At 36.8% G+C, this 144,179-nt stretch overlaps 3 protein-coding genes and 3 pseudogenes across 8 annotated transcripts; 2 read left to right on the forward strand and 4 right to left on the reverse strand.

Annotated features, from left to right (window-relative positions):
• Positions 1-583: 583 nt before the first annotated feature.
• KPNA5 (karyopherin subunit alpha 5) lies at positions 584-56,461 on the forward strand. Of its 4 annotated transcripts, none has more exons than XM_030929325.1 (15): positions 584-826; positions 980-1,039; positions 8,692-8,825; positions 11,002-11,103; positions 11,242-11,341; positions 15,709-15,803; positions 19,014-19,145; positions 22,121-22,209; positions 36,927-37,026; positions 42,672-42,835; positions 44,841-44,919; positions 46,295-46,420; positions 47,056-47,183; positions 50,431-50,609; positions 52,988-53,240. In XM_030929325.1, the coding sequence occupies exons 1-15, from the start codon at positions 823-825 to the stop codon at positions 53,173-53,175; spliced, it is 1,680 nt and encodes a 559-aa protein (XP_030785185.1). In that variant the 5' UTR covers positions 584-822; the 3' UTR covers positions 53,176-53,240. The 4 variants fall into 4 exon arrangements, with proteins under 4 accessions (XP_030785185.1, XP_030785183.1, XP_010371540.1 ...); XM_030929324.1 differs by having other exon boundaries at positions 675-826; positions 934-1,039; XM_030929323.1 differs by having other exon boundaries at positions 639-1,039; positions 52,988-56,461.
• On the reverse strand, positions 20,670-20,785 carry LOC115897248 (annotated as a pseudogene).
• Positions 27,241-27,322, reverse strand: LOC115897056 (annotated as a pseudogene).
• LOC115897246 lies at positions 32,422-32,549 on the forward strand (annotated as a pseudogene).
• Positions 56,462-57,031: 570 nt separating the features above from the next.
• On the reverse strand, positions 57,032-70,315 carry FAM162B (family with sequence similarity 162 member B). Its single transcript, XM_010373240.2, has 4 exons — positions 69,928-70,315; positions 69,670-69,778; positions 66,549-66,657; positions 57,032-57,532 (listed from the first exon to the last, which is right to left on the reverse strand). The coding sequence occupies exons 1-4, from the start codon at positions 70,097-70,099 to the stop codon at positions 57,434-57,436; spliced, it is 489 nt and encodes a 162-aa protein (XP_010371542.1). The 5' UTR covers positions 70,100-70,315; the 3' UTR covers positions 57,032-57,433.
• Positions 70,316-94,026: 23,711 nt separating this feature from the next.
• GPRC6A (G protein-coupled receptor class C group 6 member A) lies at positions 94,027-118,588 on the reverse strand. 3 transcript variants are annotated; one of them, XM_010373243.2, is made up of 6 exons: positions 118,358-118,588; positions 112,112-112,415; positions 109,425-109,736; positions 103,076-103,288; positions 97,697-97,820; positions 94,027-95,198 (listed from the first exon to the last, which is right to left on the reverse strand). In XM_010373243.2, the coding sequence occupies exons 1-6, from the start codon at positions 118,549-118,551 to the stop codon at positions 94,084-94,086; spliced, it is 2,262 nt and encodes a 753-aa protein (XP_010371545.2). In that variant the 5' UTR covers positions 118,552-118,588; the 3' UTR covers positions 94,027-94,083. The 3 variants fall into 3 exon arrangements, with proteins under 3 accessions (XP_010371545.2, XP_010371543.2, XP_010371544.2); XM_010373241.2 differs by having other exon boundaries at positions 108,900-109,736; XM_010373242.2 differs by lacking the exon at positions 103,076-103,288 and having other exon boundaries at positions 108,900-109,736.
• Between the last annotated feature and the right edge of the window lie 25,591 nt (positions 118,589-144,179).

The raw sequence follows: 144,179 nt of genomic DNA on the forward strand, positions 1-144,179 counted from the left end.
ATTAGCTGAACGTGGTGTTGCATGCCTGTAGTTCCAGCTACTTGGGAGGCTGAGGCAGGAGAATCGCTTGAACCTGGGAGGCGGAGGTTGCAGTGAGCCGAGATCACGAGATCATGCCACTGCACTCCAGCCTGGTGACAGAGCGAGACTCCGACTCAAACACAAACAAACAACAAAAACCCACAGATGTTATAGAATATAAAATTATAAATGACAAATTAAAAAGCTTGAAACAAAACGAGCAGAGCATATAAAAGGAAGTTAATGATGCTGAAGAAAACGTGAGCTTCTCTGTACACTCAACAAGGCTGCGATTTTTACCATCTTTTTTGCACTGTTGTAGCCCCAATAATGAATCTAAAATGGTACTTGACACAGTGTATATCCTTAAGAATGTATGCATGCATGCACGCGTGAAGAATGAATGAATGAGGGGGTCGTCCCGTTGCACACACAGAGGTCTAGGGGCTGCAGAGTACCTACAGCCTGGCCACCGCAAGCGCAACTAAAATCTAGGGGTTGTCGCAGGCGCAGGCTCCTCCTTCGGTGGGTGGGGCGGAGGCGCGCACTTTCTCTACGCCCCACTGCTAGGATGTGCGGCCACCACTCCTTCGCCGCCGCCGCCGCCGCCGCGTCGAATGCAAGGGCTTCTGGGAGCCGAGCCTCGGGGTCTCGGAGAAGGGGCGCAGGTGGCCGCCATCTTGGATTGCAAACTGGGTCGCTAGGCTTCACGCCAGGGGCGGAGTGGCGGCCCTTCTGTTACCCGCCACACACGTCGCCGCTGGGGACTGGGAAATCAGGGCATCGGAGAGTGCCACATTAATGGGTAAGTTGGAGTGAACACGGGCTAGGTTGGGGGAGCCTCGGGTTTCGTCCCTTTGGGAACTACTAGTTCTGGGGCCATGGTTTTTATTTACCCCTTCCTTTGCGAAGGTCTCTGGAACCTGGCGGTGCCGGGTGTTTCTCATGTTTTCCCCAGGGCGACAGCGGTCGCGGGGGCGTGGCAGCCGGACCTTTCTCTTGCGGACGCGAAGGCGTGGTGAGTTCAGATTCTTTCAGCAGGTCGTCAGAAGGAGTGGTGGGCAACCGGTCTCATCTTCGCCTCCCCTTCTCACCGTTTCCCGGTAGTTCTTTCCAGTTAATGGAATTGCCAAACGTTGCCACTCATACCTGGTACCCAGCGGTTGTGTCCAGCAGCTTATGGAAATTCCACAGTGTCCAAAGAAGAGACAGGTTCCATCCCGGGGGCCTCCTAGCCTCGCCCTCTCCCTCCGCCAGTTGCCCTGCTCCACCTGCGTGCAGGTGCCTCTAGGACTCATTCCCGACGACAAGGCAAGCCTGGGTTCCACGCTTCTAATAGTCGGTCAGCTCCGTTCTAAGATGAAAACTTAGTTTTTCATCGATAATGCATAGGAGATGGAAGTATTTGAAAGCTGTGAAATGACAGTGATATGTCTAAAGAATGTGACACTGGCAGCGGGCGCGGTGGCTGACGTCTGTAATCCCAGCACTTTGGGAGGCCGAGGCGGGCGGATCACGAGGTCAGGAGATCGAGACCATCCTGGCTAATGTGGTGAAACCTCGTTCTACCAAAAATACAAAAAAAAAAAAAAAAAAAAAAAAAAAAAAAAAAATTGCCTGGCGTGGTGGTGGGCGCCTGTGGTCCTAGCTACTCAGGAGGCTGAGGCAGGAGAATGGCGTGAACCCGGGAGGCGGAGCTTACAGTGAGCCGAGATCTCGCCATTGCACTCCAGCCTGGGCGACAGAGTGAGACTCTGTCTCAAAAAACAAAAAACGAACAAAAAAAAGAATATGATACTGGCATTTACTTTTGAGCTTTTTGGACACGTTTTTAAAAAAAGACAAAAACACTAATGATTTATCTCTCAATTACAACACCCAATAATGACTCATAATCTGTAGGAAAGTGGCTTTCTTGGTAGGTCGGGAACAACTCTGTCCCTCCGACCTAAGTATTGCTTGTTTGGTTGTAAGGGCTCTCTAGTTGGCACTTTCCCCGCTTTGTGCAGTCTTTTACTTTCTCTAATGAGGCGCCCAGCCCCATGGAAATGAAGGCTTTACTGGCATAAGAAATAATGTTGTTTGATATTAAAGAAAGAAAATCTAAGTTCAGATTCTAGTTATTTGCTCAACTTAAACATGGTTTTTCTAAGAGCCGTTGAAAGCTTATGAATGAAAAAAAATTCCTCTATTCTGTAGCTTTAAAGTGCCTGAATAACATTTCTTATATTTAAGTTTTATGAGACCTCAGTCTTTGAAGTGCAGCCTTTAAATTTATTTTTCAGTGAAAGAAGCAATCCCATTGGGTGGGGCCCCTTTAGAGATAATTTCCCTTGATTTATTGTCCCCTTTAAATCAACTGCAGTGAGGATGGATGCAGGTGTTAAATCTGAAGCCGGAAGTCAGTACTATTGAAGAAAAAGGAACAAGTGATATATGAGTTTTTGGGGCTATATTTTATTTGGCTAAAATTCATGCTGAACAGGTTGCAATGTGGTTGCTTGGATTAATGGTATCATAAGTAGTGCCTTTGTGTGTGTGTGTGGTAGGGCACAAGATGATCCAGTCAGATGTGGTAAGAAAATATTAGAACTTCTATTTGTTTACCTTTTCAAACTTTTATTCTTAAAAATGTCTATTTTTTGTGAATTTTATGCTAGAGTAGTATATTAGAATAGTAATGCACGTATAGAAATAAATATATTGAGGATGAATGCACAAATACATTTTACATATGTAGGATGTGTGATTAAAAACGTTTACAGCCAGTGGCCTAGAATATGCTACATATATAGGTGATAAACATTTTAAGAGTTTTATTTCCATGAGCATTTTATTTTACTTAAATATTTTATACATATTGTATAATTCAACAACTAATACTGTGGTCAGTTTGCTCTGTAATGAACTTTGATCTCTATTTTTTTCCTTTCAAGAGTCTAGCATTTTATAGATATAAAATAGAGAATAATACCAAACATTGTTATTAGTAAAGTTATGTTGAGCAGTTCACTCCTTTTCTTTTTTGAGACAGAGTCTCGCTGTGTCGCTCAGGCTGGAGTGCAGTGGCATGATCTTGACTCACTGCAAGTTCTGCCTCCCGGGGTTCATACCAGTCTCCCGCCTCAGCCTCCCAAGTAGCTGGGACTACAGGCGCCCACCACCATGCCTGGCTAATTTTTTGTATTTTTAGTAGAGACAGGGTTTCACCGTGTTGGCCAGAATGGTCTCAATCTCCCGATCTGGTGATCTGCCCGCCTCGGCCTCCCAAAGTGCTGGGATTACAATTACAGGCATGAGCCACTGCGCCTGTCCTTTTTTTTTTTTTTTTTTTTTTGGAGCGATCTTGGCTCACTGCAACCTCTGCCTCCTGAGTTCAAGTGATACTCCTGCCTCAGCCTCCCAAGTAGCTGGGATTACAGGCTCCTACCACCATGCCCAGCTGATTTTTGTATTTTCAGTAGAGATGGGGTTTCACTATATTGGCCAGGCTGGTCTTGAACTCCTGACCTCAAGTGATCGACTCTCCTTGGCCTCCTAAAGTGCTAGGGTTATAGGCCTGAGCTACCCTGCCTGGCCATATTGAGCAGTGACTAATGGTAACTATTTGTAGGTGCACATAGTATTGCTGAATCCATTAAATATTTTAAAGAAGGAATTTTGACAGATTAATCATGCATTTCTTTTCAATCATTCTCAAGGCCTCAGCCCCTTCTTTTCTACCTTGAGCTCCACCAGTAGTGAGATTTGTCTCACTATCTTTACCAGTGACATAATTACCAAATCTGATGCCTGATATGGTACGTGGATTATTACAGGCACTTTTATTTTCCGGATGAATCAATGAATGAATAAACCGAGTGGCCTGTTATCAGTGGTACTACATCTTAAATATTCCTTTATCTTTTGAACTCCTTTCCTTTGCAGGACTCTTATATTTTTCCTTATTCTTCTACTTCTCTGACCTTCTTCTTTTTGGTTTCTTTTGCTCTTGCCTTTTTCCACTAAAATATAATTGTCCCCAAGGTTTCTCCTTTGGTCATCCTTCTTCTGTAGCTCTACATCATACTGAATGATCACTCCAGATCCCTGTCCTGAGTTCTGATCCATATTTTCAACCATCTATAGATCAGTGCCTCCTACATGTGCACCAAGAACTATATATTTAACATGTTTAAAACCGGAGTCACTATATGCCTATTAGAATGGCTATGACTAACAACAGCAACAACAAAACCCCTTACATTATCAAGTGGAGACAGGATGCAAAGCAACTGGAACTCTCATGCATTGCTGAAGGGAATGCAAGATGGAATACTCACTTTGGAAAGAAGTTTGGCAGTTTCTTATGAAGTGAAACATAAACTTGCTATATTATCCATCAGTTCTACTCCTAGATATTTACTGAGTGAGATGAAAACTTATGTTTACACAAACACCTTTACATGAATGTATGTAGCAAATTTATTCATAACCTCCAAAAACTGGAAACCACTCAGATGTTCTTTAACTGGAAAATTAATAAACCATGACATGTCCCTACAGTGGAATAATAGCAATAAGAAAGGAGAGTTGATAGATGCCAACAACGTGGATGACTGAAATACCGCGCTAAATGAAAGAAGCCAGATTTATTGTGTTGGTTTTGTTGTTGTTGTTTATTTTACCTTTTAGGCTCAGGGTCACATGTGCAAATTTATTATATAGGTAAACTCATGTCATGGGCATTTTACAGATTGTTTTGTCACCCAGGTACTAAACCTAGTACCCAATAGTTAATTTTTTCTGCTTCTCCCCCTCCTCCTACCCTCCACCCTCTGGTAGGCCCCCAGTGTCTGTTGTTCCTTTCTTTGTGTCCATGTGTTCTTATCATTTAGCTCCCACTTATGAGTAAGAACATGTGGTATTTGTTTTTCTGTTCCTGCATTAGTTTGCTAAGGATAATGTCCTCCAGCTCCATTCATGTTCCCACGGGAGACATGATCACATTCTTTTTTGTGGCTGCGTAGTATTTCATAGTATTTATGTACCACATTTTCTTTATCCAGTCTGTTATTGATGGGCATTTAGGTTGATTGCATGTCTTTCCTATTGTGAAAAGTGCTGCACTGAACATTCATGTGTATGGGTCTTTATGGTAGAATGATTTATATCCCTCTGGATATATACCCAGTAATGGAATTGCTGGGCTAAATGGTAGTTCTATTTTTAGCTCTTTGAGGAATTACCACACTGCTTTCCACAGTGATTGAACTAATTTACGTTTGTTTTTTGACTTTTTTTCTTTTCTTTTTTGAGGCATGGTCTCACTGTTGCCCAGGCTGGAGTGCAGTGGTGTGATCATGGTCACTGTAGCCTTGACCTTTGGGCTCAAGTGATTCTCCCACCTCAGCCTTCCGAGCAGCTGAGACTATAGTCACGTGCCACCCTGCGTGGATAATGTTTTGATATTTTGTTGAGACTTGGTTTCACTGTGTGGCCCAGGCTGGTCTCGAACTCTTGAGCTCAAGCGATCCTCATGTCTCCACCTCCCGAAGTCCTGGGATTACAGGGATGAGCCACCATACCTGACTCTTTTTGACCTTTTAGTAATAGCCATTTGACTGGTGTGAGATAGCTTTTCATTCTGGTTTTGATTTGCATTTCTCTAATGATCAGTGATGTTGACCATTTTTTCATATGCTCCTTAGCTGCATGTATGTCCTTTGAAAAGTGTCTGTTCATGTCCTTTGCTCACTTTTTAATGGTGTTGTTTGTATTTTTCTTGTAAATTTGTTTAAGTTTCTTATAGATGTTGGATATTAGACCTTTATCAGATGCATAGTTTGCAACAATTTCTCCATTCTGTAGGTTGTCTTTTACTCTGTTGATAGATTCTTTTGCTGTGCAGGAGCTCTTAAGTTTAATGAGATCCCATTTGTCAATTTTTGCTTTTGTTGCAATAGCCCCTTCGTCATGAAATCTCTGACTATTCCTGTGTCCAGAATGGTATTGCCTAGATTATCTTCCAAGGTTTTTATAGTTTTGGGTTTTACCTTTAAGTCTTTAATCCATTTTGAGTTGATTTTTGTATATGGAACGGTCCAGTTTCAATCTTCTGCATGTAGCTAGCCAGTTATCCCAGCACCGTTTATTGAATAGGGAGTCCTTTCCCGATTGCTTGTTTTTGTCAGCTTTGTCAAAGATCAGATGGTTGTAGGTGTGTAGCCTTATTTATGGGCTATTTTGTTTCATTGGTCTATGTGTCTGTTTTTGTACCAGTACCCTGCTCTTTTGGTTTCTGTAGCCCTGTAGTACAGATTGAAGTCAGGTAATATGATACCTCCAACTTTGTTCTTTTTGCTTAGGTTTGCTTTGGCTATTCAGCCTCTTTTTTGGTTCCATATGAATTTTAAAATAGTTTTTTCGAGTTTTGTGAAGAATATCATTGGCAATTTGATAGGAATAGCATTGAATCTGTAAATTCCTTTGGCCAATATGGCCATTTTCATGATACTGATTCTTCTTGTCCATGAGCATGGAATAATTTTCCATTCATTTGTGTCATCTCTCATTTCTTTTAGCAGCGTTTTGTAATTCTCACTCTAGAGGTCTTTCACCTCCCTGGCTGGCTATATTATGAGGTATTTTATACTTTTTCTGAGAAGCCAGATTTAAAAGACTACATGCTGTATGATTCCATTTTTCTGAAATTCAGGAAAAGGCAGGACTTTAGGGATGAAGAATTCAGTTTTTACTAGATGTTTAGGGTCAGGGAGGGCTAATAGGAGCAGCTTGAGGGAGTTTTTGGGGGTAACAACTGTTCTGTATCTTGATTGTGATAGTTACATGCCTATACATTTGTTAAATTCATAGAACTGTATACCAAAAGAGTGATTTTTACTAAATATAAATTTAAAAATAAACTTAAAATAACGGAATTCATTATTCTTGTCTCAGAAAAAAGCCGATATGTAAACAGAACAACGACTATTCTGATCCTCCATCTGTATTCTCTGTCTTATGTTATCTTGCCATACTACTCAAATGGCTCAGTTAAAAACAATGGAGTCATCCTCAACTCCTTTTTCTTCCTCACCAGATATCTGTTACATTCATATGGCCTCTAATTTTTACTGAATCACTTTCAGAAATGTTTCTGTAATCCAACCTGTCTTCTATGTTTTCATTGTAGTAACTTGTTTAGTTCACGCCTTCAGCATCTCTCCTCTCTCTCTCTCTGAACTATGTAAAAGAACCTTTTCCTTAGTTTCTTTAATTCTGTTCCTTAGGATCAAGTCCAAATTTCACAGCTGCATTATAGGAACCATACGGGCTCTAACCTACCTTTATAGCTTTATGTTCTCCCATGCATCCTCATTTTGGACACACTCAATCTCTTACTGTTCTTGATTATGCAAGGCTTCTTCAAAAACTTTGCCTTTGCATATATTCCTTCTGCTTGAAATGCTTGATTCTTCCCATTTCTCTTTCCTGCTTTTCCTTTAAGATAGGATACCCATGAAGCTTTCAGAAGTCCCGAAGGCATGATTAGTTGCCATATCTTCACTGCTCTCACAAGACTTAAAGCATGTATTTTAGTGTACTTTACTGCTTACAATAAAATTTGCCAATTCATTAGTCTGTTTCTTCAGTAACAGGGATGGTAGACAGATGCCAGCCTCTCCTTCTCTTGTGTTTACTTCATAAGCTAATTGGTCACAATATTGTCTCTGGTTAGACATGGATATGTCCTCTGAATTTAACAGAATAACATACTGGGTACTCACTATCTAATGTTAAACTGAAGTTGGCACCCTGCTTTAGGCTGATTTTTTTGTGTGTGTGTGATGTATACATCCAGAATAGGATTTTTATTCTTATTCCTATAAGATAATATCAAGATATCAATACTGTTACATTGTTAAAAAGTTTATAATTCACTTTCTAAAAGTAAAACTAGCACATATATTTCAAATGTATTGAAATATATTTGCATGTGTTTTATGTATTTATAAAATATCTATAAAAATGTTAATGTTTTAAAATACATTTGCAATAAAACTACTTAAAAATAAAGTATACATGTATTTTAGTATTTCAAAAGAACTAATTATATTGGAGTACTAAAAACTGATATTGTAGTCATAATTCAAGTCCTGACCCTTGTGGCCATAGCTCTTAAGGCAGTGCCTTCAGTAAGAAGCCAGACCCCAATAAATATTTGAGATGTGCTTACTGGAGCCTAATATCATACTCCATTAAAAATAAGACACTTCAATGCTGATTATTTCTTGATCTAGCCAGAAACTGTAATTTAGAAGACTTTTTTTTTTTTTTTTTACCCAAATAATTCACGATTATTTTCTGACGGTAATTATGTTTCAGAAAGGTTAAAACACTGTGGGGGCTAGGGAGACAGGAAAGGTTGTGGCATCTTAGAATCAATGAGATAGGGTCAACTTTGTCGTTGTTTATTCCAAAATTATTTAAGATATTATTTCTCAAATATGTGGTCATGTTGCTCTAATCTTGATGTGGAATTAAGGGAATGTATTCTTTGTACATAATTTTTAGAATGGGTTTTGTTAGCCTGTTAATCAGTGAGCCTGAATTTGTTAGATTAAGTGTCTCCTGTTGTTTTAAGAGAGTGAGCTATCAGTGTCTGTTTTCTTTTCTCCTTCCTTTAAGATGCCATGGCTAGTCCAGGGAAAGATAACTATAGAATGAAAAGTTACAAGAATAAAGCCCTAAATCCTCAAGAGATGCGTAGACGAAGAGAAGAAGAGGGAATACAGCTTAGAAAACAAAAAAGGGAAGAACAGGTAGGTGTTTTTAGCTATTTAATTTTGTTTTTTTAAAAGTTTAATTATTTGCTAATTATTGGATAATTTAAAATGGAAATGTTTTAAGAAATTGAATATAGCTAAATCTATTATTTATTAGACTCCAGGCATCATAATTGCAAATTTGTGAAACAGAACTCTGTGCTACTTTTAGTCACTGAGAGAAATGGATTTTCTGTTTTATTGGTAAACCTGTTGTGTTAATTATATTTTTACCTCACTGCTAATACATTTTTCCCCTTGTGTCTATATAGATCACTTCCATTTGTCATTATAAAATTTGCTCTCTAAAGAAACATTATATATTATTTGCTGCTTTGTAGTTTTCAAAATTCTTGCCCATAAGTAAATTATTGTCGTCTTCCCATGCTACTCATACTGTTCCCCCATTGTCTTATTAGCCGGATCTCTGCTTATACTTTGCATATGTGACATAAAGAATGTAAAATCATTGAAGAGAGTATATCTCGGGCCGGGCGCAGTGGCTCAAGCCTGTAATCCCAGCACTTTGGGAGGCCGAGACAGGCGGATCACGAGGTCAGGAGATCGAGACCATCCTGGCTAACCCGGTGAAACCCCGTCACTACTAAAAAATACAAAAAACTAGCTGGGCGAGGTGGCGGGCGCCTATAGTCCCAGCTACTCGGGAGGCTGAGGCAGGAGATTGGCGTGAATCTGGGAGGCGGAGTTTGCAGTGAGCTGAGATGGCACCACTGCATTCCAGCCTGGTTGACAGAGTGAGACTCCATCTCAAAAAAAAAAAAAAAACGATATTTATTTAGCTATCAAAAATAATATAATCAGATTTTGTTTTCCTCAAATTTTGATTTAGGAAATGTAGAGTCATCCCTTGGTTCCAGGATCCTCTGCAGATATCAAAATTCACTGATGCTCAGGTCCTTTATGTAAAGTGGCATGGTATTTGCATATTACCTGCACACATCCTCTTGTATATTTTAAGTCATCTGTAGATTATTTATAATATCTAATACAGTGTAAATGCTATGTAGTTGAGTTGTTATACTGTATTGTTTAAAAATACATATTATTGTCGGACTCAGTGGCTTATGCCTGTAATCCCAGCACTTTGGGAGGCCTAGGTGGGCTGGTCACCTGAGGTCAGGAGTTTGAGACCAGCCTGACCAACATGGTAAAACCTCGTCTCTACTAAAAATACGAAAATTAGCCGGGCATGGTGAGCACATGCCTATAATCCCAGCTACTCAGGTGGTTGAGGCAGGAGGATTGCTTGAACCCAGGAGGTGGAGGTTGCAGTGAGCTGAGATTGCGCCACTGCACTGGCAACAGAGCGAGACTCCATCTCAAAAAATAAAATAAAATAAAAATAAAGTAAAATAAAATATGCGTTTTTTTTATTTTCGTATTTTTTTTGTTGTTGATTTTTAAGAGATGGGGTCTTGCTGTGTTGCCCAGGTTGCCCTCCAACTCCTGGGCTTGCTCAGTCCTCCCACCTCAGCTTCTCAAGTAACTGAGACCAGAGGCATGTGCTGCCATGTTTGGCTTATTATTTTTTATTATTATCATTATTTTTGATCCGAGGTTGGTTGAATCTGGAAATGTGGAACTCACAGTTATGGAGGGTCAACAGTACCTATAAATCTCCCTTAGTGAACTCACCATGTTTCTTTCTTCTTTTTTTCTGCTTCATTTTTATCTGCTCCTGAATTAATAAGCATAGGACTGTTATTCCTGAGAATTGTTTCCTATTCCTTGTTAATCAGATATACTAAATCTGTTAATGTATCAGATGTTATCTTTCCTGTGTCACAGATGTGCTTTTTAAGTTTTCTTGCAAAAATTCTTAGATACCTCATAATCCAGTGTGGAAATATGTGCTTTTTAAAGTGCTATAAAATGACTATGTGTATTCCATTTACAGGCTTACTGTTGGTAAAAGATCTGAGATTTAAGTGATGTGAAGTAGTCTGTGCAGCCAAAAGCTAGCCCAGAAATTCTGACTTCTCATAAATACCTTACTTCCTAGTATAATGATTGGGAAATACTCAAATATTCAGAATTTTAAGTTATAAAATTGATAGGATTTTTTTGTCCACTCAAATGAAAACATGGAATTCTATGGCAATTGAATGTTTTATGGAAACTCAATGTGTAAACTGATTTCTCTTTATTACAGTTGTTCAAACGCAGAAATGTCTCTTTGCCCAGAAATGATGAATCTATGCTTGAAAGTCCTATACAGGATCCAGATATTAGTTCTACTGTACCCATTCCAGAGGTATACTTTACAAAAATATATTTCAAATTATACCTCAATAAATTTAGCAATAGTGTATATATAACAAATATTTATGCATACAAAATTATTCATGTAAAATATTTAAATGTTGATTATATTTTTGTGTGCGTGTTTTAGGAAGAAGTTGTTACTACGGATATGGTTCAGATGATTTTTTCTAATAATGCTGATCAACAGCTAACAGCAACACAGAAATTTAGAAAGCTGCTTTCTAAAGGCAAGAATTATTTTCAATATGCTTATTTGATATTACAGGATTTTGTAGTAGAGGTTTATTTTATTTTATTATTTTTTTAATTTTAAAATGCCTTTCTTTGCTAGACACAGGTGTTATATTTTCTGTAAAATATATTGTAAAGTAACATCCATTTTTGAACATGATGTTACCAAAGTAACATATGTTGACTGTAGAAAAATTGTAAAAATATGAAAGCAGTTAAAGAGGCAAATATAAAAAGACTAATCCTGCTGCCAAGAAATAAGGTTAGAGGTATATATTTTTTAATTATTGTAGAAATATTTTTCAGACATGATTTTTTAAATGGTACTGTAACATAGAGTATGAACATAAAATGATGTAATCAGGCATTTAATAACAAAATAATGTAATCAGGCATTTAAATTATTTTCAATTTTAGATTACCATAAACATGCTACAATAATTGTTAAGCAATATAAATTTCCTTAATATACATTCATCAAAGTGAAGTAGGGGGTCAAAGGGAATAAACTGTATTAATTTACACTCCCATCTTCAGTTTGTACAAGCATTCATTTCACTGTTTTTACCAACATTCACAATTCTCTTTTTCTTTTTTTTTGAGACAACATCTCACTCCCGTCACCCAGACTGGAGTGCAGTAGCAGAGTCACAGCTCACTACAGCCTCTACTTTCCAGGCTCAGGTGATTCTCCCACTTCAGCTTCCTGAGTAGCTGGGATGACAGGCATGGATCACCACGCGCAGCTAATTTTTTGTAGTTTTAGTAGAGTCAGGGTTTTGTCATATTGCCCAGGCTGATCTCAAATTCCTGGGCTCAAGTTATCCTCCCACCTTGGCCTGCCAAAATTCTGTGATTACAGGTGTGAGCCACCATGCCTGGCCTCACAGTTATCTTTAAGAAAAAAATGCTTATATAATAGTAATTCATTATTTGGCTTTTTTTTTTTTTTTGTAATTAGGTGGAATATTTTGCCTTATTTATTGGTTCTTTATAATGCATAATTGCCTGTTTATGTTATTTGACCAATTTTATATTGAGTTAATAAGAATTCATTTAAGTAAAAATTTAAATCTTTGTCTTGTGTTTCATATATGGAATTTATTGAACTAGTAATTCTAATTTTATGGGATTTTATATATGAGCTGATAAGATTTCGAAAATGCCCTTAGTTCAACTGCCTAATTGTCCTAAGAGAGACAGGTTAGTGACACATGAAGAATGAAAGAAATCTTGTGATCAGGTTAGCATAGATTACAAGGCTTTCACTTTTGCTTTCTTACTGTAATTTATGTTCATAAATTTAACTTTCAATTTCTGTTCCTCACATACCTTAGCAATGTCAAGAAACCCTTATGCAATCAAGAATGGCTTCTCTCTTCTTCACAATACTTCACAGTTTTGGTTTTTATAATTGGGATTATTTTCTGAGTCAGATTAATATTGTTAAATTGTTTTTTAATTATATTTCTTCAAGATTTTATTTTGACATGTCATACTGTTAACAGAATTTATTTAGATTTGTTTAAGAGTTTTAGAGTTTGCTGCCAGTGTTTTTGTACCATTTCCTCGTTATTGAATTCTTTATCTTGATTAAATTTTTATTAAAGCATTGCTTGAAGGATTTTCTACCCCTTTCTTACCCCTATTCTAGGAAAATTGCATTGGTGTAATTTTTTTAAGCCTTTATATGTCTAAATACTATATTTCTGATGTCTTTGAGCAAGTTGTCTGGGTATCGAATACCTTGATCAGAAGATTTTGTCCTCATTTACTCTAATTCCTAAAGGTATTCTGTTTCCGTTGAACTGTACTATTTTTCACAGACACAATTGTGTTCTCTGTTTCTTCTTTGTAATGGAATTATGCTTGCCTAGTTGGACATACAGCAAGGAGTTAATAGACGTTTTCTTTCACTGATTGATGTGGGTTCCTGCCAAATCTATCAGGCCTAGAAAAATAATAGATTTACTGTATTTTTATTTGATCTGTCAAAGTAGGAAATATGAGAAAGCAAGCATCTAGAGCCCAGAACTGGAAGCAGAAACCACAGGAAACTTTGCCTCTTTTGCAAGCATTTCTTTATTGTAATTAGTGTTCTTACTGTAGGCACTAGGAAGATACGAATATGTCCTGGGTACTGCACAGCCTGTCTTAGCTCTAGCTTTTACTCCTCTCACTTAAGTCTGTGACGGTGACCTTTTGTTATATCTTCTATTTATTTCCTTGTCGTGGCCACTCTTGTGGATGTAAATCACAAACCATCCTTTTCTTCAATCCCAGTTTTGTAGAACGTTCTCCAAAGCTTTTTTCTTTTGCTTGACTCTTGCTTAGTTTTCAGTTCTGAAGGAGATATTCCCCATATACTACTTATTGCCATAATGACTAAAAGTATTCTCGGTAGCAGTTTATCACCATTATAAAGATTATATAGACTATCATCCTGTCAATATAATCCTAATAGTAGTTCATGATACCTGTTAGATTAGCTGACAATCCAAGTGCACTTTAATTGCTTTCTTTTAGATGAAGATAAATATAAATGCGTTGCTTTTAATTTACCAGGAAGAAACTATATTTGGGTTCTAATGTGTATGTGTGGGTATATATCATATCATATCTATATTTACTTTTATATATATAGCTGACAGTCTCAATGCCCACCTCGCCCTACCCGCCAGCCACAAAACCCTGTATTTTCTTCCTTCTCTCTCATCTCTTTCTCTCATAAAGAGCAAGGCAAAATTTCTGTCCATTAAATTTAAAACAAAATAAGATAATATATTTATGATTTTCTTTGGAAATAAAGAAAAAACAAGAAAGTGAAGGTGATAATTGCAATCCTATAATTTTGTTTTGATTTTTTTAAGGTGGAAGGTAAAATGATTAAGAATACTTATTGTTTTATCCTGTCAATGTTTTATAACAGTGTAAGTTAGGATCTGGAATTCATTTTTCCATTTTGAAGAATTGGGGCTTTTGATTTAGAACACCCAAACAAAACTTGATGGGTATAACTTTACTAACTTTGCAGAAATTTTCTAAGTTTTGCCCAAGTTAGAAGAATAGCAAATTTGTAGAAAAATGAAAAGGAAGAAGGAAGTCTGTTTCTAAGTAAATCTTTCTTAACAATTGAGAGCAAGGTTTCTAGGATTTGAGCTGACTTAAAACTTAATGAAAATATTTTTCTATATCAAAAAGAACGATTTGTACAGATCTTTTATGTCCACCATTTGCTTATTCATCCTACTCATTAAACACAGTATGTTAACATTAATATATGAGTTCTTTATGATCAGTAACACAGTCAAATAGAGGAAGTTAAGAAGAAAAGGAAGAATCAGAAGTGGAAATGAGTATTCTCTTTTGCATGACTACATGAACACATAACTCAGTAATATGCAATTTGGCTGGTGGATGCAGGGCAAGGGAAGGAATAACCATGATGATATAATGAGTTTGATTTTGGGTATGCTGCATTTTGAAAGAAGGTGTGAAAATACATTTTAAAAGGTGTGAAAATAAAAATACATCTTATAGTCACTTAGGAATATGGTCTGAAATCTAGGAAAGGAGAATTCAGCTAAGGTTGTTAGGTTTGTGAATTATCACAAATAGTAATAATATCTGGTACTTGAATTAACAAAATAGGTACATTTTCTAAGATGAGAATAAGCAGGAATAAGACTATCCCAAAGGAGCACCAATAGGGAAGTTACTGAAGAACCATAGAGGGTACGTTTTGCTGAAGCCAAGGTAGAAGAAAGAGTTCCTTATACTTAGATGACCAGTACCTGAAATGTCTTTGTCTGGATTTTATATAAGCTCCCTAGATATTCTATGATTTTCAAAAACTGTCTGCATTTCATGAAAATTTATCAATAATTGTAGACAGTCCATTAGCATTTCTGTAAAAAATAATTCCCGGACAAAAAAGAATCTCGTTTGACAGACATTAGGTACATTGTGGTTGATAATGAAGGAGATATGCTTAGAAATTGAGGGTAGTACTATAAAGAATTAGTGGAAACTTTATTCCTCTGTTGGTATTTTGAGTTTTGGACAGAAATAATCAGTGTTTTGAAGGTGTCCTCAATAGCCTTCAATTTATAAAATTTAAATGTTTATGTAGGAAATATTTTTAAAATTTCTTGCAGTGAATGAGAAAGCGGAATTTGCAAAATGTACAAAAAAATTGTAATCTGGAGAAAATTTGACTTCAATTACATCTAGCTAAGGGTTTTAATCTTGGGTCAGGGAAGCCTAGGAAAGAGTTATTTTATGTGCCCTGTTAATGGACACAGGGACCAGATTGTTTTCTTTTTGTGTCTTTGTAATAACTTAAGTCTTTTTAAATTTTTAGAACCTAATCCACCAATAGATCAAGTTATACAGAAACCAGGAGTTGTACAGAGATTTGTGAAATTTCTTGAAAGAAATGAAAATTGCACTTTACAAGTGAGTCTAAAGTTTTCTTTCTTTATTTTTCTCTAGAAATGACATGTTAAAGTTTCTAGTGAAAGCAACTGCTGCAGTATTGACTCTATTGTAAGCATTAAGTAAATATTTGGTAATTAAAAGAAAAGGTAGTGCCACCTGTCTTGCCTTGGACATGGTTGCAGTGCTAGTTTTTTCTAGGAATTGTTATTTTATTAAGCAATTTTGGAAAAAGTATATTAAATCATTACTACTGTTAATAAACAATTTATAGTTGTTAACCTTTAATAACTTTTTTGTTTTAGAAAACTTCGGACTAAAATGTTAAATTTATTTTGATTCTTAGCTAGCTGGGGTTTTAACTTTTACCTCTTAAAACACTTTTAGCTGATTAATTAGTTTTTTTTTCAAAACAGAATAAATTAGTATTTAGTGTTATCTAGTAGAAATGTGATCAGAGTTAAGTTTGTCATAAAGAACATGGGTTCTCAACCATGATATTGTTGCAATTTTAAAATGTCTTCCAAATAATTTGCTACTAATGGTAATTTACTGAAGTTTGTGAATATTTTAGTGTTAAAAAAAGATTGGTTTTCCCGACATTCATTGCCATGTATATTCTTAAGTCAGAGTACAGGTTGGAATTTTATCTATGTGTCAGGAATTGCACAAGACATACACCTAACTTACAAATGCTATTGTCAATAATGGAGGACTGTTACTTCAGTAACAATTATTGAATTTATGACTTAAGAGTAGTGGTCTACCTAGCTGAATAATTTGGGAAAGATCCTCACATTTTAGGTATAAGCAAAGGAATGTATTGCATGTGTGAATGTGAGAAATTGTTGAGAATGTTTACAATAAGAGTCTCTAAGAGGCTACTTTAGTCATGTTACAGTTTTATTGTCAATTATTTTGAACTAGAGATCATGAAATCTGGTTCCATTGCTTTATACAAGCCCTAAGTCCAGACTAAAACCCAGACCTCTTGATACCTATTATTTGGCTTTTTAATTCCAGTTGAATGAAAGAAGAAATGATTGAATGTGAATAAATAAAGTTATTGAGAGCTAGTTTGAGCCAAGCATCATCTAAGTTATTGTAGTTCCAAAATTCAGATGTCCTGTCCAGAGAAATTCCTCACTTTCTCCTGGGAAAGACAGACATAAAAAAGATCTGTGGTAACGTCGTATCCTTAGTGCTCTAACAGAGCTATAAACAAAGTACTCTGGGGACACAGAACATAGTAACTTACTCTGTTTAGGGGAAGTTTAAGTTTAAGACTTCACAAAGGTAGTGTTGCAGGACTAGCCTTGAGGATGAAGGAGCCTTTGGCAGACTGAAAAGAGGAAAATTAATACTAGGTTTAGAGGATAGCATGTGTAGACAGCACAGTGTGGGGAGATTTGCTGGGCGTGGTGGCTCACACCTGTAATCCCAGCACTTTGGGAAGCTGAAGAGGGAGGACCTCTTGAACCCAGGAGTTTGAGACCAGCCTGGGAAAATAGTGAGACCTCATCTCTGCCAAAAAAATAAAAGTTAGCTGAGTGTGGTGGCATGCATCTGTAGTCTCATCTACTTGGGAGACTGAAGTGAGAGTATAACTTGAGCCCAGACGTTTGAGGTTACAGTGAGCTGTGATCACACCACTGTACTCCAGCCTGGGCCCTGTCTCTAAACAAACAAACACACACACACACACACACACTGAGAAGTTAAGCATTTATTAATCACTGTAATTAAAAACTATAGAAATTCAACAGTGTGGTCTTGGGACAGCTACATGTTGTGCCATGTTACCCAAGCACATGTGAAGCATGTTAGTTCATATGATTGGTCCATCTAACTAACAGGCCTCACATTGGGGGCCTACAAACAAGATTTGTTGGCCTGCACATGTTTTAAAACATGAATTAGATATTAAATGTTAAAAAATTGGGGGATTTCAAGTGAATATCCAGGTTTTTGGCTCCTTTTGACAAATCAGAGGTGTTGGCATTGTTGTCAGATAGTTAAAATGAAAGGAGGCTGAATAGGCATTCTATCTCTATTTTCTTTTTTTAACTGGAAAGTTTACCATTTTTTTTTTAAATTGTAACCACACGCTCTAGGTTTTCACAGTTGTCACTTGCTTATCACTCGTTTTATGTTTGATTGGTTGCTGGTAGGCTTCTGACTTTACCAGTCTTCACTAAGGCTTTCTGGGGGATACTAGGGGCAAGTTTGTAGAGTAACCTTTTAGTTGTCTACTAGTTTATTTCATTATCTACAATTGGTTAGAACTATGGTCTCCATTATTTTTAAATATAAATTCCCTTTAAAATTTGTTCTTAATCCTACACGTAAAAGTAACTGTACTTTTTAGTATTTCGGTAACGCTTTTGGGTACATTTTTTGTTACTTATAATGACATCTACATTTATGTGAAAAGTTATTTATGTGAAATATTAAAAAAATTTTTTTCATGGTTAATTTTATATGTCAAATATGTGAAATATTTTTTAAGCTATAGTTGCTGCTTAGTTTGCCTGTGGATTTGTGGGTTGCTTTCAGTAATTCACTAGTTCATTGTTTTGGAGCCATGGTTGAATTTTCTCTGTTGCTTTTATTTTAAACCCATAATGTATATGTATATTCAGATTTTAATTGAGTTGATATGAGTAACTTCTCAGAGACTCTGCAGCTTAAAAAAATACCAGAAGTCCCAGCACTGGCTCTGTTAATAATGAAAGCTTGATGTTGGACAAATACCTAAATCTCTCAACTTCTAATTTTTTTGTTTCTTAAATAAGTAGAAAGTTACATGATCTGTAGAGAAATAAGTACCTCTTATGATTCTAAGTGTCCTAAGTATACCGTTGTTATAAGTAGTGTCTTGTATTTATTTTTAAACTGCTTGCTTTAGAATGCTTGACCCTGTAATAATAAAGAGGAGTTTTATGAATTATAAATTCAAAGGTGTTTATATATTGTTGATTTTGTATATTTTCATTACATTTTTGTCAGTTATTTTCCCGTATTAAAGAATATTTTTCTGTAATCAGTGATCTTTGATGACAATTACTTTTTTTCTTAAGAGTTTTTAATCCTTTACTCTGACTTCACAACGAACCTTATTAAGTCAGTCTTTCACAGTTGTTCTAGCAGGTCTTTACTCCCTCTCTTTCCTTCTTTGCCTTTCTGACATTTCTTTGGTTCTTTCATTTATTTTACCTTTTTTCTTCTTAGTTTGAAGCTGCATGGGCATTAACTAATATAGCATCTGGAACTTTTCTGCATACCAAGGTAGTGATTGAAACTGGAGCTGTTCCAATTTTTATCAAACTTCTTAATTCTGAACATGAAGATGTTCAAGAGCAGGTACGTTTCTAATTTGTATTGTTATATGTACTAGAATTCAGTTTTCTCTTGAAAGTACCATTTGTAATTACGATGTATAATTCATTTTTGTTTCTAATTGCTGTATATTGCATTAAGTTACAGTAGTGTTTTTGGTGTTAAGTTAGAAGGGAGGAAGAAGGAACAGTTCCAGACATAATCTTGGGTTCTCTATAAATGTGATTGCAGTTAGCATAGGAATTACTATTCCTTTTTATAAAAGTGCATACTGAGGCTGGGCATGGTGGCTCATGTCTGTATTCTCAGCACTTGGGAAAGCTGAGGCGATCAGATCACTTGAGGCCCGGAGTTCAAGACCAGCCTGGCCAACATGGCAAAATCCCAGCTCTGCTAAAAATATAAAAATTAGCCAGGCGTGGTGCCACAGCTCCTCAGGAAGCTGAGGCACAAGAATTCCTTGAGCCTTTGGAGGCAGAGGTTGCAGAGAGCCAAGATCATGCCACTGTACTTCAGCCTGGCTGACGGAGCGAGATTTGTCTCCAAAAAAAAGTGCATACTGAGACTCAAAAGTTAGTAACTTACCTAAAGTCACAATGAATGGCAGAGCTGGGTTTTAAAGCTGGACTGGTTTGACTTCTTGTTCTCTGCATATATGTAGATTATTTTGTTGCTTGTTTTAAGAGTATCACATTACTTTGAATAGAACCATTTTTTAATAATAAAGTTTTGTTGTAAGAGGGAAAATTTAATTACATATAATTGTACCATCTGAATAAAATCAAGTCATTTGATTGTTTTGTGTCATTTTTATGTATATAAATCTGTTGATCTCTCTACCATTTTATTCATTTCATTTTATATATGTATTTTTTCAGTTAACACTAGCATTGGGAGCCTTTTCTTATGGCAGTAATTATTCTTCCAAGGAAATTTTACTGATTAGTCAATATCTGCTCAGATATGTACCATAATTTGTTATCTATTCCTCAATTGTTGTACACTTGGATTATTTCTAGCTTATTGGTGTTGTTAATAATATGAATATCATTATGTGTCATCACTCTTTATGTGCCTTTTGATTATTTTACTAGGAAAAATGACTACCCTGTCAAAAGAAAAATTTTCTTTCTTTCTTTTTTTTTTTTTTGAGACGAAGTCTTGCTCTTGTCCCCCAGGCTGTAGTGCAATGGCACGATCTCAGCTCACTGCAACCTCCACTCCCCAGGTTCAAGCGATTCTTCTGCCTCAGGCCTCCCGAGTAGCTGGGATTACAGGCGCCTGCCACCACACCCGGCTAATTTTTGTATTTCTGGTAGAGACGGGGCTTCTCCATGTTGGCTGGGCTGGTCTTGAATTCCTGACCTCAGGTGATCCGTCTGCTTAGGCCTCCCGAAGTGCTGGGATTACAGGCGTGAGCCACTGCGCCCGGCCAAAAGATAAATTTTTTAAAGCTTTTACTATGTATTTCAAAGTCAGACTCCAAGAATGTTATACCAGTTAAGATCTCCACCAACAGAATATTATATTCCATAAGGCAGGAAATGTCTTTAGTTTAAAGGTTTTTCTTAAAAACAAACAGAAAAATCTTAGGTCTAGAGTAGATGTTAAAAATACTAACTTATATTTTACACTTGATCTTAGCCAAAAGGCCGAGAAGCGATCTAACTTATATTTTAAACATTAAAATAAAACTTTCCCAATTGAAAAGTAACATGTCTACTTTTGTACTAACATGAAAAGTTTATGGTGAGAATAAAACAAAATGATAATTTGCATTTGCATAATTTCTTACCTAATTGAAATTTAGTAAATCAAATCAGTATGTGTTCTGAGAAACACATTTTCATCATTGTGCAAATTCCATGGAGTCTATTTACACAGACCTAGATGGTTTATAGCATGGCCTTTTGCATCCAGTCTACAAACCTATACAGCATGTTACTGTACTAAAAATGCTGTAGGCAATTTTTTTTTTTTTTTTTTTTTTTTTTTTTTTTTTTGAGACAGAGTCTTGCTGTGTCACTCAGGCTGCAGTGCAGTGACATGATCTCGACTCACTGCAACCACCACCTCCTGGGTTTCAAGCAATTCTTACGCTTCAGCCTCCTCAGTAGCTGGGATTACAGGCACCTGCAATCACACCCAGCTAGTTTTTGTGTTTTTAGTAGAGACGGGGTTTCACAATGTTGGCCAGGCTGGTCGCAAACTCCTGACCTCAAGTGATCTGCCCACCTCACCTCCCAAAGTGCTGGGATGACGGGCATGAGCCACTGCACCTAGCCTACTATAGACTATAGTGGTAAGTATTTGTGTATCTAAAAATACAAAAGGTACAGTAAAGATATGGTGTTATAATATTTTGAGACTACCATCTTATATGCAGACTAAAATGTTATGCAGTGCATGATTATAATTGGAAAATTTGCTAAATAGATATATTTTGTCTTTCCGTGTAAATTCAGAGTAAACTATGCTCTTTGTTGAACAGTATAGATATTTCACTAGTATGCAAGGAAAACTTTTTTTTTTGGAGACAGAGTTTTGCTCTGTTGCCCAAGGTGGAGCATGGCTCATTGCAACCTCTGCCTCCTGGGCTCAAGTGATCCTCACACCTTAGCCTCCCAAGTAGCTGAGATGACAGGTGCGTGCCACCACACCCAGCTAATTTTTGTCATTTTTTTGGTAGAGACAGGGTTTTACCATGTTGCTCAGGCTGGTTTTGAACTCCTGGACTCAAGCAGTCTGCCCACCTCAGCTTCCCAAAGTGCTGGAATTACACATGTGAGCCACCCTGCTCAGCTGGAAAACTTTTTAAATGTCCTATCTTTCAATTTGAATAAAAATATTAAATTGCATTTTAAAAGTTTTTCTTCTTTACTTTTTTTTTTAACGTGTCACAAACTGTTGCTTTGTTCATTCTATACTAAAATCTCATTCCTGAAGGAAACCTCTAATTTAAAATATAGTTTTAAGATAATTTTTTTTTTTTTCCTAAGGCTGTTTGGGCACTTGGCAATATTGCTGGTGACAATGCAGAATGCAGAGATTTTGTTTTGAATTGTGAAATACTTCCACCTCTTTTAGAGTAAGTACTTTGTCACAATTAAGTATGTATCAAAAACTATATACTCCACTATATTCTACATATATAATTAAGTTCTTCAGTCATACTTTTAAATTTGTCTTGTGGTTATCAGGCCTACAGTAGCTTGAAAGTAGGTAGAACCAAGAGAAATTTTCAAATTGTTATCGGTGTCTTTTATGTTCTCTTAAACCACACTTAACAGTGGTCATTGCTCACTTGATGCTTACTGATATCAAATAATTATTCTGCAAAAACAAGGATATATAGTAGTTTATAATACAATAAAATTTACATATTGCTATAGCAGGAAATCCTTAATACTTGAACAGATAGTGTATTTAGGATGTCGGTATGTTTTACATTTTATTAAAAGAACAAAGATTTTAAGATAGAGATTTTTCTTTCAGGGTTAGAATTTTACTTAAAGTGATTTATCTAATAGTTTCCTCAACTACTTTATGTATTTTTTTAAAAAAGAAATTACCCTGTAATGTAAGGTCCTTTATAGAAATGACATAAAAACTTTTTGAAAGACAGGTTTATACATATTGTTTATGATTGAGAGGATCTTTATGTAGGATAAATGCCAATGGCAGGTAGTGAAGAAAAATACTAATCAAGGAGATGGTTAGAAGTAAATATTTTACTCTTCATTTCTGTGTGGAGGTGCATTCTTCATCCTCTCCAGCTGAGGAATTGAATAGGAAGAATAAATTTCTAGACACTAGTTTTCAAAAAACGTTTTACTCTAGCTTTCTGTGGACAGAAGTTATTTCTTGGCATGGTTTCATTTAACCAATATTAATCGAAGATCTGTATGCAAACCACTGAACCACTCACTATAATTTCATTTATTATGGGCTTAAAGTTAATGGTCCATATTATTTGAGAATTTAGCTGAGCTATAAAAGAAAGTACTGATTTAGAGTTCAATATTAATCCTTTTGAAGTCTGTACTATTAAAAACATTTCTTAAAGTTTCAATTTGATACTTGTCTCACCTGATTTATGTGGTATATAAATTAACTGAGCAATTTTTGTTTTTGTTGTTCTGTCTCTATTTCATTTTATTATTTGTTAATATCTCAAGTACGTAGTGGTTTATGAAGTAGTAAACATTTCTTAGGTCTAATCTCTTTAAATGTCCTAAGGTGCTTTTTAACCGTGACTGCAGAAACCAAACTAAAAAATAAAGTGAAGGAAGAATAACCAGTACCCAGCTATGTAGTAATAGTTATAAAAACAATTTCAGGCTGGGCGTGATGGCTCATGCCTGTAATCCCAGCACTTTGGGAGGCCGAGGCGGGTGGATCCCCTGAGGTCAGGAGTTCGAGACCAGCCTGACCAACATGGAGAAAGACCCCGTCTCTACTGAAAATACAAAATTAGCTGGGTGTGGTGGTGCATGCCTGTAATCAAGAGGCTGAGGCAGGAGAATCGCTTGAACCCGGGAGGTGGAGGTTGCGCTGAGCTGAGATCATGGCATTGCACTCCAGCCTTGGCAACAAGAGTGAAACTCCATTTCAGATAATAATAATATTATTATTATAATAATTTCCAAAAAGGGTATTAGAAAGTTGGAAAGTTTCAGACTTTCATTATAAAACTTCATCTTAAAAGTTTCGGCCGGGCGCGGTGGCTCAAGCCTGTAATCCCAGCACTTTGGGAGGCCGAGACGGGCGGATCACAAGGTCAGGAGATCGAGACCATCCTGGCTAACACGGTGAAACCCCGTCTCTACTAAAAATACAAAAAAAAACTAGCCGGGCGAGGTGGCGGCGCCTGTAGTCCCAGCTACTCGGGAGGCTGAGGCAGGAGAATGGCGTGAACCCGGGAGGCGGAGCTTGCAGTGAGCTGAGATCCGGCCACTGCACTCCAGCCTGGGTGACAGAGCGAGACTCCGTCTCAAAAAAAAAAAAAAAAAAAAAGTTTCAAAGTATTTAAAAAAATAAGGTAGTTAAAAGGAAGTTAAGTTAGATATTCTCACTGGAGTTAGGCAAAAGGAAAAGTTTTCAGCTTAAAAAAATGATTATGCATTATTTGTTGTTCACATTGTAATTCACATTTGGTAATGTTTAAATAAATGTAAAACAAATGTGTCGTTTTATCTGTTCTGTTTGAGTGATATTTTAATTTATTTTATTAGTATTGATTTGATTCTCAGTAAATGTAAATCTTTTCCTACTATAAACTATCCTGATACACCTTTGCTGTAATTTAACTCAACTTTATAATGTAGCATATTTGTACTTTCTCATAATGACTCCATTAACACAAAAAAAGAACAATAATATACAACAGAGGTTGGCCAGCTTTATCTCTTAGGCCAAATCTGGCTTGCTTCACGTTTTTGTAAATTAAGTTTTATTGGAACACAGTCACACCTATTCACTTACTTAATGTCTTTGGTTGCTTTCATGCTACATCAGCATAGGTGAGTAATAGAAACGAGAAAGAGGGCCTGCAAACCCTAAAATATTACTGAAAAAAATTGTCAACTCTTAGCATACAAAATCAGTATAACTATTTTATTTCCAAATCTGTTGTATTTTGGAGAAATCTCACATCTGTTTTTAGGAAAGCCTTTAGAACAGAAACTTTTCTTTTAGTGTGGTAGAATACATGTAACCAGTTTAACCATTTTAAAGTGTACAATTTAGTGGCATGAAGTAGATTTGCAACATTGTACAACTATCACTATCTAGTTCCCGAATTTTTTTTACCACCTTGAACAGAAACCCAGTACCCCCATTAGCAGTCACATCCCGTTTTGCCATCACCTTGTGCCTTGGAAACTACAAATCTGTTTTCTCTCTCTATGAATTTGCGTATACTGTATATATCACATATGTGGAATCATACAATATATGACCTTTGTGTCTGGCTTCTTTTAGCTTACTGTTTTCAATGTTCATCCATATTATAGTGCATATATCAGTACTTCGTTCTTTTTGTGGCTGCATTATATTCCATTTTATGCATGTGCCACATTTTATTCATTCATTAATAGATGAACACTTCGGTGTGTCCACCTTTTGACTACTATAAATATTGCTCCTACGAACATTCATGTACAAGGTTTTGTTTCAGTACTAGTTTTTAATTCTTGTGGGTATATAAATACGTAGGAGTGCAGTTTGCCAGGTAATGTGGTAATTCTATCTTTAATTGTTCAGGGACTACCAAACTTTATCACAGCAGCTATACCATTTTACATTCTGCTAGCAATGTATGAGTGTTGTAATTTCTCAGTATCATCACCAACACGTATTATCTGTTACTCTGATTTAGATCTTCTTAGTGGGTGTAAGTTGACTTTTTCATTTCTATAAAAGGGTCATTGTCATTTTGATAGGGGTTTCATTTACTCTGTAGATCACTTTAAGCAGTATTGCCATCTTAATAATATTAAGGCTTCCAATTTATGAACCTGAGATATCTTTTAATTAATTAAGCGCTTTCATTTTTTTAATTTTTATTTATTTTTATTTATTTTTATTTTTTTATTTTTTATTTTTAATTATACTTTAAGTTCTAGGGTACATGTGCATAACGTGCAGGTTTGTTACATATGTATACTTGTGCCATGTTGGTGTGCTGCACCCATCAACTCGTCAGCACCCATCAGGTCATCATTTATATCATGTATAACTCCCCAATGCAATTCCTCCCCCCTCCCCGCTCCCCATGATAGGCCCCAATGTGTGATGTTCCCCTTCCCGAGTCCAAGTTTCCTCATTGTTCAGTTCCCACCTATGAGTGAGAACATGCGGTGTTTGGTTTTCTCTTCTTGTGATAGTTTGCTAAGAATGATGGTTTCCAGCTGCATCCATGTCCCTACAAAGGACGCAAACTCATCCTTTTTTATGGCTGCATAGTATTTCATGGTGTATATGTGCCACATTTTCTTAATCCAGTCTGTCACAGATAGACATTTGGGTTGATTCCAAGTCTTTGCTATTGTGAATAGTGCCGCAATAAACATACGTGTGCATGTGTCTTTGTAGTAGAATAATTTATAATCCTTTAGGTATATACCCAGTAGTGGGATGGCTGGGTCATATGGTACATCTAGTTCTAGATCCTTGAGGAATTGCCATACTGTTTTCCATAATGGTTGAACTAGTTTACAATCCCACCAACAGTGTAAAAGTGTTCCTATTTCTCCACATCCTCTCCAACAACTGTTGTTTCCTGATTTTTTAATGATTGCCATTCTAACTGGTGTGAGATGGTATCTCATTGTGGTTTTGATTTGCATTTCTTTGATGGCGAGTGATGATGAGCATTTTTTCATGTGTCTGTTGGCTGTATGAATGTCTTCTTTTGAGAAATGTCTGTTCATATCCTTTGCCCACTTTTTGATGGGGTTGTTTGTTTTTTTCTTGTATATTTGTTTGAGTTCTTTGTAGATTCTGGATATTAGCCCTTTGTCAGATGAGTAGGTTGCAAAAATGTTCTCCCATTCTGTAGGTTGCCTGTTCACTCTGATGGTAGTTTCTTTTGCTGTGCAGAAGCTCTTTAGTTTAATGAGATCCCATTTGTCAATTTTTGCTTTTGCTGCCGTTGCTTTTGGTGTTTTAGACATGAAGTCCTTGCCCATGCCTATGTCCTGAATGGTACTACCTAGATTTTCTTCTGGGGTTTTTATGGTATTAGGTCTAACATTTAAGTCTCTAATCCATCTTGAATTAATCTTCGTATAAGGAGTAAGGAAATGATCCAGTTTCAGCTTTCTACTTATGGCTAGCCAATTTTCCCAGTGCCATTTATTAAATAGGGAATCCTTTCCCCATTTCTTGTTTCTCTCAGGTTTGTCAAAGATCAGATGGCTGTAGATGTGTGGTATTATTTCCGAGGACTCTGTTCTGTTCCATTGGTCTATATCTCTGTTTTGGTACCAGTACCATGCTGTTTTGGTTACTGTAGCCTTGTAGTATAGTTTGAAGTCAGGTAGCGTGACGCCTCCAGCTTTGTCCTTTTGACTTAGGATTGTCTTGGCAATGCGGGCTCTTTTTTGGTTCCATATGAACTTTAAAGCACGGTGCTCTACACGTTCAGAGAAACTTCTCTAGTAATAAACTATAGAAATGATCCCTGAAAGTATAGTCTTAAGCGCTTTCATTTTAACAATATTTTGTAGATTTTAGTAAACAGGTTTTATACCTCTTTGGTTAAATGTATTCCAAAGTATTTTATTCTTTTTATTCAAATGTAAATGAAATTGTTTTCTTAATTTCTTTTTTGACTTGTTCCTTGGTAGTATATAGAAATACAACTGATTTTTGTGTGTTGATTATTTATTTATGTATTTATTTTATTTATTTTGAGACAGGGTCTTGCTGTGTCACCTAGGCTAGAGTGCAGTGGTGTAATCTTGGCTCACTGCAGCCTATGCCTCCCAGATTCAAGTGATTCTCATGCCTCAGCTTCCCAAGTAGCTGGGATTACAGTCATGTACAACCACACCTGGCTAATTTTTGTATTTTTAGTAGAGACGGAGTTTTACCATGTTGGCCAGGCTGGTCTTGAACTCCTGGCCTCAAGTGATCCATCCCCCCTTGGCCTCCCAAAGCTTTGGGATTACAAGTGTGAGCCACCACACCCGGCCTGTGTGTTGATCTTGTATCCTGTAACTTTGTTGAATTTATTAGCACTAATAGTTTTTTTGTCAATTGTTGTGGATTTCCATATATTAGATCATGTCATCTGTCAATAATGGTAGTTTCACTGCTGAGCATAGTGGCATGTGCCTGTAGTCCCAGATACTTGGGAGGCTGAGTAGGGAGGGTCATTTGAGGTCAGGAGCCTCCTGGGTTCAAGTGGTTCTCATGCCTCAACCCTCCCAGGTAGCTGGGAATACAGGCATGCACCACCATACCAGGCTGATTTTTGTATTTTTACTAGAGATGGAGTTTCACCATGTTGGCCAGGCTAGTCTTGAACTAGAATTTGAGGTCAGGTTCATTTGAGGCTGTAGTGCACTATGATCATGCTTGTGAATAGTCACTGCACTCTAGCCTGTGCAACATAGCAAGACCCCATCTCTAAAATTTTTTTTTTTAAGATAGTTTCATTTCTTGCTTTCCAATTTGGTTGTGGTTGATTCTTTTTGTTGCACAATTGCTTTGGATAGAGCTTCCATTACAGTGTTATTTAGAAGTGGCAAAAATGAGTGTCTTTGTCTTCTTATCTCGGAGTAAAAACTATAACTCTTTCACCATTCAGTGTGATGTGAGCTATGGTTTTTGATACATGCCCTTTATCCTGTTGAGGTAGTTTCCTTCTATTTCTATTTTTTTTTTTTTTTTTTGAGACAGAGTCATGCTCTGTTGCCAAGCTGGAGTACAGTGGCATGATCTTGGCTCACTGCAGCCTCCGCCTCTTGGGTTCAATTCTCCTGCCTCAACCTCCCAAGTAGCTGAGACTACAAGCGTGCACCACCATGCCCAGCTAATTTTTGTGTTTTTAGTAGAGACAGGGTTTCCCCATGTTGGCCAGGATGGTCGTGATTTCCTGACCTCATGATCCACCTCCCTCAACCTCCCAAAGTGCTGGGATTAAAGGTCTGACCTGTTTAGTGTTTTTATCATAAAAGGATGTTGAGCTCTTTTAAATACTTTTTGCATCCAGTTGAAATGGTAACTTGTTTTTTAAATTCATTATATCAATATGGTTTATTATTTTGATTGATATTTGTATATTGAACCTTCTTTGCATTTGTTGGTTAAATGCCATGTGGTCATAGTATATGCTGCTAAATTCAGTTTCCTAGAATTTTGTTGAGGATTTTTGTATGTATAATCCAAAGAAATATTTTTTCTTTTGTAACTTTTGTTTTGATGTCTTTGGCTTTGGTATCACGGTAATGCTATCCTCATAGAATTGATGAGGAAGTGTTCTCTTATTTTTTAAAGAAAAATTTTGCAGTTACATAGTAGGTGTGTGTATTTATGGGGTACATGAGATGTTTTGATATAGGCATGCAATGTGAAATAAGCACGTCATGGAGAATGGGGTATCTATGTCCTCAAGCTTTTATCCTTTGAGTTACAAATAATCCAGTTACATTCTTTCCATTATTTTAAGTGTTCTCTTATTTTTTGAAAGAGTTTGAGAATTATTCATTAATGTTTGGTAGGATTCACTAGTGAAGCCATCGGATGCTGGACTTTTCCTTTCTGGGAAGTATTTGATTAGAATTCTCTATCTTGTTAGAGTTCTATTTAGATTTTCTATTCTTAAGTCAGTTTGGTAGTTTCTGTGTGTGTGTGTGTGTTTTTTTTTTTTTTTTTTTTTTTTTTTTTTTTTTTTTTGAGGCGGAGTCTCGCTCTGTCGCCCAGGCTGGAGTGCAGTGGCCGGATCTCAGCTCACTGCAAGCTCCGCCTCCCGGGTTCACGCCATTCTCCTGCCTCAGCCTCCCGAGTAGCTGGGACTACAGGCGCCCGCCACCTCGCCCGGCTAGTTTTTTGTATTTTTTTAGTAGAGACAGGGTTTCACCGTGTTAGCCAGGATGGTCTCGATCTCCTGACCTCGTGATCCGCCCGTCTCGGCCTCCCAAAGTGCTGGGATTACAGGCTTGAGCCACCGCGCCCGGCCGGTAGTTTCTGTGTTTCTAAGTGGTTTTTCATTTCCTCTAGCTTATCTTTCTTGGCTTTTGATGATAATATTCTCATATAGTTTTTTTTGTTGTTGTTGAAATGCTGATAGTAGCGTCTCTACTTTCATTCTTAATTGTAGTAATATGATTATATATGGGGTCTTGCTCTGTTGCACAGACTGGAGTGCAATGGCACGATCTTGGCTCACTACACACTTCGCCTCCCGGGTTCAAGTGAATCTTCTGCCTCAGGCTCCCAAGTTGCTGGGATCACAGGTGCACACCACCACGCCTGGCTAATTTTTGTATTTTTGTAGAGACGTGGTTTCACCATGTTGGCCAGGCTGGTCTTGAACTCATGACCTCAGGTGATCTGCTTGCTTCAACCTCCTGAAGTGCTGGGATTACAGGTGTGAGCCACTGCACCCAGCCAAATTGTAGTAATATGAATCTTTTTCCTTTTGTCCATCTAGATAAAGGCTTGTTTTTGTTGATTTTTTTTTTGGTCAGAGAACTACCTTTTTGTTTAATTGATTTTCTGTAGTGTTTTTCTATTCTGTATTTTATCTCTGGTCTTAACTTTATTTTCTTCCTCCTGCTAGCTGTAAGTTTCATGTACTCTAATTTTTCTACTTTCTGAAGGTGGAAGGTTATCTTTTTTCGTATGGGTGTTAATAAATTTTTTTCTGAGTATTAATTTCACTACATCCCTTAAGTTTTGGTGTGTTTTTATTTTTATTTATCTCAAAATATTTTATCTGTGTGTCTGTGTGTGTGTTTTAACTCGCTAGTTATTTAAGAGTATGTTACTCTACTCATAGTTCTGAATTTTCTGATTTTCCCTCTTTATTTTTAATTTCATTCCATTGTTGTCAGAGAAGATCCTTTTTATGATTTCACTTTTCAAAAATTTATCAGGGCCAGAGCCAGACATGGTGGCTCACGCCTGTAATCCCAGCACTTTGGGAGACCAAGGCAGGTGGATCACTTGAGGCAGGGATTTGAGACCAGCCTGGCCAACGTGGTGAAACCTCATTTCTACTAAAAATACAAAAATTAGCTGGGCTTGGTAGTGCATGCCGGTAATCCCAGCTACTCAGGAGGCTAAGGCAGGAGAATTGCTTGAACGCAGGAAGCAGAGGTTGGGGTGAGCGGTGATCATGCCACTGCACTCCAGCCTGGGTGACAGGGTGAGACTGTCTCAAAAAAAAACACTTATTGGAGCTGGGTGTGGTGGCTCATGCATGTAATCCTAACACTTTGGGAGACCAAGGCAGGTGGATCACTTGAGCTCACGAGTTCAAGACCAGCTGGACAACATGGCAAAACCCCATCTCTACACAAATACAAAAATTAGCTGGGTGTGGTGATACGTGCCTATAGTCTTAGCTGCTCAGGAGACTGAAGTGGAAAGATAGCTTGAGCCCAGAGGCAGGCAGAGGTTGCAGTCAGCTGAGATTGCATTGCTGCACTCCAGCATAGGCAACAGAGAACAGTGAGAACCTGTCTCAAAAAAAAAAGAAAAAATTATTAGATTTGCTTTGTGATCTAACGTATAATGTATTCTGGATAACGTTGCATATGCGCTTGAGAAAAAATATATATTCTGCTATTTTTGAATGGAATATTGTCTAGATGTCTGTTATATCTAATTGATTTATAGTGTTGAAGTCCCCTATTTTCTTATTAATTACCTACCTAGAAGTTCTATTATTTGAAGCAGCATATTGCACTCTCAAATTTTCATTGCACAACTGTCTTTTTCTCACTCCAATTCTGTCAGTTTTTGCTTTGTATTTTTGGGACTTTCTTGTTAGACCATGTAAGTTTTTTTTTGTTTTGTTTTTGCTTTTTTTTTTGAGATGGAGTCTTGCTCTGTCGCCCAGGCTAGAGTGCAGTGGTGTGGTCTCAGCTCACTGCAAGCTCCGCCTCCCGGGTTCAGGCCATTCTCCTGCCTCAGCCTTCCTAGTAGCTGGGACTACAGGTACCCGCCACCATGCCTGGCTAATTATTTTTGTATTTTTAGTAGAAACGGGGTTTCACCGTAGGAGCCAGGATGGTCTTGATCTCCTGACCTTGTGATCCGCCCACCTTGGCCTCCCAAAGTGCTGGGATTACAGGCATGAGCCACCGTGCCCGGCCTAGACCATGTAAGTTTTTAAGTAATACTTCTTTTTTTTTTTTTTTTTTTGAGACAGAATCTTGCTCTGTTGCCCAGGCTGGAGTGCAGTGGTACAGTCTCGGCTCATTGAACCTCCGCCCCCAGGTTTAAGCTATTCTCCTGCCTCAGCCTCCTGAATAGCAGGAACCACAGGCACATGCCACCAAGCCCAGCTGATTTTTGTATCTTTAGTAGAGATGGGTCTCACCATGTTGGTCAGACTGGTCTCGAACTTTTGGCCTCAGGTGATCTACCCACCTTGGCCTCCGAAAGTGCCGGGATTATAAGCATGAGCCGCTGCATCTGGCCCATGTGTTACTTCTTCCTGATAGATTGACTTTTTATCAATATATTGTGTTCTTCTTTGTCTCTGAAAACAATTTGACTTACAGTCTAGTTAGTCTCATATTAGTATAACTGTTCTGGCTCTCTGTTATTATTTACATGAAAAATCGCTTCTCGGCCTTTTGGCTGAGATCAAGTGTATTATTTGCATGGAAGATCTTTTTCTATTTCACTTTCAACCTATTTATGTCTTTGATTCTATGAGTCATTTGTAGACGGCATCGTAGACTTATTATGGGTTTTGTTTTGTTTAATGTATTCTGCTAGTTACTGACTACTTTTGAGAGTTTAATTCATTTACATTTAGTATAACTACTGATAAATGGGGACTTACTGTTGCCAGTTTATTATTATTATTATTATTATTATTATTATTTGAGCTTTTGTAGAGACAGAGTCTCATTATGTTGCCTAGGCTGGCCTTGAACTTCTGGCCTCAAGCGATCCTCCTGTATTGGCCTCCCAAGGCAAGGGGATTATAAATGTGAGCCATAGCACCTGGCCATTGTTATTTGTTTTCCAAATGTCACTTTTGTTTTTTTTTTAATAATTTACAGTATTGATTCCTTTCTTGTTTCCTTTCCTATTTTTTTAAAAGTTTTTTTTTTTTTTTTAATGGTTACTCTAAGGAGTATAATTAACACCTTAAACTAGTAACCATCTTGATTGAATTACTTGCAGTTTACCTTCAAAATTATACGAAGAACACTACTCCTATACATTTCTGTCTCACCCTTCTTAAGTTGTTATTGCCAAAATTACATTATTATACATGGTGTGCCCATTACCCTAGATTTATAATGCTTTTTTTTTTTGCATTTTACTTTTAAAAAATTATTTATTTATTTATTTATTTATTTTGAGACGAAGTCTTGCTCTGTTGCCCAGGCTGGAGTGCAGTGGTGTGATCTCGGCTCACTGCAGGCTCCACCTCCCAGATTCATGCCATTCTCCTGCCTCAGCCCCCTGAGTAGCTGGGACTACAGGTGTCCGCCCCATGCCTGGCTAATTTTTTGTATTTTTGGTAGAGATGGAGTTTCACCGTGTTAGCCAGGATGGTCTCGATCTCCTGACCTCGTGATCTGCCTGCCTCGGTCTCCCAAAGTGCTGGGATTACAGACGTGAGCCACTGTGCCCGGCCCCTGCATTTTACTTTTAAGTCATGTAGGGAAAAAAAGAGGATTTACAAACTAAAAATTCCGTAATACTAGCTCTTAGAGTTACCTATGTAGCTATCTTTAGCAGTATTCTTTATTTCTTTGTATGGTTTTGAGGTATTGTTTATTGCCCTTTCATTTCAGCACAAAGAATTCCCTTTAGCTCTTCTTGTAAAGCAGTCTGCTAGTGATGCCTTTCCTCAGCTTTTGCTCATGTAGGAATCTCACTTTCTCCTTCTGTTGGGAAGGATTGTTTTGCCAGATATTCAAGTCTTGGTTGAGAGTTTCTTTCAGCACTTTCAATATGTCATCCCATTGCCTCTGTCCTTCATGGTTTTTGATGAGAAATCAGCTATTGATCTTTATGTGGAATCTTTGTATACTATGGGTCACTTCTCTCTTTTTGTTTTCAAGATTCTGTCTTTGTCTTTTGATTACATGTGTCTTCGTGTGTATCTCTTTGAGTTTATCCTTAGAGTTTATTTTGCTTCTTGGATGTGTAGATTCATTTCTTTTATAAAGTTTGAAAAATTTTCAGTAATTATTTCTTCACATATTCTTTTCACTCCTTTTCTTCTTGGATTTCCATTATGCATGTGTTGGTATGCTTGATGGTATTTTGCAGCTTTCTTAGATTGTGTTCATTTCTTGTCATTCTTTTTCTTTCTGTTCCTCGGTTTGAATAATTTCAGTTAACCTATCTTAGGATTGTGGATTCTTTCTTCTCCCTGCTCAATCTGCTGTCATACCCCTCTAGTGAATTTTTAATTTCAGTTTTATACTTACAGCTTCATAATTCCTATTTAGTTCCTTTTTATAATGTCTGTTTCCATAGTGATGATTCTGTATTTGTTGAGACATTGTTTTCATAGTTTTCTTTAGTTTTTTTTTGTGCATAGGTCCTTTAGCTGTTTTGAGTATATCAGACAATGAATTTAAAATCTTTGCATAGTAAATCCAATGTCTGTGATTTCTCAGGGAAAATTTCTTTTAATTTATGTATTTCACTGTTAATGGACTACACTTTTTTTTTTTTTTTTTTGAGGCAGAGTCTTGCTCTGTCCCCCTGGCTGGAGTGCAGTGGCGCGATCTTGGCTCACTGCAAGCTCCGCCTCCCAGGTTCACGCCATTCTCCTGCCTCAGCCACCTGAGTAGCTGGGACTACAGGCGCCCGCCACCGCGCCCTGCTAGTTTTTTGTATTTTTAGTAGAGACGGGGTTTCACCGTGGTCTGGATCTCCTGACCTTGTGATCCGCCAGCCTCGGCCTCCCAAAGTGCTGGGATTACAGGCGTGAGCCACCGCGCCCGGCATGGACTACACTTTTAAAATTTCTTTGCATGCCTCATAATTTCTTGTTGAAAAACTGGACTGATTATTGTAACTGTGGAACTATGGAAATCAGATTCTCCTCTCTTTCCAGGTTTTCGTGTTGCTCCTTGTTGTAGTTATTTATTTGGGGACTTTTAAAATTAATTTTATAAAGCCTGTATTCCTTGTCATGCGTGGTCTCTGAAATCTCTTTTCCCTTAACTCAGTGGGTAGCTAATGGTTTGACAGCAGAGAGTGCTTTAAATATCTGGAGCCAAAAATAAACAAAAAAAAAAGTCTCCAGGTTTTTAAAGATTGGCCCTGCATTGAGCCACCTCTTCAATGCTTAGTCAGGCTGATTACAGCTGTGACTTAGCACTACTTTACTCCCTGCTGGTGCTAAGTCTAAAGAAAAACTAGAAGTGAAAGCGTAGGTCTCTTCATGTTTTTTCTGATTGTGGACTCTGCCCTGGACATGTGCATGGGCCTTCAGATTGTCTTATATATGTGGGAGCTTTTCACATCCCTCATAGCCCAAGTATCTTACTCCCCGCCTTTCCAGACAGGTTTTCAATGTGTCCCTTGTTTGCCTCAACTATGTCTTTTGCTCAGGTGTCAACATCTCATTCATTTGCCTTTTAATGTTTTTGAGGACCATTCCTTGTTTACAAAGCTACTTTTCCACCCTGAGAGAATTCCCAGTTATGCAAAACAAAGGCAAGCCCTTTGCATCAGTTTTTCAGGGGGCCTCCAAATAGGTCAGAACAGACAAACACAATTCCTTGGAAACAAGTTCTGCTCTACTCCTTTCAGAACCAGGAACCCACAGTGAGAACTCAGGCTGCTGTCTTAAAGGTTGCTGCCAGGCTGGGGAGGGGGTTGGGTAAGAGTAGGTTAAAATGCTGGAAACCTTTCCTACCACATTTCAGCCCTTTCCTGGTTAAAAGTTATCTTAGTTGCCATAAACTTTTGACTATCTTCAGAGTTCTAATCAACTTGATTCTGACAGTGTTTGCAAGTTTCTTGGTGTTCCCCCAGGAACAAGCACCTGGAGTTCTATTCTGTACCATATTTGCATATGTCACTCTAAAACAGGGATTTTTTTAATCTAGGTTCTTTGTACTTCTAGCAGGTTTGTGGAGGTCCTTAGGAGGTTAACAAACTCCTGAAATTGCATGCCAAATTTTGATGTATGTGCTTTTTTTCTGAGGTAAGGATCCATTATGGTCTCAAGGGGGTCCATAATTCTAAAAGTTTCAAGTACTATTTTAGGTGATCTCCTATTTAAATATAAATAGCTAAAACATAAAGTTATGCTTTGAAAAAAAAAACAAATAAACCTGTAAGTAGTAACTCCTTAGGAGCTGAGAAGAAAAATTCTCATTTTAAATACTCAGTTTCTTAGTAGATACCAAGGTTCATTGCAAACCAGGTAAAAAAATACTAAGACATACTCTGTTAAAAACACAACAAAAGAACTTCCCTTGTCAGTAGGTCATCTGTATATAATTTGAAACTGTATTCCTTGCTTTCTGAATTCATATAATATATTATTTTCATGATTAAAAAAATTAATCTGGCCGGGCATGGTGGTTCACGCCTGTAATCCCAGCACTTTGGGAGGCTGAGGTGGGTGGATCATGAGGTCGGGAGTTCAAGACCAGCCTGGCCAAGGTGGTGAAACCTCATCTCTACTAAAAATACAAAAATTAGCCAGGTGCGGTGGCAGGCGCCTGTAATCCCAGCTACTCAGGAGGCTGCAGCAGGAGAATCGCTTGAACCCAGGGGGCAGAGGTTGCAGTGGGCTGAGATTGTGCCACTGCACTCCAGTGTGGGTGACAGAGTAAGACTCTGTCTCAAAAAAAAAAAAAAAAAGAAAAGAAAATTAATCTAGTATTCTTTCTTTAATATATATAGAAATAAGTAAATTTCCCATGACATCCTCTTAAGATTCAAACTTTAGAAAATAGAACTGTAATATGCTTATTTTGCTTCTGAAAACATAATGAATTTTAGATTCTTTTTTCCTATTTTACTAGTTTGAATATCTTATAAAATATATTGGAGAGAAATTTTATGTTATGATAGCTGAAGAGGAGAAATGAATGTAAGGTGATAATTCCTTTTTTTCCTTTTTCTTGTCAGGTTATTAACAAATTCAAACAGACTCACAACAACAAGAAATGCTGTGTGGGCCCTCTCAAATTTATGTAGAGGCAAAAACCCTCCTCCAAACTTTAGTAAGGTATGAGTAAAATACACAAATTAAAAAATCTGTTTCCATAAACCTAAGTTTCTATATAATAGCTTTTTGATGTTTAAGGAACTCCGCTTTTTGCTTAGTAATTATTTTCTTTATTGACCATACAATGTTTGCACATATACAATATTCAAAAGCTTTGCAATACAAAGGAAGTATCTCTTGTACTTTTCCTAACACACCTTAAATTCCTGTGCCCAGAGGCAGTCACTGCAACCACGTGTATGAGGGAATTGACTTTAGAAATCTTCTAGTCTAGTTCTCTCATTTATAGGAAAATAAGTCCCCCAAAAGATTAAATAATTCCTTTAGGTTCACTGTTTGTACTTTTCTGTTGTAACTTTTATCTCTTAGGATATCTGTTTCCATATCTACTGCATTTTGCCTCTAGAAATACAGATGATTAATTAATTCCCAGTTTAGTTTTATTGTTTAAGATGCTGTTAGGAAGGTAGAAAGGGGGTAAATTTTTAGAATACCATTGTACTTCTTTTGAATTTAGTATCTAAATTTAGTGTCTAGCACTAAGAGAAGTTTAAACTTTGGTAAAGTTTCTGGGGATAAAAAAATAATACATTTCTAATTCACAAAGGTAAATCATGAACTAGTATGCCTTCTCATTTTTACTTTTCATTTCATTTCATAAAATATTCAAAGGACATAAACTCGAGTTGAGATTTAATAAAAGTAGTAATTTTTACTGTCGATTCACATAAACTCTTACATAAAACTGGCTCTTCCCCACCCACTGCCCTTTTAACTGGAGGTGAAGAATACAAAGATATGCAGTACATTTTGATACCGCTGCTGTGATTTGTGCTGACATGCCAATAGTTTTACCTGCTAGTGTTTTTGTACCTTTAGTGCAAATGTCAACAAAATGAAAAAGATGAATGATGTCTTAGTATTATTATGAAAATAATTTTGATATCACATATACCCCCAAAAGGGTTTTAGGAATCCCCCAGGGGTCCATGGACCACACTTTGACAACCACTGTCTTACAACAGTCTTCTTGTAGGTAACTACTTGACTGATTCCCTCATCTTTGTTTGCTTAGAAGTCACATTTTTTATGAGCTCTACTGTTACCACTATTTTTAATAATGTAATCTGTCACTGTGGTGCCAGTGGAAGGTATCCAAGTTACTGGTGGCAAATCCCTATGGGTCTGCAGCAACCTCAATTCTTGCTTCCTCAGAAGAAATAATTCAACTGAGAGCATTAGGTAGAAAAAGAGACCAAGGCAAGTTTCAGAGCAGGAGTGGAAGTTTATTTAAAAGGCTTTAGAACAGGAAAGAAAGGAAAGTACTCTTGGAAGGGACCCAAGCAGGCACTGAGGTCAAGTGCCATGTTTAAATTAACCTTGATCCTAGGACTTTATAGACTGGCCCCTTTCCCATGATTCTTCCCTTAAGGGTGTGCTGCCTCCAAGCCCAGTGCCCTCCTTACCCTTGGGAGGTGAGCATGAGCAGTGTGTTTAGGAAGTTGTATGCATGCCCATCTGAGGCTTTCTTCCCTTTTCCAATAGTGTGCCTCCCACCCCTGGAAAGTTATACTCTGCCATTTTGTCTCTTAATGCACATGCCTGAGAAGTTGCATCTCCCTGGTGCCTGCATTCAGTTAACACTTTAGTGCAACAGGTGAGGATCATCAGGAAATGGCCTCTTCCTGGCATCGGCTGCCAGTTTATCACTTTTAAAGATGCAATGTGATAATTGCCAAACCATCACCTGACATTCCTAGTGGGTGGGGGAGCAGCCCTCTCATGCTCCGCTTAAGCCTTGTCTACCTACTGTAACAGCTGCCGTCAGCCCATGAGTATACCTGACCTTCTTCGTTTTTACTCTATTTTTTTCAAATCACCTTTTAACATAATATATGTGTTTTTCTATTTTTGTATTTTAATTTATTTTTTATTTATTTATTTGTTTTTTGAGATGGAGTCTCGCTCTGTCGTCCAGGCTGGAGTGCAGTGGCACTCGCTTGGCTCACTGTAACTTCCGCCTCCTGGGTTCAAGCTGTTCTCCTGCTTCAGCCTTGAGAGTAGCTGGGATTACAGGCACACGCTACCTCGCCCAGCTAATTTTTGTATTTTTAGTAGAGACAGGGTTTCACCATGTTGGTCAGGCTGGTCTTGAGCTCCTGACCTCAGGCAGTCTGCCCGCCTCGGCCTCCCAAAGTGCTGGCATTACAAGTAAGTGTGAGCCACCATGCCTGGCCCTTATATATGTATTTTAATTTTTAAAAATCTTCCACTAAAATGTGAACTCCTAAGGGAAACTTTGTTGTTTACTTATGTATTCCAAAGTTATGAAATAATATCACATTTTGGGGCTTAAGACTGGTTTGTTAAGTACATTTTCTGTAATTTTATATGAGAGATTTGTTTTTTAATCATTCACTTTTTTTGAAATTTCCTTTTTTTTTTTCCTTTTTTTTTTTTGAGATAGAGTTTCGCTGTGTCGCCCATGCTGGAGTGCAGTGGTGCAATCTCAGCTCACTGCAACCTCTGCCTTCCGGGTTCAAGCAATTCTCCTGCCTCAGGCTCCCAAGTAGCTGGGATTACAGACACCTGCCACCACGCCTGGCTAATTTTTATATTTTTAGTAGAGACAGAGTTTCACCATGTTGGCCAGGCTGGTCTTGAGCTCCTGACCTCAGGTGATCTGCGCATCTCAGCCTTCCAAAGTGCTGGGATTACAGGTGTGAGCCACCACGCCAAGCTGGAAATTTTCATTTCTACAATCACATTTTATCTTTTTAATAATTAGTTTTCTTACTCTCTGGTTGCTCATCTTTAGGTAGAATTCTGTTCTTTTATGGACTCAGCAAATTGTCATATCTAAGGATTTATAGTGTTTTTGTTTGTTTTTTGGTGTCTCTGTTTCTTTGTGCTTTTTTTGTTTTGTTTGTGGTTTGTCTTAATCACTTTAATGTGATAATCTTCATTTATCTGGTGATCTTTGAACAAACTTTGGAAGAAACTAAAAAGCTGATTGGAAGATGAGTGTATAAATGGACTTCATTGTAAGATAATTGGGCAGCAAAACCATGTTTTCTTTGAGGAACACTAAATTTCAGTCTCTCTTCAGAGACCGTTCAGTTCTTTCAGAGACAGATTTTCCATTCTCTTGCTGGAAGATGGGTAGATTGGGTTGAGGTATAGAGTAGGTAACATACCTGGCTACTAAATATCCCGCAGCTGGGCACTGTGTCTCATGCTGTAATCTCAGCACTTTGGGAGGCTGAGGTGAGAGGATCGTTTGAGCCCAGGGGTTCAAGGCCAGCCTGGGCAACATTGTAAGAACCTGTCTCTACAGAAAATAAAAAAAATTAGCCGAGTGTGGTAGCACATGCCTGTACTCCCAGCTACTCAGGAGGCTGAGATGGAAGGATTGCTTGAGCCTGGGAGGTTGAGACAGCAGTGAGCTGTGATCATGCCATTGTACCTCCAGCTTGGGCAACAGAGCAAGACCCTGTCTCAAAAATAAAAAAATACAAATAATAAACATCTGGGAACTGAGTATTGGAAGAGAGCTAGAGGTTTTCAGTTGTCAGTATGCAGACTTACACTTATCTCCTACTTTCTAGTCTAGTGCTTCATTTCAACCTCCACTGTGCTTTATATCCCGAAGTTCAGTTTCTGTGATTCACATTTTGTTGTCCAGTTTCTCCTTCAAATAAACTTCCAGTCTTTGGTAGCATTGAGAATGCTAGTCACCTACCTTTGTAGTAGGGACCCAAAGTCTAACCTGCTGCTTATCAGATTTTTAATCTCTTCCTCTATTTTAGCACCGTTTCCCCTGCCATCTGTGATACCTGATGCCTCTGATTTCTAAGCATTTGGAGGTGATGGTGGGGAGATAAATTAGCTTTGCTCTTATTGGTAGTTCCCTCTCCTGGCATTAAGGTTCCACTTTTCTCTCCTAAGTCAGTTACTGTTTCTTTATTCACTTTTGTCTTTATATATTGTGGACAGGATTATTAATGTCTACTGGCCTTTTCAGAGTTGGAATTTGTATTTCTGTTTCTTTTCTTTTTTCCTGAGAAGATACTGGGACAGAAATATTTTTACTTTGCTCACTTAATACTGGAAATATGTATTAGTTCATTGTTTTTTAACTCAGTGAAAAGACATATGTCAGCTATATTAATTTTTTTTAACATACTTTATATTTGCTTTAAAAACCTGATATTTGGCTGGGCATGGTGGCTCATGTCTGTTATCCCAGCACTTTGGGAGGTTGAGGTGGGCGGATTGTTTTGAGCACAGGAGTTCCAGACCAGCCTAGGCAACATGGTGAAACCCTGTCTGTACAAAAATTAGCTGCGTATGGTGGCTCACACCTATAATCCCAGCTACTCAGGAGGCTGAGGCTGGAGGATTGCTTGAGCCCAGGAGGTGGAGGTTGTACTCCAGCTTGGGCAACAGAGTAAGACCTTGTCTCAAAAACAAAAAAAAACAAAACAAAAAAAGAAAAACAAACCCTGATTTCTCTGTTCAAGGAAGAGGTGGTTGGCAAGGGTGGAAGCTTGATGGTTGGGGAGGGATCCAGTTGTGCTGATTTTATTTGCCCACTAACAGATGGACATACCTATTTTGTAAGCTAACTGATGTATGTACATGAGTCCTAGGGTCATCTTTAGAGGACAGGCCCAGCAGAGATGGTAACTGCTTTCAGAAGAGAATGGTTTATATACTGATAATCTTTAAAATATGGTTAAAGGGAAAAGTCATCTAAAATATTAGAACATTTAAGAAAAATGTCATCACTTTTTATTTGTGGGGTACATAACATATAGTTCTTTTTTTTTTTTTTTTTTTTTTTTTTTTTTTTTTTTAAGTAGAGATGGGGTTTCTCCATGTTGGTCAGGCTGGTCTTGAACTCCTGACCTCAGGTTATCTACCCGCCTCGGCCTCCCAAAGTGCTAAGATTACAGGCGTGAGCCACCATGCCCAGCTTAACATAGTTCTTAACTAAGGAGAAAGACTACGGGATATGTTAGGTTGCTTATTTTAAAAAAAACAACTTTAAGGAACATAGCATCAATAGTGATCATGGGAGTTAAAAAAAAAGCCAACATTTGAGTGGCTACTCTATGTCAGGCACTGTTCTTAGGTGCTACATGCATTCTTATCAGTGTAATAGTTTATTAATGACTTCCACTTGAGTACCCTTCACAAATATATTTATTTTTGTACTTTCTGTACCTTAGTTCCTCAAATGATTAGTAGATTTATTTCCAGATAAGTACATGTAATGAGTAAAGTGAAGCTCATTAAAGTTAGATTATATTCTGTGATCCTCATAGCAAACACTTAACTAGAACTTTTGAACTTCTCAATTTTGGTATGCTTTTTTTGTGGGAGTGTGTATGATTTAGACACAGACAAGAGATCCCAAATATTTTACTATTTTTTAAAACAAATTTTACTACATAACTTATTCAATATAAGATTAACAGTAGTCATAATCAGCTTCATATTCATATATCTGATTATAATTTTAAAACAATATAAATTTTTATAACATTAAATTTTTGTTTTAAATTAATTTCTATATTTTTCTGAGGAAACTTGGTTTTAAATAGAGAAAAAATTTAAATATGCTCTTTCTTCCCTTACAGGTTTCACCTTGCTTAAATGTCCTGTCACGACTGTTGTTTAGCAGTGACCCAGATGTGTTAGCAGACGTGTGTTGGGCCCTTTCTTATCTCTCTGATGGACCCAATGATAAAATTCAAGCAGTCATTGATTCTGGAGTCTGTCGAAGATTGGTGGAACTTTTGATGTAACTATAAATAATTTATGCTTAATAATTGTATGATTGGGATTAAAATTAGCAATTCAAGTAATAGCTTTGTAAATATCTCAAGAGTCACTGTCTTCAGGGAAAATTAAAAAGCTACTGACCCTACACTTAACAGAATAGACACAATCCTAGAAAGTTGACCCTAAAATTTGGAACTTATGTCCTATAGTTGGGACTAATTATTTTCTAAATGAATTTCCTTAGTTTAATGTGATCTCTTTATGAGTTAGAGAAACTTAATTTAATAAGTGTTTATGGAATGCCTGTTATCTGCTAAGGTGTTGTGTGAGACATTGTTAATGAAGTATAGAACATAGTTTCTCCTCTCACAGAACGAATAATCTAGTTTATTTTTCATTATAATAATTAATTTGAGTAAAAGTCCATGTAGTGAAAACCATTTAGTATTTCATCTCTATTAAAGATAACATGTTTCTCTTTGCTGGGCTGTTATAGCTATTTTCCTTAAAAAGAACAGCTTTTCTATACAAAGAAGTTAAAAACATTTAAGAAAACTTGTTTTAAAAAGATGTTGTAACTTCGTAACTTCATCTTCTTACCTTCTTTAAAAAATGTATTATCTTCCTTCCTTTCTTCTTTTGTCAAGAAGCCATTGTAGGCCCAAACAAGGTAGATGGCACAAAGTGAGGTCTGATAAGGAGTTGGGGTCCCAGCATGAGGACAGCATCAGAGGAGGGTGGGCATGCAGGTTCAGCAGGGGGGATCAGGGCCTAAACTTGATAATGACACCCACTGGGGTGAGCAGATAAGCAGACTGGAGCAGGGCTTGGAGCCAGCACATCGTGGGATACCAGTCTAGCTGAGGTAAAAGATTGGCTGATATAGGGAGGTTAGGAAAATAGAAGCTATTTCCTGTTATCAGAGAATAGAGATAAAAATATGGAAGAGGAGAAAGCCTGAATAATTTAATGATTTTAGATTAGAACTAAAAATATCGGCTCTTAACATAGCTAGGTATAGAAGTAAATATATATGTGTGTAAGTGTGTGTGTGCATCCTCTTAAAGGGCCTGGGAGCAGTAACACTTCTACATTAATAAGCTAAGGAAACTGAAGTTCAAATTGAAGTTTCTAAACACTACTCTCCATTAAAAGGAACCAAGATTCTTGGAGAAATGACTGGTTTCAGGGCTGGGACTGAGAAAATGTAAGATGAATGCAGGAAGTAATGAATGCTCAAATAATGCACAGATGTCAAAAGGACACAGAAGCCTATTTGAAGGGGTTCTCACTATCCAAACCTGGGACAATTTGTGCTTTGAAATAAATTATATTAATGTATGTTTTATTGAATAAAATATGAAACCCATAAGTCCACATTAAAGCATGTAGTTGGAATGATAGTATTAGAAATACATCACTGGTAATAATACTAATAATTACCAATGCTTCAGAATAAGCATCAAGAGATGCTAAAACCTAGTGGCAAAAGTAGGTTAAGGAGTGGGATTTTGCATTATCTCAAAGTATTTTGTTGCAAAATATTAATTATATTAATTATAAACGGGAAAACAATAATGGTAAAGTGGAAAAGTCTAGCAGACATCATCGTAATTAGTGACCAGAATTCAGTACCAATATAATGGGAAAAAACAGACTGGGATATAATGAAAAGATTATAGCACTTATGATATCCCCCAGCCAAAGTATATAACCTGGGTCTTAATCATGAAAAACATTGGATAAACCCAAATAACTGGCTTATGATCTTCAAAAATGGCAAAATCATGAAAATCAAGGGAAGACTGAGAAACCATTCTGGAGAGACTGGAGAGACATGAAAACTGGCTGTAGTGAATGATCCTGGATTAGATCCTTTGTTACAAAGGTTATCAGAATAATTAGTAATAACTTCAATGGGATCTTTGGCTGAACACCCTGCAGGAGTTTGTAGTGTTGTTGTAACTTTTGTGTAAATTTTAAATTCTTACTAGTATTTAGGTTCATGTTTTTATTATTTTTAGGCACAATGATTATAAAGTTGTATCACCTGCATTAAGGGCAGTTGGTAATATTGTGACTGGTGATGATATTCAAACACAGGTGAGTTCAAACTTGAGTATCGTAAGTTGTTAACATAAGGGACTTAAAAAAATTATGTTTCATACAACTTGATTACATATTAATCAAGATTTTAGCATCACCATAATTGTGTGTGTGTCTGTATCTGTGTCTTGGAGGATGGTGAGATGTCAAAGGAGATATGCTGTCAAGATCGACTCCAGCCAGATTTGGGTTACAATCTTATTATTTATTTATTTATTTAGTTAGTTAGTTAGAGACAGGATATTGCTCTTTCCCCTAGGCTGGGGTGCAGTGGTGTGATCATGACTCACTGCAGCCTTTGCCTCCCTGGCTTAAGCAGTCCTCCCGGCTCAAGCAGTCCTCCTGCCTCAGCCTTCCAAGTAGTTGGGACCACAGATGTGCACCACCACACCTGGCTAATTTTTTTATTTTTTTAGGGACAGGGTCTTGCTGTGTTGCCCAGGTTGGTCTCAAATTCCTGAGCTCAAGCAATCCTCCTGCTTTGGCGTCTCAAAATATGACTTACAGACATGAGTCACTATGCCCAGCACAATCTTTCTTGAAGATAGAGAAACTTAAATTATTTAACACGTTAGATTCTCCTTTGTTTACTGCTTTACAGTATATTTTTTATTCTAACTTACATATTTTCTTTCAGTTTTATCTTTTTAAAGGCCTATTTGGATACTAATCAAAGTTATTAAACATTTGCTCTTTAGTAATTGACAGTTATTCATTTAATATAGCTCTTTAAATGAAAATGCCATTCTAGACATATACTGTAATTTTCAGTTGGATTTCCGGTGCACTGCTCCATACTTCTTCACCAGATGAATTTAATGTAAATCACTGGAGTATTTTGAATATAGTAACATAATTAATCTTGCAATGGAATAAAGAATATAAAGGGACAATGCAGAATATACTTGTTTACGGAAGAAGAGTAAGATAGTAAAAAATTTTATGAAGCCAATTGATTCTCTATGCTAATGTTTTTAATGATTGTAGATTTAGATTTTTTTCAGACTGTATGATATATATATATTTTTCAACAATTCATTTGGCAGAACTAGAGGTTGGATCCTGACCTCAAGTCACCAAATCTTTTTTCAGTTTTATCAGTTGAACTCTTAGAACATTTGTAAATATGAAGGATACACCTCTGATTTTCATTTTATTGGGTTGAGAACAGGACACTTCCTTATAGTGGCATGAGACTAGGTTTACCAATAGCAGAAGTGTAGAAGACAGCAAATTTTCCTTTGGGAGGAATTTCTCCTTTCTTAATTTCATTTTCTAGAATGTTTTTTGTACATCTAAATAATTCATTAGTAGATTTTCACATAGGTTATTTACTATAAAACTTTTTGTTTCCATTTCTAACTTGTTTTAGGTAATTTTGAATTGTTCTGCATTACCCTGTCTCTTACATTTATTGAGTAGCCCAAAGGAGTCAATTAGAAAAGAAGCCTGCTGGACTGTTTCTAACATCACTGCTGGAAATAGAGCTCAGATTCAGGTAACTACCCTCCAGATCTGAGAGTAGAACAGCAAGGTCTAAGAAACCAGTTTGGACAAAAGTTAACACTTTTTAAATGTTTTTTATTGAGTTACTAAAAAAGATTCCTTTTTAAAAAGATACCAAAAAGTATTTTAAAGAACATAGCCTTTCCTCCTCTAAAATAATAACATTTACTTGTAGTATTCTAGTGAAGTATAGCAAGTGTGTGTGTGTGTGTGTGTGTTTAGCATAGTGCCTGACACATAATGGTTTGTCTTTAGAAATATATATATTTTTTGCATTAGTTTTAAATAAGTTATGCAAAATCTTCCTCTCAAAGCTTTTAATGATTTATTAGGGTCCTATCAAGCTTCTTGTGTCAGTGATTACTTATCCATTTTGATCAGTCACATGCCTCGTGCTTTATCATCTCTAAAATTTATATTTTGTTATTCTCTAGTCTTTAAAAAGCCAATTTCCTATGTAAAAAGAAAAATATTTGAAAATTTGCTGACAGAATAGAAATTAAAAATTCTTGGAAAAGTATTTCCAAAAACCTTGACATTTTGAAGCCATTGAGTTTCAAGATTTTTTTTACTGGTAATATTTTAGAAACAGTATTTGTACTGATTATATATATTTCCCCCTCTCAGGCTGTTATAGATGCAAATATTTTTCCTGTTTTGATTGAGATTCTTCAGAAAGCAGAGTTTCGTACCAGAAAAGAAGCAGCTTGGGCTATAACTAATGCAACATCAGGAGGTACTCCAGAGCAAATAAGGTATGATATAAACTTTTTAATTGTTTTTTAAATGTAAATGAGACAAAAGTTGAAATAAAGCATATTTTTATTTACTGATGCAACTAAAGTATTATTTCTAAGTCAGTTTGATAATATGAAATGATGGCATGTATTATATCAGTTACTTATTCACAATGTTTTTTTTTTTTTTTTTCATTTAAAATATAACATCATTCTCCTTGATAGGCTGCTTATGAAAAATCAGAGATTAAAAATCCAAATGGGAACAATCTGTGTTAATTTGCAGAATACACTGTCATGGGCATTAAATATTTTTTAATCACAAAAATATAGCTTTATTATATAGAAATGGCTAATAAATTTGAATATCCACTTTAAATAAAAAGTGAGATAGACACTGTTTATATGGTGATGTTCTGCTCCTCATTGATTGTTAGCCTTGCCTATGGATAGTATCTTACTTTTATTTTTCTATACTAGTTACCTTTTTTAAATATTAGCTTTTTGAGTCTAAGCTTTTTAAATTTATTTATTCTGCCGACAATATAAATAATAGATGCATGGGCTTTTAAGTCAGCCTGATTTCAAATCCTGCTCCTTCAGTAAAAGTTGTGTGGTCTTGACAAAGTCATTTAACCCCTCTAATCTAGTTTCTTCATTTTAAAAAATGAGTTCCAGTAACAAATAATAATGGTAGTATAGTCAGCCTTCCATATACTTGGGTTTTGCATCTGTGGATTCAACCACCTGCAGGTCAAAAATATTAAATAAGAAAAACACAGTAAAAAATGCCAGTACAACAATACAAAATAATACAAATTTAAAAACAATACAACAATTAGTAACATAGCAATTACATTGTTTTAGGTATTATAACTAATCTAAAGATGATTTCAAATACATGGAAAGATATGCATAGGTTGTATGCAAATACTATGCCATTTTATATAAAGGAACTGAGCATCTGTGGATTTTGGTATTGAGAGGAAGGGTGTCCTGGAACCAATCTCCGATGAAACTGAGAGACTGTATCTTGATAGTTAAGTGAAATTTATGTCTTTGAAGTGTCAGCACAGTTCCTAAACATGTTATTAATAACTAATAGATAATAACTAAGAATAGCTACTATTATTATTTGTAATCATCATACTTTTTATTATCAGTATTGATTCCTGAATCTCTTTTTATCATGTACTTTCACTCTTTTTTATCTGACATAGCGAAGTTTCACTTACACCTCTATTAAAAGCTTTACTTCTACAGTATTGTCTTGTTTGGAGGATCCCTCCATGAAACTAGACTTCTTAGGAAATATTTTCTAATGCATATTTGATTTATTTTTCAATTTATAAAAGAAGTCAAATTACAATGCTATTTTATAAATCACATGATTTTGAAATCTACCTATTGTTAAATTGTCTTTTATTGCCTTCATTTGTAGTATTATCTTGCTCTCTCAAATTTGTATCGCTGTATATTGGTAACATTTGTCTCTGCCTCTTATTTTCTATTCTCTTTGCTTTAATCAGTATTTCCACTTTGTGTCATGGATACAAGCAGTAATAAATCAAGACCCTTCCTTTGTTCTATTTTGTATCTTTTTTAATGCTGATGTTATTTTTATTTTATTTGGGCTGCAAGTTTGTTCACTTGCAAATAGTTGTATTTTTTCAATTAATTTTTGTGGTTATATCTATTATGTATATTATTCCTTTAATTTATTAGTAAGGATCAAGTACCCAAACTGAGAAAATTATTTTTCTAACCACTTTAATCATTTCATTAAGTCTGCATGTATGGGAAAAGACCTCTTGATCTCAGATTAAGTTCTGCATCCATACCACTAGTTGAATGCCTACTGTTGCCAGTTATTGCGCTAAGTAAGTCATTTCAGTTATTGAGCACCAGCAATGTATCAGGTACTTTCATGTATTTTATCTCCTTTAATCTCTTAACTGTGAGGCAGTTATTCATTCAACAGATATTTTTGATCAATTACAGTACAGTATAGGGCAAATGAGTGCTCCAGTGAAGGTATATACTTTTTTTTTTTTAAAGAGGGACAGAAACTTTTATTAAATGTCTATTGTGTTCCTACAACAACTCTCTGAAGTTGGTACTATTATTATTCCCATTTTTAAGATGGGGAAACTGAGACAGAGTAATTGCTCAAGGTCACGAAACTAATAAGGAGTGGAATTGGGACTTGAAGGCACACAGCCTGGCTTCATAGTATGTTTTTAACCTTTGTACTTAATATGGACTGTTTGCCAAGTGAACAAATCAGTTACTTAATTTACATTATAGAGTACAGAAAACCAGCCAATAACTAGAAAAGGACACGCATTCAGAAATTAATGGGGTTTTTTTGTGAATATTATTTATGAAAATTATTCACAAGAGAGCCTGTTTTGTTCCTCAGGCCTTCTGCGCTTCTGAAACACAGCATATATTTTAGAACATTAGCTGTGATTTTTTTTTTTTTTTTTGAGACGGAGTCTCGCTCTGTCGCCCGGGCTGGAGTGCAGTGGCCGGATCTCAGCTCACTGCAAGCTCCGCCTCCCGGGTTTACGCCATTCTCCTGCCTCAGCCTCCCGAGTAGCTGGGACTACAGGCGCCTGCCACCTCGCCCGGCTAGTTTTTTGTATTTTTTTAGTAGAGACGGGGTTTCACCATGTTAGCCAGGATGGTCTCGATCTGCTGACCTCGTGATCCGCCCGTCTCGGCCTCCCAAAGTGCTGGGATTACAGGCTTGAGCCACCGCGCCCGGCCGCTGTGATTGTTTTTATGGGAAATTTTCTCAAGTTTAATTTAGATGTCTTTTCTTTCCATTTCTGTCTACCCCCATATGACCTCTGTGTGTGTGTGTGTGTGTGTGTGTGTGTGTGTGTGTGTGTGTATGTGTGTGTGGGCTTGCCTTTAAAAAACAAACAAACAAAAAAACCTTTCGAACCTACGTTTAGTGCTCAGATGAGCACCATGAAAAACAGGCCCAAGTTCAGTTTGTGTGTGTATTTTATAGTCTTTGCAAGATCATTTATTGCTAAGTATGTTCAATTAGAGAATAGTTGAGTAAAGAAAATTTTAAGTTTCCTATGTGAGAATTTAAATATGTGTAATGTTTATATTTGTATAGGAATACTTTTTCTTAATTGCTTATATAACATTTCACTATGAAAAATATTTTTGCGTTATTGTTACAAACAGTACTTAAGTCTTTTTAAATCTTTTTTTCCCATTTCTTGTCTTTTAAATTAATCTGAAGGTATTTGGTAGCCTTAGGCTGCATTAAACCACTTTGTGATCTTTTGACTGTTATGGACTCCAAAATAGTCCAAGTGGCTTTAAATGGACTTGAAAATATTTTACGTCTTGGAGAACAAGAATCTAAGCAGAATGGAATAGGCGTTAATCCATACTGTGCTCTCATTGAAGAAGCATATGGTAAGCAATCAGTTAAAAATTTGCAATTATAGTCAGTTCTTAACTATCTGTCATAGATACTTTCCCCTTCCAGTTCCCTACATTTTTTTGGTTGTAAAAGCAGTATATATTTTTTTAAGTTTTAAAATATCACTCATGATTTTATTACCCTAACAATTTATTTTTATTATTTACCTTTTTTACATTGTCTTTATGCACAAATACTTTACATTGACTTAATTGTATTGTATGTATAGTTTTATGTTCTACTTTTTAACATTTGGAGAAATTTTAAATTTCTACATAATTTTTATTATAATGGCCACATAATGTTATTATATAGTATATGTAAATATGTAATTTTTTTTTTTTTTTTTTTTTTGAGACACAGTTTTACTCCTTCTCCCAGGCTGGAGTGCGGTGGTATGATCTTGGCTCACTGAAACCTCCTCCTCCCGGGTTCAAGCAATTCATGTGCCTCAGCCTCCCGAGTAGCTGGGATTACAGGTGCATGCCACCATGCCCGGCTGATTTTTGTATTTTTAGTAGAGATGGGGTTTCTCCATGTTGGCTAGACTAGTCTTGAGCTCCTGGCCTCAAGTGATCCGCCCACCTCAACCTCCCAAAGTGCTGGGATTACAGATATGATCCACCATGTCTGGCCATAATGTTATATACTAAGTGAAGTTTTAGCCATTTGAATGGAAATTTAACCATAACCTGTTGTTGACCATTAGTTTGTTCCCAGTTTATCACTTTATGTATACCAAAATAAGCATCTTTCTGTGTATAAATTTATTTCTTTTATGGAATTAATATCCGGGGATAAATTTTCAGGAATTCAGTTGCTGAGTCTTAGGCACTGACTTCTTTTTAAGCTTTTGATATGTCTTCTCATTTTGCTTTCCAAAGGCCTGTTGCTGACAGAGTCACTGGCATTGTATGAATCTATTCTACAACCTCATACTTTTTTTTTTTTTTTTTTTTTTTTTTTGCGGACTCAGCAGATGTAAAATAGTACACCAAGTTGCTTTTATGTACATTTTTTTGGTTTACTTACTATAGATAGTAGTATGTATTTTTCATGAGTTAGTCTATTTCCTCATCCAAATTGCATATTTATTATACTTTGGTTATCTGTTTGACTTTTTTTTGGTAAAAATTTGAATTGTATTTTATAGTAGTTTATTTTTATACGGCTTTTTCCTAGGTCTGTCTTTTTTTTTCAGATCGTCCATTGAATACATTCTTTTATTTTAATAAAACATCCCATGTTCATTTATGTTTAACATAAATAACTCAGTCTAATTTTCTATTCTTTCAAAGTTTACAAAGTCATTGCCTCCACAGAGATTTGATGAAAATTAATTTTTTTATTTGCCAAGTTTTAAAAATTAGGTTCTTAAAACTTTTAACTTAATCATATGGAATTTATTTTAGATAAGGCATGAATCTAAACTGATTTTCTTTTATTTGCATTAAATATTCACTTTTCTGTATTAAGTCCTCTTAGATTATATGGCTAATTCAGACTTTTACTTTTGATTCTTAAAGTCCATGATATCACTTTGTCTTTCTTTCAAATTATATAACATCACTGGATAAGATATTACATGAATACAAGATTTAGTCACTGATTTAAGAGTATTGTCTTACTACAGTCATTATTTTGACCTCAAGTTAGACTAGGGTTTGAGCTTTTCTGTGATCGTATATAGATATGACTTCTTTGCTGCTTTTTTATTCTATGATAATCTGATTGAAGTGGTTTATCTGTAATTAAATGAAATATATTTTCAGCACTACCTAGACTTATGTGTAGAGCTTTTTCTGATAAGCAGTAAAATCTATTGCTATAGAATTTCGTCATCCTTTCAAAATGAGGCCTTTCAGTTTCAATTGTAGTTTGTAATTCTGTTAAATCGTACAGCAGCCGTATGTTTTTTATTGTATGGGTTTGCAAATTTTACACATTTATTTCATACTGATATTCTCTGGCTCAGCCTGTTTTAGTTTCTTCATTTAATTTGTTTTGTTGCTTTCCCTTTTTGCGCTATGTTAGTTACTCTAGAAAGGATCTGTGGAGTTACTTTATCTAAAACTGCCATTTTACAGTTGAGAAACAGAAGAACTTACCTGGCCAAGATCACACACCTAGCAGGGTGGTGTCTGTGATCTTACTCCCAGGCCTATGGTCCTTCTTCATATCACACTGCCACATACTCTCATTCTTGAAGTATAAACCATCAGTGATGGCTATCGATATGTGCAACAATTAGATTAAAATAGCAGTCCCATTGCCAGTGAGGTGATAGATGATGTTCATTTATTATTTTGATTTAAACATATACTGAAATTGTAGTAATAATTTGTTTTTATATATATGCTTTGTATACTAGGTCTGGATAAAATTGAGTTTTTGCAAAGCCATGAAAATCAGGAAATTTACCAGAAGGCATTTGATCTGATTGAACATTACTTTGGTGTAGAAGATGATGACCCCAGCATTGTACCTCAGGTGGATGAAAACCAACAACAGTTTATATTTCAGCAGCAGGAAGCACCAATGGATGGATTTCAACTTTAACGTACTGGAGGAAAAAAAATTTATGGCTAAAAAGGGTAGCTTCAGGTAACTCCGCTTTGTTGCCAGCATCAGTAAGAATGTTTCTTTTCTTTACATAGAACAGAAAAGAGAATTTGGTGCACTTTTAGAAAGCAAAATGAAACAAAAATTTTCATTCAGATGCAACCTTTCATTGTAGTTTGTTGTTTTAGTTTTGTTGTTGTTGTGCCTATATTTATATCTTCTATTGTTTGGATTTTTGTATCTATTTGTGAATAATTGAATATGCAATTATTTAGTAATTTAAGCTTGAAAAGGAGAACTTTGGTGAAGTATTACTTAGTAATTCTGAATTTTTTCAAGCATTCTTGGAAACTGCACATTAGCAGTAAACCTATTGATAATTGCATTTTGGCAGTAAGTCTTACATACCCAATCTCTACTAAATCTACCTCTATCTTGAAGCAGAAATAAAAACAAAAAAGCTTCAGAAGCATGAAATAATGCAAATGCTAAATTAGAATGTGAAAGTATTTATTACCTTAAATTATATATATCACTGTGCTGTAGGTTATACTTTGCAAAAAATTGCAACAGAAAACCTATAAAATTTATTTATAAAACAGAAGAAATATTGTACTGATAATCCATTCAAATGTGGCAATTGTGAAGAGAGAAGCTGTTCTTCATGTTGAACACATAAAAAGATTACAAAACATTTAAATATTTCTGTTTTTAACATATAAGTGCTACGTATATTAGTATATTTTATATTTCAACCAAATATGCTACCATTTTTGAAACAGTGTTTGTTTTTCACTCATTGTTTTAAAGAGCATCATGAAAGAGATGTCATCATGAATCTAAAGTAGTGCTGCATATCTAAAATAATAACTAATTATTTCTCTGATTTTTCAGAGCAGTAATTGAAAAGTTTCATTTTTTATATAATAGTAAGTTTAGGTACTTGAATGACAAAATTATCCTGAAGAAATAACCTTATTGTGTGTTAAATTTTATTAAATGCATTTAACATTTGGATGCTAAATGATGATGATAATGAAAATTGCTAGATTCTTTAATATGGTTCAAATCTATGATAAACTTTTTTCTTTTAGTAATACTGAGAGGGCCATACTGCTGCTTGTTATGAATCATAGATTACATTCATGTCAGATTGGTCAATATGTATGTTTTATGATTTAACAGCAAAAACCTCTTCAAACTGTAAATTTAAAAGAAAGGTTTCAATAGAAAAATTATATATATATTTATTTATACATATATATGTGTGTTCGTTACTCTCACAGTTCAACTACTGTTGAACTCAATCTTTTAATTTATAGTTATACATAGGCTATTTGCGTGTCCAATTATATACCTAGAACGCTTACTTAAAACTTAGTTTACAACTCTTTTTAAGATGAGAACTAAGGCAATTTTGATATGATTCATGGTCTGTTCTTTAAAGAAAGATTTCATTTATGATAGTATTTGTAATGTTTCTGCTGGAAATCAGAGGCACGTTCCAAGAGGAAAATGTATATAGGAGTACTTTTAAAGAATATATCACTTTGTAAATTACATATCATGAAACTAAACTTTTGACAAGACACTTAAAACCTACAGGTGTAAAATACAGGTTTAAATGGTGTTCGTAATGCTGACTGCATCTGCCAGCCCTTTTTTATTATTAAGTAGAAGATTGTATCTGTGCCCCTTTTTTCATAGTGGAAGGTATATAGTTGAGTATAAAATGGTTTCCTTTTGCATTATCTGTATTAAAAAAACAGGGTAGTTATATTAAAGCTTACCAAATTGATGATGAATTTATCAGATAAACATTTTTGTGGTGCAGATGGTTCTAAGTATCAGGTGACAGGGTGTTCTACTCTTTCTAGTCAATTAAAATTGATAATGCAGCATGATTCATAAACTGACCAGCTGTGCCTCCTTTTATTTTGAGGACCCTGTAGTCACTATAATAAATTTCTAAGCCAAATTTTTCAAACAAAATAGTTCTTATGGAAGGAAAAATAATATATATGTGTGTGTTCATGCATACACACAGAATGACCTATGAAAGGGAACTTAAATTTTGCCGGTAAAACAAACATATCTCTACAGACTCTGATTATACTTTGTAAGCATTTAAATACAGTTATATTTATTTCCTTGAATATATTACTTGGGTAATTAATTTTATATTTGATTGCAAAGAGCACTATATAGCAGTTGGGACCAGCTCTTGACTTGGCTTGACTTGGCTTATTGTTATGAGTTTATTGGATCAAGACTAACAAATACTTTGTTATTAAAATTCTTCAAAAATATAGCTACTCTTTTCAAGTATACCATTTAAAATATTTCATCAGGCAGAGCCCTGACCAGGAAAAAAGAAAAAAGAAAGAAAGAAAGACAGAAAAGAAAAAAAATAAAATGCTCCAAAATGTATTTTCTTTAGTCTTCACTGGCCCTTGTGGGGGGAAAAATACTTTTTTAACTTGCTTTTCTAAGATTTGTTATATTTATATCCAAGATAAACTATGCCAAAAAAAGTGTTATAAAGAGGAATGCATGTAGCATTAATGCAAATATCAAGAAAATACTTGAAAGAGTCCTTTTCATTTATTTAATTAAATTTGGTGTTTTATTTTTGTCTGAATCTGAATTTCTCCTGTTTAATCTATGCAATTATGCTTGTTTTATATTTATAAGCACTTGACTGGTGTGGTCTTTTTACTATGTTTTATTTCAAAACGTTGTTTTGAGTGATAGTGTTCTTAAATTTTAGTGTCATTTGTTCAACTTACTGGTAACACCAGAACAAGAAAGCAAAAAAATAATAAATTCTGCTGGCACGGAACTGACATATCATTTGGTAACTTTAAAACCTATTTGCAGTTAAAGGTTGATTTATTGGATAAAGGACTAAAAGAAGCATATATTACCTTTGCCTTTATATTTTTTTTCTTCTTTTAAGACGGAGCATTATGGAAAAATAAATATAAAAAAGTCTTAGTGAATTTTTGTTGCGGTTCTCAATTCAGCAATCTACTGGCTGCTTGTGAAACTGTGAAATCAAACTGTTCTTAACCTTTATTCACTACATGGTTTTATGAAATGTGACATTTTAGGAGCCAATATAATAGAGCTCTAAAAGGATAGTGTATCTTTAAATTCTGACTGGGGAGTAAGAAGAGAAGATATTCTTACCCTACTAAATAAACCAACTTTTGAGCAGTATGCAATATTATGAAATGTTACAACACTGTATTAACAAATAATAAAATATTTTAAAATTGCATTTATATAAATGTGTCCATTTCATTTTTTCTTAAGATTGTTGTTTCCTAACAGAACAAAGACAGATGCTATTATTGGTTAAAAATCCATTTACTTTCTAAAACCAACAAAGGAGAAAAAATAGAATAGAATTATAAAGAGTAGCTCATCCAAAACTAGACAGAAAAAGAGAAAAAGCAAATGAAGATGGAACAAATAGCAAGATAGATCAAACTCAGTTATATCAGTAATCACAGTAATTACTAATGATTTAAACATGCCAATTAAAGTGCAGAGGTTATCAGTTTTAATAAAAAAGTAAGGCCGTATTTTACAGTGAAATTTTAGTTGAAAATTAGTTTTGATTTTAATGAGCCCTTAAAGATTAGTTCAACCTAATTTTAATGACATACACAATGTGTTCATTTTAGCATTGTATGTAGTGGCCAGAAACTGTGCCAAATAGCAAAATAAATTGTGGTATGTTTATCAACAGAATACAGCAGTAACAATGGATGAACTAATGGTACACACAATTTGTGGGTTAACCTTATAACTAATGTCAAGTAAAGAATCCACACAAACAAGTGCATAATGTATAAATCCATTTATATAAAGTTCAAAAACAGGCAAAATGAATCAAAGGTGATGGAAGTCAGAAAAACTGCTATGTTTGGGACGTAATGGCTGAGAAAAGGCAGGAATGAAGCTCTGAGGTGTTGCCGATATTCTACATCTTCACCTTGGCAGTTGTTACACAGGTGTTCACGACATAAATATCTATCAGACTGTATACACTTTTGTCCACTTTTTGAATGCATCGTATACTTCAGTAAAAGTTTACTAAAAAGTAAAAATAAAAAAGACGTTGTGCTTCTTGTTACCAAAATAAAACCATGGCAGATATTTTGGTAAATATTCAATTTTTTCCCATTTTCTACTGTTGCTGATGACAGGGATGGTATTCAGGTGAACACTTTGTTAATTTATAATATCATTTAGCTTTAGCCTGTGCAGCCAGTGCAGCTTCTTCACGCCACTTAGCTTTCTTTGCCAAGTTCCAACTTGTTAAGGATTCATGTCGTTCTACAGCCTGTTGGGGGGGGAAGAAATATATATAGTTATATATATAATATATAAAACTATATATATTTATATATTATATATTTATAATTTTTATATAATACAAATTTTTATATTATATAAATTATAAGTTTTATATAATATAAATATATATAAAATATATATTATATAAAACTATATATATTTATATATTATATATTTATATAGTTTTATATATTATATATATAACTGTTACTCTCTGGAAACTGGAAAAATTTGTATTTCAGATAGAAATACACAGGAGAGAATAGAATTAGAAGTTCTAACATATGTTAATAATGAGAAGAGAGAATAGACTGAATGGGTAAAGAGGCCATATTCAAAGTTATGATAGCATAGACTTTTTCAGAAATGAGGAAAGCTATAAGTCCTCAAACTGAAAGACATACAAAGTCCTTAGGGAAATAAATAAAAATTTAATATATATTGATGGATACCTAGTATGCATCTCACGCTTGATATAGCCAAAATAGAGAGTTGATATATTTTGTTCCCCCTGCCTACCAGTCTTTCCCTAGCCATACACATCTCAATAAATGGCAGTATCATCCACCTACTTGCTCAAGTCAAAAAACCCAGGCCTTTTCACTTCTTTATTCCATTTTCTTTTCTGCTTCCACAGTGAATTCACCACAAAGTTCCATTCTTTTTACTTCCCCAAACTTATCTGAACTTGCTAACCTTTTCTCCATCTCTATCTGCCACAATTTCTTTAAGGTACATGCATTGTTATTAAAAATGAAAAATGAACTGGAGATGGGCAAGAGGGACAGTGGTGGGACCATTTTGAAGATATTACAATGAACCAGGCAATAGATGTATATTGGTATGTCAGGAGAGATACTGAGGAGTGCTCCAATTTGGCTATATTTTGAAAGTGGAGCCAGTGGGGTTGCTGATGACTTATCCATGAGCAGCTAGAAAGATAGAGTTGACATCAACTGAGAGGAGGAAGACAGTACAGAAAACAGTGGCTCAGGGTTGTCTGGGGGAAGATCTAGAGTTCAACTCTTGACACACTAAGTTTGAGAGGTCCATTAGACCTCCAAAGGGAAATGTTAGATAAGCAACTGACTATATGAATTTGAAGTGTGGAAGGAAGATGTTAGCTGAAATACAAATTTGAGAGTTCTTGGAATGTAGAAGGTATTTAAATCCAGAAGACTTGGTAAGATCATCAAGGGAGTGGGTATAGATAGAGAATGGAAAGACTAAAGACTGATCCATGGGGCGATTCCACTGTTGTGAAGTCCAGGAGAATAGGAGAAACTGGCACAGTAAACTTGGAAGACGTGGCCAACAGACAACCTACGTGAGTGTGGTACCACGGAAACCAAGTGAAGAAAATGTTTCATAAAAGATGAATGATTTTCATTCCCAATGCTCTCACTTCAGAGCTTCTGAGGATTTTTATGGAAGGACAATGGCTAGTATGCATTTTCCAACAAAGGGTAAGTGAAAAATGCCACATTGGCCTATTCCAGTGTTTTTCATATATCCATTTATAACCAGCTATTTCCCTATGTGCCAAAAATATTCTTTTCTTGGTTGAAGAATGGGGAGACTGGCTACTGTGTGTCAGAATTCCTGCAGAGGGGTAGGTGGACCAAATTCCTTTATAATCCTGATATTCTCAACCTAGACGTATTTTCAGCAGCTCCAGTAGACTGAACTCAGATTGAGCAGAATCCAAGGGAAGGAAGATACTGATTCGGCAGAAGAAAATATTTGCTAATCAGCAGAATTGTCAACTGCCTCTCCAAAATGAAATGAGATTTATCAGCACCCAAGCATCCAAACATAGTGTCATATTGAGTCTAAATAAACAGTCTTCAAAGTAGGATAAGAACTACAATGTCCACTGAGGTCAAGAAAGCAATAGGAACACATTTCATCTTTTCTTAAAAAGAAAAACTGCTAACATTTAATAGAAGAGTTGAGAAATAGAGAATCCCTATGTCAGAAGTTAGAGATATCTTGAGGAACCTGTGACCGTTCTATAATACAGAAAAATATAAAGGCACATCTCACTTTGTTGTGCTTTGCTTTATTGTGCCTTTCTTTCTTTCTTCTTTTTATTTAAATTGAAGGTTTGTGGCAACCTTGCATGGAACAAATCTATAGGCTCCATTTTTCTAACAGCATGTGCTCACTTCGTGTCTCTCACATTTTGCTAAATTTTGCAATATTTCAAACTTTTTCATTTTCATGACATCTGTTATGGTCATGTGTAATCAGTGATTGCTGTTAGTACTACTGTACTTGTTTTAGGATGCCACAAGTTGTGCCCGTATAAAAGAGCAAACTTAATTGATAAACGTTGTATGTATTCTCATCACTTCACCCACCGGCCAGTCTCCCATTTCTCTACCTCTCCTTGGGCCTCCTTATTCCTTGAGATGCAACAATATTGAAATTAGGCCAATTAATAGCCCTATAATGGCCTCTACATGTTCAAGTAAAAGGAAGGGTTGTACATCTCTCACTTTAAAAAACTAGAAATGATTAAGCTTAGTGAAAAAAGGCATGTTGAAAACCAAGATAAGTCAAAAGCTTGGCGTCATGTGCCAAACAGTTGACCACGTTGTGAATGCAAAGGAAAAGTTATTGAAGAAAATTAAAAGTACTACTCCAGTGAACACCTAAATAAAGCAAAACAGCCTTATTACTGATATAATTTTTAGTGGTCTGGAAAGAAGATCAAACCAGCCACAGCATTCCTTTAAGCCAAAGCCTAATACAGAGCAAGGTCCTAACTGTCTTCAGTTCTGTGAAGGCTGAGAGAGGTGAGAAAGCAGCAGAAGACAAATTGGAAGCTAGCAGAGGTTGGTTCATGAGGCTGAAGGAAAGAAGCTCTCTTCATAATATAAAAGTGCATGGTGGAGCAGCAAGTGCTGATAGAGAAGCTACAGCAAGTCATCTAGAAGATCTATTATAGCTAACATCGTTGATGAAGGCTATGCTAAAAAACAGTTTTTCAATGAAGACAACATAGCCTCATATTGAAAGAAAATGCCATCTAGAACTTTCAGAGATAGAGAGAAGTCAATGTCTGGCTTTAAAGCTTCAAAGACAGGCTGACTCTCTTGTTAGGAGCTATTGGCAGCTGACGACTGGAAGCCAATACTCATTACCATTCTGAAAATCCTAGGACTCTTAAGAATTATGGTAAATCTACTTTGCCTGTGCCATGAATGGAACAATGAAGCCTGGGTGACAGCATATCTGCTTACATAGCTTTCTGAATACTTTAAGCTCACTGTTGAGACTTACTTCTCAGAAAAAAAAGGTTCCTTTCAAAATATTACTTCTCAGTGACAATGCACCTGGTCACTCAAAAGCACTTATGGATATTTACAAGGAGGTTAATGTGTTTTCATGACTGCTAACACAACATCCATTCTTCAGCCCATGGAAAAAGGTGTCATTTCAACTTTCAAGTCTTGTTATTTAAGAAACACATTTTGTAAGGCTATAGTTACCATAGATAGTGATTCCTCTGATGGATCCGAGCAAAGTAAATTGAAAACCTTCTGGAAAGGAGTCACCATTCTAGATGCCATTATGATTATGAATATTTGTGAATCATAGGAGGAGGTCAGCATTAATAGGAGTTCAGACAAAGCTGATTCCAATCCTCAGAGATAACTTTGAGGGGTTCAAGGCTTCAGTGGAGGAAGTATGAGGAAGTAACTGCATATGTGATAGAAATAGCAATAGAACTGGAATTAATAGTGGAGCCTGAAGACAAAATTGAAGTGCTATAATCTCATGATAAAACTTTCACAAGATGAGTTGCTTCTTACAAATGAGCAAAGAAAGTGGTTTCTTGAGATGGAAACTACTGCTGGGGAAGATGCTGTGAGCATTGGTGAAATGAGAGCAAAGGATTTAGAATATTACATAAACTTAGTTAATAAAGTAGTGGCAGGGTTTGAGAGAACTGACTCCAATTCTGAAAGAAGTTCTACTGTGAGGAAATGCTGTTAAACAGCATTGCATGCTACATGGAAATCTTTCATGAAAGAAAGAGTCAACTGATACGGCAAACTTCATTGTCATCTTATTTTAAGAAATTGCCACAGCCACCCCAAACTTCAGCAACCACCATCCTGATCTGTCAGCAGCCATCAACATCAAAGCAAGACCTTCCACCAGCAAGAAGATTACAACTCATTGTGTACTGTAAACATAACTTTTATATGCATTGGGAAACCAAAAAATTGGCATATCTCACTTTATTGTAATATTCACTTTATTGTGGTTGTCTGGAACTGAACCTACAATATCTCTGAGGTATGCCTGTTTTCATTCATTTCAATACTGTTAGAATAGATATTAACAAATAAGAATGGTTTCTTTTTTGGCCAGAAAATGACATGACATCTTTAAATACTTACATGGATAATTTTGTAAGCTTAAACAAAGTCTCTAAACAATTTATGCGGTTTTGAATCCATTTGGTACAAAATTCAAAATTACTGTATCTTTCAATTATTTTGCAAGAATAAAATAGCTGAAGAACATCAGGGAGGGTAAGAAATTACTGGGCACATTTCAACAAAAGCTTTGGCGTAGTTGGTGGATAAAATTAAGTATTAGCACCACCATTTAGTAATCACAGCTAAAGAGGCATTTCTTTTACTGGATCTGTGTACCAACAACATGTGGCATATTTTCAATTACAATATTATAACAAATATAAAATTGCAAAATTGTAGACAATAATAAAGCATTTCAATTATATTGTTATTACATGAAAATATGTTAATATATAATATGGTATATTACATGTCATACATATTAATACAATTTTAGGGAAAATGGTTTTGTGTCATTCACAAACAAAGTACAATTTATTGGATGCATACAGTGGTTCATGCCTGTAATCCCAGGACTTTGAGAGGCCAAGGCAGGAGGATCGCTTTGAGCTTAGGAGTTTGAGGCCAGCCTGGGTAACACGGCAAAAACTAATTTCTACAAAAAATACAAAAAAATTAGCCAGGCGTGGTCATTCATACTTGTGGTCCCAGCTGCTTAGGAGACTGAGCCTGCAGAATCCCTTGAGCCCGGCAGGCAGAGGATGCAGGGAGCCAAGATCGTGCCACTGCACTCCAGCCTGGGTGAGAGTGAGACCCTGTCCTCCTCCACATCCCGCCCCCCCCCCCAAAAAAAAAGGAAAAGAAAAAACAACACAAGCAAAACACAATTTATGTAAATTAAAGAAAAAAGAGGTGGACAGACCAACTGTGTCAAATGCTGATAGGTCAATGAAGATGAGTGTATCATTGGTGACCTTGAAAACAGCAGTTTGGTGGAGGGTTTGAGGCACGAGCCTGATCAAACGGAATGAGACAGGAAATCAGAGATAGTGTATATAGACAGGTCTACTGAAAAGGTTTGCCACAGAGAAATGCAGCTATACCAAAAGAAGTTTTGTTTTTGGTTTTGAAGAGGGAAATAGAAACATTTCTATGTTTTGATAAAAAATGATACAGTAGAGAAGAAATTAATGATGAGCAAAGAAACCTGAGAATTCCTGGAATGAAATCCTTGAAAAGGCAAAATGGAATGGGATCCACAGCACAAGTAATAAGAGCTTCTAGATTGGAGCAAGGATCATTTATAATGGGCAGAAAAGCAAAATATACAGGATTATGTGTCATAAGACTGGAAACTGCTCCTTGGGCTGCTACAATTCTCTCAGTGAGATGGAAGGAAAGGTCATCAATGGGGAGGACTGTGGAAGTGTAAGGTCCGAGGAGACAGAAAGCATGGAATGGTCGGACGGCTAGACTTCTTTCCCTGTGTTTCAGAGGCATATGCACTTTCTTTTCTGCAAACTTGGCCTTTTTGTATCTTTTACCCATTTTTTTAAAAATAAAAGGTTGTTGCTGTTTTATTTAGTGGAGCTCTCTATAATTTAAGAAAATTAGCTCTTAGTTTGTGATCTATTTTGTATTTCTCCCAGTTTGTCATTTGTGTTTTTACTTTATTTATGGCACTTTTTTACCAAGCAGAATTTGAAATACATTTATATGATTAAATTTACCTATCTTTTCTTTTGTATAGCTTCTCAGTTTTGTTCTATATTTAGAAATGTCTGCCCAACTACTCTAAAGAACTCTCTCATATATTCTTTTGGTGATTTTAAGGCTTCGCATTTAATGTGAAAATCTTATATCCAACTGCAATTTATTTTATGTAGAAAGTATAATTGGAATGTCCCAATATCATTTCTCGACTAATTTATCTTTCTCCACTCATATACAGAGTCACTATTTCATATATTAAATCCTTATGTAGTGGGTTATTTATGTGATTTGAATTCAGTTCTATTAAGTTGCCTATGTGTATGTCAGTACTGCAGTTTTAATTATTGTTGTTGTTTTGTTTTATATATTTTAGAGCTAGTCCTCCCTTAGAACTATTATTTTTAGTATTTCTTGTATATTTTGCTTATTTTTGTATATGAATTTTAGGCTCAGTTTGTCTACCAAAACAAATCCTATTGCTATTTTTATTGCAGTCATGTCAACTTTACAGACTTAGAGAAGTTTGCTCTCTTTAAAATGTCAAGTCTTCCTATTCCAAATAAAAATTTCTTGGGTTATACCTTCTCTTGTGACCATTGGTAGTGTTTAAAAGTTGCCTTTATATAGATATTGCATGATTTTTAATTTCATTCTTACATGCCTTAGTTTTTTTGTTTGTTTGTTGCTATTTTAAGTAGGGTCCTTATTTCTGATCTTTCTTTTCACTGGGTTTTGAATAAAGAGGAGAGTGAAAACTTTTAAATCTTGTCACTATCTTGCTTAAAACTCTTCAGTGGATTCCCCAATGTATTTTAAAAGCCCTGAACTATTTGCAGTGACCCACAGGCCTGATAGTATCTGGACTCTCCCTGTTTCACACCATCTTCTCTTTGCTCATTATACTCCATCCACACTAGCTCCTTTTGTTTCTTAACACACCAGACCCTTTCTCATCTCTAAGCTTTGCACACGCTGTTCTTTCCTTCCCCCGGTCTTCTCATGGCTAGCTTATTCTCCTCCTCTTCAGAGAGGACTGGCCTGACCACTGCATCAAAAATGGCATCTCCTAGAGTGTTACTATTTTATCATCCTGTTCCTTTCCTTCATTGCACTAAGAATTCCTCAGATCTTTTTAGTTTGTGTTTACTTGATCACTCTCCATTTTCCCTACTACAAAATACCTGTATTTTAATTCCATGATATTCTAATAATAAAATGCAGAGTGCCTGGCATGTCTCAGGTGCTCAGAAGTATTTAGTGTATTAATGATTGAAAATCAGTGTTTGCTGTCACACTTTTGGAGAAGAGGAAACAGCAATAACTAATGCTATACACAAAACTCAATATATTCTCAGTTGCTACTTTTTGTGTCAGATTCACACAGAGAAAAACCCTGGCTATTGATTTATAATAGAATTATATTTGAAATATGGAATTTTAATAGGAAATGAAAAAATCTTTCCTTCAATTCAAATCATATGTATCGAAAATAAAATGATGACATCAGTAGATCTCTAATATGCCAACTTGCTCATAAAGTATATATTAAGTGTAATTGGTCTTAATGTCTCATTTGGAAACTTGTGATTACCATTAAAAAACATTAAAGTGCCATTATAAATGAATTATTAGAGGGTGATTCTAAGTACACAAATTGTCTAATTAATGTTTATCTTTTTGATGTAGCTGAGGCAATACACTAATCATCAAAATATTCCTAGAAACTAGAGAATCATCAATTTGGCAGGCAGTCATTTATTTAAGGTTAGGTTAAAAACAAAATATTATCAAAGTTATTTATTTACATGTTTGAGTGTTGTGTAAACATTAAAAAATTTCTCATTTGGTGAGAACAATTTCATAGCATAGATTTTTTTTCCCGGCTAATAGGAACGAAAAGACATTTATATAATATCAGTAGGCTTGTAAGTCCTAATTCCTGCGTGAAGTTAGTGGGCTCAGATATACTTGGGCACCTGAGGAGTAAAGGACAGAATCACAGAATTGGGCAGAATAGTAAATAGCTAAATAAGCCCAGAGAGTGAGGTTTATGGAGCCAAGCAAACTATTACGAATGATATGTATGCACTATTGAAACGCAGTGTTCATAATCAAAAATGTTATAATCCAGGTCTAATGGCTTCAGTTGCAGGTACCACGATGAGGAGGGGCACTGTTAAAATGGAGTGTGTTGAGAACAGCTCCAAGGTAGAAGGAAGTTGTTAGAGTGCTTAAAACTGAAGAAGCAAATACTCTTAAGGATGTGTTAGAAATGTCAAAACACTTGTGGGGCTGCTCTTTGTGGTAAAAAGTGACCAGTAGATGGAAGGATTTGGGGAGGCAGAAAACAAAATTAGAGGGTAGTCAGCTCTTAATTTCTCTCTAGAGGTATTAAACAGGAACCATACATTGGGAATGGCAAGGAAAGGGCTGACATACAGGATCCAGACAAACTAGATGACCTTGGCAATCACTTCCAACCTTTGCATTTCTAACTAGTTCATATGTCTGTGCAACAGCTAATTGAGTTCCTGATTTAATGAATGACCTAGTCTGGATAACTTTCAATGACAAAGTTCTCCGTCTTCTGCAGATTTTAAACAGGGTGTAAATTGTCTTGTTTTTGTTTTTAAGTTGAAACAAGCATTTGTCCTTCCCAGCCATATAGTGTTGATTTGTTGACTCAAATTTCCATGAACGAATTTGTCTCCAGTATTTTATATATATATGACTTCAAGTCTCAAGGACAAAATTGTTCTTATATTAAAAGACAGCAGTAATCCTGAATCGAGAACAATGTCCATGACATTTCTTAAAATTTCCCCTTTGGTCTAAGGAGGTACTCACCGTTTTGGTGAGATACTCTTTTAAGGAGGTACTTAAAAAGAGGTACTCACCCTTTTGGAGGTACTCACCCTTTTAACTGACTTGCCCTTTCAAGGAGGTACTCACCCTTTTGGCTGACACTATCACAGCAAAGCAGGCGATAATTGTGAGGCCAATCATTATGTAACAAGCTTTCACTCGAGCTTTGTTTCTTGCAGTGACTATCATTTCTGGCCTAAACGAAGATGTGATTTTGTTAAACATGTAAAAGTAATATGTTTTTCTGACAGGCATGATAGATAATTTGCCTTGTAAACATTCCAAAAAATTCCCTGAATGCAAACTGCATTCAGGGAAGACATTGAAATGCTCGCTGGTTATTTTTACCAATTTCAAATTAACAAGTATTTATTTAGATCTTAAACTAATGTTAACCATTATGAAACCACTGTATAGAATATTAGTTTCTAATTCCGTAAAATATAACTACTAAAGATGCTAACTTGCTCTCCATTGTTTTTATTCACTAAGTTGGATAAAGGAAGAGTTAAAGCATATTTAGCCTCTTTGTTAAGTAGGCTTTGTTTTCCATTTGAACAGTTTTTTTTTTTAAACTCATTTTTATCACTTTGTTTTTTTCACTGGCCTCCCAGTCTCTTGTCCCTTCACATGCTACCCCAAAAAGACACTATTATCCAGTTCGTGAGAATGTCTGTTAGAAAAATATTTCCTTCATGGCTTTTGCAATAATTTTTTTTAAAAAGTGATCAAAATCACAATAATTTGCCAAAGAAAAAGATAAAAGAGACCTTCATTTTCATGTTATTATTATTCTGAAATTTGATATACTTAAATTTTAGATATTCTTATTCATTCATAGTTTTATGCATGTTGTCCAAGATTTTAATAATGCTACTTACAAAGTAGTGATACAAAAGCCATCATGCCTGTGGGACTTTTACGTTGAAAGAAACTTTAACAATTTTCAATAATATGAAGTAGCAGTTTATAAATATGCATAAAGAATTTCATTCATAAGAATATATTCATTGGCAGTCTTTCCTATCTATGTGAAGTTTAAATAGAGTGTAGTTACATTGAAAAAAAAAATCCAGAAAGACGAAGTTGCATTTTCTTTTAAAAATAGAAAACTTTTTAACTTTTCCACTGGTTGAAAGACTGTAGAAAACTCCTATGTAGCCTACTTTCTTTAGATTTTAGGCAGAATGATGTAAGTTTTAAGATGTTAGTTGCAAACAGGTCCAATTAGTGAGTATGGAGAAATTATTAGATTATATTTGCTGCTAACTTTTGTTCCAGATGGAACCTAGAAGCTCTGATCTTTTTTACCCAGTCATTTGGCTTTAATCTATTATAACAAATTAGTTTAGCACTGAGAAAAATAAGACAAAGTACAGTTATTATTAAACATAATTAGTGTATGATACAAAAATTATAGGTCACTTGTTCATTATATGTCCATTAAAAGGTAAAAGCTGTTCACATTGTAAGTGTGACACTTAGTTTAATAGGAATCTCTCTCTTAAATAGTAATGCTTAAAAAATTATAGAAAAATAATAAAATGAAAAATACTCAAATACTTTTTGTTTCCAATGCAAAACTGCAATGCTTTTTATAGGCATCTTGTTCTTAGTGAAGTGTTCCTGCTTATAATACATCTTTTGACTATGATCTTGGGGAAATTAAATTATTTCTGTAAAATGAGTCTGTTCACACATACAGCTATGTTAAATACAATACTGGGCATAGGTTTTCTCGACAAACAATATACAATAATGTTGGTTCTTTACACCCTTGATTACTTGGTTAGGCCACTAGAAATAAAAATTCAAACCAATTGAGGGTAGTGGCTTATTTATTTTAATTATTTTTTACTTTTGTTTGGCATTTAATGTATTCAATTTTCAGGCATCAATTACAATTTGATAAACAGAGCTTATGATGATAAAGACTTTTGTGAGGCTAAGTTTTGCTTTCAGCTAAGTCTGTAGTTTGGAGTGTATAGATCTCGAGGAAATGTAATCTTAGAAAGTGCCTCTGTAGTTTAACAAATACTGAAAACGGATTCAAATGCAATGTTATTTCAAATTCCATGTTCATTTCTCATTTAGTGACTTGCTCCAATAAAAGAACGAAAATGCTTCAGAATTCATTATTGAATGTACATTTCCCGCCATGTTCTCCCACCCCACCCCCATCTATCTGAGATGTTTTGCTAACTGGTAAACTGCAATTGTTTATAAACAATAACATTGCAGGCACCATGTGAAAAACAGAAATATAGGCCCAGTTTCCATTATCCATTTTAATAGGCATTCATTACATTGTACAAATACACAGAATCTCTAAAACCCTTCTTTCACGTTATGGCTTTAGTATTTTTTTTTAAAGGTAGACTTAAAAAGTAGTAGATTGATTTTATTCTTAGTTTCTGTCCCTCTCTTTTTTACCCAATCCCTTGTAAAAATGCTGCAAAGGTTTTTGGGCTTGGCAGAAACAGAAGCTTTGGAAAGATTTTTTTACAGGTTACATTTACTTATTATTAGCATTTATTTTACAGGTTACATTACTCTAGAGGGGGAGTTATTAGCTTGGGTTTTATCTTCTGTCTTGGTGGGTTTAGCATGCTGAAGAGGCCCATGGTGCTGACACTCCCGCGCGTCCCACCCTGAGTAAACCCGGAGCCTAGAGGGCTGCAGAAACGCGTCCGCCAGGCGCCTCCTGCCCCAGAAGACGAGGCCGCATGGATGCGGCTTTTTTTCCAGAGACCCTGCCCCGCCCCGCCGCCCCGCAAGCCAAGATCAGGGAAACCCTTCCTTGGGTGGGGTAGGGGGGCGCCCCCGGCCAAAGCCTGGATTGCCGCCTGGCGTCCCTGCAGCCATCCGGATGCTCGCGAGGACCGTGGCCTGTTTGGTACAAGAGCCCCACTGCCTCCCCGTTCGGGGCTTGCTGGGGACCGGCAATCTGGGCGATGCTGGAAGTGTCCCCTGAGCCTCTCCGTTTTCACCCACCTTCTGCAATCTCCCTGAAAGCTTAGTTGACTCTTGACACACCGCACTGGAGGCGGGGTGTGTGTAGGTAAACTCCGTGTGTGGTGGATGTTATTGCTAAGTGTTGGCACTGCGGCCGCTTTCGCTTCTAGGTGGCCGCAGTCGGAAGGTGGGTGACCCCGCACCCTTGCGGCCGGGGACCGACTCCCTTTCGCGCGGCGCTCGCCACACTTACGGGATCCAAGGCGGGATCTCCTCCATCGATTTGAAACGTCCGGTCCACAGCAGGATTTTCTTGTCGAACTGCGAAGGCCGGCGCTGCGCGGGAACTCGGTGAATCTCCCCTGCAGCGAAAGCAACCCAGATGGACGAGGGAACTGACTGACTGGCACGGAGGATCAGCGCGCCCTCAATCCGACTCCCGGGCCGGCCCCTCGCTGCCCTCCCGCAACCTCCCCGCTCCCAGGACCTCCCCGTCCGAGCCTTGGCTCACCGTGACCTTGGGGCCCAGAATTGCTGGGGGCCCCGCCGCTGGAGTAGCTGGGGAGACCCCGGGTTGGAAGAGCCTGTGCGGGCAGCCGCGTGGCCTCGAGAGACCCCCCGGGGCCGCAGCGGACTGTTAGCCCGCGGCCGAGGCGCAGTAGGCTCCCGACTGCCCTGAGCATGCTGCCCGCTTGTCCCGCGCCACACCCGCACCTCCGGACCCAGCCACAGGCGTTCTCCCCGCAGCTCTCCTTGTCCCGCCCTGCAGCGCCCCGGAGAGCCTGGGACGTGCAGCTGGAACCCCTGGCGCTCGCACACTCAGTTCGCTGTCCCCGTCTCCGCCCCCGGCCAGCGACCCGGGATCAGGGCGTCAAGCCCCTAGGGGCTGGTTCCTCAGGAAGTCAGCCTGCCTCCGTTTGAAACAGGCTCACCACCGCCTGAGACAGTGCGTGCAGCTCCTTTTGAATTCTTTGTATTGAGTAGAAATGTGTTTCCGCTAGGCGTTTAGCCTTTGAGTTCATCGTTTGTTCCCCAGGAGACTAAATCTAAATCCTCTCCTCCAGGAAGAGACAGCAATCCTCCAAGTGCAGGAAACTGAAGACATTTCCCAGTAAGTGTAAGGGCACTCCACGAACTTCCGGATGAGATTTCTTGAAGTTAGCTCCTCACTTCATCGTCTCCCACCCCCATACCTTTTCTTTCCTATGGAAAACAACCTCAGTTCCTCCAACTGTCTTTCTCTATCTTCTTCTTTTCAGAGACAGCCGCTGGCTCTGTCACTCAGGCTGGAGTGCAGTGGCATGCTAATAGCTCACTGTAACCTCGAACTCCCGGACTCAAGTAGTCCTACCGCCTTAGGCTCCAGAGTAGCTGGGGCTTTGGTCGTGCGCCACCAAGCTCCACTATTTTTTTTTTTTTTTTTTAAGAGATAGGATCTCACTATGTTGCCCAGACTGTTCTCCAACTCCTGGTCTCAAGCTATCCGCTGGACTCTGCCTCCCAAAGCACCGGGATTACCGGCATGAGCCGCCATGCCAGCCTCCTACCTCTTCATCTCTTAACCCACAAACTCTCCACACTCTCTTCAATATGTGCCTTTCTTCTGTCACCTTCCACCATCTCCTCTACGCTACAAGGTAAAAGAATCTATTATTTTCAGGCATTGAATGGTAACAGGGATTCAGATTCAATGATGGGAGAGAAGCGTTGTACAAGCAATTTACTGATCTTGTTCCACAGACAACAGACCTCCTGCCAAGTCAAAGTGCTCATCAGCCCAGCACCAGGCCCAGCTCACCCTCCTCTCCTGTCACTGCCTGTGAGGTTCCCTCCTTATCTAGACACTGCTTTACCCTTGTTGGATTTCTAGATATTTTTCTTCCTAACTAGACTGTCAGGCTCTTGAAGGCAATAACTTTTCTGTAACTGCCAGCCCAGTTTTTTTTTTCTTTTTACATAACACTGTTAAACAAAAAAGGAGGGGTTAATAGCTCTGTGAAGACATGCATTTAGAGGAGCGCTTGCAGAGGGACCATGGGCTTTGCCTTCACACCTAAGTTTAAATCCCAGATTTGTGACTTAAAAGTTGCACAATCGTGAGCAGTAAATCATTTAAGTTATAAGGCTTGGTCTCTTTTGTAAAACCAGAATTCCTATCTTTTAGATTTATTCATGCAATGACTACCAATAACCAACTATGTGCCGGCTACTTCTCAGAGCTGAGGATAGAGCAGTGATAACATCAGGTAAGGATGAAGAAAAATAAAACCAGGTGAAAAAAAATAAGCAGGAGTAGAGTGAGAAGATATTAGAAAGCATGGTTAGCAAAGTCCCTCTAAATGTCCCTGGTGTGTAATAATACTTCAGAAAATAATGGTTTCTTTCCCTTCACATTGTTTAGTCCCAAAACACAAGGGTATTTTAACTTATGATATCTCCTCTGGGGAACTAGGAGCTCCCTGACCTTCAGGATTTATTATTATATTCCCAAGATATAGCTGAAAACTTGGCACTTAGTAGATATTTAATAAGTATTTGTTAAATAAATGAATAGATGAATACAAGTCTTCAAAAACAGAATAGTCTGCACCTAGGCTAGTTTAAGAAAAGACGCGGCCAGGCACGGTGGCTCACGCCTGTAATCCCAGCACTTTGGGAGGCCGAGGCGGGAGGATCATGAGGTCAGGAGATCGAGACCATCCTGGCTAACACAGAAAAATCCCATCTCTACTGATAAAAAAATAAAATAAAATAAATAAAAATTAGCCTAGGCGTGGTGGCAGGTGCCTGTAGTCAGGCTACTTGGGAGGCTGAGGCAGGAGAGTGGTGTGAACTGGGGAGGCAGAGCTTGCAGTGAGCCAAGATCACACAACTGCACTTCAGCCTGGGCTACAGAGCGAGACTCGGTCTCAAAAAAAAAAAAAAAAAAAAAGACTGAGATGCTTGAGGACAATCTATGTCCTTGTAAGCTTCATATGTCCAGTGTATCATGTTCCTTACCACATGGCAGTCTCCAAATAAATATTTATAAAATTCAACTGAATGAATTCCTGCCTGAGAAAGTATGTTGCCATAGCTAATATTGTTCTTCCATTATTAAATGTGTTTTTTTCTATTAGTATTTTATTTGTCTTCACATCACTGAGAGGGAGTATCCATAGAGCTAGAGAAAGCCACCTCTGAGAAACAACCAATTGTTAATAATTCACTAAGAAATATTAAACAAGGGAAATATGTTTATTTCCCTGGAGGGAATCAAATGTCATACATACACACAAGGTTTCTATTTCGAGCTTCTCCAGTATTGCAGAACTACAGGTCAACAGAATAAGCTCAAGTCATGAGAGAAAGAACAATTTGCTGTTCTCTGTCCCTGACAGGATTAAAATATCACTATTTGGCAGTGGTCTTCATAAAATAAATTGCTTAAAGCTGCATTAGAGATTTTTTTCAGTTCTATAATTAGAACAAATTTAAAAAAATTTGAATAAACTTTTAATATAATAATGCATGAATTATATTCCTTTATTTCTTTTTCTAATGAGGACAGCACATTTTTATTTTATTTATTTTATTTTTCGAGATGGAGTTTCCCTCTGTTGCCCAGGCTGGAGTGCCGTGGTGTGATCTCGGCTCACTGCAACCTCTGCCTCCTGGGTTCAAGTGATTCTCCTGCTTCAGCCTACCACTAAATGGGATTACAGGCGCCTGCCACCACACCCGGCTAATTTTTGTTGTTTTTTAGCAGAGACAGGGTTTCACCATGTTGGCCAGGCTGGTCTCGAACTCCTGACCTCAGGTGATCTGCTTGCCTCTGCCTCCCGAAGTGCTGGGGTTACAGGCATGAGCCACCATGCCTAGCCAGCACATTTATTCACTAAAAAAATATTGATTGAGTGCTTCCTATGTGCTGGATACTGTTTTATTCCTGAGGTTATAGCAGGTAACCAAACAAAAATCTCTGTCCATTACAGAGCTTATTAATCCATGTGGTTTTAGTTTACTCACTCTGTTCTATATTATTTTTCATTTCAAAGGTTCATGTAATTTGCAGTTTGTTTGAACATATGATTGTCAGTATTGTTCCTTCAAGCCTTGTTTTTGATTAGAATGGCTCACGTGTTCATTTTCTATAGCTAATTTAGTTACTTCTTAAGATACACGGTTATAACTAGGACTAGATTTTAAATAAAGTAATTCCATAAACACTGGAGAGTGTGGGTAATTTTTTTTTTCTTAATTGGAAACTGTGTGCTTCTTGCTGGACTAAGGCAGAGGATGCAGAGATAAAGCTGTAGTGCTGCTCCTGAGGAGTTCTCAGTCTATCTGGGATGAGGTTCCCTCATCAGGAAATGACTTGCTCCCAAAGGAAGGCCTGAGCGGGACTTTAACTAACTTGTTTTTCAATGCCCTGCTAGTCTTTCTAGAGGGAAAGTGCTAAAGTGACAGTTTATCTCTAGACTCAGCTCGCAGGGGTTTCCAGTGCTTGGGGTAACCTTATTGAGTGGGTGGTCCAAATGACGGCCTGATTGTTCATTAGGCACGAAGCATATGCTTAGGACACTAACAACAGAAAAGGCACCGAAAACATGAGGGAGCGTTTTAAAAATTATTCTGAAATTTAGAATTAAAACAACAACAACAACAACAAAAACCAAAACAAACAAAGCAAAACCAAACAAACCTCATAGGAGCACCAGAAATGTGTAAAGTGTCCTCACACTTGTTTTCTGAGTTGATGAAGGCCGTAGCATTTTCAGCACTGAGGATGCCAAAGGTCTTAATTTGGCCTAGGTTCTTAGGGTCAGAGCTGATGATAGCATCAGAACTTATTCTAGTTGTGATCTTTTTTTTAAAAAAACAACCATAAATCAGATCATCTATTTATCCTGACAAAACATTCCAGTGGTTCCAAGCACATTGTGCTTAGAATAAAATGGAAACTCTTTACCAGGGTCTATAGGGCCCTGTATGACTCGGACCCTGCCTACCTTTTCAAGCTCAACTCCAGCCACTCTCTCTTTTCTATATGGTCCAGTCACACAGGTCTCCTTTGACTTTCTCAAATGGGGAAAGCTTGCTATCATGTCAGGGTGTTTTCATTTCCTTTCATCTCACATGCTCACCTCTTCCTCATTTTTTTTTTTTTGAGATGGAGTCTCGCTCTGTTGCCCAGGCTGCAGTGCAGTGGCGTAGTCTCGGCTCACTGCAACCTCTGCCTTCCAGGTTCAAACAATCCTCCTGCGTCAGCCTCCCGTGTAGCTGGGACTACAGGTGCGCGCCACCACGCCCAGCTAATTTTTGTATTTTTAGTAGAGACGGAGTTTCACTATGTTGGCCAGGATGGTCTCAATCTCCTGATCTCGTGATCCACCCACCTCCGCCTCCCAAAGTGCTGGGATTACAGGCATGTGCCACCACACCCGGCCATCTTCCTCATTTTTTAGGTCTCAGTATAGCTGTCACCACCTCCTAGAGGCCTTTCCTGTCCAAGCTAGCGAAAGTTGCCCTACCCCTCCTCCCACCTTCTATTTCATTACCATGTTTTCTCCTTGGCAATTGCCAATCTCTGTGTGTTTGCATACATGCTTTGTCTCGGAATGCAATCTCCATGACCAGGGGAACCCTGATGGTCTCGGGGCGTCACTATATGATGGTCAGGATATAGCACAGTACCTAGCACACTTACAGATTCTCAAATATGTATTGGATAAAGGAATGGATGGATGACAGATATTGCCTGATCTCATTCCAACAGAGCTCTCAAAAAAGAAGCATATTTTAAATTGTGTCCATTTTTGTCTTTTCCTGTTTATACCTCAGCTCTTGGTGGTCTGGCTTTTTACCCTGTAGTTCTGCTCAAAATGAGATGTCAAGCAAGACCAATGAGCTCTACTTACCTTACAGGCCTTCATGTTACTCCTCTTGATTCCCAGTTTTACTTTTGTAGTTCAGTCTTTTATTATCTCTCAACAATCCTATTATAATGACCTCCAAAGTATTTTCCCCACTGCTGGTTAATTCTTTCTCCAATCCTTCCTTTGCATAGCCTACAGAGAGCTTTCTAAAACATGGTTGTAATCACACAAAACTTTCATGGTGCCAAGCTCTTCCCTATTCTTTCTCTAACCCTTACTCTCAAATCTCTATCCACAGAATACAAAAACAGCCCTGAGGCCAGGCATAGGGGCTCACACCTGTAATCCCAACACTTTGAGAGGCCGAGGCAGGAAGACTGCTTGAGCCCAGGAGTTCCAGACCAGCCTAGGCGATATAATGAGACCTCGTCTCTACACAAAATTAAAAAATAAGCTGGGCATGGCGGTGCATGCCTGTAGTCCCAGCTACTCAGGAGGCTGAGGTGGGGGGATTGCTTGAGCCTGGGAGGCAGAGGTTGCAGTGAGCCAAGATCGCACCACTCCACTCTAGCCTGGGTGACAGAGTGAGACCCTGTCTCAACAAAACAAAACAAAACAAAACAAAACAAAACAGAAAAACAGCCCTGAAAAAAATCACAATGATTCTGGGAGGGTTCTTCCAAAGTCTGCTTTGATACTTTGCATGGTCTGATTCAAATTCTCTGTCCTTGTTATATCCCCAGACACAAAATATCACTAACCACAGGAAGGTAGGTCACATTTAATTACTCTGTGGTACTAATAGTGATGTACAGCAGCTATCAACTAACATAACAATTTAGTTCTGGCTTGGAGGGCTGGGGTAAAAATTGTGTGTGTGACCAGTGCTCACTAGGGGATGACTGAGTTGGTTGAGTTGCTTGTTGTCCCATGGTTTTAAACATTAGTCTGAGAAATACATTCAGGAGAAAGGAGGTTTGATTAACTACTCCTGCAGATAAGAACTGTTCAAAGCCTTTCATATTTTCAATAATACAAAGCTTTTGTTTTAGAAGTTGCAAATCTGAAATACATGCACATTGGAACAGGACAGCAAAAAAGCATAAGTCCATTTGCAAGGGCTATGTCACTCCCATTCTTTAGCAGAAAGGTTATGTTTGTCTAGTTATGTAGTCTAGTTCAGTAGCTATCAAGACTCTCTTATATATATCAGATTGTGTGCAATCCCTAATCACTTTATGGTGAAGCAGCCTCTGGACTCAATGATTAATTTCAAACTCTTAAGCTCTGAGTAACAATTTTACATGACAAAGTTAGCATTTTACCATTCCAAGAAAGTAAATCTGCTACAGGCTTTCCACCCTTAATCCACAATAATGACTACATGGTTCAAATCTGCATGCTTGAATAGAATTTTCTTTTTCTCTTTTCTTTGAGATGGAGTCTTGCCCTTGTTGCCCGGGCTGGAGTGCAGTGGCGCAATGTCAGCTCACTGCAACCTCTGCCTCCCAGATTCAAGCGATTCTCCTGCCTCGGCCTCCCAAGTAGCTGGGATTACAGGCATGCGCCACCACGCCTGGCTAATTTTTTTTTTTTTTTTTTTTTTTTTTTTAGTAGAGACGGGGTTTCTCCATCTTGGTCAGGCTGGTGTTGAATTCCCGACCTCAGGTGATCCACCTGCCTAAGCCTCCCAAAGTGCTGTGATTACAGGTGTGAGCCACCACGCCCCACCTGGATAGAATTTTCTGATGACTTGCTAGTGCTTCTCCAGCTCCTTCTTCATCCTATACCACCCCCTCATAAACATAGGTGTAAGCAAAATTAATCACACTCATAATAGATACACAATGTAATTTCCTACCTATGTAGTTACAGTAAAAGAATGGTTGTTCTCTCCTAATCACCATGAATGATGCCACCTCAGATTATCTTAAGACAACTACCCCTTATCCTACATGCATTGGTATAATTCCTCTTTAATTACTGTAAACCACTTGGCTCTCTCTTGGATTATAAGGCCATGTTCTCTTCGAAATTGGAAACCAACCTATTTGAACATTCTGCCTATTCAGGGGTAAAAATCAGCTCATCAAAATAATTTTTTTTCCTGTTCCAAATCTTTTTATTTGAGACTACTCTTACTGATTTCCAATTTGCAGTGTAACTTTTTTTCTTGTTATACCACTATCTACAAATACTAACTTAATAGTTTATCATCATGATAACTAAAATTTACCATAAAATTTGTTAAAGATAATTGGCAAGGAACTGTTACCAAAAATCATTTAATTATCAGTGCTCTCTAACAAGACCTCTGTGCTGGGTTAAAGTACCAAAATTTAGGGAAGTTTTTCAAAATTGAAACTGGGTAACGTAAGGTACAGAATGTTTTAGGGATTAAAAATCAGCTATTATATTTTGCTCATTCAAATGCAAAGTGTCAAACGTTTACTCTCAGAGGCCTAGCACTGTACGTATCTAGCCAAAAATCTATCTATACTATGCTATCCAAAAATCAAACCCTAAACATCGAAACAGCTGCCTCCTTGAATATATACTTAATTATTTTTGGAATGTCAGTGTCTACTTTGACTACATAATAACTCCAAAGAGAAATAATTCATGGCACCTACAGAATGAGGTGTATTAATTCAATAATGAAGCTCTGCTAAAATCATGCAAAAATTTTTGATGGTGATGGAAACTCTTGTACTTCAGCATCTTTATTTCTATTACTACCATTATGTTCTGAATTTGAAGTGTTTCCAACGTTTTTCTAATAGTCACCTAAAACCTTCAAAGCTAGTTCCTAAAAAGCTAGACTGCTCTAAAAGACTCCTTAAAGAAGTGTTTGAAGCACTTGCTAGTTGTATAAGTGCTTTATTTAAAAATTGAATTGTAAGGTCGCTTTTATATATGCTATCATAATTGCTTTCATAAAATAAATTTAGTTATGTATAAGTGAAAAATGTCATGCCTCGTAGAGTAATTGGTTGCATTAAGTACAAGATGAATCTCTATCACAATGTACAAATGCACAAAAACATACAAAGAGTATACAAAGGAGAAAAATATAAAATTTTAGGGAAAGACTAAAATGTAAATTACATAATGAAATACATTAAAAATGTTAGTAGTAGTCACTAAATACAAACTATGGCTATTATAATAATTGTAGAATATCAGGCTATATGAGGAGGCTCAATAAATGACACCTCTGTTTCCCGTCAATTTTAAAGCAGTTGAGATATAAAAGAATAGTCTGCTAATAGCAAAGCAAAGTTTACCTTTATTATTCATAAAGTTGATGGAAAGATATGGCATCTGCAGTCAAGTAGCCTTCCTAGTACTGAGCCCTAGAATGACATTGACTGACTTATGAAGTCCTAGACTACTTGGACCTGCAGAACCCCCAACCATGCCAGAGTCTACTTTATGAAATGAATGGCATAAGGAATAGACCAGAATGTGTCATTCCTCTTTGCAGGCAGCAAGATTCATAGAAGGGACTGGGCCAAGTAGGCTCAGTTTTGTTTTCTTCCCTCAACTTCAACAATCACTAGGAGACTTCCCTAGGGTGAGATCACAATGTTCTAACATTGTTTTCATTATTCAACAAATGTTTCTAACAAATGTTTTCATTATTCAACAATGTCTTTGAAATGTATCTACATTACTACTGTTGCACTAATACATTCATTTTACATGCTCTGTAGTCTCCTATTTTTTTATACATTGCTTGCCTATTCTGTTTTTCAATTTTTTACTATTGTAAAAGATGTTTCAATGAGCATTCTTGACAAATTTCATCGGGTACATGTGCAATAGTTTGTTCTGGGGTATTTACCTAGAAGTGGAATTTCTGAATGGAAGTGAATGAAAATCTTTATTGTATTCATTATAGATGAAAAGTAGGACTTGATAGAGCATGACAATAAAGCAACTTTATTCTCCTAACTCCCCTGCACCCACTCCTCATGCTATTCCTTAAAGTCCATTCTGTGGACTATTTGTTCTCTGCCGCTTGGATGAAATATTTTGCAGGTTTTAAACATTTTAGTACTTTTAGAATCCATTAGTCATTTTTAGTGATAAGAACAATCTCCATTATCCCTGCCTACTCATAAATGGGGAAAAAAGAATAATCTCCATTTTTAGAAATTAAATATCTAAATCAGTCCAATACTAGATGTTATGAAGCTTATTTATTTAAATTAAAAATATGTATTTATCTCTTCTCCTTTTTACCTTTCTAAAAAATTTATTTCAATAGTTTTTGGGAAACAGGTGGTGTTTGGTTACATGGAAAAGTTTTTTAGTGGTGATTGCTGAGATTTTTGTGCACCCGTCACCCAAGCACTGTACACTGTAGCACATGTGTAGTCTTTTATCCATCAGCTCCTCCCAATCTTCCTCCTGAGTCTCCAAAGTCCATTATGTCATTCTCATGCCTTTGTGTCCTCATAGCTTAGCTTCCACTTATGAGTGAGAACATGCAATATTTGGTTTACCATTCCTGAGTTCCTTTATTTAGAGTAATGGTCTCCAGCTCCATCCAGGTTGCTGTGAGTGCCATTATTCCTTCCTTTTTATGGCTGAGCAGTATTACATGGTATATATATATACACTATACATATATATTTTTTAAAAAAACATTTTCTTTATGTTGATTGATGGGCGTTTAGGCCAGTTCCACATTTTTGCAATTGCCAATTGTTCTGCTATAAACATGTATGTGCAAATATCTTTTCCATATAATGACTACTTATCCTCTGGGTAGATACCCAGTAGTGGGACTGGATCAAATGGTAGTTCTATTTTTAGTTCTTTAAGGAATCTCCATCCTGTTTTCCACTGTAGTTGTACTAGTTTACATTCTCACCAGTAGTGTAAAAGTGTTCCCCTTTCACCATGTCCACACCAACATCTATTATTTTTTGACTTTTAAATTATGGTCATTCTTGCAGGAGTAAGGTGGTATCTCATTGTGGCTTTAATATGCATTTCCCTGACAACTAGTGATACTGAGCATTTAAAAAATATATTTGTTGGCCATTTGTATAACTTCTTTTGAGACTTTTCTGTTCAAGTCCTTTGCCCACTTTTTGTTGAGATTTTTTTTTCTTGCTGATCTGTTAGACAAATCAAACACCAGGGTTTGATTTAGCTCGGAAGCTCTAGCATTTCACATAATTTCCTTCCATGAAGGCCATAGCTATGATCAGCATGGAGCAACTGACGCTTTGTTCCAGGAAACTAACTTTATATGATGCATACATTTCGAATGAAGAGTTTTAAAGACTTTGAAATTGTAATTTTTATTTCATTTATATGTTGAAAATGCAAGTATATCTTTAGCATCAAAGAAACACTTGAATTTAGTACTGAATACAAAGAGTTAAGCTGGGAAAATCAGATGACATTTAGTGTTTATTATAACAACCAGTGAGCCGGGACACACATTATGAAAGATACTTGAAATGCTGAAATAATTTTTCTTGTTGCTTGTACCAGGGGTTGAATATTGTAACACTGGAAAATGTTTAATGAATGAATAAGTAGTGAAAAAGTTAAGAATATTTAATGATTTTTTTTTTTTTTTGAGACGAAATCTCGCTCTGTTGCCCAGGCTGGAGTGCAGTGGCTCACTCTTGGCTCACTGCAAGCTCCGCCTCCGGGTTCACGCCATTCTGCTTGCCTCAGCCTCCCGAGTAGCTGGGACTATAGGCGCCCGCCACCACGCCTGGCTAATTTTTTTTTTTTTTTTTTGTATTTTTAGTGGAGATGGGGTTTCACTGCGTTAGTCAGGATGGTCTTGATCTGATCTCGTGATCCGCCAGCCTTGGCCTCCCAAAGTGCTGGGATTACAGGCGTGAGGCTTGGCACCCGGCAATGATGATTTTATTCATATGCATTATAATATTTGGAAGAAAGGACAATTTTTTTTTTTTTTTTTTTTGAGACAGGGTCTTGTTCTGTCTTCCAGGCTGGAGTGCAATGGTGCCATCTCGGCTCACTACAACCTCCGCCTCCCGGGTTCAAGCGATTCTCTTGCCCTCAGCCTCCCAAGTAGCTGGTACTACAGAGACCCGCCACCGCGCCCGGCTAATTTTTGTAGTTTTAGTAGAGACGGGGTTTCGCCATTTGGGGCAGGCTGGTCTCGAACTCCTGACCTCAGGTGATCCATCCGCCTCGGCTTCCCAAAGTACTGCGATTCCCAAAGTGCCACGCCGGGCCGTAAAACATATTTTTTAGTTTTATTGCCTGTATTCTTCAGTATTGCAATAAACGGAAACATCGATATTAGTGCTTATCACGAAATTGTTCTATAAATACTCCGTGAGGGTCTTAGTTTCAATTGCACTGTTCTGTCCATAAATAAAAAGTAAAAATATAATTGTCCACAAGGTGGCAGCAGTATCTTCAACTCGTTCTTTAAATAACCAAAGAATGGGGCATTTTTCTAAGTTCCTGGAGTCGTCCTCCCACTGCCCTCAACTATCTCACAGTCTGTATTCTGTAGCTCAAATATATATTTTTTCTTTCTGTCCTTTTTCTTTATCTTTTGGTTGTTAAAAAGTCTAAATATGGGCTATTCTCAAGCGTCGGAAGGAAAAGTGAGGCAATTAGAGTCATTTTGCCTATGTCTGACATGCCTGGAATCCAATTAAGAGTTTAAAGTCACTCACACAAAAGTTAATCTAATAACATTCTACGATAGTCTTTTCACTAAAAATATACATGGTTTCAGGCATGTGTTTTTTCATGACTCTTCTCAGCCTCCAGACAATGGCAACTGGCATTCCATTTACTAGAAAGTGATTGTGCTTTTAGGACATCCAGTTCACATTTATTATATTTCTAGTGTAATTAGTGGCAATACAGCTTTAAGTTGACCAGGAACAGCTTGTTCTTGTCATATGTGCAATTTCAATAGATCCCATTAGGTTTAAAATATATATTGTTAAATAACATTACAGGTAGTATAAAATTATCTCATATTCCCACATTCTGAAGACAAACTATTTTCTATTTCTCTATGCTTCTTTAGAATCCTTACCCACATTTATACAGAGTTCTGTTTTTCCTCTTTATCCCACATATAATCATTCCTAATGGAGAGTTCTAGAGTACCCATAACATTTTGAAATTTTCACTTATTATTTCATAAACATTTCAATTTTGCAGCATAATCTTTATTTTTGTAAATGGTGTCTTAATATTGTGTTATAAAGATATAGTTCATTTTATTTCTATGGTGGACACTTACGTTGTTTTTTATTCTACGTGTTGCAATTAATTACAGTATGGATGATGTTCTGGGTGGGTTTCAGTTCAGATATTTTGTTTAATTCTGACTATAAATACTCTAATATTTGTCAAAGCATGTGTCCTGAATTTGATTTGGAATTCCCACCACCTGCAAAGAACTATGTAAACGTGTGTGTGTGTGTGTGTGTGTGTGTGTGTGTGTGTGTGTGTGTGTGAGAATGCCAACAATTTTACTCTGGGATGTTGACTTAAGGAAACAGTTCAAATGAAAAAAGTATCTGAGTAATACAATGTTTCTTTATACTTTAAATTCTGGGAATATCAGCATCTCTTTGTTATGTGTGACTACTGCTTTTTTTTTTTTTTTTCTTTTGGTGTTTTTTTTCTCCTTCTCCTTTTCCTTCTCCTTTTTCTTCCTCTTCTTCTTCCTCTTTTTTTTTTTTTTTAATAACAGGATTTCCTTCTATCACCCAAGCTGGAGTGCAGTGGCCTGATTTTGGCTCACTGCAACCTTCACCTTCAGGCTTAAGTGATCCTCCCACCTCAGACTCTAGAGTAGTTGGACCACAGTTGTGTGCCGTCACACTTGGCTAATTTTTGTATGCTTTTTGGTAGAGGCCAGGCTGGTCTTGAACTCCTGACCTCAGGTGATCCGCCCACGTCGGCCTCCCAAAGTGTTGGGTTTACAGGCGTAAGCCACTGTACTCAGTGTTCTTTTAGGATTTCTGTTTCCAAATAATTGACATGGTGTTCATTTGGTGTGTAAATTTTAGATCTAAATCAATCTTTTCCATATTGTAGTATAAATGCCCCTTTCTATTTATTAAGTAATGTTCATTTCCTGAAATCATGTGATTCTTATTTTGTCAGATATTTAGATATAAAACATAAATGAATATATTTGGATTTTAAAAATCCCATTTTATTTATATTTATTTTTGTATCAATATTGCATCATCTAATTATTGTTACTTTATCTGGAGGGACTTGTGCTTCCTGACATTTCTTCCACCTTTATTATTTTTTAGAATATTCCTTAGCATGTATTTTTCTATTTTCATTATATAAAGTATTTTAAAAAATGATTTTCATTGTGATTACACTAAATCAGTAAATGGACAGGTTAAGAAATGACATTTTATTTACATTTTTATTCTGAAATAAAACATGTTCATTGTAAGGAAAATTGAAATAAAAATGAAATATAGAAAGAGAAAGTCTACTCAATCATTCGCTCTTTCTTTTTTTTTGAGACGAAGTCTCGCTCTTGTCCCCCAGGCTGGAGTGCAATGGCGCGATCTTGGCTCACTGCAACCTCTGCCTTCCTGGTTCAAGTTATTCTCCTGCCTCAGCCTCCCGAGTAGCTGGGATTACAGGCACATGCCACCACGCCCGGCTAATTTTGTTTGTATTTTTAGTAGAGACGGGGGTCTCACCATGTTGGGCAGGCTGGCCTCGAACTCCTGACCTCAGGTGAGCCACCCATCTTAGCTTCCTAAAGTGCTGGGGTCACAGGCCTGAGCCAACGTGCCTGGCCAATCATTCACTCTTTAAGGGAAACCAGCATTATCAGTTAGATACATGTCTTTCCACTCTTTACATATATCATACATGTGAAAATTTTGCTATTCTGCTAATATCTACTCATATAAGCTTATCTCACTTTTTAAAATGGCTGAGCAGTCTTTTCAATAAAATGAATCATAGCTTATATAATTCATTCTTTATGGATATTTGTTGTTGAAATTTTTGAAATGTTAAGAATTATTACAAAGAGCCTCCTGTAAATAAATATATCTTTGTGTAGTTGAGAATTTGTTTCTGAGGTCTAAATTTCTAACAGTGGATTTGCTAAGTCAGAGACTATGTTTTTACTATTTTTTATTTATTTATTTTATTTATTTATTTATTTATACACAAGATCTCGCTCTGTTGTCCAGGCTGGAATACAGTGACGTGATCATGGTTCACTGCAGTCTCCTACCCCTGGCTCCAGCCATCCTCTTGCCTCAGCCTCCTGAGTTGCTAGGACTACATGACATGCACTAGGCTACTTTTTAAATTCATTTGTAGAGATAAGGTCTTGCTATGTTTCCTAGGCTGGTCTCAAGCTCCTGGATTCAAGTGATCCTCCCAACTCAGCCTCCCAAGGCACTCAGGCATGAGCTCAGCCTGTATTTTTCTTTAATTGTGATAGATATTAGCAAATCTAGATATTTAGAGACAAACTGGTTTCCAAAAATTGCTCTGAATTATCTTTTCATTGATAGTACATAACAATTCCTACTTCCAAGCTAGTAAACTTAACATACTTTGAAGGTCTAAGAATATCTGTATCTTTACTGTTGGGTAAACACTCTGTGAAACCTATCCTTTCTTCCTGTTCAATACATTGTTTTGATTGATTCATGGAAAAAGAGGTTTATGACTCTAACCTGATCCATTGACTTGGATGCCTGTAAAAATATCTAATCTCTCTCTGTTTCCCTCTGTTTCTCTCTTTCTTTGAAGTTTAAACAACATAGGTAAAATGTACTAAAAAAAGTGTTCATATAAAATTCTGGAAATTTTTTCTTTTTTTGATTTTCATTGTATATGACATGGTGTTCTAGAACCAAGTCAGGGTGTCTGAATTCACTTCAACTTGGACACTAAATAGAGATACAACTTTAAGCAAGACAATTAATCTTATTGTTCCTTAATTTCCTCCTTAGTAATAGTTACCCACCTCACAAGATGTTGTGAAAACAAATACTAACAGTGGTGAGGATAGTAATAATATTTTGGACAGTGATTTATAGCTTTTGAAGTCCTTTAATGTGCATTATTTCTTCTGATCTTTGTAATAACCTCATATGGTTGATTGGATAGACATTTTTATCATTTTTCAGGTGAAAAATGAAGACACTGTTAAGTTTCCGTAATAGCAAGAAAAGTTTCTTAGGGAAGTTAAAAGTATCGCACAACTATAATATCAAGAACAAGGAAATACAGACGTTTTCCTGGCAAGTAACATCAGAGAAGGCTGTGTGTATGGCGTTTCTCCTTCCAACATGCCTGAGGTTATTTACTAAGAGGAAAAGACAGTTCTGTGACCAACCTTTCTCCCTCACTTTTCCCACCAAAACTCCTTGTATATGGTTATAGGGAAGTTAACAGAAAATAGTAGAAGTTTGTGTGTGTGCATGTGTGTATGATTTATAAGTATATCTACTATATAAATACTGAGACTTCTTGGACAATCATTACTTTTATATAGCAATTCATCTCACTCATGCCCACTGACAATGGGATACTCAAGTTTTCTTCCCTCTGTCACCACTGGAACCTTCATTATGTGTCTAACTTCCAGCTTCTGTCTTTTCAGCTGATGCTAGAACTTCATTCCAAGCACTGCCTTGGGATCTTGAAAAATCTAATCTGAGTGAGTCGTACACTAGGTTATTAGGGTAACAACCAAAGCACAGTACACACTGTGTCTTAGAGAAAGGAAAAGAATCCATTCCATGTGTCTTAGCAGAGGGACTTCTTATTTTCTCCCCCATCCTGGAGGGGCAAATGGCATGTGTGTGTACATGTGCACACGTGTGCAAGCACACTTGTGCATGCACACTCATTTACATATATATGTGTAGATATAATTGTGTGTGTAAATATATGTATATTCTGTGTGTGTGTATGTGTATGTAAAGAGTACCTGAAAGTAAAGGAGGTCTGAACATAAACTTTAGCAGAAGTATGAACTAAATTTCTAAAACTTGGCTTATGCTTCTTTTAGCTACTGATTCAATAAATCCTTTTACTTTTTCCCTGTTTTCCACAGAGCAAGAAATATCAAATCTTAAGTTAATTATAAATGGAATGATTAATAATTTTTCTCTCTAGCTTGGATTATGTCAATAATAAATAACTCTTTTGACTTATTATATTTACCATGGTATCGGATCAATAGTACAATGTGTATTTCTCATAATTTTACCAACCTTATTATTATTGTTATTATCATTATTACTATTTTGAGACAGGGTCTCACTCTGTCACCCAGGCTGGGGCACAGTGGCACCATCATGGCTCATGTCAGCCTCAACCTCCTGGGCTCAGCTGGTCCTCTCACCTCAACCTCCTGAGTAGCTGGGATGACAGGTGTGCACAACCACATCAGGTAATTTTTTTTTTTTTGGAGAGACAGGGTTTCCTTATGTTGCCCAGGCTGGTCTTGAACTTCTGAGCTTAAGCGATCACCCACCTTGGCCTCCCAAAGTGCTGGGGTTATGGGCGTGAGCCACCGCGTGCAGCCTCACCATTATTTAGCTCCCTTTCCCTGGAAGGGAAACCTGTGAACACGTGCTTGACACTGTGCTTTATTAGAGATACAGAGGGGACATAAGAAAGCAAAAATAACAGAGGTAACTGCTTTACAAAAGGCTAGGTTTAAAGAGTGGACAGACCATTTAAAAAATTTAATACAAGAGATGGTTATTCAGACCCTACTAACTGCCAGAAATTCTGGCTATCAAAACAGGTAAGATAACAGCCCTGTCCTAGAGCAATGCACAATTAATTCAGAGCTGTAAAATTTTAGACTCAGAAGGAAATCTGAGATAATTTGGTTCATGCTTTTCATTTTACAGGTGGGAAAAGGTTAACCACTGATGTGAAGCGCAAAGGTTTTAGTTATGATGCTTTAGTTTCAAATCATAGAAATCCAAGTAAAATAAGCTGAATATAAAAGGGAACATGTATTGGCTCTCATAGCTAAAAGGTCTAAGGATAGTTCAGCTTTAGGCACAGCTAAATCAAGGTGGTCATGTAATTCTCTCTCTCTCTCTCTATCACTTTACTGGGCTTCCCTGTTCATTTTACCTCATTATCTCCTGCCTCAAACAGGTTTCCTTCATTTGCGGGAAAGACTATTGTCAGAAATCCTATCATTCACAAACCTAAATCAGAAGGAGTTCTTCTGTTTCCCTCCGAGGCCAGAAAGGACCCACAAAGACTCTTATGGCTCAGTCTGAGCCACTTTTCCAACATTCTGGTTTGACAGCGTTTCCAGTCGCACGTGGAGTGGGGAGATTCCTAAAAGAATTGTGAAGAGGGCGGGGAACTTACAGAATTACCCAGCAGATATGCAAGGAGCTGAGAACAGAAAACAAGCCTCCTAGACTATAAAATTTCCAGTATCATTGCAGGCTGTACCTGTTGAGGGCTGTGGTGTCCACTTCTATTGTCTGCTGTGACTTCCACTGTCAAATTCTGTACCAGAGAAACCACTATACCTAGCCTAGATTTCAATGATTATTATTGGCCTTGTTCTGTTATATATTTAATGTAAACATCTTTAAGAACCTTATTAAATATATTTTCTTATTGTAAAATTAATTTCAATCTATTTTGGAAATAGGTGGCGGCAAATGTAACAAATTAACTCTGTCAATACTTCACTTTTTCTTTTCTGTTTACCATCATAGGGGTCTTACTAGCTGCTCTCATTTCTATTTAGTCTTATGAAAGGACATAGCAATTCTTCTGATTTCATTGGTTTTACACTGGCAACTCCCAGAATTTTGCTCTCATGTTTTCTGTCGGAGTATTTACAATGGATAGCCCTTTAGATGAGAAATATACTACCACAGACTCACTGGTTAATTAGGGAACAGAGGAATACTAATCAGCCTTACAAATGGGGAAACCATGTTGTTTGTGACAACATGGATGAACCTGGAGGACATTGTGCTAAGTGAAATAAACAGGCACAGGAATACTGCATGATCTCATTTACATGTGGTATCTAAATAAAGGTGACCTTATAGAAGTAGACAGTAGAATGGTGGTTCTCAGAGGCTGGGGAGGGGAAGGGTAGATGGGGAGGAGGAGATACTGATCAAAGGGTAGAAAGTTTCCATTAGACGGGAAGATAAGCTTTAATAATTTATTGCACAGAATGGTGACTATAATAAATAATAATACATCGTATATTTTGAAATCACTTGAAGCATAGATTTTGAAGGTTTTCACCACAATAATGATAAGTATGTGTGTTTGTTAATTAGCCTGACTTATTCCACATTGTAAACATACATCAAAACATCACATTGTACCCCATAGATATATATTAAGTCTTATTTGTCAGTTAAAAATAAAGTTAAAAATATTTACAGACTGGATATTATACTTTATTTAGGCTTCTTTACTTTTCAGTCATGCCCTTCTATGTCTAACAAGCTAAAACACAGATCAAGTCCACGTATTTACAGATGTGAAAAAATGGCTATATGTAAAACTGTGAATTTATTTGATTCATTTGTTTTAAGATCTGAAAATTTCATTTTCTGGTAATCTAATTTTGTCTGCAAATGTACTTCCAGGTTACTAGAAAAATTAAGAGAAGTTATAAATGTAAGAAATTTCAATCACTTGAGATTTTCCTATGATAGACTCTTGAATGTAAGTGCATCTACTTACCATGTTGATTTTCCCATTCTTCATATTGTTTCTGTGGTTGATCACTCATTAAAATAGACAGGAAGCCCACACATGAATATAACAGGCTGTTCTTGTTCCGTATGCTCTAAGCATAAAGGGTGCAGCGCTGAAAAAGCAGCTCCAGAGTGTTGGTGATCAAGTCCTCTTTCATCTTGTTGCTTTGTCCTTTTCACCTTGCAGATTTCATCTCATGGTCCAAGATGGCTGGTCTACGTTTGCATAGCGACTGGCAAGAAGGTAAAAAAAAGCATGGCGTGGAGATACTCCTTTCCTTTCTATGTCACAAAGGAAGTACCACTTTTCACTCCTGTGTTTAGTTGTCTACAAGCTTATTCTCCATCTTCCTTTCACCCAAATTTTGAGGATTATGCATTAATTGTTTTCCATTCTAACTTTCTGTAAGTCTTACTTTGCTGACAATGGCAGTAGGGGCCTATTTGAGGGTTTAAAGACAGTTTAAGAGCTGTGGAGATTCTAATATCAGAGGGAGGGTGGGGAAAAGTACTCGGGTTACGTGTGTTGAACAAGATTTCAAGAATATTCATGAGAATGTTAAAAGTTACTCATTCAATATTTATTGACTACCAGTTTTGGTGTGGCCTTGTACAAAATCTAGAAACATCATAACAATTACAGGTGGATCTGGCTCTTGTGATTGTCACAATCCGAGTTGACCTGCTTCTCATTTCATCCTGCCAATAAAAGCTATGGTGCAATGTGTGTTATTCCCTCATTCTCCATTTTAGCAATAAAGTGTTTTACTATGGGTGTCCCTGTGGGCAGGGTAAGGGAATAACTATATGAGTCAGTTTGACACTGCATTCTAAATACCTTATCCCCCGCCCTGCCCCAGATTAGTTTGTCTTGACTAATGGAAAAGTTTCTATCTAAACAATTATTTGGACTTATCAAGACAAATTTTAAAGAGTTGAATACTTATATAGTGAAGGATTGCTGAATAGTTGGAATGATAGGCATTTTTTTCACTTATTTTTATTTTCTTATTTTAAAAATAATATTTAAGTATAGCCTTTATAATAAAAGGGGAGGAAACCCTTTATTCCAAAAAGAGTTAGAAATTATTCAGTTTACACCCAATTGAATTTAAGGGCCTCAAAAGTTAAAAGAAAGGCTGGGCGCGGTGGCTCATGCTTGTAATCCCAGCACTTTGGGAGGCCAAGGTGGGCAGATCATCTGAGGTCAGGGGTTTGAGACCAGCCTGGCCAACATGGTGAAACCCTGTCTCTAGTAAACACACAAAAAATTAGCCAGCCATGGTGGCAGGGGCCTGTAATCCCAGCTACTCAGGAGGCTGAGGCAGGAGAATCGCTTGAACTTGGGAGGCAGAGGTTATAGTGAGCTGAGACTGTGCCATTGCACTCCAACCTGGGCAACAAGAGCAACACTTTGTCTCAAAAAAAAAAAAAAAAAAAAAGATAAAGTAAAATAGTCATTCTCTTACTTGTGTTTTTTCGAATGATGGCAAAGATGTAGTTTTGGCTTCAAGGAATTTAAAACTTAATTTCTTAGATGAAGTAGGATTTTTTTCCTCCATAATAATTGTTGAAAGCTATGTAATTGCAGTAAAACTCACAACTCTTATGAAACAATATTTCTTTTATTGTTCTATTGGCACAACAGTGCTGCGATTTTTGTTTTGGAAGACAACACTTAAGAATATGAAAACTCTCCTACAACTTTGCTCTCATGTCAATATGAGAAATTGTTTTCATATCAGCAGATCAGTGAGTCAATGAAATCACAAACAGAATAATCATTTCTTAACATTTTCATGTACATCAGAATATTTTCTCTCCTTAACAATTTTTATGGGACATTATCACTATATTGAATATGAATAAATGTAGGATAAGCAGAAAACTAAAATTAATATCTTTTTAAAAAAAAAATTCAGTTTGTGTTGAAGCAAGGCTGCACAAGTCTTGCTTAGCAAGGCAGGAAAATTCAGCTTAATTCTAAGGACAATGGGAGGTTATTAAATTTTTCTGAAGAGGAGCTTGATAGTATTGGAATGAATTTGAGAAAGATTGATTCCACAATGATGTATTCTATGTATTAGACTGCAAATCCTAAGGTAGGTAACTAGTTTGGGATATTTCAACAGCAGAGCTGTGAAGTTGTAAGAGCCTCAATTGGGGTGATATTAGTTGTGGTGACAGTAGTAGTCCTAGAGAGGAAAGAGCAGTTGAGAGATTATTAAAGAACTGACTCCTCACTGCAAAATGGTGAAAACACTGGAATGTTAACTCTTAGAGAGCAGAGAACTTGCCTTTTTTTTAAAAAAAAAAAAAAAAAAGAAAACTTTTTAACAATCCCGGTGCATAGAATTATGCCTGGTATGCATTAGGACTCAATAAGTGTTAAATTAAGATACAAGCAAGTAAATGCAATAAAATGTAATATGTGCTATAACAGGAGCAGAAAAAAAGGCTTCATAGAAGAGGAGATACTTGAATTGTGTCTAGTGGATTTAGCTAGAGTGTTTCAGAAAGACAAGAAGTGGAGAGGATATCAAGGCAGAGGGAAGAGCCCAGGTTTTGAGGCCTGAAACAGCATGGTATGGGGATGAAAAATCAATAACAATCACTAGCAGTTTGCCAATTCTGAAGCATGCTTCACTAAGCAGGAGGAACAGAAGTTGGTGCTGGACTTGAAGAGCCTGGGTATCAAGATAAGGAGTTTTGACGTATTATAGATTTTTAAATAATTTAGTAACATGAAGAGGTTTTTACTACAGAAGAGATCTAGTGGAAGTGAATAGAAGGTGTAGCAATACCTCCTCTATATTTAGAGTAAAACATTTGAGGCCAGAGTCAAATGAGAAGGCTATTGCAACAATCTATAAAAGAGGTGATGAAGATCTGGATTAAGGAAGTGATAACAGGGATACAGATTATGGCAAGGTTTTGAGAAAATGTAGGTGTTAGAAAATAAATACAGGTGATGAATTAAAGGTATAGGACAGTGAAGCAGGCAGCAGAGTCAAGGATGCATCCCAGGGGCTCAACTAACCCAAAGGTGGTACTATTACATACTGAGAAATGAAAAACAGGAGGAGGAGGAGTAAGGAGAAGGAAAATATGGGTTACATTTTATGAATATTGACTTTGAAGTGTGATGGGGGACAAGCAGCTGGGTTGGTTGGAGAGTGACCTGGGCCAGAGATATGGTTTGGGGAGTCGTTTGGGTCAAAGTTAAGACATAGAGCTGGGTAATATTGTAGCAAGAGAGTGTGTTACAGGAAAACAGATGTAGATTGAGGATGAAACTCTGGGAAATACTCACATTTAATAGTCAAGTAGAGGAAGACAAATCTGCCAAGGAGACTAAAATGCAATGGCCCGGGTATCAGAGTAGAACCAGAAGAGCCTTTGCATCAGACTTAAGAGTTTGACTCATAGAAGGCTTTATAAATTACGGAGGGAAGCAAGAAGGGGAGTTTCAATGAGGAAGAGTTAAATCAGAAATATAATTAAGATTCAAGGGAGATAAACACTTAAAAATAATCATCAAGTTTGAGAGATAAAGAGTAACAGGTGAACTTTCCATGAACTATTTGATCAGAGGTGAACTAGAAGCCAGATTTTCAATGAACTGAGAACTAATAGGTCACAAGTCAATAATGACAATCTTCCTCTAAACAATCTATTGTGAGATGGAGGAAGAAAGAGGGTGACAGCTAAAGAAAAAGTAAAGATTGGGCACCGTGTTATTTCGTGTATTTATGGTTTATACAGATGGGAGCAATGTGAACATGGCATCCAAATCCTTATCACCAGCCCTGACCACCATACCCTGAGCTCATGGTATTTTGTTTATGTGAATATTCGAAACATCTTAAAATTCTTCCAGGCGTCTCAAATTCAACATTCCATCTTCTACTCTAAGTTACTTCTTCTTCCTATATTACATACCACCTTTCAATTAAACAGACTAGAAGCCTATAACTCATGCTTCACCAACCACTTCAAATAAATTACCACATTCTATATAGATTGAATTCACATACATATCCCCCTTTCTATTCCCTGGTACAGATCCTAATCCTCTCTTAACTAGACTCCATCCTCCACCTTGTATCAGAGTGATCATTCTGGGGACTTTGAGCTACTTGTCCCTTCTGTGCCAGACACTTTAATGGCTACCCACTGCCCACAGGACAAAGACCCATGCTCCTTAGCAAGAAACTCCAATGGGTAGAATCCTCTCATGACCTAAGCTCTACATACCAAAGAGGGCTCCTCTCAAGTAATACCAAAACGATGATAGTTCCCTGAACGCACCTTCTTGTCACACTTTCTGTTGTTGCTCCCACTTTCCTCTTTTATCTAGAATACCTTTCTGTGCTTTCTGTAATTAGCTAACTCCTACTCATCTTTCAGGGTTTCACCTAAACATCATACTCTTTATTTAAAGTCTTCTCTTAAGCCCTCCCATCCTCTCCCAGTGTGGTTGAGTGCCATATCTCTATACTACTGTAATGCTCTATATACATTATAATCATAGACTTCCTCACACTGATTGAAGATGTCGATATGTGCCTGTTTCTTCTTGGATTTTGAGCTCCTTGAGATCAGCAATGACACCTTGCTGCTTTTATACCTTGTTATTTAGCATATCACCTGGTTCATAGTAATTGCTCAAATGCTTGTTCAACTACACCGAACAGTGGAAGAAAAGTAAAAATGCTCAACAGAGGAGAATCCAAAGAGATTTGAAAAGAAGTGGTTGGGAATGGAGTAAGGATGACACATTATAGGACAACTTTGAATAGAAGAGAAGTCTTTAACGATGTGCCTAAGAGGAAGCAGGTAAAGATGGAGACCAATGAAAGAGGTAGGAAATGAAGGGAGTTTCAGGCTGAAGGCTCAATTCAATAGGTGAATGAACAGAGTGACTGTTCAACTAAAACTTGGTAAAGTTGGTGGCAAGGAAATATATGTGACATATTTGCTGGGAAAGTAAATGCATATCTTAGATGCAAAGACCCTGGAACCATTTTATTCTGGAATGTGGCATCTCCTAAGGCTTATTCATATACTTGAAATTCTTTTTCGAGGCAAAGTTTTAGATACACTTGTGGTATTTTCTCTGCGTGTGTGTGCAAATGCTTGTGCCTGAAGATCTTTGCTTTTCTGCCAGGTTGCAGACTTGCCACTAGAGCTGAGATTGGTCATTGTGACATTGCCATTCATGGAGTCCAGTGAAGCATGACTCACGGCAATGCTGCTCACGCTATGGGAAGAATAACTGTAGATCATCTTGAGAAAGGCAGACTTTGTGTTAATATCTTGCTTACAAATAATAACATAGCATTTGGGGAAGAACGTGCAACACAGGATTCCATAGTTAGATATTAATATGACAATAATCTCCACAGCTGGTACATATTTGCCAAATGTGGTAGCATAGATAGGGATGAATGTGATCCAAGCTATGAAGTAAATGAGCATGCCGAATGTTATGAATTTGGCTTCATTGTAATTCTCAGGTAATTTCCTGCCTTTGAAAGCAAATATGAAGCAAATGAAGGCCAGGATGGCAATGTAGCCCAGCATGGTGCCAAATGCAAGTATGGATCCCTCCTCACACTCCCGGATGATGACTCTGGGCAAGGAGACATTCACCTCTACAGTAGGTGCTGCAAAGATTAGCCAGAGTGTGCAAATGACAGCCTGGATGCCCGTGCAAGTGAAGATAATAAGGATTGGTTTATAGAGGAACTTCAGAAATTTCTGTAATTTGGGATCAAAGCTGAAGGCTAGCAAAATTTTCAGGGACTTCGTCAAAATGCAGGAGATGCAGAGAGTAAAGCTCACTCCAAACAGTGTCTGCCTGGTTTTACATGTGAAGTCTTGTGGTTCTCCAATGAAAAAGCTCGTGCTGGCAAAATTGAGGAAATGACAGAGAAGGATCACATAGCAAATTCTTAATCCCCCAGATGATTTCACAACAGGTGTGTTCAGGTTTCTTGTAAATATTATGCCAACAACCAGAACAAATATGATTCCCAGTAGGGAGAGGATCAAGAGCAGGATGGCCAAGGAGTCATTCCAGTTGAGATATTCCACTTCCTTTTCAAAGCACATAGTGCTCCTAACAGGGGCCCAGTGAGTTTCATTGTTGCATAAAAGGCAGTGAGGCATATCTAAAAGACAGAGGAGATGCAGTTACATTGTCAACATTTAAACTAGGTGATAGTCCACAATACTACAAATGAGATTCGCCTTCTGTAATAGTTCCGACTAGAGAACAGATATAGATGATTGTCACGTTGGTTACTTATTAAAATAAAGCATGCTCAAACTTAAAGAAAGTGAGAGGGAAAGGGTAAAATTGAGGAGAAAGGAAAAGAAAGAGAAAAAAGAGAAAGAAAAAAAAAAGCCAGCTGGATTGTGAATGTTTAAGAGACGAATATACTCAGAATACATGCTAGCTTCTTATGCATTTGCTATTATAGATGACGGTTCCAGCACTCTTAAGAATAAGGCTTTGGAATCAGACATAGCTTTTCTTATCTCTTCCACTTACAATTCCTGTAAACTTGAACAAAGTAACGGAACTTTCTGAGCCTGTTTCAGAATCTCCCATATTTCAAAAAATAATAAAATGAAAAGACTCTGCCTTGTTGGGGTGCCGTACTCAATGAGATAATAAATGTAAAATGCTTCACACAGACCATTACACATAGTAGACCCTCAATGTATGGGAGCTGCTATTGTGAATAAGGGTGCAATTCTTTTAAAAGCAGAGGCAATATGGCTAGGTTACTCTAAAAGCTTGAAGTCTCTTTCTAAAAGTGAGATAATGCAAAATTGCAGTCAATGGCAATTGATGAAGAATTAAAGTTTATTTTTTCTCCAAGTAGTGGGTAAATCGGAGCCTCTCATACTGGAAGTGATAACTTTGAAAAGTATTTATGCTGATTCTGGCTGCAGAGCAGCACAAACAGTTGACATTAGAGTTGTGTCTCTAGAAGTGATATTACATTTGCTCCCCATTCCAGTCACCCAAAATTGGTGAGTCCCAGCTGCAACCAAAGGGCTTCTGTCAGGGCATTCATCTGATTACACCCCACAGTGCCTGTACAACTCTTTAAAAATTTGTTTTCTCTTCTTTATTAACCTCAAAGTAAGGTTGTATTTCTGTTTATAAACTTCATGACCCTTCCAGCCTTCTCCTCTTTCTGAACTCTATTCCCCTAAAAATACCTGTTCTATTCTGTTTGCCCGGTAACCACAGTTGCTAGTGTCTGTCATTTCATTCGTCCAGTAGACATTTACTGGCCTCATCTAAGTATGAGAGCTGTGTGTTAGAGAAGTAGAAAGGAACAGCAGATGGTATCCGTTTAGGCTTTCCTAACTCCTAGCTTTTTCTCCAAGCTGTCTTCAGTCTTCTACATTTCTACATTTGTTCTTGGAAGCGACTTACCCTGGTTACCAAAAGAAAACCCAGATACAGCCTTTAAAGAGTCCTGTACATCTTTATGGAAAATAAATGTTACATACTCCTTGGTGTTTTTATTTCTCTCACTTGGAAGATAGTTGCAAGTTACCATGTTGCCTGAAAAACTCCCTCCCTAATTATCTAATTTTTAGGCGGTGGTACAGCATTTTTATTTATTGATCATTTAAATGCTCATTTCCACTAATATAAACATTATTAAACATACCGAGGAATGGGAAAATTTTAAATGTGAGATAATAAAATGCAGATACATATAAAGTTCTGATACTCTCAGGTTGGAATAAATGGCATTTTTTTGTGACACAATAACAGAACATGAATCTTGGAATATTTTCATTGGTATACTTTTCTCCTTGAAGCCAGTAAGCAAAAAGAACAGGCTTCTGGGGACTATTCCAGTTCTGGAGTTCTCAGCTTTTCTACAAGATGAATGGGAATGCTCTAACAAACAAGGAAATCTGATGCTTTTAAATTAGGCTTAACTCCAGGGAAAGTGCTCATAGTTTTTTTTAGGCTCCTAAGGCTGCTGACCTCACTCTCATACTTTAATTTGTGTATTTTGCTTTCATCTTGTGAAATTTTTAAAGATAGGGTTGGCAAACAGTTACCAGCATCTCATCCCTGTCAATAGTTGGTCCCTTGTCTCACAGAAGAAGTTGCTTTCAGGTTTAACTTTTGCTTCTTGGTAGACATAATAAGATCGCCAGGATGTGCACACCTGTTTCTCAACTCCAGGTGCTTCTGGGTTTCTATTATGTTTAGTTAATTCAACGTTTACTTATTTGTATTTTTTTGTACCTCAGTTACAAGCCAAGCACATCTGTATAGGGATACATGGACAAAATTGACGGAGAATTTGCATCACTTTAAGAGTTGCATACTTTAGAAAATATGAGTGAAGGGATGACATTTTCCCTTGGAAGTAAAGTAACTTCTACATCTCTATTGTTTATTGGCTGTGCACCTGTTGACACAAGAGAGCAAATTCCAAGATAAAATGAAACTTCACTGGAATTTAATTTCACAGGAGCATGGGAAGCTTTTTAAATTTTTTCAAATGAAAATTTTTCATTTTTCAAATGAAAAAACAAACCAAAATCAAATTCATGCATAGAAACAAAAAAACCTAAGAGGAATGATTCAGATGTATCACTGTCCATGTGGAGTGACTGTAATTACCTGTCTGATTACTGTAGTGATTTTCAGGACAGTTCTCACATTCATAGCAACAGATGTGTTGACTTCTTGTAGTTTTCTTCATTTGCCCAGGACTGCATTCCTTGGAGCATTTAGATCGAATTTGCTATATTAAAAGTGAAAAAAAAATCACAAGTAAATTTGTAAAAAGAATTATCCTAATCAATTATCCTTGGCTTAATTTAAGATATATTCACTAAATACTATTTTGGTCTGTTTTCATAGGATTATAGAACCTTTTTGCCATCTTGGGAAATGTAAACAAGCTTTTAAGATAGAGAAGCTGCTTTAAGAAGAACACAGTTTTTGTCGCATTAAAAACTTCTGTAAGCAAATTATGGAAATTAGCCCTTTCAGAAAGTCCCTAGTAGAGGGAGAAATGTGTAATGCTAGAACTAAAGAAAATAATGATGGTTTGGAAAGTTTCAATCCCATGTTGAATGACAGATTCCACTAGATAAGAAAATAGCGGCTGGGCGCGGTGGCTCAAGCCTGTAATCCCAGCACTTTGGGAGGCCGAGACGGGCGGATCACGAGGTCAGGAGATCGAGACCATCCTGGCTAACACGGTGAAACCCCATCTCTACTAAAAATGAAAAAACTAGCCGGGCGAGGTGGCGGCGCCTGTAGTCCCAGCTACTCCGGAGGCTGAGGCAGGAGAATGGCGTGAACCTGGGAGGCAGAGCTTGCAGTGAGCAGAGATCCAGCCACTGCACTCCAGCCCGGGCGACAGAGCAAGACTCCGTCTCAAAAAAAAAAAAAAAAAAAAAATAGCAAATGGCTAGATTTTTGTATTCTTTAAAAGAAAGTTCTTATCATGCTGGCAAGGAGCATGTCCTGTCTGACTCTAAAAAATACAAAAAAAATTGAGTTCAAAATAAAATTTAAAATTTAATACTCTAATATTAGAATATTAGACTTAAAAGACAGCCCTAAATATATAATATTTAAATAATCTTGAGAATTCAAGTTATAATTTGTATGTCACAATTTGAATTACATGCAGTGTTCTACTTTTATGGAACCCTAGCTAGCAATTCTTTGCATTTCAGCTATGTTATTCTCTATTCACAGTCCCTTTTTCATGGCATATCTTGTGAGAGAAATCTGCTTTGTCTTGTCACTTTTACCGTTGGAGCATGGCAGAATGGTTAAATGAGTCTTTCTCAAGATTCTCTTATCCATTATTTCCTACTCTGGAACACAATTGAAGTACTAAGCTAACCAGTCTTTCTCTGGAAGATACAAATGATCTGTCTGAGATAGAAAAGAAAAGACTCAGTAGACCCTGGGTCTGCAAGCACTGGTTTTCTTCTCCTCTCCACTTATTGCTGACCTGGGTTTTCAACAGGTAGTATATATGCCTTGAGAATTCCCCAGGGTAAACTTTTGAAGTATCCACTCTCCTGGAGGGTGCTCAGAGGACACGAAAGGATTTAACTACGAGATAAAGCCAGACATTGTTAGGGTCCCTTCTCTCCCTCCGCATCAAGAGCAAAGACAGTCTAAAATCTTGTACTGATGACTTTAGGCTTCAATTGATTTAGGATTATCTGATGTTTTGTACTATGAGTTCTTGCGACTTACCAGAAATGTCAATACCCCAACTAGCCTACAAATTGACAAATCCAGAAATCTGACCTAAATGATTTCAGATATTGTTGATTTTTAGTGTATTCTTGAAATAATTATAGGTGTCTCCATCAGAAAGGAAGACTTGTCTCTCTGTTCGTAGTGGTCAGCCCCTTCCGTTTAGTCACTAAGAGCCTCACATAATTACCTGTCATTCTATCACTTTCTCTTCATTAAGTGAATTCCCTACAGAGTCTGGAGATAAGTATTGATAGCAATTAACAGTGTTTCTTGCAAAAATAATAGCCATCTCTGTATTCAAAAAGAAAATGAATCAGAGCATGTTTTAAAAGTTTCAGTGTGAGTTACGGTATTTAGCAGAGTGCTGGGTTCGTAACGTAGTTGTGAGGATAATGGTAAGAAAAATGAAGATGATGACAGTGAAAGTTTGAGAACACAGAAGAATGGCTACATTTCTGTCTTTCAAGGAAAAGGTGTCTTGCTTTACAGCCAGGGGAAATCAGATGAAGGAAAATGGTTTACAGCATTACTATGTTCATTCTTTCATTCACCAAATATTGGTTGAGTGCCTATCTATGTTAGGCACTGTTCTAATTGTTGAAACCACAGTGGGGAATGAAACATAAATATTTAGCTCATAGAACTTAAGTTCTAGTTGACAAGAGTGACAGAGTTAAAATAAGCAGAATGTACAGAATGACAGAAAGTTGTAAGCTAAGGAGAAAAATAAGGATAGGACAGTGAATAAGAACTACTAGGTTGATGTTGCAATTTTTAAATAAGGTGTCCAGAGAAGGCCTCACTGAGGTGGTGACATTTTAGAAAAGACAGAAAGAAATAAGAAAACTAACCACATGAACGTCAGAGAAAATTATTATAGGCAAAGGAAATAGCAGGGGCAAAGTGCTTGGGCTATGAGAAGGGAAGACATGCATGGAAGACAAAAAGCCTGTGGAGATTGCAGGAGGCGGATACAGTAAGGGGAGGGTGGGAGATAAGGTGAGGGTGGTACTGGGGGTAGATTGTGCAGAATTTTTAAAGACACTGGCTTTTACCCTCAGAGAAATAGGATGCCATCAAAGGATTCTGTGCAGAGCACTATGTTTTACAGGACCACTTGTATCTCTGTTTTGAAAACAGACTGGGCCGGGCGCGGTGGCTCATGCCTGTAATCCCAGCACTTTGGGAGGCCGAGACGGGCGGATCATGAGGTCAGGAGATCGAGACCACCCTGGCTAACACGGTGAAACCCCGTCTCTACTAAAATACAAAAAAAAAATTAGCCGGGCACTGTGGCGGGCGCCTGTAGTCTCAGCCACTCAGGAGGCTGAGGCAGGAGAATGGCGCGAACCCGGGAGGCGGAGTTTGCAGTGAGCCGAGATCGCGCCACTGCACTCCAGCCTGGATGACAGAGCAAGACTCCGTCTCAAAAAAAAAAAAAAAAAAAAAAAAAAAAAGAAAACAGACTGACGGGGGCCGGGGCAGTGGCTTACGCCTGTAATTCCAGCACTTCGGGAGGCCAAGGCAGGCAGATCACGAGGTAAGGAGTTCAAGACTAGCCTGGCCAACATGGTTAAACCCCGTCTCTGTTAAAAATATAAAAATTAGCCAGGCATGGTGGCGCACACCTGCAATCCCAGGTACTCAGGAGGCTGAGGCCAGAGAATTGCTTGAACCTGGGAGGCAGAAGTTGCAGTGAGCTGAGATCGCGCCACTGCATACCAGCCTGGAAGACAGAGCAAGAATCCATCTCGGAAAAAAAAAAAAAAAAAAAAAAAAAAAAAAAAAAAAGAGGAAATAGACCGAAGGGTTAAGGGAGGAGGCAGAAAACCTTCTGCAATAATCTGGGTGAGAAGTGATTGCAACAGCACTGGAGGAGGTAGTAAAAAGTGGTCAGGTTCTGTACACATTTTGAAAGTAAAACTCATTGGTTATGGAGTGTGACCGAAAGAGAGGCGACAAGAATCCCAGCAGATTTTCTCATGAGCAACTAGGGGAAGAGGGTTGCTGTTTATTGAGAGGCGAGTAGGTTGGGAGAGAATATCAGCTCTGTTTTGAAGATTTAGGTTGACTGCTACACGTCCAGGTAGAGAGGTCAATTAGGCAGCTGTATATTTATTTGGGTTAGAAGTCAGAAGATAAAAATCTAGTAGTCATCAGCCTCCCATATAATGATATCATTTAAAGCCCCAAACCTGGAAGAGATCACTAAGGAAAGGGGTAGACAAAAAGAGGAGCAGTTCTGAGCCCTGGGCACCTGAATGATTAGAGGTAGTGTGAATGATGAGGAACTAGCAAAGGAGACAGAGAATTAGTGGCCAGATGCACAGGAAGAAAATCAAAGGAATGTAGTGTGATGGAAGCAAACAAGGAAAAGATGTCATTGAGGGTAGAATAATTAGCTGGTAAGTGATATGTATGATGATATTCGGCTTTATTAACTTTGGTGAGCTAGACAGAAACAATTTCGATAGATTGAAGAGAATTCAAAAGAGTATGGGAGGAGAGAAATTGGGGCCGTTAAATGCATTCAACTGTTTCAGGGAGTTTTACTGAAGAGAAATAGAGTATACAAAGAAAAACTTGGGGGAACAACAGAGGTTCTTTGTTTGTTGAGATGAGAGAAATAATGACCTATTTATTTCATTAAGTGGATAATATAGAAGAAGGAATGATTGAGAATAAAGGAGAGAGAGTAAAAAATTAATGTAATGTCTTTGAATAAGTGAAAGAGGTTGGAACCCAGAGGTGAAGTGGAGGAGCTGACCTTGGCTAGAAGCATAGACAGTCCGTCTATAGTGCTAGATGGAAGGCAGGGGTACTGGCCTTCTGTACCCGTGATGTGGTGGCAGGGGCCACTGGAATTCTCTTCTGATGTTTCAGTTTTGTTAGAACAGAAAATAGAGTTAACTGAAGTGAGAACAGGAAAGATGTACTGATCTCAGAGGATACAAGAGAAGACATAAAATAGCCATCTAGGAAAGTGAGTGAGTTCAAGAACTAGGGCAATAATCTGATTGCCCTGCAGCATTAAGAGCCCACTGGAAGCTAGAGATCACGAATTTAAAATGAGACTGAAGATTACCGCACGCAGCATTAGTAGAGCCGCCGTGGAAGCGAGAAGATGAAAGAAAGTAAAAAGGAAGACTAAGGACAGCAACCTACCCCTCAAAGACCAAACTGAATCTAACTTGGAATCTTGCCGGGCGGTATTACTTCTTCCGGGGAAGTCTTCCTTTCACTTTCTGTTGTCTTGTATTTCTTTTCTTGTATTCCTCCTTTCTTTCTTTCTGTTTCTTCTGTAGTGTTTCCTTCCGGTTCCCTTTCACTTCCTCCTTTATCGCTCCCTCCTTCCTCCCTCCTCTTCCTTCTTCCTCTTCCTTCTTCCTTCCTTCCTCCCTCCTTCCTCTTCCTTCCTCCTTCCTTCCTTCCTTCCTTCCTTCCTTCCTTCCTTCCTTCCTTCCTTTCCTTCCTTCCTTCCTTTCTTTCCTCTTTTGCCAACTTCAGCTAAAAAATAGGAGCTACATTGATTAGGCCGAAACTTGATTAACAGGGATTTTGCTTGGCCAGAAGAGTATGATGAAGAGAGGGGCAGGGGAATTGAGGGTGTATAAGGGGGAGTTAAATAGTTGACCATGGAATTTGAGGAGGAAAGGTGGGGACAGTAAACAGGCAAGAGGGTCACTGGAGGTCTTGGTGGGGCAAGGACTTTTGCAGTTGAGGTACCAATTGCTTTGAGTGCTACAAAGCAGCCTACAACAAGATTACCTTAAGATTCCTGAACTCATTTTTTGTTTCCTGATCTGGGATGATGAAGACATCATTCTGTAGGTCATATTCTGCCATCTTGGTGACAGTCATGTGTCCACTGATCTCCTTCCAGAGCACAACATCATATCCAGTATTTAAATCCCCATGAGCATCAAAATGAAATGAATTTCCTCCATCAGTGAATGTCACATTTTTTAGCACACCAAGTAACTATAAAAAATAAAAACAGAAATAAGCGCTTAAAATAAATGTTGCAAGTGTGTTCGTTATTCTAGTGATAACACTGCCTTATAAAGTATATCACTTAAAAATGAGAAGAAAAAGATTACAGATTACTGGTTCGAGAATTCTTAACTATCTGGCAACAAATTGAGAATGAATTTCACTTGGGTTCTAGCCTTATTTCTGCCTAACTTTTGCCGTATAAATTTGGAAAAGCAAGTTAATTTCTATGAATCGTTGTTTCTAAGTATCTGCGTTTATCCTACAGAATTTTAGAATAGGCCCCCTGGTATAGACACCTGGGATCTAACTGTGGTTCCATCTCTCATCAATGAAATCTTGACAGGTACAATTACTTTCTATCTTACTATCTCCAATGGTTCTTAAGTTTGTTTCAATGATTGAGTATGTAGTAAAGTGATCTCTAAATTATATTTGTAAGTTAATTCACAAAATGATTTATTTTTTAACTGGAGAGGAAAGAAATATAAGGATAAATTACCTGTCTTGCTACCCAATTTGTACAGTGAGAACTTGTATACTACAGAGTTAGGACAAAAAATATTTTTCTTACAAATGGGGTAGCCATACTGAGGTTGTGCTGTAGTGGAAGAACAATAGACTGGAAGGTAGGGAAACAGGCTGCTGTTCTGGCTTCAACATTAACTTAATATGTAAGTATGCCAAGTAAATATCCTCTCCGAATGCTTTCATAATGGCCCATTTATTACCTAAATCTATGGTTTTATGTGGCTTTTGTTGGGTATAAAATCTACAGAATAAGGCAGAAATTTTTCTATTTGAAGACAATTATTCTATTCTCATTCTTTTGAGTTAACTTTTTATGAGTGTTTCAATTTTTTTGTCAATAGAATATAAAAAATAAGTTATATTTTCAAGTAAATAGATTAGCTATGATAGTAACGTCAATGAGAAACGTTTCTTTAGCAGAATCTCTATGTGTTTGTATTTATTTTATGTCTCCACAGATTTCTTAGCTCTTTTAATGGATATCAATTAATTAGTGTTACTTTAAAGAAGCAGGATATCAGATCTAACATGGTGGAATTCACTAACAAAATTTTATTCTAGCAATTACCTGGAAGAAAAAAAAAAGGAGAGAACAAAAATAAAAGAATATGCAAGGGCCTACCTCCAATGTTCTCACTTCTATCTGTTGACTGGTTTGTTTCTTCTGTTCTTTCCTTAAGCAATATATACATGTAAACCCCAGTGACTCAGTTCTTTCGGGAGCATATCCTCTTCCACACAAGTGTTTGAACTATAATTTCTACCTCTTTTTTTTCCTGTGCTTAATTAGGCTTTATAGGCTAAAGTTCTGATACCTATTTGTTCTGTAAATAATCATAAAATTATATAATGTAAATAAACTTCCACAATTTTATGCTTGTTCTTACAGGAAACAGGGTGGAAGCAAATACAATGGTATTTTCATTACTCATTAAATACAATAAAACATTTGCTATGAAGTAAGGCAAATCTTAAGCTGTTATTAAGCTGTTAAATGCTTTTTCACAGCATTTAAAAACATTTTTCATGGAGACTCTGAAATTCACCATTAATTGACACTACAAATTTAGAGAATGGGATTTGCATTTCAACTATCATCTTATTCACCTGTGTATGATAATGCCCAGTTTTTAAGCACACATGGCCAGGAATCACACCAATTAAGGTGATATGGTTGATATTGTTTTCCATTGTTCTAACTGTGCTGATGGCTGCTCTACCTCCATAAGTAAGGTTACTGTGGAAAGAGATATCTTCATGGCTAAGTTAGAGAAGAGCAGTGGAAACAGCCTTGCATCTGTGTCCTGATGCCCAGACTATGTCTTCTTTTGTGAAGTTTTCCATTGTGTAGGAGAAAACAAATTGATCTAAGGCTGGGGCAGCAGTATCATTGCTAACTATGTGAATCACCATGGGATAGATCTTTACTGTTAAGGTTTCTTCCATCTCTAAACTCTGACAAGTCTTGGTCACTAGAAACACTTCTTCTTACCACTTCTTCAAGATGCAATGTAAAGAGGATGAGTTCTGTCGGCCTACCATATTTTATAAAGATTAGAGGTGGTGTATATCAGTATCTAGAACCATATGTTTTAAAAATTATTAGTTATTATTATCTTACCATGCCAAAATTACTCTCATGTCTCTCTTGACTTGTGAACTAATATGCAACTACCTTGCTACACCTACTAATACATATTTCATAAATTCATCAAATTCAACATCTCCAAAATGGAATGCTTAATATTTCTTACTCCCACTAGACCTCCACTTTTCTCTATGTTTCCAGCTTGACAAATGACACCAGTTGTCCCATATTGGAATCATCTGCAGCACTTTTGGTGCTCTCTGTCATCATTTACATCCAATCGACCTTCAAATGCTCTTCATCCTCCCTCTTCAATATCCACGTATACATCTTTTCATTCTTATTGTCTTACCTGTAGGCATTCTTATCTTATGTCTGATTTACCAAATTGGTCTTTCTCCCTTCAGTCTTGTGTCCCTTTAATCAATTCACCTTGGATGGAAAAAATATCATATCACTCTCCTGCCTGAGAATGTCTTTAATTAGCTGCCCTATCCTCTGTCAAGTTCAAACCTTTGAACATAATTTGCAACCTTTCCATTTAAGGGGGCGTCCCTATACTAGCAGTATCAGCATCATCTGGGACATTGTGAAAAATGTAGACTTTTCAATCCCACTATGGAACTAGTGAATTAACAGATAATAAGATTCCCAAGAAAGTCAACTGCACATCAAAGTTTGAGATGCCCTGATAGACAAGGCTCTAATAATATGTCTTTCACTAACTCATTCAGTTAGTCCTGCACTAACTCATTACAGCTCTCTTGCAAGACTCCAGTCACGTGGCATGATTTCCTGCTTCCTGAAGATGCTGTGCTTTCTTTTCTCTCTTTTCTGGGACTTTGCTGTAATATTTCTGTTCTGGCTAACTGCTACCCTTCCTTGCATTCACACAGAGGTCATGTTTTTCAGAGAATGTTCTCTGAATTGGTAATACTGGATTAGCTGTCTCACTTAGGTACTTCTTCGCCATCTTGTGTTTATATGAAACACTATAATGCACCATCCTACATTGTAATCAGCTCCTTAATTGTTTGATTGTACACATCACTGGGCAGATAATTCCTTTAGGGAAGGAATTCTGTCCTGTTCTCCATAATATCTTCACCACTCAACACACTGCCTGAAACATTGAGACACCAAACATTTGCTAAGTAAGTATATGAATAGAAGTTTAACTATTAGACATTCTTTCATCTCTCACACATCACTTACTACCTTATATATCATCAGAAGTAACGGAAAACCAAAAAGAAAACCAAAATCACTGGTCACAGCAAGGAAGTGGTATCCTCCACACACATCTGAGGAACATTAAAAATCTGCTGAAGTAAAACATGCATGACTGTGCTGTCCCTGAGTATGGCTCACAAATATCACCACATAGAGGGTCAAAGTAAGTACTATCCTCAAACACTGAGAAAACTTAACCTCTTTAAAATTATTTGAATCTAAAATCATTTAGAAAGTACTCTTTAAATATTAGTGAATTTTGCTAGGGTACAAAGAAATCCTTAAGAATGCATCATTGACTAGGGACCCTAAATGTTGCTGATCTTTAAAATTTAAGTCTACAGAGATTTCTTTATAAAAGGATAACTCTTTGTATTATTTGTCTTACTGACTCTTGCACTGACTTGATATGGCTCACTCATGTCATGATCAAAGGAGCAAGTCATCCCCCTGTTCTTCCTTTCCAATCTGTTTCTGTTTGTTTCTAGATTAACAGGATCTGGGGGCAAAAAGAATGACTCCAGGCTCCTAGTGTTTAAATAAAACATTTTAGGAGACTCTGCTTAGATGATTTCTTCCCAAATCTTATCATCAACATATTTGAGACTTATTCCTAATTTAAAATACTTTCTCTATTTTTCCCCATATGTTCAGGTGGTGAATAACTCTTGCTATTTGCGTTTCTTTGTCCTTATGAGGTTCTTCATATAACTGCAAACCCGGCTCCACTTTATGTCGTCTGTCTCCATGACTGTTCTCTATTTCTCTTTCTCAATCTCTTATTTCTAAAATTCTATGTGGTGGTATTATTATTGTAGTCTAATTTTAAAAATTAAAACTTTTTCTGCAGTGCACCAGGCCAAAAGCCTTGAAATGTATGAGAAAACTTTGTACTGACCTTGGAATATAGTGAAGAATGATGATCTAAAAGAGATAATTTATGGTTTTTACCACCATCATTAAAGTTTTATATTACAAAGGGAATGCTTTCATGTAGGTGTCTTAAAGTCATCAGACATAACTATATATATATATATATATATATATTTAAAGGAGTGTTTGCACTTGAGAAAAGGTCCTAATCTCTAGTTTTACCTCTTTATTAGATTTTTGGCTTTGTATTTATAAGGTAAAAGTAGTTTAAAAGTGAGCAATTTAAAATACCCTCCCACCATTGCATGATCCTCCCAAATGTTGACAGGTCATACCAGACCTCAGAGACAGCATTTTTGGGTGTTTAAAGTAAAAAAAATGACAAAAGTAGAAAAAACTTGCTCTAGATATCCACTTGTATGATCAGAAGAACTGTCTTATTTCTTTTACCTTCTTTTGTCTTACAAATTTAAAAAATATGTATTTTGTAACATGATTCTGCCTCAGGACACACAAGTTTGTCTTTGAATACACGTTATTGAGAAATTTGTTTCTAATAAGTAAAACATCATTATTAAAGGAAGCAATGTACATTTCAATGCTTTGTTCAAGGGCATTTGAGAAAGCACAATGGAAATTTTTCACTAAATGAAGCCATGTTAAATTTTAAGTTTCCCCAAACTAATCAAAGAGAAGAAAGGGAAAAAGTTCTTTTACACACAATTGCTGGTTTCTTTAAACCTGGAATATCATAACTGACCTAACAACATTCCTTTGACGAATACTGGAGTCCAAGTCCTTTACGTATATACATATACACATAAAGACTGTAATGGTCTTATGTGTATATGTATTTATTTACTCTACCTCCATCCTGATTGAGAGTCTTAACTATAAATGTTGGGATTATAAACCACCAAAGACAGTGAAAAGCAAGGAAGGTGGATTCAGAAGACCCAGACTGCAGTTGTATTTCTGGTACTTCCTAGTTTTAGTTTCCTCATCCATCATATTTAGTAAAAAACAAAAGGATTATTAAACATGTCAGCTGTAACTCTTGTGTTTTTTTAAGAGTATTTAAAAGTGATAATTTACATGACTCAAGGAAAATAGCATCATCAAAATAATTTTCGTGGGAAATAAAAGAATACAACTTTGGTAGGTCAGAGTAGGAAGTGAAGATAAAATACATCTCTATTATCTTCAAGAGTAAGGCACTATGATAGAAATGCAGGTTATTTAAACACTGAAAGTGTCTATTTATAAGAGGAATAGGATTAAGAGCAATGAATATAAATCTTTGCAAATTAAAACAAGGAAAGAAATGTGGAAAATGATGGTAGGAGAGTTTTTCTTGGATATGTGAGTTAGTACCTCCCATGGTTGAAAGGCGTTGGGTTTCTGACAGTCACGAGCTTGACACAGATCCCGAATGGCATAACCAAGGGCAAACACTGCAAGTTGAATACTATGAATGAGTCCTGGCTCAGCATAGTCCCGGAGGAAGTCATTTCTCATGAAGAAGTTCCTTTCTATAGCTGTGTTAGCCTTGTAGACCAAAGTCCTTTGAGAATGATTGAAAATGCATTGACTCAAATCAGTGTCCTTGACATATGTGCAGGCAGATAAATGCATGGCATATTCATGTAAGAGTTTGTTACTGTCACTGGGAAGCAAGTGCAGATTTTGAAGAAAGGAATGGAAAGAGGATATATTCCCTCTTCTAAAGGTAAACCCCACAACTTTGCCAATGTTTTTAACATTAGGAATGGTGGTAATCTTGGTGGCAGTTGACCAATTATCACTAGCAATCCACATCTTATTTATATTCATTTCAATGGCTTTATTGAAGAGATCGAAAACATGGAATTGCCTCAGAAATACCACAATGACATTAACCTGGGCTTCTAAAATGATTTTCTCCAGTATCTGATTGATTCTGACTTCAATGGTATTATCTGAAAGAAAGGCTGGAAGAACCTCTTTGAAGGCTATGCACACATTATTTGCTTCAGCCTGAATTATAAAAGTGTTAAGAGCCAATCGTCCATAGTCATCATCTGTGGTTATGATGCCAATCCAGTTCCAACCACATTTCTGAATCAGGTGAGCCATTGCTTTAATTTGATGGAAGTCACTGGGCACAGTCCGTAAAAATGAAGGAAAGCGAATTTTGTCACTCAGGATTTCTGCAGTTGATTCATAACCCACCTGGAAATAGACAGAATATTTTAGTTATGGTGTTGATGAACTCCACGTGACTGTTCACGGTAGGTGCTCCTCTCTTTGATTGCTGTAAGTTTTCATGACTTTCCTTAAATTCTCTAGTCTTTTTCATCCTTCTATGAATTACTACTTTATAAACAGCTTAAATCATGATACTTAGCCCCGATGATGGTTTAGAATCATGACTTTCTAATTATTTCATACTGTGTTTAGTACAGGCCTTCTGAGAATTCAGGCTGTATCTCATTTTCCATTTACACCTCTATATTCCTCTATGTCTATCTTGTATCTCTGGCAGGGGGTCAAGAGTGGATATTATTCAAATACTTAGAGGTAAATACAAGAAAAATGCAGTTCATCACATAAGCAAAATGCAGTTTGGAACATCAGTGTGTTCAAAATCTTGTCTAATGCATAATTTAGGTGATTTTATTCTAGGCAAAGTCAATAAGTCAAATAATCATCTTGTCCAGGGGTCTGCAAAATTTTCCTGTAAAGAACCTGATATAAAATATTTTAAGCTTTTTTGGTCATGTATAGTCTCTGTAATATCTTTTTTTGTTGTTACAACGTTTTAGAAATGTAAAAACTATTTTTAGCTTGGAAGCTCAAGAGCATGAGAGCCACATTTGGTCCACAGGCTGTGGTTTTCTGACTCCTGATCTAGTCAAATAAGTATCAGCATTTTTGGAAGACCTACTTAATGTACACAAAGTTTTGCCTGATTCATAGCTTTGGTGAATTATTACCTTCTATAGATGCAATAGCAACATGTCACTTGTTCAGCATTTCTTCTTTTTCTTTCTTTCTTTCCTTTTTTTTTTTTTTTTTTTTTTTTTTTTTTTTTTTTTTAACTACTTGCAGCTGCCATGTGGTGTGGTGGAAAGACAATAGGCTTGGGAACAAGATAAACTGTTAGAATCCCAACTCCAATAAAGTTGGGAATGTTATTTAATGTTTCTTTACTGTAAAGTTGTAAGATTCTTGCTAAGATTAAAGGAGAAAAATTAAATAGATATGAGCACACTTTCAGTAAACCTAAGGGACCTTCCAAGCACCTGATGTTGCTATGCTCAGCCACATTAAGAGCTGAACTTTCTTAAAATTAGTGTTACCCATGGAACGTCCCCTTACCTTTTCTGCTGTCTATTACAGAAATTGCATTTTTGCATTAGCCAGTTGTTGTTAAGTCTGCTTTCCTTACTTATCACCTAACTAGTATCATACATAGTCTAGAAATTTTAAGCCAAAGCCTTAGCTTTGATGTGTTTGATAAGTAGTTCTTTTTGTTTAATCATTTTGGATTACATTTTTTTATTACCCATGTCACTATAATATAATGGAACTGTAATAGTCTTTATATGTATATGCATTTATTTACTCTACCTCCAAAAAGTTATGTATTTTGAATTCTTATACACATTCATTATGCTATATATATATTTTTTCTGTCTGCTCACTTCTATCAGATGGTCATTTCTTAATGATCTGAATATAAACCTTTTTCTTTTCTAACTTTTGGCTTCTCTTCTTCCTTAAGATTAGAAATCAGTGATATAGAGAGTTACAAAGTAGTGTGATTTCAAAATGAAAGCCAAAGAGACTTAATTGACTCTGAGCAATGCTCAAGAACTTAGTACACAGTGCTCTGATATCTGATTTGTCTTTTTCAGAGAACTTTTTGCTACTTTCTGGTTATTGGCTTGCATTCCAGGGAAATCAATAGCTCTACAGTCTTTGCTGAATGCCTTCCCATCATATTCAGAACAACCATGCAAACTGTCCCAGGGCTTACAAGATGCTACATGACCCAGGCTTTGCCTATCTCTACAAAAGCATCTCTTACTATGTTTCCTTTTGCTTCAACTGATCTCGCCAGATTGGTCTTTTTGCTATTCCTCAGGCATTCCAACTTCGCACTTGCTACTTTCTCAGATACTCTTTCTCCCTTCCCTCATCCTCTCTTCACACTCCTCACTCAAGCTTGAGACTAAATGTCACTTCCTCAAGAAGTCTTCCTTTGACCTCTCTGTCTCCTTACTCCTGAGTCTCTTTAGTTTCTTTATAGCATGTGACTGATGTTATTTTAGAAACAAGGCAGTTTAGACCCAAAGATGTTTGTGTCTTATACAAATCAAGCTGAAAACAGTCAGAAACTAGACCTGATAGATTGAGGGGTAATTACTCCTTTAGTACTTTTCCACTATATTCTCTGTAATGGTATGCAACCTTTCTTTAACTGAAGAGAAAGAAAGGTTAAAGTAAAAGTGACTTCCTAGCTAGTTTCCTCAGGTTTCCCTGATCCTTTCATAATAACAAATGTGATCAAAATCAATGTATGGAGGTAGCACAAAACCTACCTGTGGCATGAGCTGTAAATTCAACATCCTGGAGACAGCCATTGTTATTTCTGAATACCCAGAACCTATGACAGCCTTAACTCTTGGCATGTAGCTGGAATAGTCACACTTAAACTCCACAGTTTCTTTGGAGCAGTTGAATTTAGAAAGAAACCTCAGAGTGGCTGCCATTGCCACTGTGACTTCTGTACATGTGTCATAGATTTCATACCCCAGTTTGACTCCAGATAATAGTGTTGAATTGTTGATCATCTCAATGCTGTGTATCATGGCAAGAGTTTGAAGAAAGACTGATATTTCAAAGCTGTTGGGAAACAAGTTTTTTTTGAAATCAGAACATAACTCTTCTATGGACATGCCCATATCTCATTTTGCCTACATCTCCTCATAAAAATTTCTGGATGAGTGAATCTTATCTCTTAAAGGATCTAAATTTTATTTAAAAACAATTTTTCATGAAAGTATTTATAAAGGGTAATATAAAAACCCACAGTTTCTTAAAAGGAGTCTATGCTACAGGATTTAACCTTTTCTTGATGATTTTTTTGATCATTTTGAACAATGCAATATGAAGATATGTTTGATTTTTGTTCCTTTTTGTAGTTAGAGATCAGCATTTTACTGCTGTCAATATGCTTGCTTTTTAGACTCATAAGCCTGTCTTTTAGTTTCTGATTCTAATCCATGGGATTGGAAACCAGATAAATAAGACTCTTAAGAATTACATTTAGACAGCTTTGGTTAAAGCCTAACAGTCTGCTCCTAGATCAAGTGCCTTATTTTAGTTCTGAGGCATAGCTATTTCCACATTCAGAGGATATTTTTTATACATCTTGATCTGTGATTATTTCAGAGCACTGAGTTGTCTGATTACTGATTTACTGTTAAGTTTATTTCATCCACCACTGTATACAAAATATTACAAATAGTGTCTAATATATAATAAGGGTTCAATACACTTTTTAAAAATGAATAAAAGGCGATATTATTGTTTGGGGTTTGATATTCTAGTTTCTTTTTAGTTAATTAAGTTTTGATAATTAAACTATTGGAATATTACTATTTGTCATTGTGAACCATGTTTAGATGGTTCTATCTCTACAAATGCATCTCTTGCTATGTTTCCTTCAGCTTCACTGATTTAGCCAGATTAAATTTTTTGCTATTCTTTGGACATTCCAACTTTGCACTTGTTGCTCCTTGGCCAGATACTCTTCTCCCCTCCCTAAAATAATAAAGCAAGTAATAATAAAAATATATTAATAAGTTAAAGTATTTGAAGATTACTATTTGTCATTGTGAACCACGGCTTGCAATGACAAATAGTAATATTCAAATAGCTTAATTTAGCAAAATGTAATGAACTAAAAAGAAACTGTAATATCAAAACCCTGAATAATAATATCCCTCTTGAGGTGAAGGACCTCTTCAAGGAGAACTACAAACCACTGCTCAATGAAATAAAAGAGGACACAAACAAATGGAACATTCCATGCTCATGGACAGGAAGAATCAATATCGTGAAAATGGCCATACTGCCCAAGGTAATTTATAGATTCAATACCATCTCCATTAAGCTACCAATGACTTTCTTCACAGAATTGGAAAAACTACTTTAAAGTTCATATGGAACCAAAAAAGAGCTCACATTGCCAAGACAATCCTAAGCAAAAAGAACAAAGCTGGAGGCATCTTATGCTACCTGACTTCAATCTATACTACAAGGCTACAGTAATCAAAACAGCATGGTACTGGTACCAAAACAGATATATAGACCAATGGAACAGAACAGAGCCCTCAGAAATAATACCACACATCTACAGCCATCTGATTTTTGACAAACCTGACAAAAACCAGAAATGGGGAAAGGATTCCCTATTTAATAAATGGTGCTGGGAAAACTGGCTAGCCATATGTAGAAAGCTGAAACTGGATCCCTTCCTTACACCTTACACAAAAATTAATTCAAGATGGGTTAAAGACTTAAATGTTAGACCTAAAACCATAAAAACCCTAGAAGAAAACCTAAGCAATATCATTCAGGACATAGGCATGGGCAAGGACTTCATGACTAAAACACCAAAAGCAATGGCAATAAGAGCCAAAATAGACAAATGGGATCTAATTAAACTAAAGAGCTTCTGCATGGCAAAAGTAACTACCATCACAGTGAACAGGCAACTTACAGAATGGGAGAAAATTATTGCAATCTACCCATCTGACAAAGGACTAATATCTAGAATCCACAAAGAACTCAAACAAATTTACAAGAAAAAAGCAAACAGCCCCATCAAAAAGTGGGCAAAGGATATGAACAGACACTTCTCAGAAGAAGACATTTATGCAGCCAACAGACACATGAAAAAATGCTCATCATCACTAGCCATCAGAGAAATGCAAATCAAAACACAGTGAGATACCATCTCACACCAGCTAGAATGGAGATCATTAAAAAGTCAGGAAACAACTGATGTGGGAGAGGATGTGGAGAAATAGGAATGCTTTTACACTGCTGGTGGGAGTGTAAATTTGTTCAACCATTGTGGAAGACAGTGTGGCGATTCCTCAAGGATCTAGAACTAGAATTACCATTTGATCAATCCCATTACTGGGTATATACCCAAATGATTATAAATCATGCTACTATAAAGACACATGCACATGTATGTTTATCATGGCACTATTCACAATAGCAAAGACTTGGAACCAACCCAAATGTCCATTAATAATAGACTGGATAAAAAAATGTGGCACATATACACCATGGAATACTATGCGGCCATGAAAGGATGAGTTTATGTCCTTTTCAGGGACACTGATGAAGCTGGAAACCATCATTCTCAGCAAACTGTCACAAGGACAGAAAGCCAAACGCTGCATGTTCTTATTCATAGGTGGGAATTGAACAATGAGATCACTTGGACACTGGGTGGGGAATATCATACACTTGTCCTGTAGGGGTATGGGGGACTTGGGTAGGGATAGCATTTGGAGAAATACCTAATGTAAATGATGAGTTGATGGGTGCAGTAAACCAACATGGCACATGTATACCTATGTATGAAACTTGCACGTTGTGCACATGTACCCTAGAACTTAAAGTATAATAAAAATAAGTAAATAAATAAAAGAAAAAAAGAGATATAGACTGGTTGTATAAATAAAAAAAAGCATGATCCAATTATATGCAACTTACAAGAAATGCACTTTACATATAAAAACATATATAGAGTGAAAGTGAAGGGATAGAAAAAGATATCTCATGCGAACAAAAACCAAAATTGAGCAGAAGTAACTATATTTATATCAGATAAAACACACTGTAAGCCCAAACATAGTAGACAAAGTAAAATAAGGTCATTATATAATGATAAGGAATCAATCCAGGAAGAGGAAATAATTTAAAATTTATATGCAAGCAACACTGAAGCACCCAGATTCATAAAGCAAAAATTACTAGATCTAAAGAGAAAGAAACTGCAATACAATAACTGTGGGAAACTTTAACACCCTATTCAGCATTAGGCAGATCATCTAGACAGAAAATCGGCAAAAATATAACAAACTTACGACCACATTCACCCTTGTAATCCCAGCACTTTGGGAGGCTGAGGAGGGTTAAAATAAAAATCTCTGTACAGGAAAGGAAACCATCAAGAGTGAAGAGACAGCCACTGAATGGGAGAAGATATTTGCAAACTATTCATCCAACAAAAGACTAATATCCAGAATATACATGAAATTGAACAACTCAACAATAAGAAAGCAAAATCTCATTAAGAAGTGGTCAAAGAACACGAACAGATGATTCTCAAAAGAAGACATATAAATGGCCAACTGGTATATAAAAAATGCTCAGCATCACTAATCATCAAAGAAATGCAAATTGAAACCACAATGAGATATTGTCTTATGCCAGTTAGAATAGCTATTACTAAAAAGACAAAACAAAACCAAAACCAAAACCAAAAACAGATGCTGACAAGGACATGTGGAAGACAGAATTCATCTACACTGTTGGAGAAAATGTAAATTAGTACAACCCCTATGGGAAACAGTATGGATATTTCTCAAAAATCTAAAAATGATAAATGTAATCCAGTAATCCTACTATTGGGTATCCAAAGAAAAGGAAATCAGTATACTAAAGGGATACCTACACTCACATGCTTACCATAACTAACACTATTTGCAATCGCAAAGATATAGAATCAACTTGTGTCCATCAATAGAAGAACAGATAAAGAAAATGTGCTATATATACACAACAGAATACTACTCAGCCACAAAAAGAATAAAATCATATCATTTGCAGCAACACGGATGAAACTGGAGGCCATTATGTTAAGCGAAATAACTCAGGCACAGAAAGACGAATATCATATGTTCTCACTCATATGTGGGAGTTAAAAACATTGATATCATAAAGGTAGAGAGCTGACATTATAAAGGTACTAGAGGATGGGAAGGTGGGTGGATAAAGACGGGAAGGAGAGGGGATAAAGAGAGGTAGGTTAATGGGTATAAACATATAGTTAGATAAAAGATAGAAGTTCAGTCGTTTGACAGCCCAGTTACTCTAGTTAAGAACAATGTATTGTATATTTCAACGTAGCAAGAAGAGAGGACTTGAATTGTTTCCAATATATAGAAGTAACAGTACTCAAAGTGATGGATACCTCAAAAAGCCTGACTTGATCATTGCACATTCTAGGCATATAACAGAATACCACATGTACCTCATAAATTTGTAAACTAATATGTATCAATTAAAAGAAGAGAAACATAGAAGAGAAAAAGGGCAAACGAATAGGTTGTCTGACATTAAATTATATAATATTTTCAGAGTCCACCACGGGTAAACTCCATTAGAGGTGGAACCTCCTTGGTGTTATTCATGTTGGTGTGCCAGTGCCTATAATAGGGTACAGGTAATGTAGACAATTAATAAGTAGTTGTGCAATGTTGAGTGAGTACCATTTCTCTTGATGAGTGACAAAAAGGTAGGAGATTTTCAACCGAGTGATATTTTAAAATAGGAAATTTCCTTATTTGGTTAAATAACTATTCAGTGTTTTCCATCCTTAATTGTTGGCCTGCAATTGAGGGCCTCAACTCTGCAGCCATTCTTTGTGTGCCAAAGTAGTGCTCTGAAAATCTTCATTAATTATTATTATGTTTTTTACTATTCTCTGGTATTCCTGCTAATCAATGATTACGATGACAATAGCTAAAAGTGCCTAACTTTTAGGGAGAATGCCAAGAAGTCTTAGTATGACAGGGGATCACATTTTATCTAAAAGTATTTTTAGAGAGCTTGGGAAATACTTCGTTGATAAAGAAAGAAAGAGAAAAAACAAGATCAAACTTAGACACAGAAACATAAAAACAGAATTATAATTTTAGAGTCGGAAGGAGGCATGCAGAGCACATTCCATAGCAACAGCAGCTGATGCTGCCAGTGTCCTTAAAGATTATCCAGGCCTTTGTTTTACAGATGAGAAAATATACATGACAGTGAAACCGGAACTCAGAGTTTAAGTGATCTACCTAAGTTTACAAAATTAGTTTGTCTCAAAACTGAAATGAGAATTAGAATACCTTCTTCTCCTTAAGGAAAATCCATTTGGAACACCTTCCACCCAGCTTTACCTTCCCACATTATACTGTGCCAGTGAAATGTCTTTCTCATAGGTAAGCTCTCATGACACAAAGTGTTCATCCAGGAGGAAGGAGCACTTTGAGTTGAGGAGGGTCTTAATTTATCAGGGAAGAGTTAGACTATTTCTGGAATGAAATGAATGCAGTGTTGAAAAAAAAAGTTAGTAAGAAAAAATTCAACTACAGTCTATTTTAAACAAAGCATTAAATAACAGATCTGTGTTTAAAATAAAATACATGTTTTCTGTGATAGAAATACATGTGGGCTATGTATGCTTGTAGTGAAAAATAGGCCACAATGTCTTCTCAAGTGACTTCAGGCATTGTTTTATAGGGCAAAATCTAAATAAATATATTAATGAAAAGCATTCATATCCTCTGTACTTGGAGGTTGTTTCATTATCCATATAGGGCTGTTACAGTACTCTTTTAAAGAAGGATTGCAAGATTAACCATATGCAACTTAAAAAATATATGAGTTTATTTTTTAAAATAATTTAGATATTAATACAAGTCAACATTTATATGTCCTAGTCTCATGACAGCATCTTGAAATCTAAATGTGTTTTTTGAGACTTTACTCACCCAACACACTTCTGGATTTGTGGTCGTCTGGGATAGTCTTCTGAGGACAACATTTTTTCATGAATAGCAAACAAACCTCCAATTATGATATGTCCCGGAGAAGTGGCAGCCACAAAGTCATCAGGGGTCTGGCAAGGCTGTGAAGTAGCAAGAATAATCATAAAGCAGGTAATTAGTATAATTAATAATGCCATGTTTCTATCTCATTTGCTCAGTTCATGTGAGTTCTTAAGTGCATGGAGTGCCAACAAGATTCCTATTTCACCTGTAAACACCTTATAAGGTATAGGACAGTGTCAAGGGCCAGAAACACTCAGTATTCAGATACTTGATGATAGTCAAAACAGTTATTTCACCAATAAGAACATAGACTTTTTAACACTCCAGTGTTAGAGATAATGTGATAGCAGTCATGTGATGTAAAAGCTGATAGAATTATAAACACAAGTCTCACTGTAATGGTACTTTTTCACTCTAGTGATATGTCAAGGGCCCTGAGTCACGTTGGCATTTCTTTTGAAGCAGAATGTAGAACTTTTAAGAAGCAGCAGTTTGGAAATGTTTTTCCACTTTAGAAATAGACAGTTCTGCATTTCAAAAAGATATCACATTCAAGGCACAAATAATTCAATATAGTTTATCAGGTGTTTAGAAAAAAAATCCTGCTTTTATTTTTTCCTGAAAAGCTCTATTTAAAAAATGAAATTCAGTTAAATTTGGGTATTTGTCACTTCCAGTTTCTTTGTGTTAGAAATACATAGCTTTTGTGAAGATGGGTAAAACTAAAAACAAGATGAAACTTGTCTGATACAGTATTTTGCTTTGAACAAGAAAGATCTGTTCATAGATCATTGCCGTTTCCTCTATTGTGGGTGCTATATTTTAATAAATTTGGGACTAATTTCAGGCTATATATTCTTAAATACTTAGGAATCTGAACTAACATAATTTAATGGGTGTCTTTTGGAATTTCACAGAGAAACTTCAATGACATAGTCACCATTAAGAAAAAGTTCAAAGTTTTAAAATTTATTTAATAAAATCAGTCTTTTAAAAATATTTTATTAAAAATGAATATCTCATGGGCAAGCAGTTTCAAATCCAATACATCCAGTTTGTTTGATGGGTAGCAGATACATTTAAAGAAATTTCAAAAAATGAAAGCGTGCAATGGCCACTGTGGCATTTTTTCATTATCTAAATTAGCCTTAGATTCCATGGTCCAGTAGGGTTATGCCAGCTGAGGAGTGGAGAAGTCACAGCTCATCATGCAGCTTCAAATGTTTTCTTAAGTCTTAGCATTTTTACTAATGGCAGGATTTTCTATTAGAATGAAAACCAGTTAACTTCAGTTGCCCAGAAAGTTTAACAAACATACATGAGTCTGAAGACTCTTGAAATATTTAGCAATTACATTTTACTCGTCTTACTCATTACTTATTGGTGTATGTGTTTGTATGGTGTCGGATGGATTTATATTTTCATGAATTTAGTTATTTTTCTCAGATAACCTCAAAGATCTTATGTAATTACAAGTTCAAAAATGATTCCTGGAAAACTAAACCAAAAAATGAGAAATCCAGATAATTCCCAGCAAAATTATAGTAAGTATTAAGCAACTCAGAGTGATTCTGAAGATGCATTGTTCAGATGACATTTATTTGAAAAATCAGTGACAAAAGTTATGCCAATAATGTCTTTTAGGTTGCAATTTCAACAATATTTAGGGTCTTTGTAATCTGATGAAATGAAAAGATAAGGCACTTTTTAAATTTTAATAAATATAATCTAAGTTTGAAGAACTTTAAAGGAGCCTCCGAAGGTAAGAAAACAAAACATCTAAAAAGACTTTTGCGCTGTAAAATGAAGTATCACTTGGCACAAAGGGCGCAAACGTTGGAATCAGATAGACCTGGGTTGCTCTGCCCACTACTTAGCTATGTGATGCTGAATGAGTTACCTACCTTCTCTGAAAAATAATTTTCTCATCTATAAAAGAGTTGAGGTACTCTAACAAATATGTTGTGAGACAAGCTAGTTTGATTTGCAAGGCTCCTGTATTCTAGCACACACCGAATAATTAGTTCGTTTCCCTTCTTTCCCTTCCAAAAACTAAACTGAAAGTTATCATTTCCTAAATTTGTAGAGGTTTCTTTCTTTTTTTTTTGAGATGGAGTTTCGCTCTTGTTGCCCAGGCTGGAGTGTAATGGCATGATCTCGGCTCACTGCAACCTCCACCTCTTGGGTTCAAGCTATTTTCCTGCCTCACCCTCCCGAGTAGCTGGGATTACAAGCGTGTTCCACCATGCCTGGCTGATTTTTTGTATTTTTAGTAGAGACAGGGTTTCACTATTTGACTGGGCTGGTCTTGAACTCCTGACCTCAGGTGATCCACCTGCCTCGGCCTCCCAGAGTGCTGGGATTACAGGCACGAGCCACTGCACCCAGTCAAATTTGTAGTGCTTTCTACAGCTGGCTAAATCATTGTTCAAAGATTTTTCTCAAGCATTAAATGCATGGTAGAAATGACTTTTATAATAGTACTACTAGCTGGTTGTTGTCATGTTGGAATGCAAATCCATTGTTAAGTTAAACATGAAGGAAGATATAGAATATGTTAATTACTTTAGAATTTCACTGGAAACATTATCGTCACTGTTGTAGTTTCCACTATTGGGAATACAACTTTTAGCCATAATTTAGAATGTACAGTTACTATATTTTTTTCTATTTAAAAAATCATTATAAATGACAGCAATAACTACTTCTATTCCAAAAGATTTTGATTTTTATCTTAACTAACTATTTCTGGAGGGTAAAACCTCTTAAAAAATTTTGAGATATGAATTACTGATAGGACTAGCTTATTGCTCCTTTTGATCTCAAGAGTCTATATTTCTTTATAACTAGCCTTACCTGGAGGGCTATCTGGTTAAAACAACTTAGAGGGAAGTAAGAAAGTATCACTCCCCAAGTAATTTTCATAAAGATACCATTATCCTGGTTGAACAAGCCTAGTAGGAAAATACCGTCAATGATTAAAGATACTTTATTCTAAAATGGTGAGATTGTAGCACTGAAGATGGGATGGCTTCCCAGTGATGAAAGGCTGTATGAAGATGGGATCAGGCTGGAAATGATACTCTGGGAGCAGGGGCAGGGAATACCACATTCGCACTCAAGAAAGACCTCAAGAGGGTGAGGTTTGACACACGTCTTATTTTATTTTAACATTTTATCTTTCCCTCCTGTTGTTCCGGCTTCCCACTCACCCTCCTCTATTGCACACCTGTCTTTCATACTTCATTGAGTTTCAACGTAACAATGACACTACAAAATTATTTTCAGTGCTATTTGCATCTGCAATAAGATTTTTAAAACAGAAACGTCTTCAAGATTAAAGGAATACATTTATAACAATGGAATTTCAGTTGTCTGCAAGAGGGGGTCAAGGGAGGTAGAGCGTGGCAGGGGCTCACGGGGGATCTCTAGTCCACGCTAGGCAGGCAGCTGACTGTGCCGCTGCACACAGAGTCAGCCTGATGGAACAGGTCAGAGTGTGGCCGCTGGAAGGGAAGAAGCCGACACCAATGTTTTGAGGGTAGATGCCAATATCTACAGCCTGGGGGAAAATAAACAGAACTTAAGAATGACTTCTGACCCATCATTCCATATTGTCAAACTGCTTCAGTTTCCTTTTGTTTTTCAGGGCAGCATGAACAAAAATATATTTAGCCAAAACAAGCAGGTATTCAAAACACAATTTTCCAATTCCGTTTTATTTCATCAACATTAAATTTGAATGCATTTTTTTCGGCTTGTGGTGTGCCTGTCTTTCTCGATAATTCCTTATCAAGAAGTCACAACAGGAGAGATTTTGCCCTTAAAAACACAACCATAAGCCCTGAGCCATGAATCCCACAATTAGGCACGTTCAACTGGCATCTCTTGTGCTACTAGCTTACAAGCTTATTTAATCCTCCCATTATTTTCTAATTTTTCACGTGCTTACTATTACCTCTTCAACTAGATTGAAGCTTTTTGAAGATTGAGATAAAAGTTTTATACTTCTTTGTGTATCGCATAGTTCAAATGGCAGGCTTTTTTATTAGGACAACTTTAGTTGTCCAGAAAGTTTAACAAACATATATGAGTTTGAAGACTCTTTAAATGTCTTGCAATTACATCACTTATTATAATGTTATTATTTACTTGCGTATGTATGCGTTTAATTACATTACAAATATATTGATCAGTTTGCTCATCTTAACAGATCAATGAGCTCATAGTAGATAGATGAACCCCAGAAAATGAATCCAAGCTATAGCTCTCACTAGATATGATCAGCAACTTTTACAGTCTATTGCTGTTATCATTTACCCAAGAAAATAAAAATATCAATTCATATTGCTTAATAAGTATTGAATGCTAGAGGGATATCACTGCACCTTAAATAAAGAGTTCAATAAAACCTCTTCTAGAGGTAAAATTATAAGCAAAAGCCTAAATCCCCACTGGGTCCCACTGGATGCATAGCTAAGAAAGTTATTTCATTTAGCTGAATTTCAAATATGTAAAAAAGAGAAAGATTGGTCCTTAACAAGGTCATAAAATAACCAAGTCAGATTTTGGTTCTCTCATATCCTTTCCCTCACCAGGTGCCCTGCTTCCCTGTACTTGCCCAGCTGGCTTATTATTCCGTCACTGCACTATTCAATATTGAACTATCACTGATCACTGCAACATTCTACTTCATCCTGCTCCATTTTCTTCTCCTGCTGTACCTGGTCTGTAATTGAAATCCCCCCTAGCATTTCTTATTTAATATGTAGTTTTAACATTAGGTAATTTTCTTTAATGGGCAACATACAGCATTTTATCTTACTTAGGGTACCCTAGGAGGTCTATGGATGGACTACATGAGAGTCTGTGAATCTTTTGAAATTGTGTAAAAGTTTTGAGTGAACATGCATATGTAGATTTTTCTGGGGAGAACATTCAGTGCTGTCATCAGATTATCAAAGGGACATTTAGCCCCAGAAATGTGAAGAACCAATGTCTGTTTTATTAGAACACTGTCAAATCTATTAGAACAGATTTGAAGCCTGCTTTCCAGGAAACACAGGAATGTTTTCTGAGATAATGATCATGCCTTTGTTGTTACCTGTTTGTAACTCAAATAATCCTCACTAATCTCCCACCAACAACTTCATGTGCCTGATACACAACACCATTTAATACCATCAGCGAAAAGATTGTTAACAATGTATTACTGTCCACAAATCCCTTCTCATTCATCCAAGTGTAGAACTCAGCTAGATCACTACCCTAAGACCAGACCTGCTTACCTTACCATGAAATAGTGAAGGTGGCAATTTTCTGGTGAAGTTAAGCAGTAGTAATAATCTATAAGGTTTTATTAGTACAGAAGAAGTCAGGTGTTCACTTTTCAAAGCTATTTTCTATTTTTTAAAATTTTATTTTAAATTCCAGGATACATGTGCAGGACATGCAGGTTTGTTACATAGGTAAACATGTGCCATGGTGGTTTGCTGCACCTATCAACACATCACCTAGGTATTAAACCCAGCATACATTAACTATTTATCCTGATGCTCTCCCCTCCCCCGATCCGCCCTATAGGCCCCAGTGTGTGTAGTTCCCCTCTCTGTGCCCATGTGTTCTCATTGTTCAGCTCCCACTTATAAGTGAGAACATGCAGTGTTTGGTTTCCTGTTCCTGTGTTAGTTTGCTGAGGATAATGGCTTCCAGCTCCATCCATGCCTCTACAAATAACATTATCTTGTTCCTTGTTATGGCTACATAGTATTCTGTGGTGTATATGTATCACATTTTCTTTATGCAGTCTATCATTGATGGGCATTTGGGTTGATTCCATGTCTTTGCTATTGTAAATAGTGCTGCAACAAATAATTATTTTCTAACAATCATACAAAAAATCAATTGTTATTAAAATACTTTGTTGTAAATTGAAGATATATATATATACACACATATATATAAATATGTGTGTGTGTATATATGTATATAATTGTGTGTGTATATATGTGTATATATACATATATATACACACACAATTCACCCTTGGACAACATGGGTTTGAACTACATGGATACATGAATTTTCTTCTGCTTCTGCTATACCTGAGACAGTAAGACCAATCTCTCTCCTTTTCCTCCTTCTTCTCAGCCTACTCAAAGTGAAGGTGACAAGAATGAAGGCCTTTATGATGATTCATTTCCACTTAATGAACAGAAATATATTTTTTCTTCCTTATGATTTTCTTAATAACATTTTATTTGTTTTATTGTAAGAATATAGCACATAATACATATAACATATGAAATATGTGTTAATCGATTGCTTAGGTTATTGGTAAGGCCTCTGGTCAACAACAGGTTATTACTAGTTAAGTTCTGGGATGCTTCGTACAGGGAAGGTGCAGCACCTCTAACCCCTGCATTGTCCAAGGGTCAGCTGTATGATTTTAATATACACGTATATACACGTATATGTTTCCACCACTTCAGAGAAGAGCTCTAATCTTTTAGGATACTATCCAGCTCTTTCGTTGTCTCATATAGAATGGCAACATGGTATTCCATCATCCTCTTTCTTAGCCCCGATATTACACTACTAGTCATAAAAATTACTTCTTTCATCCAACTCAGCACTAATTGTAAAACAAGCAACCCTCCACCCCCCAAATCCCAAAGTATCTACCAGTTACTCAGCTTAGTGTTTAACCATTGCCTCATCTTCTTTTTGGGTACTGACTGAATCACTCATATTGCAACTGTATTTTCAGTAGAGTCAGTAAAAAATACCAAAAGGTTTCAGTCTTTTTGTATAGCAAGTTGCATAAGCTTAAAAACCATTTTGATATCAAGCTAAAGCATACATTCAATGAAAAATAAATCTGCCAAATTACTACTTTAGTGCCGTTGATACAAAAATTAGCTGATTGAATATCTCTTTTCAATTTTCTGATGTATATACACATAGTCCAATTCAACAACTAACTTAGCTGTCTTTTCTATGTAGTAAATAAATAATATAGGATATATAAAATAAACTTTCTTCAGAAATCACAAACAGTGCCCCTAGATCCCCACAATCTGATAGAACATTCCACACACAACAAATGCTTAAATTGGCAAGAAACCCAGATTACTGTGTTGGACTCAAAGTTGAGGACACATAAATCCTGCAAATGTTAGTACCAGAGTATTTTCACCCTTCTTGGGTTTGATTTTGGCTTCAATGTGACTTTCCTCAGAAAACGTGCTCATTTTCTTCACAGCATTTATCAATATCTATCATTGTTAGTTTTTTGTGTATTGTCTACCTCCTCCATTATTTTAAAGCTCTATAAGGACAGAGATTATATGCACATATTTACTAAAATATATCCAGCATCTTAAACAGAACTTATGAATGGTAGACATTCAATACTAGTTGTCAGATGAATGAACGAGTACATTGAAATAGCACAGGCATGAGTGATTACAGCTTAGACTGCTTTTCTTTGCCGGGTGGATGTAGCTTTAGGAAACCTGAAATACCTGGAACAGCTCTGAAAGCTGAATGTTGGTGAGGAACACTCAGAAGCTAAAAGCAGAAACTCCAAGTTCACATTGGTTTTCTCCAGTTTGTGATGTCAGAATGAGGATTTGTTTGGGAGAATCGGTAACACCTGCTTTCCTATTTATCCATTCTTTGTGCTCCTCTCCTAATGAGACAATATAGTCAGCACCTGCCTGGTTGTAAGCCCAAAAGACTTCCCACTACTTGTTATTTGTTTTCAACAGACATATCCCATCATCCATCAGGTTCACAGTTCATGTTGTGAGTGTGGCATGTTTATGTTTTAAGGATAAATAACCTTTTATATGTGCTACACATGCCACTTTAGGCTCTGTTCAGTAGCAAGAAACAGGCCAACTCAAATGAAAAGTAATTAGAAAACAGATTCAGAAATTCTTTCATAAGGAATAGGCTATCAGTGAAAAGATTGTAAGAGACTGTTCAGGAATAGGAGTACATGCTATTATAGATTTCTACTTAATGTAAGGAAAAATATGAGGCTGGCAATTTTGAGTGGGAAATAGGACATTGTGTGACAGACAGTATCAGGTCTTCTTCCTTGAGATTCTAGGCAACCAACAGATTTAATCCCTTAAACAAATGCAGACAACTATGGTTAGACCAGCTTGGTGAATTATTGATGATCTAGCTGCTTCAGCTGACCAGCAATCATCGAGAGTTTCCTTCGAAAGCTTACTTGTAGGACGAGATACTAGAACTCTTAAAACAACAACAACAACAACAACAAAAAAACAGGTAGAAAACCCTCTCTATTATGATTAGAAAAGACAGTGTAACAGATAACCAATTTAAAACGATAATAAATTTACCTAGGACTGCTGTATAGAATTCTGGTTGATTAGATTCTTCAATCAACAGTAGTTTTGTTTAACTGAATCCATCGATTTGTCCTTAAATACTGTAGAAATAAATGTGTATAATCCTTTAAATTGGTAAAGTAGAAAATGCAAGTTGGAAACAATAAATGAGGTTGAATCATAGATATACTTGTGCTATTATCAAATTTCTTGTGGTGTAGTCACAGGTAAACTGATTACGTAGCAATTCAACGCTTTAGGAATGTATAGAGAGAACTTGGATCATTTATATCAGCAATTCTGTTGTGAGAATTGCTTACTTTATCTAAATTAGCCTCAGATAATTACCTAGCAGTTGATCAAAGTTACTTTTCATTTGCTTATAGATGCTTTCTTTTCTTGTTGAAGAGGCATATTAAACCATGCCTATGATATATTCATTTATTCATCAAATACTTACTGAGTGTCTACTACGTTTTAGGCATTGTTCTTAGTGCTGGAGAAACAGAAGTGAACGAAATAGCATGGAAAAAACTCGTAAAGTTTACATCCTGATAGGGAAGGCAGGCAATGACAAAAATATATATTTTGTAACATCTTAGAAGGTTTTAAGAAGATTTTGAAAAATAATAAAGCAGTGAAGGGCATAGGAAGTTCTAGAGTGGGGTTGACATTTTAGTCAGGCAAGTTGGTCAGTTAAGAAGATGATATGTAAGCAAAGACTTAGAGAAGGTCAGGAAGGGAAGCATGTGGATGTGGGAAGTAAAAGTGATACAGGCAGAGGTGAGTACAACAACCTGAAGAGGGAGCCCAGCAGAATAGCACAGGGATGGGTGATTTGGAGTAAAGGGAGCAAGGGGAGCATAGAGTGAGAAATATTAGAGAGCTGACAGCCATATCGTAAGGGCTTTTTCAGGACTTTGTTTTTTACTCTGAAATTGGAAGTCACTGGAAGGTTTTGACTAGCAGAGTGATATATTCTGATTTAGATTTTTAAAGATCATTTTATCTCTGTTGAGAATAGATTGCAGGCTACTTGGTAACTCTTGCAATAATTCAGGCAAGATGATGTTGGCTCTGATAAGGCTGGTAGTGGTAAAGGAAGTGAAAAGTAGGCAAAATCTGGATATATTTTAAAAAACGGAGCCAACAGGATTTGCTGACACAATGCACATGGGATATAAGAAAAAATGAGGAGTCAAGGATGACTACAAATTTTCATTCTGAGCAACTGGAAGCACCAAGTTGCAATTACTTCAGAAGAATAGAATGCAGGAGTAGCAAATTTAGAGTGAGAAATACCAGAATTTCAACATTGGATCTTTCAGTTTGAAATATTTATAATTCATATTTAAATAAAGGTGTCAAGGCAATAGAATATATGAGTACAATATTCAGAAGTGATGTTTGTATGAGAAATATAATATGAAAAATCATCATCATGTATATGGTGTTAAGGCCATGGAACTAGAAGAGATCTTCTCATCAAATATTAGTGAAGATGTTAAAGAGATGAGGTCCAAAGTCTGACTCCTGAGACACTCCAGTGTCGAGGATAGAAAAGACAGAAGAATGAGCAGAAGCGACCAGTGAGGTAGGAGAAGACTCAGGAGGTAAAGAACAGTTTTGAGGATTGATCTATATTGTCAAATGAGGACTAAAAATTGAGCACTGGGTTTAGCAATGTTAAGGACATTGATGACCTTGACAAGAGTAGTTTTGGTGAAGTAGTGGGGGATAAACTAAATGTTTGTTAGTTAGTTAGTTAAATGGCCACCTTCAGACTGATGCTTGGGTCACTATAGATTTATCAGGTTAATATGGTAACGTTTGAAATATTCCAAAGGCTAACCTTTTAGTTCAGTTATTCAGACATCTAAATCTAATTGTTTGTCAATAATGTAGAATGAGCAATATTGTTTCAATCACTATGCTAAAAATCCAAAAGGTAGGTTATATTATTAAATGCTTTTTAAGTAAGATAAATCCTAGGCTGAAGGAATTCTGTGGCTTGCTGAGAATGGCATGCCCTAAATGCTGCAGTTGGGATTCAGATCCACATCGATCTGGATCCAGAGACTGGGTTTTTATCTTTTCTACCCCATAGCCCTCTCCTAATGTCCAAGAGACACTGAAGTCATAAATGTCACATTGACTTCTGTGCTAGATGACTCCATATGGCCTTCTAGAGAATAGAGTTAATGGAGCTCTGGGTGAATTTATCATACATCCTAGGAATGCATTAAGAAAACACGCCAGACAACCTCTGGTGAGATTCTTTCTTGTCTATTTCATTTAGCCAGTGTGACTCTCATGGTTATTTATACCCATTGAGAAAAATTAATGGCATTTAGGTAATATAATTTTGTTTTCAGAATTGGGAGAATGGAATGATTTACAATTGTATTCTATCTCTTAAATAATACACGATACTAAAATGTTCACAGAACTTTTCATAATAACTATCATAGTTTTGACAGCTTAACAGTCTTCAAAAGTTTTGAGATATTGAACTTTACAAGCATTTGGAAGTATTTAAAAATTTTTAGTCATCATTTTTATGATTAAATACCTCTATCTAGTACATTAGAATAGAGGGATACAGATTCTACAAAGAAAAAGGAAGAAAGCGGAAAGCAAGGAAATCAGGAAGGAAGAACAGCAGAAGAAAGGAAGGAAAAAAAGGAAAGAAAAGAAGATTATAGGTTTTGAATTTTCTTTCTTTTTTTTTTTTTGAGGCAGAGTCTCGCTCTGTCGCCCAGGCTGGAGTGCAGTGGCGCAATCTCAGCTCACTGCAAGCTCCGCCTCCCGGGTTTACGCCATTCTCCTGCCTCAGCCTCCCGAGTAGCTGGGACTACAGGCGCCCGCCACCACGCCCGGCTAGTTTTTTGTATTTTTTAGTAGTGACGGGGTTTCACCATGTTAGCCAGGATGATCTCGATCTCCTGACCTCGTGATCCGCCCGTCTCGGCCTCCCAAAGTGCTGGGACTACAGGCGCCCGCCACCTCGCCCGGCTAGTTTTTTTGTAGTTTTTAGTAGAGACGGGGTTTCACCATGTTAGCCAGGATGGTCTCGATCTCCTGACCTCGCGATCCGCCCGTCTCGGCCTCCCAAAGTGCTGGGATTACAGGCTTGAGCCACCGCGCCCGGCCTTGAATTTTCTACTCTTTATCATTTTTGCAATATTCATAAAAGAATGTACTGTCAAATATTTAAATTACCTGAGGGCAGGAATTTTTGCCCGTTTTTTCCCCTTCCTCCTAACACTGTCACCTGAGTGGCTAAATCAGAGACTTTCATATAGAAGGCTCTCCATAAGTATTTGTGGAATGAAGCAATGAACATAAGAATTTCTGAAATTTGTTAAATTTAGATCCTAAAAACATAATGTATAGTAATAATGTTTATATTGTTACCACATATTAAGCTATTAGTATCACCCCATCAGAACAAACCTAAAATATAAATTTCAGCACATATTTCTTCTGCATGATTCATTACCCGTTGCTCGGACATCTTCAGCCACAAAACTCCTAACTTTCAGTTCCTCAGTGACTCATGCATGACTCCTCACAACCTAGACCCCAATCCTCCTCCAGCTTATCCCTGACGATCTCCCCTTGCCTCCCTATTCTGAAGCCAAATTGAATGTGTTTCATACTCGCTGTGCTGTTTTACACATTGTAGCTACTTACTTTGCATGTTCAAGAAATGAAATATAGTCATGCACAGAATAATGCTTCTGTCAACAATGGACTATATATATGACAGTGGCAGTCTCCTAATAGTGTAATAAATTATTTTCACTGTACCTTTTCTATCTTTAGATATCTTTAGATACACAAATACTTCCAATTGTGTTACAATTGCCTGCGGTATTGTAGCTCAGGAGCAATAGGCTGTACCGTATAGCCTAGGTGTGTAGTAGGCTATACCATCTAGGTTTGTGTGAATACACTCTATGATGTTCACACCACAACAAAATCACCTAATGATGCATTTCTCAGAATATAGCCCTGTCATTAAATGATGCATGACTGTACTTAGTGTAAATGTAACAAAACACGCACAGGGCTTGGGGCTTGTATAACAAAACATGCACAGGGCTTGTATACTTCACAGCAGCCTGTGTTATAATTTTTGCTTCATCTGTCAATTGTAATTTGGGGAACTCAAAACAAAAACGATGATGTGTTTTATTTACGCATATGTTTACTCTCCATTGTCCTTTCTTCTTTCCTAGTGTTTCAGGGGTTCTTCTTGTGTTAATTATATATTTTTTATCTTGATTTTTGTACATTGATATCTTGGGGCCTTGTTGACCCTGGAGAGACTGCCCCTCCCAGGGCTAGGTAATTCCTAAAGATAGGAAAAAATTCACCGTTCACATCCAAACCAACCAAACCAGAGCCCATATCCCCAACAACGTACTTTGTCAGCCTCTCACGGTCTGGGCCATTATCCGGTTTCCCTAATCATTCCAATGCCAGGTAACAGACAGCTAGCAATAGCTCCAATTCTCTAGAGCCCACTGAAATTCTGCAAACTAGACAATTCTATACCCATCATCTTACCCATCATCTCCCGTTCCTTCTCTTGGAATCCAGAACAAAGGCCCCTAGCTCATGTTCTGCTCACCCCTAGTTGACCTCCCCCTGCTTACTGATGGACCGCGTTACTTCCTCTTGTGGCCCTGCATAGCATGTCAAGCCTGTTTCTGGGAATCTGTTAGTATAAAAAACTTCTTCCTTCATGACAGTCATTTCTGTATCTGTGTGTCTTACCATATCTAATTAAAACAAATCCTGGGTTCCTTTAAAACACTTCTAAAACCACTCCTTTCTATTTGGAGAATTTCCTTCTAGTCATTTTGTTAGGATAGGCCTGCTGTGATAAATTCTGTTTTCCTTCAATTTTGAATGTCTTGATTTTCCTTTCATTCTTGAAAAATATTTTCACTGGTAGATGATTCTGGCTTGACAGTTCTTTTCTTTCAGCACTTGAAAAACATTATACCACTTTCCTCCCAGAAGTGGAAGTCAAGGCCCTTGTGTTAATAACTGTTGCATATTGTTGTGTCAATTTGCCATCCATCTGTGTTTTCCACTACATTTGAATACCTTGAAGTTTTTATTCAAGTACAACTCCAGTGCCAAACACCCTGTCTGGCCATTAGTAGGTGTGCCACAAAGACTTGTAGAACAAATTGATCTTGAAAAAATAATATTCTAATAATTAAAGCAATATTTAATAATTATTCTGTCCAAATAATTTCAGATTGTTAACTCCCTGGGAATAAGCACTTATGATTTGTAAATCACTTTTCTACTAGGATGAATCTTTCTATGAGATGAATAAAATTTACACTTTACCAAAGGTAAGGAGTGAAACTTTAGTTCTGCTTTTATTGAGATCAAGTGTCTATCCTGCCAAAATTACTAGAAAAATTGTCAGCTCTAACATTTATAGATATTTTTTCCTTTCTTAATTTTCATCTACAGATACAATAAGGATTCTGGAGCAAATTCAGGAAGTCAAATTAGTTGCCTATATATACTGCAACTTTAAGTAGACATAATTTCAAGAAAACTGTGTACTATTTCTCAATATTTTATACTGTTAATATATTTATCCTAGAATATTAAGCTAAAATAGGATAAAAGATAAAATGCAAATTGTTTTTCTTTTCTCCTACTAAGTATGTAAATATTGTTTTTAATGAGGTGTTGTTGAAACATTTGGTTTGAACTTCATAGTTCGGCTTTTGTGTTTATCTAATAGTAACAGAAAATATGTATGTTGGAAAACACAGATGATCAAAGGCTTCCCCCATTTGTCTTCAAGGACAGTAAAGGAAAAAACAGGAAAAGAGTAATAATTAACATTTTCCAACTTTTGAACTTTGTTACTATCTTTTAGTGTATTTTTACATTTAACTTTCATAGTTTAAAACCATTATACTTTGCTTTAGTAAACAACAGATGATGAAAGCATTTTCTCGTGATCATAAAGTAAGCAAAAAAACCCTAACTTCACTTTAAAAATCCTCCAGGCAATATAAGAAAAACAAAACATTAATGAGTTACAGAGTCAAAGAATGATAGAACGCTAGCAAAAGTCTTCTGATGACTTCAGGTTTGGGTACCAGGAAAATCAGATAAAGCATTTTATGTGAGCTACAAGAGGAAGAGAAAAATAATTAAAATCTCTAGGTTAGTTTTTCCAAACTGTCTCTTAAGATGTTAATAGCTGTTGTTTGATAAAAGAATTTTTATGTATGAATAAAATGTGAAACACTGGGTTGAATTAAGAACAGTAATTGGATTATTTATTTATTTATTTATTTTCTCTTGCGCTCTCACATCTCAGCCTTTATTCAGCCTAGAGAGACACAGCCTGCAGCATTTCCCAAACCTGGAAAATGGATGTGCTGCCACTGATTTTCCGCTAGTTACTTTTGGTCTTCCCACATGCTTCCTCTCACAGAGCCATGATCATGATGGGTAAACCTTTTATAGTCCTAATTTCCAAAGTAGCTTCAAGTCCAGTCATTTATTACACAGCACTAAGGGAGCATTTTTAAAAAACTGGTGTGTTATTGTTGATTTATATTTTAATAGCTAGAAAATATGATCTGATCTCGTTATATGCTGATAACGAGTATAAATCAGTACTGTATAATACTGGCTTTTTAAGCTATTAGGACTTTCTTTGTGACGTGGTCAATTTTTATAAACAGCCTATGTATGCTTAAAAAGGATGCAAATTCTCTATTTGTCAGGCTTAAAAATACATATAATGACGCTCCTAAATATTATTTATTCTTACTGTTTTTGCTCTTTTGCTTGAGCTATCAATCTCCCATAGTTAGATATATCCTACAAAGTATTCATATCTGGAATAAAATTTAAAAAACTCTTATAAATCCATAAGGAAAAAGCAGATAACCCAGGAGGAAAATGGACAAAAGACCTTAAAGAAACTTCACGTAAGAGGATATTCAAAGAACCAATAGACATATGAAAAGAGGTGCAACTTCATTTACTGAAATAAAAGTTAAAGCAAATACCAGTGCTTGCTTCAGAATGGTTAAAAAGAAAACATACTGGGGCCGGGCATGGTGGCTCACGCCTGTAATCCTAGCACTTTGGGAGGTCGAGGCGGGTGGATCACCTGAGGTCAGGAGTTCAAGACAAGCCTGGCCAACATGGTGAAACCCCGTCTTTACTAAAAATACAAAAAGTAGCCCGGTGCGGTGGCGGGCACCTGTAATCCCAGCTACTCGGGAGGCTGAGGTGGGAGAATCGCTTGAACCTGGGAGGCGGAGGTTTCAGTGAACCGAGATCGCGCCACTGCACTCCAGCCTGGGTGATAAAGGGAGACTCTGTCTCAAAACAAACAAACAAAAAAAAACAAAAAAGAAAAGAAAAAAAACAGAAAAAGAAAAAATAAAAATAAGAAAAGGAAAAGAATAAAAAAGAAAGAAAAACTGTTGGTAAGGATTCAAAGCAACCAGACTTCTCATTCACTACTGGGGAAAATATAAATTACTACAACATTACAAAGTTGTTTGCCAGTATGTACTAACGTTAAACACATGCATACACACATTACCCAGGAATTTCACTCCGAGGAAAGCCTCCCAACAGAACTATACATGTAACTTCACCAAAAGGCACTTATAATAATCTTTATAGTAGCTCGGTTTGTGAGATGCAAAACTAGAAACAACTGCAATGTCCATCAACAGTAGAATGTAAACACAAATTTTGGTATATTCACCCATACAAACTGTATCTACATGCAACAATTGGATACAGCTCCCAAACATAATGCTGCAGGAAAGAAGCTAAAGAAAAGAATGCTTAGTATATTATTCCACTTATATAATGTTAAAAAGCAATCAAAATCATCCTATAGTGTTAGAATTTGAATAATGTTTACCCTTGAGTTCTAGTAATTGGAAGGGGAACAAAGGTATTCTGGAATGCTGATGATTTGTCTCTCAATCTGGATGCCAGGTACAGAATTTGATAAATGAAAATTAATTGAACTGTGCACTTATAATTTCTTTACGTCTATGCAGGTATATCATATGTATAAAAATGATGTTAAAAATAAAGCTATCCACTAATGGAGATTTGTTAATGTCATTGTGAAATTTGGCCAGTTTTGCTGTACATATTTCAAGCTACACTACTAGGCGTATGTACATATGTTTATGATAGTTGTGTTCTCTTTGTGGGTTTTTCATTTTATCCCTAGTAACATGTTTTGTCTTAAATCCTATTTTGTCTGATACTAAAATTATACTGCCAGCTTTCTTCTGGCTAGCACTTACCTGGTATATATTACTCCATAATTTTTGACTTTTGTGTTCTATTTTGTTTTAGGATTGTCTTGTAAGCACATATAGTTAGAGATTTTTTTTTTAAAATCTACCTGATTTCAAAATTCTCTGATTTTAAGAAGTAAATTAATCCATTTACCTGTAGTATGATTCCCACTACATTTGAAATTACTTCCATCTCTTCTTTTCCTTTGCTTGCCACCCTCCTTTACTGCCTCATATTGAAATGATAAAGTTTTCTTTATTTTTTCACTTTTACTCTGTTGGTTTGAAAGCTTTCAATTGCATATTGAAGAGAAGTTTACCATTAGTCTTTCTGGTTTCTTTGTAGCTAAACAGTGCTTCTCTCAGGTTACATTTCATATTTTCCATTCATCTTATTTTCCATTTTTACTATGTTATGCTGAACTGGGGATGTATTTAACTATTTTTATCGTCGTGTGATATATGTACAGGTAACAGCACAACATCTTGATTAATTTTTACAAATTAAGCGTATGTATACCTACTCACATCAAGATACAGAATATTGCCATCACTCTAGAAGACTCCCTATGCCTACTGCCAGTCATTACCTTCCAGTAAAGATGGCTACTCTTCTGACTTTTATCACATAGAGTTTTATCTGGATTTAAATTACATATAAATAGACTCATACAGTGTTTGGTTTCTTTTGCTTAGCAATATGCTTGTGAGGTTTGTCCATTTTGTCATATAAACCGTAATTAATTTTTTTCAGTGCTATATGGAATTCCATTGTAAAAATATATCACATTAATTTATCCATTCTACTATTGGCTGATATTTGGATTGTTCCTAGGTTGGGATACTAAAAATAATCCTCCTATGAATATTCTTGTAATGTATTTTGGTAAACATACGTGTATTTTTACAACATATTTTCGAGGGATAAAATTAAATTGATGGGTCGAAAGGTAAATGTATGTTGAGCTTTAGTAGAAAGTGCTAATTGGTTTTCAACATAGTTGTATAAATTTTCAGTCTCTCTAGTAATGTATGAGAGTCCCAATTGTTTCTTTTCCTTTTTAGTACTTGGTATCATCATCTTTTTCATTTTAGCCATTTTAGTGGGTGTCTCATAAGTTTAATGTGCATTTTACTGGTGAACAAAATGTTGAACAACTTTCTAATGCTGATTAGCCATTCAGAAATATTTTTCATGAAGTGCCTTTTCTAAGTGTTTTACCTTAAAAACAGAGTTTGTCTCTTTTTTCTTACCAACTTAACGGAGACTTTTGTAATTTTGGATGCAAGTTCTTCATTAGAGACATGTTTAAAAATATTTTCTAGCACTCTGTATCTTGTTTTCTCAGATTCCTCTCCATCGTTATTCCCTAAAACATCAGGGAAAAGTAGTGTGTCTTTAGGTGAGAATGACTTGTCCAAGAATATAACTTCACGGATAGGTTAGGAAAACATAGTTCTTTTGTTGCTAAACTGGAAACTTCCATAAATGCTAGTAAAACTTCACAATGAGACTGAAGCTGCATTTGGAGAGGGGTGAGCAAATGCTATAGTTTCGGCACTGAGGGAGATATTTGCTAGTTTCACTTAATCCCTAGGCTCCTGAGTTAGAATTGACTCCCAGGACAAAACATACGCTGGCCATCAGTTGGATACCTTAATTCAGGTATGTTTAGCTTTAGTATAAAGTGCTAAACCAGCAATGCACATTTTTAAATTAGTTCCTCCTTTAAAACTTAGAAAATGCGTTTTGATATTAGGCAGATAAGCATCAAAACATGAGTTAGCCAAGGCCGGGCTCAAATTCTGTCTTTATCACTTACTAGTCAAATGAACATAGTCAAGTAACTTAATGTGTCAGTTCCCTTATCTGTAAAATATAGTTGATAATGCTGACTTCTTAGAGCTGCTATGAAAATTAAATGAGGCCTCGTATGGAAAGCACCTATTTCAGCACCAGACATCCATCAGTAGTTGCTTAATAACTTTATTAATAGCAGGAGAATAAGTAGAATCAGCCTCTCCCTCATACTTGAAGTGTGTGGTTCAGGCACTTCCCCACCATTTATAATCTGTAGTTCACTCTGAAAGCATTGAGTTCAAAGTTTAGATGAGATTTAAAGCTCCCTAAGCAGCTCAGAAGCAAAATGCTGCAGTGTTGACCCTGTGTGGTGAGAGGACCTCTCTCCAAAAGTTCTAGATTTCACATTCTAGGCTGAATCCAATCATTTTTTCAGTTATTTTGAAACATTTAAAAAGTTATTTATGATATTGAAAAAATTTTCTATTAAAAAAGAGATTATATAATAGGACAGATGTTTGCTTACAGGCCCACATATTTTTCTTGTTGTTAGGAACAAGGCTTGTGAAAATCGAGAAAAATATTATTCAACATCCCCACCTACTGGTAACTTGAAATAATATATTCCATTTTCTAGCACTCTGTGCTTCTGCATAGCCGCTTGGTGAACCCCTTCACCTCCCTTCAGTATTTGCTCAAATGTCACCTTCTCAACGAGGCCTACTCTGATGACCTTCATTAACACTGTTATCCTAGCCTCCTGGCATTCCCACTCCCAAGCACTCTTGATCCCACTTATCCTGTATAATTTTGACTTTATTCCATATTCGTGTCCTTTTAAACTGTTGTATAATTTATTCATTCATAATGTTATCTAATTGTCTTGGCTAAAATATCAGCTCTCCAAAGGCCGGAAGTTTTTGTTTTGTTCAATGAATCCTAAGTGCCTGACACATACTAAGTGCTCAGTAATATTTGTTGAATATTTGAATAAATGCATTTACCTTGAATTAATAAGGTTGCATTATCACTCCTGAGCAGATATGGGGTCTCGGAGAGTAAGTTTACTTCAGTTTTAGAGAAAAATATGTTCAACCTTAGCTCACCTGAATTCTATAAATGTGAAATTTCTTCTTTGCTGTATTCATTTGGACCAGACATTCGAATCAAGTAATTGAATCCTGAGAACAAACGAATTTTCTAAACAAAATGCAGTCACCATCATTGTTGTTGTTATTGTCCTTGTCATCAACAACATCATCTTTGTGGCTGTTTGTAAACCCAAACTGAAAGGCAAGAATAAACTTCACCAATGCAATTTTTGGAGTGAGACAATAGACAAAGCATTATTTCAGCTTATTTTCATTCATTAATTTTGTAACAGTTTTCCTTTTTGAGACTGATATAGTTTAAATACTTGTCCCCACCCAAATCTCATGCTTAATTGTAATCCCCAATGCTGGAGGCGGGGTCTGGTGGGAGATGTTTGGATCATTGGGGTGGATCTCTCATGTCTTGGTGCTGTCTTTGTGATAGTGAGTTCTTGCAAGATCTGGTCATTTAAAAGTGTGTGGCACCTCCCCCTGCTCCACTCTCTCTCCTTGCTTCTGCTTTTGCCGTGTGACATTCCTGCTTCCCCTTTGTCTTCCACCATGATTATAAGCTTCCTGAGGCCTCTTTAGAAGCTGAGCAGATGCCAGCACCATGCTTCCTGTAAAGCCTGCAGAACCTTGAGCCAATTAAACCTCATTTCTGTATAAATTACCCTGTCTCTGGTATTTCTTTATAGCAGTGCAAGAGCAGCCTGACCCAGAGCCCAATTAAGTTTCCTTCCTTCTTTTTCTAGTCTGCTGAGTGCTTTTACATGAGTGGGTGCTGAATTATGTCAAATGCCTTTTCTATGTTTATTGAGGTGCTGATTTTTCTTTATTGTATTAATGTGATACATGATATTGATTAATTTTAGAAAATTATGGTATTCTTGCTTTCCTGGAATAACCCCCTTTGCATAATGTATTATCCTTTTAATATATTGTTGAATCAATTTTGTTGAGATCTTTTGCATCTATGCTTATAAGTGATATTCTGTAATTTGCTTTTCTTGTAATGTCTTTGTCAGTTTTTGACAGGTGGGTTATGCTGGCTTCATAAAATGAGTTGGAAAGTGATATGGTTTGGCTCTGTGTCCCCACCCAAGTCTCGTGTCAAACTGTAATCCCCACATGTCATGGGAGAGACCTGATAGGAGGTGACTGTATCTTACAAGAACGAGAGTTCTTACAAGATCTGATGGTTTAAAAGTGTGCAGTAGTTCCCCCTTGCTCTCTCTCTCCTATGCCATTGTAAGATGTGCCTTGCTTCCTCTTTGCCTTTTGCCATGATTGTAAGTTTCCTGAGGCTTAGAAATTTCTCCCAGTCATGCTTCCTGTTAAACCTGCAGAACTCTGAGTCAATTAAACCTCTTTTCTTCATAAATTACCTAGACTCAGGTAGTTCTTTATAGCAGTGTGATAATGGACTAATACATAAAATTGGTACCGGGAGTGGGTCACTGCTATAAAGGCAACTAAAAATGTGGAAGGAGCTCTGGAACTGGGTAATGGGTAGAGGTTGGAATAGTTTGGCAGGCTCAGAAGAAGACAGGAAAATGTGGGAAAGTTCAGAACTTTCTAGAGACTTGTTGAATGGCTTTGACCAAAATGCTGATAGTGATAAGGACAAAGAAGTCTGGGATTAGGTGGGATCAGATAGAGATGAGGAACTTATTGGGAACTGGAGTTAAGGTCACTCTTGCTATGCTTTAGCAAAGAGACTGGTGGTATTTTGCCCCTATACTAGATCTGTGGAACTTTGAACTTGAGAGGGATGATTTAGAGTAACTGTGATGGTTAATATTAAGTGTCAACTTGATTGGATTGAAGGATGCAAAGTATTATTTCTGAATGTGTCTGTAAGGGTGTTGTCAGAGGAGATTAACATTTGGGTTAGTGGACTGGGAGAGGAAGACTCACTCTCAGTGTGGGTGGGCACTATCCAATTGGCTGCCAGCTTGGCTAGAAAAAGCAGGTGGAAGAAGGTGGAGTAAGCTGGCTTACTGAGTCTTCCAGTTTTCATCTTTCTCTTGTGCTGGATGTCTCCTGCCTTTGAACATCAGATTCCAGGTTCTTTGGCCTTTGGAGTCTTGGACTGACACCAGTGGTTTGCCAGGGGCTCTCAGTCTGTGGCTGAAGGCTGCACTGTTGGCTTTCCTACTTTTGAGGCTTTGGGAGTCAGACTGAGCCACTACTGGCTTCCTTGCTCCTCACCTTGCAGACGGCCTATTGTGTGACTTCACTATGTGATCATGTGTGTCAATTCACCTTAATAAACTCTAGTTCATATATACATACATCCTATTCATTCTCTCCCTCTGGGAACCCTGACTAATATACTGGTGGAAGAAAACGCTATAAACGGCAAAGCATTCAAGGGTGACCTGGCTGTTTGTAACAGCATACAGTTATATGAGTTTACAAAGTGATGGCCTGAAATTGGAACTTATGTTTTAAAAGGAAGCATAAAAGTCTGGAAAATTTGCAGCCCGACCACGTAGCAGAATAGAAAAACCCATTTTCTGAAAGAAATTAAAGCTGCTGGCTGCAGAAATTTGCATAAGAAAAGAAGAGCCAAAACTTAATCACTAAGACAGTGGGGAATATGTCTTCAGGACACTTCAGAGATCTTCATGGCACCCCCTCCCCTCACAGACCTGGAGGCCTTAGGAGGAAAAACTGGTTTTGTGGGCCAAGTCCCTGACCCTACTGTTTTGTGCAGCCTTGGGACACGGTGCTCTGTGTCCCAGCTGCTCCAACTCCAGCTGTGGCTACGAGGGGCCAAAGAACAGCTCAGGCTGTTGCTTCAGAAAGTGCAAGCTCCAAGCCTTGGTGACTTTCATATGGTGTTGGGCCTGCAAGTGCAGAAAAAGCAAGAGTTTGGGAGCCTCCACCTAGATTTTAGAAGATGTATGGAAATGCCTGGATATCCAGGAAGAAGTCTGCTACAGAGGCAGAGCCCTCATGGAGAACCTTTACTAAGCCAATGAGGAGAAGAAATGTGGGGCTGGAGCCCCCACACAGAGTCCCTAATGGGACACTGCCTCGTGTACCTGTGAGAAAAGGGCCACCATCTTCCAGATCCCAGAATGGTAGATCCACCAACAGCTTGCACCATGTGCCTAGAAAAGCTGCAGGCACTCAATGCCAGCCCATGAAAGCAGCTGTGAGGGCTGTACTCTGCAGAGCCACAGGGGTGGAGCTGCCCAAGGCATTGGAAGCCCAACCCTTGCATCAACATGCCCTGGATGTGAGACATGCTGTCAAAGCATATTATTTCAGAGCTTTGAGACTTAATGATTGCCCTGCTGGATTTTGGACTTGCATGGAGCCCATAGCCCCTTTGTTTTGACCAATTTCTCCCATTTGGAACAGGAACAGGAATATTTAGAGAATTTATCCAATGCCTGCACCCTCATTGTATCTTGGAAGTAACTAACTTGTTTTTGATTTTACAGGCTCATAGGTAGAAGGACTTCCCTTGTCTCGTATGAGACTTTGGACTTGGACTTTTAAATTAATGCTGGAATGAGTTAAGACTTTGGGAGATTGTTGCAAAGGCATAATTTACTTTGGAACATGAGAAGGACATGAGATTTGAAAGGGGCCAGAGGCTGAATGATATGGTTCATTCAGCTCTGTGTCCCAACCCAATTCTCATGTCAAATTGTAATCCCCGTGTGTTAGGAGAGGGACTTAGTGGGAGGTGATTGGATCATGGGGCAGTTTCTCCTATGCTGTTTTTGTGATAGTGGGTGAGATCTCATGAGATATGATGGTTTAAAAGTATGTGGCAGTTCCCCCCTTGCTCTCTCTTTCCTGCTCCACTGTGGTAAGACATGATTGCTGAAATAACAAGTTAGCATCATTATGACAGGAAAAATTCCACACATAACAATACTAACATTAAATGTAAATGGGCAAAATGCCCTAGTTAAAAGGCACAGAATGGCAAACTGGATAAAGAACCAAGACTCACTAGTATGTTGTCTTCAAGAGATCCATCTCATATGCAAAAACACACATAGGGTCGAAATAAAGGGATGGAAGAAAACTTACCAAGCAAATGGAAAACAGCAAAAAACAGGGGTTTCAAGCCTAGTTTCTGACAAAACAGACTTTAAATAAACAAATATCAAAAAAGACAAAGAAGGGCATTACATAATGACAAAGGGTACAATTCAACAAGAAGAGCTAACTATCCTAAATATATATGCACCCAGTACTGGAGCACCCAGATTCATAAAGCAAGTTTGTAGAGACCTTTAAAAAGACTTCAACTCACATGCAATAATAGTGGGAGACTTTAACACCCCACTGATAATATTAGACAGATCATCAAGACAGAAAATTAACAAAGATATTCAGGACCTGAATTCAGCCCTGGATCAAGTGGACCTGATAGACATCTACAGAATTCTCCATCCCAAAACAACAAAACATAGATTCTTCTCATTGCCACATGGCACTTACTCTAAAACTGACCACATAATCACAAGTACAACACTCCTCAGCAAATGTGAAAGAACTGAAATCATAACAGTCTCTCAGACCACAGTGCAATCAAATTAGAACTCAAGATTAAGAAGGTTACTAAAAACTACACAACTACATGAAAATTGAACAACTTGCTCCTGAATGACTTGGGTAAATAATAAAATTAAGGCAGAAATCAAGAAATTACTTGAAACTAATGAGAACAAAGATACAACATACCAGAATCTCTGGGATGCACGTGAATTAAAAAAAATCTAGAAAAAAAAGGCTAAATTCATAGACACACACACCCTCCCAAGACTGAACCAGGAAGAAATTGAATCCCTGAATAGATGAATAATGAGTTCTGAAATTGAGGCAGTAATAAATAGCCTACTAAGAAAAAAATGCATAGGACCAAATGGATTCACAGTTGAATTCTACCAGAGGTACAAAGAAAAGCTGGTATAATTTCTACTGAAACAATTACAAGAAACCAAAGAGGAGGAATTTCTCCCTAACTCATTCTATGAGGCCAGCTTCATCCTGATACCAAAACCTAGCAGAGATAAAACAGTAAAATAAAACTTTAGGCCAGTATTGCTGATGGACACTGATGCAAAAATCCTCAATAAAGGATGGGTGTAGTGGCTTACATCTGTAATCCCAGCACTTTCAGAGACCAAAGCATGTGGATTTCTTCAGGTCAGGAGTTCGAGACCAGCTTGGCCAACATGGTGAAACCCCATTTCTACTAAAAATACAAAAATAATTAGCCAGGCATGGTGGGGAGTACCTATTATCCTAGCTACTCAGGAGGCTGAGGCAGAAGAATCACTTGAACCAGGGAGGCAGAGGTTGCAGCGAGCTGAGATCATGCCACTGCACTCCAGCCTGGGTGACAGAGTGAGACTGCATGTAAAAAAAAAAATCCTCAATAAAATACTAGCAAACCAAATCCAGCAGCACATCAAAAATCTTATCCACCATGATCAAGTAAGCTTTATCCCCTTAGGATGCAAGGTTGGTTCAACATACCAAAATCAACAAATGTGATTCATCCCATAAACAAAACTAAAGACAAAAACCGCATGATTATTTCAATAGATGCAGAAAAGTTCTTCAATAAATATCAACATCTCTTATGTTAAAAACTCTCAGTAAGCTAGGTATTGAAGGAACATACCTCAAAATAATAAGAACCATATATGACAAACCCACAGCCAATAAAAGCTGAAAACTTTCCCCTTGAATACAGGCACAAGACAAGGATTCCCTCTCTCACCACTCCTATTTAACATAGTTTTGGAAGTTCTGGCCAGGGCAATCAGGCAAGAAAACAAAATAAAGGGTATTCAGATAGGAAGAGAGGAAGTCAAACTACCTTTGTTTGCAGATGACATGATCTTATATCTAGAAAACCCCATTGTCTTAGCCCAAAGGCCTCTAAAGCTGATAAACACTTCAGCAAAGTCTCAGGATACAAAATCAATGTGCAAAAATCACTAACATTCCTATACACAAACAACAGGCAAGCCAAGAGCCAAATTATAAATGAGCTCCCATTCACAATTGCTAGAAGGAGAATAAAATACCTAGGAATGCAGCTATCAAGAGAAGTGAAGGACCTCTTCAAGGAAAACTACAAACCACTAATCAAGGAAATCAGAGTGGACACAAACAAATGGAAAA

Source organism: Rhinopithecus roxellana, chromosome 4 (genome assembly GCF_007565055.1).
Source record: "Rhinopithecus roxellana isolate Shanxi Qingling chromosome 4, ASM756505v1, whole genome shotgun sequence".
In the NCBI taxonomy this organism is placed as follows: Eukaryota; Metazoa; Chordata; class Mammalia; order Primates; family Cercopithecidae; genus Rhinopithecus; species Rhinopithecus roxellana.

Excerpts from the sequence above, each read along its gene's own strand:
- KPNA5 (XM_030929323.1), top strand. The coding sequence starts at position 967 with ATGTTTTCCCCAGGGCGACAGCGGTCGCGGGGGCGTGGCAGCCGGACC. Across the intron at positions 44,920-46,294 it reads GTGATGATATTCAAACACAG|GTAATTTTGAATTGTTCTGC; the intron begins GTGAGTTCAAAC and ends AACTTGTTTTAG. Across the intron at positions 50,610-52,987 it reads TCTCATTGAAGAAGCATATG|GTCTGGATAAAATTGAGTTT; the intron begins GTAAGCAATCAG and ends TTTGTATACTAG.
- FAM162B (XM_010373240.2), bottom strand. The coding sequence starts at position 70,099 with ATGCTCAGGGCAGTCGGGAGCCTACTGCGCCTCGGCCGCGGGCTAACA. Across the intron at positions 66,658-69,669 it reads GAGATCCCGCCTTGGATCCC|GCCAGAAATGATAGTCACTG; the intron begins GTAAGTGTGGCG and ends ATCTTCGTTTAG. Across the intron at positions 57,533-66,548 it reads TGATAGTGTCAGCCAAAAGG|GCTGTAGAACGACATGAATC; the intron begins GTGAGTACCTCC and ends CCCCCCCAACAG.
- GPRC6A (XM_010373241.2), bottom strand. The coding sequence starts at position 118,551 with ATGGCATTATTAATTATACTAATTACCTGCTTTATGATTATTCTTGCT. Across the intron at positions 109,737-112,111 it reads ATTTACAGCTCATGCCACAG|GTGGGTTATGAATCAACTGC; the intron begins GTAGGTTTTGTG and ends GTCTATTTCCAG. Across the intron at positions 103,289-108,899 it reads ACGCCTTTCAACCATGGGAG|TTACTTGGTGTGCTAAAAAA; the intron begins GTACTAACTCAC and ends TATTTTTTATAG.